At 29.2% G+C, this 128,634-nt stretch overlaps 4 protein-coding genes across 5 annotated transcripts; 1 reads left to right on the forward strand and 3 right to left on the reverse strand.

The window, feature by feature from the left end:
- The first annotated feature begins 191 nt into the window (after positions 1 to 191).
- LOC112694139 (zinc finger MYM-type protein 1-like) lies at positions 192 to 4,902 on the forward strand. The gene is made up of 4 exons (XM_025569528.1): positions 192 to 309; positions 2,865 to 3,758; positions 4,473 to 4,833; positions 4,899 to 4,902. The coding sequence occupies exons 1-4, from the start codon at positions 192 to 194 to the stop codon at positions 4,900 to 4,902; spliced, it is 1,377 nt and encodes a 458-aa protein (XP_025425313.1).
- Positions 4,903 to 9,383: 4,481 nt separating this feature from the next.
- Positions 9,384 to 112,546, reverse strand: LOC112680523. Of its 2 annotated transcripts, XM_025550741.1 has the most exons (76): positions 112,371 to 112,546; positions 112,196 to 112,279; positions 107,612 to 107,656; positions 107,372 to 107,529; positions 107,178 to 107,305; positions 105,714 to 105,855; positions 105,010 to 105,162; positions 103,666 to 103,870; positions 103,368 to 103,486; positions 103,185 to 103,309; positions 102,131 to 102,265; positions 101,433 to 101,640; positions 101,237 to 101,367; positions 99,675 to 99,841; positions 99,444 to 99,614; positions 99,256 to 99,365; positions 98,644 to 98,835; positions 98,388 to 98,516; positions 98,125 to 98,312; positions 97,406 to 97,588; positions 96,997 to 97,270; positions 96,783 to 96,924; positions 96,540 to 96,713; positions 95,857 to 96,152; positions 95,153 to 95,393; positions 94,902 to 95,050; positions 94,417 to 94,602; positions 94,183 to 94,349; positions 93,538 to 93,761; positions 93,252 to 93,414; positions 92,734 to 92,959; positions 90,995 to 91,208; positions 86,112 to 86,377; positions 85,525 to 85,725; positions 82,511 to 82,753; positions 82,274 to 82,426; positions 79,669 to 79,917; positions 79,238 to 79,387; positions 78,365 to 78,627; positions 77,633 to 77,759; positions 74,173 to 74,343; positions 73,314 to 73,459; positions 72,362 to 72,601; positions 71,519 to 71,717; positions 69,226 to 69,425; positions 65,347 to 65,496; positions 64,101 to 64,272; positions 62,907 to 63,125; positions 62,659 to 62,767; positions 59,676 to 59,815; positions 59,349 to 59,591; positions 56,725 to 56,906; positions 56,381 to 56,531; positions 56,133 to 56,301; positions 53,672 to 53,853; positions 53,313 to 53,467; positions 52,292 to 52,423; positions 51,799 to 51,901; positions 49,756 to 49,866; positions 48,234 to 48,408; positions 47,954 to 48,142; positions 39,015 to 39,124; positions 38,805 to 38,917; positions 37,611 to 37,722; positions 35,004 to 35,133; positions 32,534 to 32,742; positions 30,914 to 31,070; positions 29,939 to 30,186; positions 28,498 to 28,631; positions 27,978 to 28,178; positions 26,301 to 26,422; positions 26,112 to 26,233; positions 25,400 to 25,511; positions 20,655 to 20,783; positions 18,590 to 18,789; positions 9,384 to 9,573 (listed from the first exon to the last, which is right to left on the reverse strand). In XM_025550741.1, exons 2-76 carry the CDS (start codon positions 112,272 to 112,274, stop codon positions 9,493 to 9,495), a joined length of 12,594 nt encoding a protein of 4,197 aa, XP_025406526.1. In that variant the 5' UTR covers positions 112,275 to 112,279; positions 112,371 to 112,546; the 3' UTR covers positions 9,384 to 9,492. The 2 variants fall into 2 exon arrangements, with proteins under 2 accessions (XP_025406526.1, XP_025406452.1); XM_025550667.1 differs by having other exon boundaries at positions 112,196 to 112,546.
- Positions 112,547 to 119,547: 7,001 nt separating this feature from the next.
- Positions 119,548 to 120,435, reverse strand: LOC112694162. The gene is made up of 3 exons (XM_025569556.1): positions 120,343 to 120,435; positions 119,743 to 120,198; positions 119,548 to 119,661 (listed from the first exon to the last, which is right to left on the reverse strand). Exons 1-3 carry the CDS (start codon positions 120,433 to 120,435, stop codon positions 119,548 to 119,550), a joined length of 663 nt encoding a protein of 220 aa, XP_025425341.1.
- A 57-nt stretch (positions 120,436 to 120,492) lies between these two features.
- On the reverse strand, positions 120,493 to 121,566 carry LOC112694172. The gene is made up of 2 exons (XM_025569565.1): positions 121,071 to 121,566; positions 120,493 to 121,013 (listed from the first exon to the last, which is right to left on the reverse strand). The coding sequence occupies exons 1-2, from the start codon at positions 121,564 to 121,566 to the stop codon at positions 120,493 to 120,495; spliced, it is 1,017 nt and encodes a 338-aa protein (XP_025425350.1).
- Positions 121,567 to 128,634: the final 7,068 nt, after the last annotated feature.

The following is a 128,634-nucleotide window of genomic DNA, read 5'->3' on the forward strand; positions in this document are numbered from 1 at the left end:
GGTATCACTGCACGCGGTGGAAAAATTTGCGACGATACCGGATAGGTCATGTTCAACCACACTATGCATTTTCGCCGGATGCGGCAGAATAAAATAATTATTTATTTACTAATTATAGTTCCTATTTATGTCACTGGTCATTATGATATTGGTTATCGTCAAATACAGTTGCAGGTTGTTACAGCTTAACCATGTGTGATAATTTACTTCTGAATATAATATGTGCCGTGGAAGCCACAGATGAACTAGATGAACCAATTATTTCTACTCTTAAAGTAAGGGAATATTGGGTTCATCCAAAAATAGAATGTGAAAATTATTTTTTTATCTTTTATGAAAATATTTGAAAATTTCCCTTAAGTTAATATTAATAAACATTATTGTTATTGAAGTTAATGTTTTATATATAAGTTACAGTAAATATTTTTATTTGACATTTTACATTTTACTTATTTTATGATGAAACAGATTACACAAAATTATTTATTATGTATTATTTTATTTATATTTAATTTATATCTAGGAGATTACCTAAAATTTATTTATTTATATATTTAAGTATGTTTATTTAAGGTTTTTTTTAGTTTTTGATATTGTGCAGGTTATTATTACAATATTCAATTTATGAAATGTATTTAATTTTATTATATCTTAAAATACAAATAATTATTTTCACTATTTTATGATTATATAACGTAATTAATTACCGTATCTACTAATAACTTACCTCCTTCATCCTTTTCTGTAGCTGAAAGCTCATTCCAGTTATTATAAATCGTTTCACAGATCGAAGTCCAAGCCAAAGCTTTGTAATGTTTATTATGGTAATTGCTATCACCAATATTCCATAAACATGGTTTCGATTCAACTTCACCTATTAGTTTTTCGTAATCGAACATTTTTATTAAATATATGTATATATTTTTTTTTTACTTGCATAAAACAAAATAAATAAGTTCGCCGCATACGACACTGCCGGATCCTGTGGTCGAACCATACTAAAATAATGTATATTTGGAGTTTGTCCGGTGTTGCCGATTCGGTATCACTGCAATATGTTGCAGTAGAGACCTGCCGGAACCGGCGAAAACGTGTCGTGTAGACCAAAATAAAATCAATAACATAATATAATGTATTTTTAAAATAATTCCACCGGATCCGGTGGTACCGCATCGTGTGGCCCGACACTTAGTGTCCATACCAGGGCACTAAAACGTTTATAAACAATTATAATTTATAAATATGTTTTCTGAAAATACGTTGGATACTGTGGGCGCGGAACCCGTGTGGCCTGGTCTTTAAAAATAATTTCGGTGAACACCGGTGAAACATTAGTAGTAATACACTATACATAAGTTATAAATTAACAATAAATACATATTTTACGTGGTATGTGCATTTTGTTGTTCTTATATAACCAACATAATTACTTTATTTATAAGTTATGAGTTATGAGAATTACAAAAAGAAAATATCGTTCAAGGCAGTGGTGTATTTGTACGTATACGTGGGTATACGGCGTATACACATCAGCAGATTTTCGATTTTCGGCGTATACCTAATGTAAAATATCAGTGGCGTATCCATGGGGGGGTTTTGGGGGTCAGAACCCCCCCATGATCCTGAGATGGTAAATTAACTTTTACATGAAACTGATGAAACACGGTTATTTCTTTAACATTTTTATATTTTAGAATTTTGACTTGGAAATTATATTAATAGTTTGAATAAAGACTATAAACGTATTACACACACACACACACACACAAGTCATAATAATATTATATTATGATTATATTTACTACTTTGATCATTTTTGCTTGGAAACATATTATTTAGGTTTTCTACAACGGTTGATTCTAAATCGGTTCGCTGAATTGGTCGTCTGGTCCCGATGACAGCGATAAAAGCGATATCATTATCTGTGTTCAAATTTTAACTAATTTCTAACCTATTGCATTCGCGGCTCGCCGATCATTTAACACCAGCACATTATTGTGTAAAACTAATAGTTATTAGTTGGTCGTTGCCTGTTGGTGTCTCACTGTTTTACTTAATTTAATATCATTATTCGTTTATATTTGACACTTGTATTCTATTTTATTTGTTTTATTTTAATTTGACATAATTTTAAGACGACTAAACATTCCATTATGGTAAGTTATTTTTAGCATTTAATTTTTAATATACCTAAATGATTGGACAGACAATATTTTAATAACTTATATTTATGTTTCTAGTTTAGTTCCTAGTTTCCTAACTTTAATAGTTAGGTATAAGGGCCGTTTCACATGTATGAACTTAATTAATGTAAACTAAAAACGAGCGCGGACGATGCGTCGCGTATGATACACGCCCATGTGAAACGGCCAAACTCATAAACTATTCGTCTGAAATTTTATTTTTATTCCGAAAAATATTCTGCTTCGAAATATGAAATTAAATTATATATTATACGTAATATCTTATTGATTCCCTAAATTGTTATTATTATTATTAATTATTATTATTTATTATTATAGGCAAATTCTCTAACAAATAAGCAGACTAGAAAAATTAATTCTTTTTTTTTTTGCCTGATTCAAAAAAACTAATGTCAACCAGACTTAAAAATACCGAGATTAATACAAATAATAGTCAAAATGATAATGATAAGATTCCCGTTCAAATAATTCAAAAGGAAATAGTTTGTAGATCGACCGATATCGGAGAGATTATCAATAAAAAAAGCCATTGTATAAATACGGTTTCAGATATTTGGGTACCAGATGATTGTTATATCTTTCCTAGTAGTGGTAAGAGAAATTTAAAATTTCAACGGTGTTGGTTTAAACGATGAAATTGGTTGGCATATTCTGAAAAAGATGATGGAGCGTACTGTAAATATTGTGTTTTGTTTGCTGGAGAGGGTGGAGGTGTTGGAAAACAAACTTTTGGTAATTTGGTAAAGAAACCATTTAAAAACTGGAAAGATGCTATTGAAGTATTTAATAATCATACAAATTGTGAATATCATAAAACTTGCATTCTAAAAGGAACATGTGCCAAACAAATTTTAGAAAAAAAAGTTGAACCTATAGATATTCAAATAGATTCGGGAATAAAACGTAAAATAATTGAAAATAGAAAAAATCTTATTCCTATCATTGAAACAATCATTTTTTGTGGTAGACAAAATCTTTCTTTAAGAGGTCATAGAGATAGTGGACCCTTGAATTTAACAGAGCCTAATGAAAATGATGGAAATTTTCGTTCATTGTTGAGATTTCGTGCTAATAGTGGTGATGTAGCATTAAAAACGCACTTAGAAACCTGTTCTAAAAATGCTTCCTATACAAGTCCAATGATTGCTAATGAAATAATTTCAACGTGTGGGGACATTATTTTAAAAAAAATAGTTAATAAAATTAATGAAGCAAAATGTTTTTCGATATTAGCAGATGAAACATCTGATATTTCTGGTATCGAACATTTTTCTTTGTGTGCGAGGTATTTTTATAATGGTCAAATTAATGAAGATTTTCTACTGTTTGTTCCGGTAACAGATGTCACGGGTAAAGGCCTTGCTAGTACACTGTTAACTTCGCTTGATTTGATTGGGATAGATTACAATTACATGATTGGCCAAGGGTATGATGGTGCTGCCGCAATGAGTGGTGTATTTCATGGTGCCCACGTTTATGTCCAAGAAAAATGTCCACTAGCAATATACGTACATTGTGCATCTCATAGTCTGAATCTTGCTATTTCTGATGCATGTAATATTACTTCAATTAGAAACTGTTTAGGAAGTGTTGAGTCAATTTATAATTTTTTTAACTCGCCAAAAAGACAAAATATTTTAACTACATCTATTCAAAATATTGTACCTATTTCATCTCATACAAAATTAAAACAATTATGTTCAACACGTTGGGTTCAGCGCCATGACTCGGTAATAATTTACCTAGAGTTACAAGATGCTGTGATTGATGCTCTAGAAAAAATAAGCAATTGGCCCGATAAAAATACATCTTCATCAGCAAATCAATTGCATTTTGTGATTAATAACTTTGAGTTCCAGATTACTATACACATAATATCAACAGTATTTTCTGTTAGTTTACCATTAAATAAACTTTTACAAACACCTGGATTTGATTTATCTCATGTTATTAATATGGCTGATAATTTTTTAAATGTTTTAAAAGAAATGAGAAAAAATGTTGAAAAAGAATTTAAATTAATATTTCAAAGAGCAGAAATATTTTGTAAGAATTCCAATATCAATTTGTCTTTGCCTCGTCGTGTTGGCAAACAAGTACATCGAGATAATACACCTGCTACCACGCTTGAGGAATATTACAGGGTGACAATATTTATTCCATATTTAGATAATTTTATAACAATGATAAGTGATCGTTTATTAAAACATAAATCTTTGTTGAAGAGCTTTCATTGTTTGTTTCCAATTAAAGAGAAAAATATTTCAGATACTTTTGAAAATGACATAACAGATTTAGTAAAAAAATATTCTCAATTATTACCATCTTTTTCTCCTTTAGTAGTTATTGCAGAATTTAAATTATGGCCAACCTCTCTACAAAATATACCTAAAATTCCATCTAATTTATCAGAATTACTTAATAATTGTAATGAAAATGACTATCCAAATGTCTACAAACTGTTAAAAATCGTGGCAACTTTACCCATCACAACAGCTACTGCAGAAAGGTCATTTTCGACAATGCGACGATTGAAAACTTATCTCAGAAATACCATGGCAGAGAACCGTTTAAATGGATTAGCACAGCTGAATATTCACAGGACAATTGAAGTTAATCCAGAAGTAGTGTTGGATGAATTAGCAAAAAAAAAAAGAAAAATTGATTTAGTATTTTAATTACATTGTATTGTAGGTGATAACTATTTTAACCCTGACATTCGGACATTATATATATTGTTATATATTTTATTAACAATTTTTAATAAGTTGTATTTATTTAAAATTAATAAATTGATGTATTACATTTTGTCGATATATGTTATATTTTTACAATAAAAGTAAATATCCGATACCATGAAGTAAAGTATGGTAAGTTTAAATTTGCTGAACCCCCCCCCCCCCCATAAAATGTTCCTGGCTACGCCACTGTAAAATATTATTTTACGGGTATATGCTACTAAAATAACTCGAAAACAAAAAAAAACTAATAATAATTTAATAGTTCATTGGAAAAAATTGTTATGAACCATGAAATTGATTGAAATATTTAGTTGTTGATGATTACAGTGTACGCTATGTTTAATGTATTTTGTTAACTGTAGTGAATAACATTGAATAAAATAGTATGGAGTGTGAACATTCAGCCCATGGTTCTTAAATCTGCATCATGCAATTTATAACGCGCTACAAATGTATATCTTGTGATGTTATATTTTATAGTTTTAATAGAATTTATAAACATGTAGTTACAAAGGATTAATTAAATTTTTTCGAACCGTTTAAGAGAAAAAAAATTGTCGAGCAAAGCAAGAAAATTTATTTTAAGATTAATATCCATATTTTTTTAGTGCGTATACCTACAAATATATTTACCAATACACCACCGATTAAAGGTAATATATATATAATAATTAAATATTTAAATAAATATTTAAAATATGTAATTTTATTTTACATAGTATTGATTGCTAAATACTACATTAGAAAACGTTTCAAATTTTACACTAATTTAAATAACGGAAAACGCTAAACGGAAAAATTTTTAAACGTTTAAATTTGTATAACGTTTAAACGTTTAAATTTGTATAACGTTTAAACGCTTAAATTTAATAACGTTTAAATTATTTATAACGCTCAATTGCTTAAAACGTTTAAATGTCCCATATCGGTAATCAATATATATTATTTTGATTTAAGTACTGGTCCATACTTAGTGAAAAATCAAATAAAACACATGCAAAACTTTCAAAACACAGACAAGTGTTAAAAAAGAATTATACAAAATTTCATTCTAAGTGGATCCTGCATTACATAAAAAAAAAAAACACAAATATTAAGGATTCACCTGATTTAAATATTACCAAAAATTTTACTTGTAAATTTTGAGCCTCAATTAAAGAAAAATTTGAGTCCCCCCCCTCCCCATAGAAGTAAGTTTAAATACGCCCCTGCTTCACTCAGATATATAGTTTTGAAAATGTATGCCGTTCGAATTTAGAAAGCTACAAAAACCGTGCGAGATTAAATTGTGCACGGGAACAAAGTCATCGCCGCAGTTGTGTTCGCTGCATGATAGGTGAACCGCTAAAATTAGATAACGTTATCGAAATTGGATTGCTTGCCGCCCGTATCACGTGGAAAAAAAATAACTATGAAATATAAAATCTATGTAATTTTACGATCATATAATAATATTTAAATATCGTTGACATAAGCGATGTATTTTTATTTTTTCTTAGTTACGTTTCCGACACCCTATTGTTGTGATATTACCTACTGCCTGAAATATTCACTTATACATTACGAAAAAAAAACATACTCGGATTATTGAATCAATAGTAATAAATTACTATTTTACTATTAAACCAAATAGTAATTGGGACTCCAGTATTACTTGAAAATGTAGTCTTCAGAAAAATTTCGAAAAAAAGTTGAAAAAAAAATATTTTTCAGACTTTTTATATGTCACTTAATATACTTATAATACAGATTATGAATTGGAAAAAAGGTATGATTAGCAAAGAGGTAACACAAATGTCATTTTATTATTTTATACTTTGAAACTATAATAAGTTTAGGTATTGCATCTAACACTATGTATTTTTAAATTTTTGACATTTTTCTTCGGATATCATAAAAAAGCAAATAAAGAGAAGTGGATAATTTTTAAAATATCTTATATGTTCAAAATACAACTTAGGAATTCATAAAAACGATAGATGACATTATTAGCAAAGTGGTTGTTTAAGTATCACTAAAATAATTTGTTTTCAAACTTTTAGTCACCAGTTTTATCTAATAATATGTATTTTTGATATTTTTTCGTTATAAATCGTAAACATAAAAATTACAAGGCAGAATGAAAGATAGATGTTGAGTCGCCATTCAAAAACGAAAATATCTCGTATCAATTTATAATGGTTACTTTCGTTAGATAAAAAGATATTTTACAAACTTATTGCATAAAATGCTTCAAAAGGAATAAGTAAGGGTCCACCTAGTGGTGTATATAGAAAATATTTTCGGGAGGGGCTACTATGGACAGAAATAAATTACCACTGCTATCTAAGAATTACTAACAAGACACAGTGGTACTTATCTACATTTCATTTACAGAATGTCCCAAAACGATTTGACGTTGGACGTAAATTCTAAATAAACATAAAGCACCATTAAAATATAACATACGTTTAAAATCATTTATTAGTTTTTTAAAACATTTCGGAGGGGGGGATGTAGCCCACTAGGCACCCCCCTCTATAAATGCCACTTGATTCACCTGTTGTTGAATACGAAACTACGTTTTAAGATGATTGATGTTACTGTATCAGTGTAGTTTGTGGTGTGTTTTCAATTTTTCTTTTTTTGGATGGAAGAGTTAAAATTTTTCTAAAATATAAGTAATTTCATAATATTATAAAAAATAAATATAATACCTATAATACATATACAAGTAATTTATTTTTATACAATTATTACAATCACATGATAAAAATTAATGTTCTTTTTTTCTGTACTTTCATAGCAAGTTATTTATGACTTTCGAATTTTTTCTCTTTTCCTCTGGAAAAGGAGTGGAGACCTGGAAACCCCCTGCTCCCAAAAATACGCCACTGATTATAGGTTTCTAATCATTTCGCAGACAGTTATACAAATTTTTACGAAAAAATATTCTAATGTAAATATACATTTTTAAGATATCAATATCACATAAAATAATTTATTTGCTATTGTGGTCCATATTCTGTGATCATTAAAAATTTTTTGATGATTTTTAACCATTCCGCGTTTTCTATAGTTGTTTCTATCATAAGTCGAAGTATTGTAATCTAAGTACTTGTAAAAACGTACATTATGAATAATCTATAATGCTTAAAGGGGGGGGGATTAAGTCCCCAACCACTCACAGCGCTTATAAAGCGTCACCTTAAACATTTCTCCAAGAATTTTATTGAAATGTTCAACAGTTGGTTAAAAATAATTTACACAATAAAACGGAAGAAAAATTGGCTATGCATTTTAGTTGCATTTTAATTTTAGTCACTAGGTATTGCATATTATACTACAAACAAAACTAATATTAAATATAAATTATTAATTATACGAGTATAGTAATATTTACTTATATATACGTTTATTAATTTTTTTTCATTTTATTAAAAGAAATTTACAATTTGTTATTTAAAACAATAAGTAAGTAATTTATACGTATATACATTTTTACAGCACATGAAAGGTTTGTGCAGGAAATTATTCATTAGCAACATCTCCTAATATACATATCAATTTATAATTAATTACCTACCAAGGAATTGAATGGAATTATATGGAACGCTGAGAATGGTACATGAATTAGAGTTCCCACTGATATTTTTTGCCACTTTAAACCTTGTGTATAACTTGTACAAGCACCGTAACACATTATAGTATCATATCAACCCGTATAAGTGATACCATTCTATAAATGACTACGTGTAAATGCTGGTTCGTGAACTAGTGACTCAAACATTTTCAATTTCGAGTTGTTTCACAATATAGCATAGCATTGATTATAAATATTGCAATAAACATTTTAATTTTAATAATTAAATTAATTAAATCAAAGTGTGTTGATTATATTTATATGTTTTTTATTTTTATTTTATTTTTATTAATAATATGTTCAACCAAACTAATTACGATATTATTAGGTACTTCTTTAATTGTATAATAGTGACATAAACTGTACATCCTTAGACGTGAAAAGACTGTTATTGAGAGCAAACAGTTTTTCACGATTTTTACCAGTTGAGCCGTTTATCGATAGTAGGACAGACGCTTGTTAGGTTATTTTGATTAACATTGTGGCAGCCGACGGTAAAATTGAGGAAGGAGCGTCCTCGGTCATTGTGCGGTAATGAGACATTTTTATTTAGTTGTTTTCGCTCGTTTAATACTTTTTTTCGATAATTTAATATCAATATCTAATGCAATGTACCTATGTAACTGTATAATAAATATTCAAATTTCGAAGTTTCGGTTGATCTGGCCTTTGATCCTGCTGCAGAGGAGAAGATCCAAATTCCGTCTTATTTACCGACTATACGGGTTTTTTTTTTTTGCAGTGTATGAGCGTTCTTAATGTAAACGAATGAATCAATAATTTATTTACGAATTAAAATGTGAAAGGACAATAAAATAAAAATGTACATAATATATAATAATAATATAACGAAAATGTAATGATTAAAGAATTAGAGAGTATCCTCCGCGTCTAACTATTGTAGCAGCATACGTGTAATGGTTATTTAATTAATGTTGTCGTCGTAGAACCCGTTACGAGAATCGTACGAAAAGACAAGCGGTCCAGTGAAATCGTCGTCAAAAGGCTGAAAAAAAAACAAATACATTAAAATGATATAATTACGTATGTTTAAAGACATATTATGTGGAATTGATTTATGAACTTTAAGCTTATGCTAGCGCGGTTGAATTCTGTCAAAAATACCACTATTTAACGATGTTTAACAGCCGTTATGGCGTAAAAATTACAAACTTGATAGCTCGCAGCCAAAGTTAACCTAAATTTTCCTTGATAAAAAAAAACTCATCGTTTGTTTATTATAAATTCCTCGGTTGTTTATCACGTCCGTACGCCTCAATACGATAACATATTATACCAACATATCTTATAGTAATTTAAAAAGATTTTGGACAAGCCGTTGCTGAGCAGTGGCATGCGTCCAAAATTAAATACGACATCGTTTGGCTCCCGAAAAAATGGCCCTTCAAAATTTTTAAGGTATTGCCGTTATCGAATTCTGATATTTATTGTCATAACGAGAGTTTTTCTGATTCTACCGCACGGTCTACAAAGTTATACGATAAATACACCGTTTTATACGATTCCTAAACGACGCGAATCGCATATTCCATTGGTGTTTCTCTTTAGATCTTAAAATGTATTTAAATTAACTTATTTTCGTTTTGAAATCCGATTCTGCTGAAGACAGTGTAACGCGCGCGACCAGGGCTTAACAATAACTGTACACAATTATTGTGTGCACTGCGACGTGCTGTCACTGTGAAGTACAACGAGCGAGTAATACGGAATATGAAAGCGTGTATTAAAATCTTATTCGTTTGGTGTCACGAAAACATTTGTTTATGTCAACGAATACCGTTTATACCGAACGCGGGGAAAAGTCATACAAGTGATGTCTAAGGTGAATTTAAATCGATTTTCATCGGTAACTGTAAGTCAGTGTGTTCGAAAAATGTCACATCTTAAACCGTTCCCGATTCCTCGCGCGGTAGCGTTGACGTTTCCACGCACATCCACCACACTCGTAAATCTAATTGCGGTGATGATATTATTATAACGATCGTTGCGCAACCGGTCGTGCCTGTCGTTTCGAGTGGCGCGCGCACGTCGTAAAAACATACAAGAAAAAAGTACACGACTTCTCTGACGACTGTTGCACTACTACCAGGAAATCTTATGTTTCGCCTTGAACGGACTCGTCGTGTTCTCCTCCTACTCGGCTCGACCGCGAGCACCGCTAAGGCACAACTGCCACCGACGAGCTCGTGGCACGGGCGGCGGCCGGCACGTGTTGCTTCGTCCCGACTCCGGTACCCGGGACCGACCGGTTACCGGGTTATCGTTTCATTCCGTTCGTCGCCCTTTATTATCGCGTAATTTCTCCGGTGCGCGGTCCGTTTTCCTCGACCGCTACACTGTACCGTCTCTATACTAGTACAGGTTGATATTCGTCGGACGCAACTTTCGGTGAACTTTCCGGTGAATTCCAAGTCTTAAGGACACTTCCCTGATCCCTCCCCCTCCCATCTAAATACGATTTCCGTGCACACGTACAGCAGTTTGTTCCGGGCGGGAAAGGTTTAAACGCCCATTATAGAGAATGCGGCTGCACGAACAAAAATATTGCTTATTCCCAGCAGACTAAACACGCGAACAACTTCGGTATTTCCTTATATCGTAGTAGCATATCACAACGGTTTTAACATTTTATCTACCTTATTTTATTAGTGTTCCTAAACGGTTTGATAAAAACACATTTTTTACATTTTTTCGGTTCCACAGGTAATATTTTACGATGAATGCATGCATTTCTCTAATCCTAAATTGCTTATTTTTGAAAATAATTGAGTACTGCATTTGTTCAAAATGTGCTGAAACCCATAATAACTAATAAATAGATGTATCGCGTTGCAAAAGGTTTGGGAATACTTGTGCGCTTAGAATATGTGTTGGTGTGTTGCACAATATAAACTGGAAAAACGATCAGCTTGAAGTGAGAAATCCCAATATTTTGATTTTTGAAAATATTTACACTCGTATTTTAAAATCAAATAGGAGTTTATTAATAATTATTGATTGCTGAACATGATAAAACAAGCTTGATTGAAAAATCTATATAATAACTAATTTATTCAGTTCATTCTTTTAGCTACTAACAATCCAGTTTGTCGTGTATTAACTTAAATTTGTAATATCACGTATTACAGTATCTTGTTGATCGTCATAGACATAAACGTTGCGAGTAAAACTACAAATATTACTAAAGTATCGATGGTTAATTACAATATCTTAACCAATAATAAATTATGGCTACAACGAATCGTTCAAGTCGGTGAGCTAGATCAAAGTAGAGATTACATAATTGTACTCAATGATTGAATATCAGCTAATATTTCGTTTACATTGTGCATCGTTATGGACCATGATATCCTATTACAATCGGTTCATTGAACTAAATTTTTTTACGGTGAAAATTTTCCACAGACGTCTAATACATTATTTGTACACAATTTGTACGTCAAATTAATTAATTCGTAATAATCACAGTAGCCAATCGATTTAATAAGGCTGTTGGTATAAACAATATCAGTATTGGCTAATTTTTAGAATTTATTGGACAACAACCGTGGTATATTAAACTAATATATGTTTACGAATTTTTTCTTATGATTTTTAAATAAATAAATGTCAAAATGTTCAATATAGATTTTTAACAAATATTTAATATTATTACCTTTAGGTAACACTACCGATATTTGACATTTTTCAATTTCTCGTGAACTTTAATTAATTATTTTTTAATATGTAATATAACAACAGTGAGTTACTAATGTTGTATAACTTCAATTATGGAACAAGTTGAAACATTTCAAAGTACCTCAGAGGTATGAAAATCAAACAGAACGTTTATTATTATAATGCTTTTGTTAGAAGTTCTAAGAATGTAGGAAATTAATCTACGTTTTTAGTGGTTTTGTTTAATTTGTAATTAAAATCAAACGTTCCAATTAAGATAAAATAATTTATTTGTTTGTATTTTAGTAATTAGTTTAGGTTCATGTGTCTTAATAAAATGAGACATATTAGAATATGAGTAGCTGCAAAGTTAAATCCATTATTTAATATTTTGAACAGCTCAAGTACGATTAAACACATAGTTTAGAATACCAAAATCCGAAAAGTATTATTTCTGAAATGGCACGCGATACGTTTCTAAATTGTGTTCTAAATAAAATACCATCACAATATTATTATAACCTTCGAATTGTAAATTATTAAAATTGATCATAATAAATAATTTAGGTGGTTCGGGTGATTTTGTGAGCCTGGTTTATCGGTTTGTCATGTTCAATACCAGCTGTCATAATATCTCGTTTAAAACGTCTCACTATTATCTCGGTACGAGAGGGAAATTAGAATATCTGTCTACGCCATTAGATGTAGTGTGTTACTGATGTTAATAATTATTATATCAATGTACAATTTGTAAGCAAAAATTATTATCTAATAACCTATTCGAAAATATCAAGTCCGTTGAAATATGATATATGTATTTTCGATTTTTAGGATGCAAAGTTATAATATTTGTATGTTACCGAGAAATGTGATGAGCATAACGGTTGGGAAGCATTGGTGCTCTGTTGATCTACTATCGATGGAAATTTTCTTTGAACAAACATCACATGCGTAGTAGGACTTTGTGCGGTGCGAATTACTATATATACGGTGAGCTAAAGACATACTATTATGCATATTAGGCCAAAATGTTTTCACACACACACACACACACACACACACACACACACACACACGCATGTATGCGCGCAAAAACGATTTTCATCTAATGAAAATTTTCATGTGACCCGTTAAAAGGTTAGCAAACACATAACACGAGCATGGGTTTTCATCGTTATGAATATTCTCGTATGGCACGATAAAGTGTCGATTTTCCTGGTCGTTTTCTAGCACAACAGTTGAGTGAATGAGTTGCTCACACGAACAGGCTAAACAAGTAAATCAACTTTAAGCTGTGTCGCTGGTTTATTTCAGTGAATTATTTTTCAACACATCGAGTTGCATCAAAATGTACTCACTCATCTATTGAAATTTCTGGTTTTTGTTTTAATTCTTTAATTACGCGTATTTTTTTAAAGCTACAATGTGGTTAGTTGAAAACATTTCAATTTTTCAAATTTTAAAAGCATGATTAAACATATGATTTTAAAAGAAAGCCCACGATTTGAATTTATCGAATATAGGTTGAAATAATTAAAATTGAATTATTAGTAACGCAAATGTTAATGAAATAATATTAAATTTAAAATAAAAATAATGAAATCACATATAAAAAATAAAATGCTATGGCTTGAAAGTAAAATAATATAATCAAAACTATGTATACATAATATAGCTATATATACATAGTATATATAACCGAGTATATGCAATATATTACCCTTCACCTAGTTTTGATTTGATAAAATTTGAACAAATATGATAAACTTTCAGAATAATTTAGAATATGCAATTGTAATTGCACTGAACCATATGAAGTGGAGATTTTAATACAATTTTATTTTTAACAGTTATAAAGAATGTAACTTATTGGAGTCAATTTATATATAACATTTAACTACATGCTATGAGGGTAAATGTTGATAAAAATCCATATTTTTTATCGGTACCATTTAATTCAAGTAATTGTTTTGCAAGTATAAAGTTAAAGGTAATTTGAGTAAATAACATAAGGTGCTTTATGGTGTTCCGAATTTATTACCTAGTTGTTTTTTTAATACGTTAAGTCAGTGCTTCCCAAACTTTGGGAACCGCTGCGTTAAGTGATAAAGATTATGAAATTTATGTTTTTTCATTATATTAACATATCTAAAATGGAAATTGATACGAGTATGATTGCCCTTGAATGTTTTTTCTTATTGTTTTAAATCCATATAGTTTTATTTAATTAAATATTTTATGGAAATATGGTAGATACGGATGTAAGATTGTCCGAAACGAAAAACCAGCAAAGATCAATTTTATAAAAAAAAAATAATGACGATGTAAACATGTTTAAGTTAAAAGTAAATATATAATTCTATTGTATATGTAGTATACATTAAAAGAAAAAGATTAAATTTATAAATTACATAGTTTGTTCAATTCATCGGTAAGACAACCTTATCGGTTGATTTATGCCAATGAAACTGAATAAGTTATCCAATATTTTTTCTAAATGGTTGCATCCAAAAATCGCACACATTTGATTTTAATCCCAAAAATGTTGGTATACAAAAACCGCGCACTTAATGGATTACCAGGTAAGTATATCGTACAGTCAAATACCACACACTTATAGTGGGTAAAAACCTCACTATATAATGTACTAATAATAATGTATTTTGTATAAACGAATGTTGTATACCTATATAATTTTAAAGTTAATTGTTACATTCAAAAGCTTATCTTATTGCACGTTGATGTGCTCGAAAAATAACTAGTACATTTGTCGACCGAAACGCGTGGTATAACGTAAAGTTTATATATATATATATATATATATATAAATATTATATAAAAAAAAGTGTTTTTATAAATGAATTTTAAAACTATTGATAGTAATAAAATTTGTGAGACGGGATGGTCTAGAAGGCCCAATAAACCCTAAGAAAAAGAAGAAGAAGAAGATAGTAATAAGGGTGCAATTTTTATTTTTTTAAATTTTTCAATGTCTATATACATTGTACCTCAATAAATTGTTTTTGAATAAATATGTAGTAAAAATAATAAATAATAAATTATATATCATTATAAAATGTACAGTTTTTGGAGTCGTCGTAATAAACATTGTTACTAAATATACCTAGTCATCGTCATTGTTATGCGCATAATAAGGTATCCCGATATCGATATTATTTTCGGCATAAATTATCTACTTTTTATAGCTTGAATTATAAAAAAAATAAAATGAACGACACAATCTCTATAATGGTCCCTGAGGCTTGAATTGTTTAGGCATGAAGCCTTTTCGGTGTAAACCCATTTTAGAAGGAAAAAAATAATCAAAGTTTTATTCCAAATTGAAGAAATAAAACGTTTCGAGCGTGGGATAAATAAAGTATTTACATAAACAGAAGTAATAAAAATGATAAGTTTTATTCGCAGTAGTCACAAAGTATACAGTTCTAAATAAAAACTTCCACATACTGTCTCAAATTTAAATATAATATGCGAACTCATTTCATTTTTTTTTCTTTTCCCGCAAAAGAATGTGTTAATGCATTACGCGTATTAGTGTTGATAGTTCGTATTTGATCGATGCCGATTTTAGTACAATCGCGTTTATATTCAATTATAATATTTTCACAAGGTTTATTTTTAAATGATCGTTACCAGTAACAAATCATTTCAGCAGGGTTTCGTGCGCGCTTGAAGTGTACAAGCCATATCGGGGTTGTCAAACACGGCGATTGGTCTTGCGCAAATAATTTCCAATATTATCCACTGTCTGAATATAATACGTGAAACGGTGCAGACCCGGTGTGAGAACATCGGGGTACATAACATATTTAATTTCCGTTCGTTTTCGGTGATTAAACGATTTGTGTACACACAACTCGCATAGCTACAGGCGATGAATACCTAATAGATGTGCATATTAAAGCCTAAAGGTACAATCATGTGTAATATTCTGTGTTATTGTATTAATTAATTAATTAATTAATTTTTTCTCTTGCTTTTGACGCATCGACATTGCTGTAGCGTAATTGTTGCGTTAAATAAAACAACACCTATTCATTTACATTCAATTTTACCTCGTATTTACATTTTCTGTAGGATTTTTAGACTTTTTTTTTATAGTATTCTACGCGTTTAGTAGTTTTGCATCGTACAAAAATTGTGATAATAACCAGAGGATGATAATATACTGTCAAAACGCGCATCCTCTTCCTGTTTTGTTAGCCATTATTTCGAGGGAGTACGTTGTCTATTACACTTTTTAAAGATAAAACATATCAATCAAATGTATATAATTTCAAACGATTTTGAATTTGAAACGTGTAACAAAATTAAAACCCGTATTGGTGCTTTGGTTTTTAACAATGGCTAATACATAAGTTGAGATTTTAAAAATTTACTAAATATTCCAGATTCTGGCGATGCGATTTATGTTTTGACGTACGAAACACTTAAGTATTTACAAAGCTGAAACTATAAGTAATTTACAACATATTGTTAGTTGTCGTCTTACATCTATCCATTTTTTCTTTATTAACGTCCGAGCATATGTTTAATGAAAACTGAAGTTGGAATAAATAAATAACTATCATACCAACTATCTACAGTAGACTATTCGACAAATAAATTAAAGTTAATCCAAACTAGTGAATGTTATTATTTTTACTAAAAAATAAAGGTTAGGTAATACGACGTCTCATCACATAGCCATTTATTGAATGGAACATCCGTGATTTTGTCGTAGTTATTTTAACGCTCCGTCATCATTATGCGAAATTATAGACATCAAACATTTGAGCTCAGAAATAAAAAATTACCGTAAAATCTAGGTTATTTCTTAAATCTTTATTTGTCGTTGAAAAAAATTCTCTGAAAACATTGCGTTAGAGAAGGGATTCACCCAGTAATGGCCGTTTTCTTTCGACAAATAGTTTTTTTAAATTAAATACGCAAATACCGCCCATTTTTAGTTGTACACTTCTATTATTGAAAAATTAAAATTTTTTCAAGTAGAAATATATTAAATATTTAATAAAAGTTTATCAGTCATGTATTTCGAGTAATGCAACCGTGCTCCAAGCCTTCTGTATACAGACAGCATTGTACAAATACCGTATGTGTTTACGCCGCAAAATTTGTGCTTGTTGCAATGTATATTATACGTTTATACAGAACGACTATATTAATAATAATAGTAAACTGTGGACCCTATGTGCCGATGTTGCGGCAGTGTTCTCCAAAACGGTTATAATGACGACATATCCAACCGCTTCGAGATCGACGATGGTATCGTCGCAGGAAAACGCCGTTAGCCTGCGCATGCCTAAGAAAGTACGGCGACAGTAATTTATTCCATTTACACGCCAGTGGTTTTTAAACCGTTCAAATAGATAACCGATCGTTCTAATGCGAATTGACGACCTATATACAAATTTGGACTACACAGGGCGTGTTAAAGTTATTTTTAAACAGGGTAAAGTTAATTTTCGTATCGATTTAAGCGATAACGAGTTTAAATCAAAATAAATGTCCCAACAATATCGAATTCGAGTTGATTAGGTAAGCGTTAACTTTGTCTCAATTTCGATAGATTTAGTTCCTAAATACTCGATTTTATTTATTTTTTAATCAATTTTTATCCCGTAATAACATACAATTATGACTCTTTAGAACAAATTTTACATGATTTCACCACAGGAAAAAAAAATAAACAAACATGTTTCGTTAGAAATTTAGAACCAATTAAATCGGGATGGCTCTATGAATATTAGGAACTTCGTTTTAAATAGAGAGTTAACGCGAGAGTGAACAAGGGAAGTTAATATTAAGTTGATAAACACTGAAATTAGCGCTTAAAATTGATAAGTTCAAATTAACTTGGTTCATTGAGTTGTTAACTCATAGCCTTGCGTTTAACGCAAATTCGATTATCGGTTGGGTCGTCGAGAGGAGACAACACATTTTCGGACTTTGGGTTCGCTGAATAAGACGCACGCCCGAGAAACCTCTACTGTACAGTCATTTTTTTTTTCATTCGGTCTAAAGAAACAATCCTACGACGTCCGTATACGGTAGATCTGAACTCGTTTCAGAACGGGAATACGTTATTTCTTATAATACATATACATTTATAGATATTGAATTCATGAAATGTGTCGCAGCTGTCGTAAGTAGTATCAAGGATTTGTTTTGTTCGTTAACTCGCATAATAATATTACATAAAATATAATATAATAAGCATTCATACAGTATACGCATTATAAATTATACTATTATTATAAATCTAATATGTTATGGTAAATAATACTATCTAACATACTAACTATACTGTTGTTAATACTTACGTATTCAATGTTAATGGGCGTAGGGTACGAACAAGGATAGCAGTCCATGTAACTGATTCCGTCATCGTTCGAGTTGCACTCGCACGATTGACATTTCGGTGCCGACGCCGTCTTCGCTATCCTTTTAGCGAAAACTTGTAAGAATTTTTTTACCAAATTTAAATTGTCGGTTTCCATTTTCTTCGAGGTGAATAGAGAACCTGATACACAAAATTTTAATTTTTATCGTCATAAAAAACTCACACCTGATGTCGTAGGTAGGTGTGCAGCGCAAATTAATAATAAGTTATACTCAAATGCAGTATAGGTACTCTTAATATATTTTTCAAATTGTATATAAGAATTAACATGGATAAAAACAAAAATTATGGAAAAAGTAGAATAAATAATGTATAGATACGGGTTTTGATGTAAAAAGTAACCAGCTATCTTTTAAATACAATAAACATCGGATCGATCTGGCTTTAGTTATTTTCTTAATATGAATATTTCATAGGAATATACAGCCGTATAGAAAATATATAATTTGAAATATTTAGCATGAATAATATAACGGTAAATGATTTTATAGAGTAAAATATTATGTAATGTTATCGTCATCGGACTAGAAATCCTGATTTATTTTGACTTTTATTTTGAAAATATAGATAACATGATAAGAGTAAACTTAACGATTTAAAAAATAGACTACTTTGGTATTTTACCGTTATTTAGTGTAGTGATAAAATATGTATTTTAGAGTATTTATTTAAAATAATAAAGAATCAAAATTACAACACTTGTTTACTTAACAGAATTAATTTGATAAAAAAAACTTTTTAATTTAATAATATTACTGTTAAAGTATTTCAAAAGGAAGATTTTTAAAGTGAATATTGCTATGTTGTTGATTTTTGATTTATTTTGATGGTGCTGCAAATATAATAAGAGTATATTTAATTAACGTGAACGTAATATGGGATTAAGTTGGAAAGAAAAACTTTTAAACGAATATATAACTGTAGACAATATGTACCTAGTTAATAATAATTTCTTCTAGAAATAATCATTAAGGTCATTAGTGGAAAAGATTTTATGTATTTATTTTGGGTGCAACTATTTTTTTCATCGTCTATATGATAATAGGTACTATACTTACTATCTACAATACTTTTTCGATTATGTTTATAGGTCAACTATTTATCTATATTTTATTTTTACTTTGCTTTGACATGCTTGTATTTCAGTATTATTCAGGGTCGAATGATTATTCCTGACTTGAAAAGTGTTTAAAAAATCCGGTAAAGTACTACAAATGAATATATTAGAGTATAAAAATCAAAACAAATGGAAATAATTAGAAACTACATTTTTTTTTAAAAATTGTTATCGACAAATGTAGTTTAACACAAGAAAATGTATTACGAAAATAAATTTCGTAACATTAAAAGAATTTTATATTTTTTTATTTCAAAAACAAAATTAAATTAATATTCTCTCGACATTAAAACATATTTATGTACTCTAATGTGGCATAAATATTTATGTCAGAATTATAATTGAAATTGTATTCAAACACATTAATTATTACGTTAGAGCAATTACAATTGTTATTTAAATTATTCAAAGAGTTAACCTCTTGTTTTCATTTTTCATTTTAAGCATTAACAATCATAAAAACCGTAAATTATTACTTTTGAACTTAGAGAAAAACACGTTTTCAAAAAAATTACAGCGAAAACATATTTTTTAACTAATTTATTTTTATCGCAAAACTAAAAACTCGTAAATCGAATATTAATTTGGAGCATTCATATTTTTTAAGACAGGGACTAGGATCCATGAATTTTAACTTTAACGTGTATTAGAGCTTACAGAGTTTTAGAATGCTTAATTGTAGAAGGTTTTCAAATTATTAAAAACCAAATATTTGAGTTTTTATGTTCAATCATTTTGTCCCTATCGCAGCGACGAAATTACAATTTCTTTTCACTCCACGCAACCTATATGATATATATATATATACGATACGACGAGTGGTACGAGTTCGCGTATTCGATTTAATACCAATATTTAAACAACAAACCGTTCGACTCCAAAACGAGCGGCGTACAGAGTCCCAGCGTGTTTTTCAGTTTCACCTGTTTTCTGAGGCCCATGTCTCCCTTAAGTGCCTTGTAGTCGTTTCTCGTGTACGCGGTTTCGGCGTCGATACCTGAAGAAAAAAAAACAAAATACGAAGGTCAAACACGGTTGTAATATAATTATACGTTCTTACTAGCCGACAGTGTCATCATTTGGGGTGAGGGGGGTAACTCATTCATTAGTCACAATCTAGAGTTTAGCTATTCTAAATTCGGCGCATCATCAAAATTTAAATATGTATTTTATAAAACCATTAACATAGACTGCCATAGTCTAGAAAAAACTGAAAACTGACGGCACTTCAAATCGAAATATAGTCGCACACGCATGCACTACGCAATAATATTAAGTCAATAATATTGTTGAACAGCCACATCGTACACATAAATCATTTAGCGTGTCGATCATCGACAATCGACGACCCGACGATGTTATGTGTAATATAAATACATCGTAATATTATATTATTAGACTATCGGTCGGTGATATAATAATTATGTTCTTCTTTCCGACGCACGGTATTATCTGCACGTTTATAAAGGCACAAACTTGTACTGTATTAAAATATAATCACCGTCACACTGTTGAAATCGCCGCACGAGCGAAATAGAATATACTTTCTCTCAGTCTCTCTCTCTCTCTCTCTTTCTCTCTCTCTATATATATACATATATATATTTTCCTTTTGTATCCTTTTTTTTTATAGGACTCAACAATGTTTAAAAAACGCCGCAATTAAATTATTCGATGTGTTAATATACAGAGTAATTTTTTAAACTTGCTCATCTTTTTTTTTGATACTATGATTTTTTCTGACTTTTTTAATTTATTCAAAATATATGCGTATTACGAAATTATAATATTTTATAATACTTAGATTTTTTTTAATAACTCTTTAACTCTTTAGGTTAGTTTTTTTGTAGAAATATTAAATTTTATTTTCTCAAATGGGAATACCGATTTTTTTTTAAACAAATAATTTTTCTGTAATTATTGATAATAACTTTTGAAATTATTCAAATTTAAAGTTGCGTTTGAAAAGTGCAAAGTATTTTGTAAACTAACTTTTCTTTAAATAAAATACATGTGTTTCGAAATAGTAGCAAATAACGACTTGATAAAATGAAAAATTACATTATATCATTGAAAATAAATATTTATTCTGTTGTACCGTTCAAAGAAATTACAATAGGTCCTTTATAAATAGATTTGAATAATTCCGAAAGTGCTGGTACAAATATTGATCACCTTACAAAAACAACTTTAGAAAAGTTAACTGATCGTACAAATAATTTTGTAAATATATAATAAAATGAATAATATAGTGTATAGTAAATATATTTAAAGCATAAATGTTTTCATTTCAAACACAAAATTCAAAATCGCCACGGGATACACCCTAAGAGCTGTCATTATCCATGTATTTGTTGGAAAATATAGGCTTACATTGTACACGTACAATATTTCAACAAATCCGTATTCGACGAGATGCGTTTGTCAAACATAATTATTATGCCTGCTCAAAAATCACCCTATGTACAGTTATAACATAAAGACGATTAATATTTAACAAACCAACTTTGTACGCGCGTTTGTGTCGTATATTTTATGCGTATCTAAGTGATGTCATACCGTCAAGATGGACCACTGTTCTCTATACGCTTACTTGAGCACTGCGTATAACCACGGTTAGCGGCAGTTCCGTACGATTGAAATGTATACATATATCATACTATTACCATATTACGTACATTCACCGTCCTTCTGTGCATACAGCGTGTATTGCGCAGGCCCGCGCACGCTCGAGGTCTTTGCACTCTTTCACTGCGTTACTTAATGTACATCACGATAACCCTCTCACGAGCGAGCCTTAGTGATTTACTTGCACGCGGTAGCGTATTTTTGGGGGAGAAAGTATGGGGTTCTAGGTCTCGATCCCCCAATAGAAGAAAAAAAAGAAAAAAAAATCATAAGATACTTGCTGCAAATGTACAGAGAATGAAAACAGTAATTTATATCATGTGCTTGTGAATAATTTAATTTGTATTTATAATAATATAATAGTATAATTATATATTCAAAATATATGTATTTTTATAAATTTATAAATTCACTTATTTCTTAGGGATACTTAAGCCCCACACCCCCGGAGAATAGGCACGTATAATTCGTACGCATTTATTGTACTTACTTATCAGCTCTCCTACGCATCGGTCAGCAAGGGATTTATATACGCGTGACCCTATGCAAATTTCGTCCATTATTGGCCTGAATGTTAATCGATAATTTGGACTTTAGGCTTAAGAGTTCATTTTTTTCCATTGAAATTGTTTTTGCGACCACATTGTTTTTCAAAATTCACAAATATAATTGTATTTTTAAGAGATTAAAATGTTATAGTTTTCAACAGTGCAACGGATTTTGCTTGATTTACGATTAACTTGAGGAAAGTGAGGGAATCTGCCTCCTAGTTTTTGATGTTTACTCTAATAAGAAAACTGAAACAAATGCCTTCACATGACTTTAACTAATTCAACTTTTTCATTCTGCCCGAAAAAACCTTGATGGTACGTATCTATTTTGAAAATTTTAAAGTCGGTAACAATTTGAATATTTGTGTTTCAAGTTAAAAAATATAAGAGATAAATAAAAAAATGTAAAGTTATGAAATCGTACATTAATGTGGTACTACGATTCAAGCTCGATCGCCGATTCGTACGAAATTCAATTTTTTTGTAAAAATGTGATTTTTTCGAGTAGAAAATTATTCTTATTTTTCGGAATTTTAACTTCAAAATTCAGAATAAATATAAATTGAAAAAATGTACCATACGTTAAGTTGATATTTTGAATATAACTTAAAAACAAATTCATATTATCGAACACTTTCGGTTATATTAATTTACAAGAATTAAAAAAAAAATATAAAATTACTTAATTTATTAAGTGAAAGATCGGCATGAAATTTTAAATGATGAACTTTTTAGCTTTTACAGTCGTTAAATTATGTATTCCCTACGGCATATATCTGTATATACGATGATCGTTCGAAAAATTCCGTTTATCATACAAACGATTTATGGATATTCGATATTAATCTTAAAAAGAAATAGACAATTAAAAAAATATTTTATATTCGACTGATCGACTCACACGACTATTACGCGCACATATTAAAACCTCAGTATATTGCGATAACTGAAAATTGAAGCGCTCTAATTCTTGAGATTAATCAATACCCGTGACAAAAACTCGAAGTTTTATTCAAATTTGTGCCGCATTGGTAACAAGCGTAATGCCTCGCGATGTTTACATACATCGCGATACGAATTTTTGCATTATATCGCAATACCTCTGCTGCTACCACTACTGTTTACTGCAGTACGCTCTTATGTGAATATTATAATACGATTCGCCGATTTTAAAATATAATATTGTATTTGTAACTATTATTATTTATTTTTGTTATTTTTAAACTACGAAGGCGATAGTTTAACGTTATGCCCCGTTACGTGTCTGCATATTGTTGTAGCATAGCTATAAATATAATGTTATATTGTGCAGGCAGATCGTGGCACATCTTCAACCTTTAAGCTCCCACTAACGGAACACGGTCGATTGGAAATCGTTACGCTACGTCTTCGACATATTGCCGAGATAACATTTGTCATTAATCGGCCGACAGATCGGTCGCATGATAATGGTGTAATGACTACTATTTCGCAGGGTCTGCGAAACGAATAATAGTGTTATAAAAAGAAAAAAATCACATGGTATTTGGCGATAATAGATCATTTAAAAAAACTTTTTGGATTTATATAATCCAACGTCTTCGGTAAAGATACTTAAAAGTATAACATAAAGTATGTAACAAAATGTTTGTGTTAATTTTTTAAGCATTGAAGTATTTCATTATCAGTATCTGATGTGATTTGGGTGTAGAATATTTCATAAATATTTTTAAGCAAAAATCAATTTTCGTCAATAAATTAATCGTTTTATAATTACACACACTTAAATATGCATTATAATCTTAAATCTGTGTTGAACATGTGTAAGTTGATAAAAAGTTTTCTTAACTAGTTTTAGTATAAAAATAAGGATACAAAATTTAGGATAAAAATAATTGTTTTGTTTATTTTAAATTATTTGCAAATAATAAAAACGAAAATAATTGACACACCTATTAAGGTATATTAACATACTTTAAAACATAATTATTTTTCTAAAAAGTAAATTTTACATCTCTACTATTCGAAAATTAATAAAATTTCTGCCCCAAATTTTACCTGACACTATATAGGGTCGAACATTTTAATACACAAAAGTTGTCTTGGGAAAAACTTTCATTTTTAATTGTATTGAACGACGATCGACTTGCGATCACGCGACTTGTTCGCAATATTGCCATTAGGAGAGGTCAAGGGGATTTTAGTACGTGGAACGCCACGTTTGTACATTATCATCACCATATAACCATCTACTTACGAATACGTCTAAACCGAAGGCGTTGGTAAAGATTATTTATGAAGAAGGTTTGATACATTTAGATAATAATTATTTCGAATATTACTCATTGATTTACTATATGAGATTTCGTCAATGTAAAGTCCCAACTCCCCTTACCTTACCTATACCACTGGTCTAAATGTAAGACGTGAAATAAAATCGTATTAACACACTGACCGAATAACGAGCTGCCCGATCGTGACTTATCCATGACGAACGGCTTGTCCATTAAAACGTGTAACTTGATACTTTTCTCCGTGATTATGTGGTTGATAACAGAATAGTCCAACTAGAAAAACACGAATGTTATTATATAATAATAATAATAATATTGTTATTATAGTTATTTGCTGGTGTGCACAAACGCGCGATGGATGTTGATCTCACACGCGCAACGTTTTTCAAATGGATTATGAAAAAAAAAAAAATATTTGAAAAAGGTACGAGTACATCAAATTCGAGTGGAAAAGAAAATTATTTTTTGAACAATGGAAATGAAATACGCAGACCCTATGTTTATGTTCATTCAGATTGTGTTGCAAATCGATATATTAATTTAATTAAAAATACAAATGTTTAAAAGTGCACTAAACAGCATACATTTAATTTAATATTGTAATAACGTGCACGAGTCTTTTTTTCTTCTTTGAAGTCGGCTAACTGAAAGCTAATAAAGAATAACAGTGCTACCGGTGACCAATTGCTAACTGCTTCATTGATTTGAAAATAAAATTTAAATACGTTGAAAAATCAGAGTGTCGCGCTATAATTGTGTAATATATGACTCAGGGATGCACTGTACATTCAATAATTACATACACCCGTGTTAATATATTATCTATGCTTGCGGTTCAAAGGTGATAAATATAACGCTGGTAATCATGGTTACCATCATATTCAAGGGATCACAGCTACTGCATGGAATCAGTATAAATATTATGGAGTGTCCCATTCTGAATTGCAATTTTGACGCGAACTTAATCGCATTGAACACGTCGGAATTGCCGTCGCCTGAAAAAAAATATATTTAACTTTATAGGAAAAATTTACTAATGTTTTTTTTTTCACGTGAGCGCACCGATTTGTATGTTGTTCAAATACTGCAAGAACAATGTTTGACTAGTAAAAACTTGGTTGTTGACGACAATGCTGTGAGGTTCATCAAAGATGCCGTCTCCTCCGAAGAAAACTGCCGAAAATCTAAAAAAGCAAAGGTGTTTTGTTAACCGAATATTACTTATCATTAATAATATATATTCATGGTTATAGAGATCGCAAAAAACGATATCATGTTTTATTTAATCATTGTTGATAATAATAACTGAATAATAAAATAATAAAAAATAAATAATTAACAGGTAGAAGTCGTTTAATCAAGATTTGTTATAGTTATTTTTTGTCTCAACAACAACTGGAACATAAATTTTATTTTCCTATTCGATTCTACGCATTTACATTCTTATTTTATTTTTTAATTACTTAATCATAGTCGGCACTTCGTATCGACCTTATCTTACTACCCTATCATTGAAATCATAAACCATAAAATTATAGCAGAATGGGACACAACTGGGATCATTTACTGGCCATCACTGGATAAAATTTAATTTCATTGTAAATATTTAATAATGATGATAATTATGATAATGATGATGATTTTATGATAATAAAAATAATAAAAAACAAGCGTTCTATTGAGAATATTTTACTACCTTTTATAATTTGCGTTGTAAATGTATCAACTTTAAAGTCACTCGGGCACGGTTATAATAAACTATCAATCTGTCAAATTTCATTTTCAACCGATGTGTAGTTAAGTTGTTTATAATAACAAAAATAGGCGTTTCGTTCTAAGATAATATGATAATTAATACTTATTGTTTAAAAAAAAAATGTATTTTTAATTATTTTTAAAAGATTTCTTCACAATTTCCGTACGAAGTAACTAAAAATCATATACGCCCAAGAAAATATTAACTTAAATTTCTCTTAATTAGACTACGATAACTTATTTTATAATTTGGTGATTTACTAAAGGTTATAAACGTGTCCAGACATAAACATTAATTGGTAAATTTTCAAATAAATACGTCTATATTCATTTAGTTGGCTATTTATAATTTCTATTTTTCGTATCAATGGCGTGAAGTTGAATGATGAAAATTAAACAAAATTATCTATATTTATACAACAACCATGAATACTTGCCAATCGACTAAGACACTAACATGATGTTGGAACGAGTCTTTATATATATATATTTATTATATTTATTATATATAACAGTCAGCCACCATGCCAGTGTTACACAATACGTAATCGTATTTGTCACCAATGGCGTGTTATCCATACTTAATCGTACCTGATATTAAAGGCGATGAAATCAAAATTATTAGTTGGGCATCCATATTTAAACATCCGTAAAAAAAACGCATCACTTTAGGAAATCCTAAACGCATATACACCTGTATCCAATAATATTTACAAATTGAAGAATTATTCGTGAACGACGAGTTTTCTAAACATCAAAAGTATTTTATTCGGATATTTCGCCTAACTGTTTGCACGCTCATTATTACACTGACGAAAACAATTGTGCTTATTTTTTGTACAGCAAAGGGATATTGTTTATTTATACGAAAAGTGCAGGTAAACATTCTTCCATCTCCACCCCCTCCCCTCTCACGCTTATCGGTCGTCACCTCCGCCACCGATTGCGAGACCTATCCCCGTGCAGAACACGGTGTAGTGGTACCTGTTTCCCGTCATGCCCACGTCGTGCAACTCTTTGACCATTATCGTGAGCAGGGTGTGCACGTTCCGCTTTTCCGTCAGGTTTCTGTTGCACTCCTTGGCCTCGACGATGAACACAATGTCGGCGGACGACGGCACGTGGCTGCCGTTGAAATGCAAAAACTCGCCTTCGGTGATCTCCGTGCCGTTGGCCCCGTGACATCTGCGAAACACGGACGCGGTGTTATAGAAAAAAAAAAAAAAACATTACCATTACGGAGCCAATCGATCTATGCCCGCCTACGCCCGACACGGCAGTGATTTTCAAACATTTTTTTTTTTTTTTTCCGAACACGGCTGTGCTTCCCGCATAATGTTCACAGCGCACGTGCCGTAACGAACTTTTTAAATACTTCTTTTGCTTTCTCCGTCGGGTTTAACTTGCAGGGTGTTATAGAGAGATTATAAGTTATTTTTATCATCGCACAGACAATGCCGGTTTGAAAACCACCACCGTACACGGTATCGATGAGTCCACTAACTTGACGCAGCTCGTCGGTATCCGGACCGGCAGATTCTCTATGGAGCACATCTCGCTGTACGCCGTAGCCGACGTGCACGTTTCGTTCTTGTTGGCGGACCTCAGGCACAGCTCGTAGTACGGGCTGGGATTTATCTGCACGGATCAAACACGTAATCGTCAAAATAACGTTCATAATATCTGGAGCGCACGAAGATTATTTTTTGTCTGTTCGTCTAACGTTTAAAAAATATCCACAGGAATATAAAATATGTGAATAATTCCGTTATTCGGTTATATGGAAAAATAAATAAAAAATAATAATAGTCGAATTGAGCTCTAATATTCGGCAGTGCTAATTGGCAATGAACATTTTTATAATTTTACTCGATTTATTATTAATATTGCGTACACGCAATCTATAAGTCAAATATTATTTTGCAGTTAATAACAGTTCTATATATAATTATAATTTAACACTGAATATTTAATATGGATCCGATGTGTTCGAAAGTATTGATACAGTCGGTCGAATAAGGTGTTTCCGCACAGGATAGCTGGATACGTTTAAATATAAGACCGTCAAGATGCAAGAAAACAAAACGAAAAAACACAACAAATCCACGAGAGTCTACATTTTTAACGGTATACAATGAAAACAGCGTTTTTCCGTTCTGATACAGCTCTTCTCGGCTCCGTATGAAAAAGAAAGATCTTATAAATATTTTACTGCCCATTAGTGAAAAGGCGAATTCCTCGGAATTGCCATGATGAAAAATTAAATTAACTAATTAAAAAATTAAACATTTTTTTCGAATCTTTTTGAAATTATATTATAATTAAAACGTTAATACAACAATCACATAATTTAATGAAGATATTTAACAGATTTAACGGTAGATAATGAATAACTTTGAGAAAATCACAACAAAAAACGATCAACGGTTACAACACGCTTATACGAGTATAATGTAACGAAATCCATGACAAATATAGAAATACAGAAGAAAAAAAAAAACAAAAAAAACGTTTGGTCGATTCTCAAGGTAAAATTAATATATCAAAATTTTCAACGGTCCGTGAAAAAATAACTTTAGGTGATAAACAATCTCATAAACGTAGTTACGCGTTTGATACCGAAATCAACGATAAAATATTTGATGTCGTAACAGTGATGGTTATTTAATAATATTAGGAACTCAAGTGCTAATAATATGGTATATTTCGGGTAAGCTTAAATCGAACGTTATCTGTTCGTCTGTTCGTGTTTTACAATTCGGAAAATACGAAGACTGCCACCGGTAGCCAAATAATGTTATCGGTTATTATTGGAAACAGAATCAATGTAAAATAGAGTTAAAGAAGAATCGAACCCGGTAAAATTATTTTAAAAAAATTTACAGCAATACCATAAATAATCACGTCTACCGGTGATACGGAAAAACAAACAGCGTTATATTTACCACGGAGAAGCACGTGAACAACGGCGAAGTCTTGTGTTTGAAATAGCTGTCGCAGACTTCCACGGTTTGACTGGTAGGCGACAATTTCCTCAACGACGTGTACGAATTGCAACTGTTCTCGTTCAACGACCAGCTCTCCGTGAACTTGAAAATGTCCGATTCCACGTAGCCGTTCGACGACAGCATATCGTCACTGGGCTCGTTGTCCAGAGTGCCCAGCAGTCCTGCGGTTTTCCCGAAATACCATCCTGTTTTTGGCGGTTCGTCGGTTAGAATAACGAATACGTTTCATGAGCGCACTTGGAGTTCATTATGTACTCGGGCGAAAACACAAACTTGAATTTTACGAAACGATACGAAGAACATAGATTTAAATTTAAATTCCGTATAACTCGAAGTGCTCACATTAATTTTAATATTTTATTGTTCGCTCGCTATATCCAGTACTGGTATGCGTGTACGTATTACATTAGTGGCGTTTCCGTAAATTGCATTTTCGCATTGTTATTATTATTTATTGCGCCGTGATTAATTATTGTTGTTGTATAATTATTATTTTGGTTTTTACTAGAACAACTGAATATACTTCTCGGGTGCAAATGAATATTTCTACACGAAATTGATCTAGGTGTTTTATCAAATATTGTAACAATATCCTAATAAAATCACAATACAAGTACAGAATGGTAATTGAAAATATTTACATATCGAATTATTTAAAACCATTTGGAATAACAATAATATGTTAATGAATGATGTGTAATTTTTTTTTTCAAACAAATTTAAAGGAGGTCGGTGAGTTTTTTTTTTTAGTGCAGTTAATAGTTCCAAATGAATCTTATCTGTATTAAATCAATACATTTAGTTTTGTGTTTCGTAAGAGGTACGTATAGTTCTTACGACATATTACATTTGCATCGGGAACAGAAAAAAAAAGTGACCTGCAAGAAATATTAAATTTATTTGCAATATTACCTGATATGTGGAAAGTGCAGTACTGGAAACGCATGTTGCATATCAAAGATATGCCCCTCATGCTTTCCACAATGAGCATTTCGTTCTCATAGTAGATTATCGTGTCATTCAGTTGCAACGGCAGCTGTTTGACGCTGTCGGGCAAAACCTTCACGTCCTGAAACGAAAGCATGTGTGGTATTTAAACGACGACGGTACACCTCACGAGGAGGAAAAAATCGTAGCAGCAGCGCATCCTTATCCACCCCCTCACCTCACCCAAGCTAACGGTCCTGGTTTTTGACTCGTTCGTAAATATGTGATCCCGAAAAATATAAATGTTAACAAAGTTTCAGGCACGAAACTGAGATATTATTGGTGTTCTGCACCATATGCATTTCTTATACGTTAAAACGGTTCGTTGGCAATAAAATGTTCTAAAAATTTCATTATTTGAACTGAATTTTTATTTTATCCTTTCAACGTCGAAAACTTGATAGACTGTTGAAAAATTAAGTGTGAAAGCGCAAAGCATCGTTTTCTCTTATCAAGTCGATATCATTATTTTTTTTTTTTTTTTAATTTAGAAAAAATATTAATTTTTCATAATTATATCTATTCAATTAAATTTAATAAAATTTTGCTAAATGAAATTTTAGTTTTTAATATGTATAATTGAAATTTATTTTGATGAATATTCTGATCTGTAATTGAGTTATTTATGCCTACACTCAATTTATTTATTTTAATTTTTTTTTTTTTTTTACTTATTTGAAGTGAATTTCATCCGGTTGTAAAAGTTATGGAATACAATGAGTTATTTTGATTTTTAACTTATGAGAATATTCAAGGCTGATTAGATTTAATTTTAATACTTTCAAAAATATTTTATCATATTATTATGAAATAATTGCTATAGATTTTTTAAATAATTACATAATATTATTCGTCAAGTATAAAATAAGTACAAAATATCTTTGGTGCAGTTTAAGTGTTAAGTTATTAATTTTTTTTTTTTTTATTTTTATGTTAAGCTACATTTAAAATTTCTTAAAAGTCCTTAGTAACATTTTTTTATGAACACGTACTTAAAAGCATGAATAATACATATAGACTGTACTTAAAATGTATAGATCTTATGATATATAATTTTAGTTTACTATGTAAGAGCTCGGTTGAATATTTTAAATGCCACAACTTCATAGTCAATATCTATATACACAAAGACACAAAGCCCTTCAAATCAATTCAAATATCATACATTTTACTATCTTATGATCGGAAACAATTGACTAATTCAAAATTTTTTTTATTCGAAAACCCAAACTGCCCCATTGCAAACGTATAAGAAATAGTACGTAACTTGCATTTTTGTCATGACCTAATCATTGTCCGTTCAACAGTTACGTCACTTTTCACGTCAAGTAGCGCACTATGTATTAAAAAATTCGCATTTTTAAAATATATTATATCCGTATGGTATCCAGTACGCATATACGTGTACACCTTTGCTCGTCGAAGCCGTAGCTGTTAGCATGATTTAATCACATAGAGATTAGAGATTATCCAAACGTCTGTTCTGTACGATAAAACATTATACCGTTTGCCATTTTAATGTAATTTATCATGGCGAAAATGTACCTTGCGCTGAAGATTTATCGAAATCGTATCGTGTCCCAGCAATAGCAACAGAGTATATTGGCCTTTGATTTCCGATTCGTAACTGAGTACCAGTGAAAACTCTTGTCCGACGAAATCGTTGGCTAGAAGATACGAACAGCGGCCTTTGAAGTCGTAATGTCTCTGGTCGAAAGTTACAAAGTGCTGCGAGCCGACAACCATCGCGTGTGCTGCAACGCCAAGGGTAGAATAAGTATAGTATGAAAAAAATATTAAACATTTTATGACTATAAAACGTTGATATTTTTTTTTTTTTTTTTTTGAACTCTATATTCTATAAATCTAGATTTTCATGAGTAATTATTATGTTTTACGAATTACATTTGGCATTTTTACTAGTAAAATTTTTTTTGAATATTGAGATAATATCTCACTTTCCATTATTTTTCGTAACGACTGTTGTTTTTGAAATAATGAAAACTATTGTTTCAGTTTTAATTTTTCGATACGATTGTTTTACAGAAAAAGTGTTGCTCATTTGTGAGAAGAATAATATTTCTTACGGTTTTAAGTATCAGAACTAAAAGCTACTTTTAGGCTGTTTAGTAATAAAAAAATTTAGTCTTTTACAAATAATAAAACGGATTTTTAATAGCATCACATGTGTGTCTGAGAGCTTATAGGTGTGAGTATGAAATACGAAGTCTTCGATATTATATGCGCGTTTAACATTTATAGGTCGTATTATATGCATATATATGATTGTTGCAACGTATGACGAGTAACAATAATAATATGTAAAAACAAAAATAATATGCACGTAATTATTATATTATATTATAATCAACGCCAAACGGCTTTTACGAAATTAACAGACAGAAAGTACATAGATTATAGATAAAAACATATAACAACATCCTCGTATAGGATGCATACCTTATACTTTCTTTAATATGAGAGAGAGGAAAAAGAAAATAGTAAGTAAATAAATAAACAAACGTGGTGTAAATTATATGAAATAGGATGTGAGCCTTCGTACTAAATATGGTTTAATAGTCTATATGATTATTTGCAATATGCATCATCCTTTAAAGCGGGACATTCCTGGAGAAGTTAGATTTATTGGTGGGTATATAAAAAGTATATTGAAGCCTAGTATTACAAGGAATACAAAAACTAAGTTCTCCAAGAAGCCTTGGGGCATCAACTTGTCCTTCGATCAGGCGCTGAATAAAAGTGATACCAAAATTATCACGCCTAACAGAAAGGAGAACAAGTCTCAGAGCTTGACTAATTGTGCATATCATTACGCGATGCTCTGTTATATATGATTGTTTCATAAACACATAATAATAATATATTATCGTTCGAAATACGACCAGGCTATGTATACCAGGTCGTGATAGGCACTTTTTCTACTGTGATTTATTTTTATCGAATCTCCTTCCACACACCCGTCTGTGTCGTTCACGTCGAAGTCGTATTATGAGTAATTTCGAAATCGTTATACTACGCGTTACTGATGTCCCATATAGGTGGTTTACATTTACATTATATGTACGTCGTTGGGCTTTTATCGCAAACAATGGAACGAATATCGTACAGGAAATATCTGTTCAGCCGTCGAACTTATAAGGAAATAGTTCTATTGTCCAATAACAATAGTCGCTGTTTTATATTTCTTATATCAATCAAAACGATTAAAACGTAATTCATCGAAACTTAATCGTTCGAACGTGCTAAAAGCACTTCAACACATGTTTGAGAAAAAACCGAAACACTTCCTTGAATCAACAACGCTATCAATAGTTCCGAAATCGGTAATCGAGGTTAACCATCGAGTGTAAACAGCAAAATAGTTCTAATTTATTCTATTGTTTTTTTACTTTTTTTTTTTATCCTTTTACCATAATATAAATAAACGTGTCAATCGATATCAGCCAGGCGTACGAATGTTGGTATAAGTAATTTTTCTTAAGGTCGTTTGGAACAAAAAATTGAATGTTCACAATTATTTTAAATAAAAAAATGAAGACTTGAGATTGTTACGGTTTGAATGTTACGCTATATGGACCAAAGATTTACAGCCATCAAGCGGGACAATGTAACAAATCAGGTCCACGTCTCAGCGCGATATAATCCAGCCACTGTCCAATCTCAATGTATCGTATTTACTTGATGAGTAAAAAACTACGTCAAAAACATGACAGTGTACATTGACATGTTTTAGACCAACCGAAAACACTACTTCAGTGGATTAGCATGTAAATCGACCAGGTATAGAATGTAATGTCTACCCTGTCCGTATAAGAAAATATTTTAATTTTTTAGAACAACATATCATTTTTGAACCATTCGGTTACAATGATGTGGTATAAGTAACCATGTAGACAACATGTAATAACAATAACCGCAGTTAACCAAACATTATCAAACAAGTTTCACACCTAATTAATAAGGTAGCGAAAGCGTTTCTTTAGAATATTTTTACCTCGGTACGGTGGAAGCCAATTTGTGTAATCCATAAGTGGCATCAGATTGTAGTACAAAAACCAAAACGTAACGTTATGAGGTGCAAACATGTTCAACAGCTTAGTGACTCTTCTGTATTCAGGAATTTCCTAAACAAAATAATAATTATAAAAAAATGATAAAAATTAATCGATTACTTTTGTTTTTATTTTGTTATTATCTTGCGATATTACAGCTAACTAATTATAATATTAAGAACAATGGCTTATAGCTTTGTAATTATAATATCGTCAATCGGTACAATTGTAATGTTAATACATAATGATGTTTGGCTCGCATTCGACTTTAATAAATAATAAATTAATGAGCCTTAACGGCCGAGAGGATAGGATTATTAAGCTACCATCCCTAGTATAATAATAATAGTAATAATAACAGACAATTGTTTTTGGTTATAAATATATAAACGTTTATAAATAGAATAATAAGCGACCGCTTGGTCTAATATAATCATAATAATTAAATAAATATATCAATAAATAGGCGTCAATACACGTAATAATAATACAAATAATAAGACGGACGCAGGGGCGGATCCAGAGTCGGGGATCTGTGGGTCAAGCCATTTCAAGAGGCCATTTATTATGGATGAAACTGAATTAGAAATTAATACCTTGCAAAAAAAAAAAAACAATATGATCATAAAAGTGTATAAGTATATTAATATTTAATTTTAGAATTAGTGATACCACTTATTTACGATTAATAAATATAATCGTATTTTATCAGCGCAACAAACGTAAAGAATAAAATATGATTTACTTAACTTCCTACTAAAACGATATAATTTAAAATATAAATTATGAATTGAAAAATTTTAAATTTTGAATATAAATGGCATTCATTTTAAAGTAATTCCGATAGACCAATTGCCCAAGAGTCCAAATCAAGGTCTAAAAAGAGAAAAAAATTTCCAAGGGGCAAATTTTGTCAACAAATATTAACTGTGGGTCAGTTAACCCCTTGAACCCCTCCCCCCTTATATCCGCCCCTAGACGGATGCCAATAGGCGTAATAATTATAAAAAATACTAATATATGACCCGTCGGTCCAATATAATTATAAAGATGGTGCACCACATACCTTCTGAGGTTATGACGTCTTGAGGTGTCGGGATCTGTATAATAATCAAATTGATACGATAAAAAGTATAGGTTTGCTCCCGCACACACTCGAGAGTGTCGCTAACCTCAACACGATGTGATTAATTCACAATAATACAATGGCTGCGTACACACAACTCGAAAATCCACGAAACTCACAATCATTTGCTGGCAATCAATGACCTGGACTAGGGGAAAACTATTAAATGATCGACAATAAATACGCGAACGATATTTACCAGACAGAAGAATTCACGTAAAACGAACAACACCAGTAAAAACCTAGTTTGACAGTTGCAGCAGGAACAAAAAACGGATGAAGGTGTTTACACGACAAGAATAGAAAGATAAGTATGTAATAATATTGGCCGACGACCGTTACCACGAAGGCTCCAGCCGCCGGTCGCCACATTAACAATAAAATGTCTCAGTGTCACCACACTGAAATGGAAATCAAAGGAACCTGTGGCACCGCGAACATAACTTTCAATTTTTTTGAAACAAAACCGATAAATAATGAAAACACAGGATCACGGATACATTTACGCGCGATGATAACCATGCGATTACGTACCCGGCCGGTCGCACACGGAGGCTTATCACCGCCGCATACGATGGCTGCGGATACGCAACGTACCGCTATGCATCGCACGAAAATGGTAACGTTCATTAACAAAAACCACTGAAAGTGACGATCTTACGCGCGCACCATAGAATAATATAGAGATGCCATTCGAAAAAATAGTGAACCGGAGAAGTTATATGATTGCCGGTATTGCTTATCTAGTGGAACAAATTTATGTAACCACAAAATGCACGATAAAATGAGTTAATCATTTTTGGATCTGAAGTAAAATGAGCAGAACATTATGAGTTGAAACTTAATTAAATGAGAGAGTATTAAAAGACGTAGGAGAGAAAAGGGATATAATGAGGCTCATATTGAAGAGGAAAGCAAAATTAATAGGGCACTTATTCAGGTATAACTCCTTCATAAGGAACATCTTTGGGTAAAGAACTAGAGAATGCCCAAGACTTTATACTTCCAAGATTTTGGTGACTTAACCAACAGTCATAGATATATGATTATGGTAACAACACACGAGATAAAAAAAGTATCGAAGATAACAGTATTACAGGTGTATCGTTTTACCATACATTGTACAATCATTTTTTTCGTACTTTTTCAAATGGCAATCATACACCTTTTGATCTTCACTTTCTTGTGTTTTTTTATAGCTGAGATATGTAATGTTCTCTCCATATTACTCTATGCCGCGCACTGGGCGGTCAGCCCACGAAAGCTATTGCTACCGTCGACCACGCTGCAATACGCGCGATAAGAGTCGATAAGCAAACTTTGATAACACGCACACATTAAAAAAGGCCGTGTTGGCACGAACACATAATAACACGTATATGGAGTACAAACGTGTACGGTGATCGCGAAAATGATCGCTTACTTCGTATTTTGGCGTCTCATTAAAAGCATGCCAGGAGAATGGTAGCTTTTGTTCCAGTTCTAAAATTCCTTTTTCCGGGTTACATAAAAACTTCGTTTTTGCCTTATGATACCTGTAATGTACATAATCAATCGTTATTAATCATTACAGTTTGTAATGTTGAAAACTAACAAAACATGATTTTTAGATTACTAATTCTATTCGTAATATATATATGTATATAAATTAGTGATGGGTCGATTTTTTAAATTGAACCGAACTTTAAATTATTTTTTCGAACTTGAACTGAACCGAACCTATTATGATTTTAAGTCGAACTCGAACTTGTACTCAATACTTTTTATCATGTACATTGTACCTACCTACAAATTAAATCAACCATAATTATTAATTACTATTGTATTTTAAGTTTTCGTATTATCTATTCTACATTTTAAATTTTAAGTCTTTTAAGTAATTGTATTATTTACAATACATTTAAATTTTAGATAATTTCTTATTATTATTATTATTTTTCAAAACCAGTATTGTGCTCTCTTGTGTTGTCTTGTAGCTTATAAAATATTCATTAAGTATTGAGTATTGAGTATTGAGTGTCATATGACAATACAACCAGTGCATTTTAATAATATATATAAAAAAAATAGTAATAATAACTATAATTCATAAATATAGAATGATTAGTAGAATTTATAATGTAAGACGTAAGTTACAAAATAGATTTTAACCTATACAACAAATATGATAAAAACAAAAAATGGTAATTTATGAATGTAGATACACTGCCTCTATTGGCGATAAACAACTTATTAATGTTTTGGTCGATGGAAGGTAGATGTGTAATATGCGACTGGAAAAATAACATTATTATTATAAATAATGCATAACGTGCCCTTTACAGATTATCACTTTCTATCGCCAATAGTCTAATTATTTCTAAATAATCATTATCAATTTTTATTTTTCATAAAGAACTTTTGAAGAATTGTACAAATATTTGGTTTTCAAACTATCGTGGCCAGTATGTCTGGTTCGACAAATATTTTCAAGTTCGATTTTCGAACAGTAAAAGGTACTTGGTAGTTCGGTTTGATTTTTTTTCATGCCGAATTCGAATTTCAAACCGAACCGAAGATCAAGGGTTCGAGATTCGAACAGTTCGACCCATCACTAATATAAATTGTATAGTCTTACTTCATCTCGTTATCAACTGCTGTGTACGTTAGGTCATAGACTCGATCGATTAGTTTAGGAATAAAGTTTTGTATTTTTTTGGACAAGTCGATGTACTCGCAAAACCAAACGATCTAGTACGAGAGGAAAAAAAAATTAAGAAACAGTTAACACCTCTCATTGTTGTAGAAATCGAATAATAATTGGCACATGTTGAAATTGTATAATTACTTGGTTGATCATTGTTTTGATGTTGTCGATCACGTAAGAGATTAACGGCAACTTGAGTAACTGATATAAACCGTCTGTTATTTCCAGTCTTAGGGCGTTTATTTCAGTCGCTGAAATCATTTCAAACACACACACACACACACGTTCAAGTTGTATTCATATAATATATAACTATATAATTACAAATACACAATAATGTGTATATCTATATATTATAACACAAGTATGATTATAATATTATTTTTACATTATTATATACAATATTTATATTAATACATAAACGTACAGATATCATCATATCTAAAGTAAAATTTATGTTCGAAACATGACTAAAAAGTTACACTAACATTATTATTTCTGTTTCTCTTTTTATTTTCTCTCTTTCTTTTCTGTCCTTAAAAATACCGCATATATTTCGAGTGCATATTATATAAGTTGACAACTGTATACATCATTAAATGCATATTATATAAACGTATTCGTTTGACATTTGTCTTACGAAAGATTGACGTTCGGTATAGGTAAGTAAATACTACGACGAACAGTGAACACATTATTTATTCAAAAGCAATCTTCTATAATATAATAACGCGTGAACCAAAGATCTAATAATTCATAATATATTTGCATGTATGTGTGTGTTTATGTGCGTGGGTATATAAACCAACATAATTTATAGATGTCGTTAGTAAACTTTTTTTTTAAAGATGGTATTGAGTACCTTAGTTACATAAAACTCATGATATTTAATGTTTTTTTTTTAAGATTTTTACTATTTAGTTAAACATCTTCAACACAATATATAACATGTTTTATTTCCATTGTCAGAAGTTGATTTAATTTTTTTATGGCTATAGGCACTAAAAATTTGCCACCCTAATTATTAAATATTACAGTACCTCCATTCATTCATTTCAATTGTTGGACATTTTTTTCTCACTCTTAGTTATTAGTCTACTTTGAAAAAAAAATTGCAATGGATGTCCACCAAATTTTAATCAAAACATACTATAGATCATTTTTATGATAATTAAGTAAATATTTCATAATTTTTTCTAAATATAATATAATAATGAATTTTATATTTATTTTTATACGAATAATACATTTTATTAAAGCATTACAACATTTTCTGACCCCAAAATATTGCCACCCTAAGTAGCTGCCTACTCTGTTTATTGAAAAATTGCACTTCTGGCCATAATCGTTAAATACTCCGAGTTTATATGGAATTAACGTTCTAGTATTTAAATTAACTACAAGAGCATGGTTTAAATATAATGTTTAAATCAATTTAAAATTATAATCAATTAATTTTAGAACTTTTATTATAATTTTATCATGCCTGAAATGTCGAAAAAACTTCAAAAGGTAAAGATAATATGAAATACTTGCAAATAAAACTAGTTTATATAGTATTCATTAAACATTTTTAAAAGTCGGCCTTGAAAATTGTTTTGAATTTCGCGACAATCCTTTCCCACGAACAAAAAACATTTAGCACGTTAACATATTACTGACAAATATTTTCGAAACATTTGAGGATGTTTGAGGAGAATAGTATGATACAGGTAAACCGTGGCATATATTTGTGCTATCGAATTAGTCACTAATTAAAAACAATATTATCACGGTCACATTCTAATAGTTTACAGATCCTAGAATCTAGTTTGTGAAAACTCGATATTATTCGTAAACTATGGACAATTTTCGGATAAAAATGGCCGAAGAACTTGTTTCGTTTACATATTATTAATCGTTATATTATTTTTCTATGAGCAAATTAAGCCGAACGGCGTTTCGATCTTGCGACATAACTCATGAAATGAATATTTACGTTGCGTTTTATCATTTCAATACCATGTAATAAGTATAAATAAAATTTACAATTAAATTGTAAACATTCAAAACACCAAGTTAGTATACATTAGCACGAGTTCCATAATATATATGGCATATATTATGTATGTGCACATGTAAAAACTTGTTTGCTTAATGGTATAAAAATGGATTGATGCCAAAGTTGTTCAATGAAACGAACATTTGTACGTACAGGTCAGAAAAAATGCGTTTTTTATATTTTTGTAACACGTGCGCGACGACTATACCATCTATTTCAGCGGCGGATTGTACGTATATTTTACTACAACGAGGAGCCCATATCGTTTATATATTGTTATGAATTATTATTGTTAGTGTACGTTCGAGTTGCAAACGTCAATCATTTCGCAGATGAACAATTCACGATCGTTATCACGGTTCCTACGAGCATTTATTCGCGCGGTACATGGGTATGTGCATTAAAATACAAGTACCTAGGGGTGCCGTTCGATAAAAGGTAGCAAATAAATAAAATCTTTCTCTTACACCTTTTGGGTACGGTGATCCGAATACAATGCATTTCATTATCATCTGATAAATATCAACAGGTATCCAGAGAATTCAAAGTTTTCACGAAAAGGGAAAGAGCTATACGAGCCACACTGTACGTTTAAGTACTGCATTGCGCCTCACGAACATTTATTCTTGATGGTTACATCATACACAATACAAGTTCGCGGTGCGGAAAAAATGTTCGGCAAAAAAATGTAAACCCACACTTCGTAATTCTTCCGTAGAAACGAAAAACGAATGACAAATCTATGCATGCGATATCGTAGTCTTTCAACGTACTTATAATATTATTATGTAAGACTGACGTACGCTTTTGAGTAGAAAACTTAAGGAAGATTACGTTTTTCTTAAAATAACAGACACGTGACGTGAAACGGTTCGTACGTGTACACAAGGCGTTATACGTGCATAAAGCGTATTAATTCCTTGCATAACAAAACGTATTAAATAGGTTGTGCGCGGAGGCGGTCGGTTACGCGTTGAAATCTCTAGCGCCGAACACACAGTCAATCAAGTTTTTAAATCTAGTTTTACCAGGGGAAAACAGTGTACATAATACGATTTTTACAATAACCGTTTTAACGTCGTCGCGCATTCAAACCGTGCAACCGTCGTCGTACGTCATCATCTTGTATTATAAATTTTGCGCATTACATAAGTGTTTATGTCGTCGTCCCCTTCTCCCGGTCTTTGGTGACCGTCGTTTGTTCCGTTGACGCAAGCACTCGCGTTCGTTTCGTCGCGCGTAAAGTCAGTGTTAGGCGAAACGCGTTGTTAAACCGCGGTTAAAAGGTTATGGGACCAACGCTGCAGTAGTAGTATTATGTTAACAATATCAAATTATTCGTATTATTACACAACACGGCGAATATAGGACGTTGTCGGTATATGTAATAATTAATCCGCGAATGTTTCAGAATGGTTATACGGATACCTAGGTAGTTATAAATCGTGCACTTATTGCAAAAATCGTCACTATCTGCATGGTTGAACGTAAAAGAGTTGCAAATTTATAACCCGGTCTCGAAATGTTTAGTTAATTTCATGGATTTTGAATCGAACGCGTAACTTTTTGTTGTGTACCTACGTAATGCATGTTTCAAGTTGTTCGTTCTGTAACGTTAAATTACGTCAAACGTTGACCGAAATTCGAATCATCATAAACCGATTAGTGCGATCTCGGCAATCCGGTCAGTAGTCGGGTTAGATTTCAATACGTTATTGATAGGGGCAATGTGCCGTGTTTATGTGGCCTACGCGGTCAATAACAATATTATAATCTTAGTATATGTGATAGAATTTCATTGCCGGCAATAAAAATACGTGCACCAAAATGAATAATTTTGACGCCGTAATCGTTATGTTTTTGTTCAGCTGACCACCGTGTTTTATCACGTGTATTGTATTTTCGAAATAAATCAGTTTATCGTTTTTTTTTTTATTATGTAAACTCAATTTTTTACATTTTCCGTAAACCCTAAACTTTCGGTAATCCAATTATGGTTAGGTTCCTCGTCCCGGTACGGCGCCGGACTACCGAGTGGGTACGCAGTGCTCTCGTTTTACATAGTTATGCATGTTTTAGAAAAACGTCTAAACCGTAAATACTATTTTCGAATATTGACGAATATAGATGAATAATTCCCAAAAAGAATATTCAGGGAACATGATGTATCCGTCACCGGGGTATAACAAAATCGAAATATCTAAATCCTTGCTAACCAAAAAAATTGACGTCAATATTCAATTTTGAATTAATTTATCATATAAATATTTTTCTTCGAGCGAGTTAAGCACGAAAACAATTAACTCGACCAATTTTATTTCCAAGCACGAACTTGATTATTAAAAATAAAATTCGCTATCTCCTTGCGTATATAAGCTAGTAGCGCACACGCGTTTAATGTTACATTATTTTAGTATTTGTTCAGTGCACTACTATACTTATGTAACAATGTATGCTCAAACGATTTAATAATTACAGAAGTAAAAATAATTATAACAATACCAGATAGAACGTAATAAAGCATGGACACATTACTCTGACGTAAAACAATTTTTTTCTGCGTTTGTTTGCTTAACAATGTTCGACACAATATCTCGTAGATTGTGCATTACAATAAGTTTGATTTGCATTTAATATATTGACACAGTCTGACGCAAAAAGCCGGGCACATTATTTATTTAAATATTACGATACAACGCACGTCACCAAACTACATGCGTACCCATATTATAATATTGATTGATAACTACACGCGTAAGCGTTTTCCGAAAAAAAATTCTATCGGCAAAAATTACGCATCACAAAAATCCTTTGATCATTCAAAATTCAGAAAGTCGAGGTTAAATTTGATTTATGAAGAAGGTTTTTGATTTAACAAGAGTTTGAATTATCGAGGAAATATATTCGAATTGAAAATAGTTGAAATCCATATTTATTTAATTGATTGAATATTAATTATTTATCGCAGTTATATATTGAATAAATATATTAAATTGAAAAAATATTCAATAAATATAAATTTTAATATTTGAAATTCAGGAACAGAGAACTATGATAATTGATAATATGTAATCGCCTTTGTTATTTTTCGATGCTAACATTACATATATGTTCTTAATGGATACGAGTAGGTAGTGTAAATCACAGTTGTAATTAGATTTATTTGGGCTTATGTACAATTAATTTGAACTACCTGTACTCGTATAGCGATTTTCACTAAAAATATTTACATTCTAGAGTGCTTCCCAGTATCTAACACCATATTATTTTTGATCAATCGAGGGAACAGAAATATTTGTGTTTTATTCGAGTTATAAAGATTTTTTCAATGAACCAAACGTTAAATTCGATTTATAGAGTTTTTAGAATTGTTGAGGTTCAAACTATCGAGAGTTTACAGTACATCCCGATAAAATATTTGGTCAGGTTTCGAGTTTCGTTCTTCCAACACGGTGATATTTTTCAAATATTTCAAGACATATTTTTCAATCGAAATGTTTTGGTTTTCAGTGCTACCATTTCGTTGTTCATCATTCTAAACTCAGCGTTTTCGTTATTTAACGAGTGGCTCTTAAATCATTCGAAGCTATCTAATGCAACATATCATACACTATAATACCATACGAATTCGCTATCGAATTAATATTATAATTGGGTAACTCGCGCATTGGACAATAGTATTAAATATTCGAGGTCGGACATGTATCCACAGGTTAAATTTGTGTACTGCACGGCTTTCCTGAAACGTGTGAAAATAATTAAAATTCACCGTGGCAAAAAAATCATGAAGTGTACGTGACAAGGCCATTCCAGAATTTTCGGTTTAAATCGATCTCCTCTCACCAGCTAATTTCATTTGAACTCATTTCATTCTCATAAAAAACATTTTACAATAAAATGTCGACTTGAATATTTCACATACCGGTACATTATGTTAGCAGTGCACTTATAATGTTAATAACTATTAATTATTAATGTTAACCGAATAATTGCCGGAATAATACAAAATTAACCATACCACCTAGGTTTGAATTTGCCAAAAAATTTATTTTAAACCTGTTAAAAAGACATTGCTCAACCTCGGCTCTATGACCTTTTATAGAATTTGCTGACCATACAGAAGTTTAAAATCAGATTTTTTTAAATTTTTTCAATTATTTAAATGTTATTTTTACAAAGTTTTTTTATATAGTAAAACAATTTTTTTATGCTGATTTTAAAATGGCTATAAAATTATTTTTATTTGACTTAATTTAAAATTAAAATTTAACAATGTTTAAAGATAATCTAAAAATTAAAAATAATTTCTAGTGTTCATATGAATTTAAAGTTACTTCAATTTTCAAATAGATGGTTTTATCGGAGAAGAAATTATGACCATGGATTGTACATTATATAGGTTACAATAATGTGGTTCTTTTCGTATAATTTGATAATACTTTGATAAGATTGATCGATTGAATATTATTAGTTTTCTCAAGTCATTGATTTGATTGTTGTATTAGCTATAAAGCAAAGTAAACTCAATTTTAGTAAAGATTTATTTTAGGTCGCAATTGGTTTATACATTGTGTATTATGTATCATACCTATGGTGCTTTCCTAATATTAAACTTAACCGAAATGTAATTAAACCACATTTGGATCTGATAGAAAAGGTAAAACTTTAATAAATATAATGAAAATTAAAAATAATATTAAACAAAACTATTCAGTTATATAAAGTGTACAAATTGATGAATTTGTAATTATTGAATGATTATGTTTCAAGGTTTTTCCGCGAACACTGTTTCCGTACTAAACAACTACCTCACTCAAATCATTATAATTTGTGAGGTTTTTGTTTTGATCGGAATTATTAAACACAATGTGCTTTATTTAACTTTATTTTTCAATCATAACAAAAAATATAATAATATTTGTCGATCAAATTAATAAAACAAAAAAGTATTTTTATTTTATATTTTATTCAATTTTGAAGTATTTTCGGTAACGTACGGTATTATTTCATTAAACCACACATAATTCGATGGCTAAAAAATATATTTAACTATTACATTTTCGAGATAATTTTTATTTTATTTATAAATTTAAATGCGTGTTTAATAACAACACTCAAATCTGTCGCTGCATATTTATTCAACACCGAAAAGAAGTCTGATTTAAAATTATTATCACAATACTTAAGCACAACGATTTAGTCTCACGTATTATAGCATTGTTATTTATAAAAAATAAACGCAGTTTTCAATTTTTTCAAAAGTTTACTGTAATATTTAATACATAGTACACGTGAGTATACAATTAGTCAGAAACAATTTAATTGGAATAATAGTAAGAAAATAAAAATAGGTATAACAATGATATGGCTACATGACGCAAGTGCACGTGATGTTAGCGAATTCCCAATGCTATGTCGATTTCATACTGTTAAGTGAGATAATAATCTCATTCGTACACATCGTTCAATAATATTATTATAATTGTAAAATTTTCTTCTACTGTTACATATGACATTGTAAAATTTGCCAACTTTATCGCGTTTGTTTTATAGTATAATGGCTATTCGGTCCCATTAAACGGCTACCCTATATGATGTCAATATACGTCGTTACCTCGGAAATAACTTCGTAGACGAGTAAACAGAATGCTAATTTTACATTAGATTAAGCTCATAAGTCGTTTCCGCATTATTGGCTCGTAATCACAGTCCAACTATTAATGTATGTGTGCGTGGGGGTTGACAGAAGGGAGAATGAGTTGAAGGGAGCGGTTGCTTCATTGTCATCGGACGGGTTAACAAACAAGAATGGTAATAATTATTTCTTAAACAGGGCCCACACCAAACGCACAAAAAGTCTTGCAACGTTGCTGTTATGTTCGGCGCGTTCGATGCGGACCTGTTCTGCGCACGAATCTGCAAGTTTGTGCATATTGCGCGATTGTTTGGGGAGAAGGGGCTATTACCGGAAACACGTGGTGTTCGGTGCATTTCGCTCATCCGGTTCGAACGAAAACTGAACTTGTATAATAATCTCCAGTAGCCAAATATCTCCGAAGTGTTTAATCAGTTAGTAAGTGTGCGCCGATGAAAAATATTTTTGCTTCGTAACACAGGAGCGTCCCATACGCTTACGGTTTTTACTTTCGGTTTTTTTTTTTTTCGAGTAGGCTACGCATAACAATAAATACAGCACCAGTGATTTGACCGGAAATCATTCGAGTGATAGACGAATAATAATATAAAACGAGGAAAAAATTATAGCAGACAGCAGCATTTCGAATAACAACAAACGCACCGATGAACATTGGAAAACATTTGATCGTGTTACACGCCTGTACGGATGCCTGGGCTGACGACGGAATGTTGCGCCTACGTTGCGTTCAGTGAGGACCAGGCTTTGTGCACGTACAACATCGCTATATGTCTAGATCACGCGCGTCCGACAGGCGAGGGACATTAAAACAATAATATTAATACGATAACTAATTAACCCGTCTGCGGCCATCGGGTTCAAAGATTCTGTAAATTTGCGTTAACGTAGTACGTGATAGAATTCGAAACACGAGTCGATTACACCGAAATATCCATATATTTCAAGCGATTTTCTACGTAAAGCGAACATCGTTTATCTTTGCATGTGTTGCATACAAGTGAAGAACGCTATATGAACGGGAATAATAAAAATATCGAACTTTCGGTAGTGTTATTACTTTTCAACAATCATTGATGTGATCCGTGTTTTATAGTGAACGACAACATAATTAAGCATTTTAAACAGTAACAAGAAGAAACATAAAAGTTCTGAGGTCTGGCTTACGTTATTGGAAATAACTTACGCTAACATTATTTAACACACACACACACACACGCAGAGAGGGTCTTTATGTCGACAAGTCTATCAAGTTAACCATATCGACCTAGTGACGTCAACGTGACACACGAACATAATGGAACGGCGATCCGATAAATTTTATTACAAAAAAAAAAAAAAAAAATGATGGTGCTATTCGTTTACGATCAGTGCCGATATACTTACCAAACGGTATGAGTGGGTAATATCTCGTTTTGATGACGTCGTACAACATCGTGGTGTATTTCTTCAGGTTCGTCAGCACGTCGTTGTGCATGAGGTCTTTGTAGAATTTGTCCAAGTCTTGGGTCATGTTTTGAGTCTGCGTGTAATACGGTGAAAGCATAAGCTCTTGCTGTCTCGCGTACAAAAACTCTGAGCGGGATGTGGTGCAAATGGATGAAAATTATTCGAAAGGAAAAATAATAATAACGCGTTTCGACATTAAGCCGAGACAAAAACTTACGGATGACTTGTTTCGTAGCCGTCACGAAAACGGCTTCGATGTGATGGAAAATCTGCACCACCGTCGGCTCGATTGTTTTCAGCACGTTACTCCAGTACGCGGCCACCGTGTTCGACGATTCTTCCAACATGCTTTCCACGTATCTTATGAACGAGATATGAACGTCTCTTATCAACTGGTCGAAAGAAATAATAAACGATGTCGGTTAACGATCAACCATTGGGTGCAGATTTTCGAAACGGTTTGGAGGCAGAACAAATTCATAATACAAATCATATATTATGTCTCACAATGTACACTCGTATTTGAAACGTTTAGATTGAACAAATAAAACATGTATACCAGAGGCGTCACATTAGTTAATTAAATATTGAAATGCAATTTATTTTCGGATAGATAACTTCTTTAATGTTCATATTTATCGAGTGAAACTATTCGTGGGAAAGTATCATTATTTTTACAGCCAGCGAAAATTGTTTACAAATCGAATCGATAAATTAAGTTTTATAAATTTTTGAAAAGCAAAGTTACCCTCATCTTCAGACGACCGGTTTGTTTAATTTAAACTGAATTGACGATAGTATAAATAATAATCGGCTTTAATATTATGCAGCAAACTGTTTTTATCAAATCAATAAATTATGTTTATGTAATATACATAATATACATATATGGTCTTTATTGTTATTAATTATATGAATATGATAATATCAAGTCACATTTTATTTCGATGTTTATCTTAAAAAATGTAAAAAAATTAATTATATTTATATCTCGATCAGCACGAATTTGTAAAATCATTGAATACATAATTTAAAGGCTTGAAAAACTTGAAGCCTAAATGCTGCACCATGACCAAGGTTGTATCTATGGAAGGGTCCAAAGGGTCCAAACTCCCCCCTCCCCGAAATGTCTTCAGTATCTTACAAATATTTAAAATAACTATTTATTTTTAATACTAACATAAATATTTTCAGTTATAAATGGTTCAAACTCCAATTAAATGAATTGTTTCGTCAAATATTCACCATATTCGTAATTGTATAGGAACAATAAAGTCTGTGGAAATTTTATTAAAATATCGCCTAAATGAACTGAACTATTAAAAAAGAATTAATAAAAGAAAATAAAGTTAATCTCGAAGAAGTATTAACCCAGTTTGCTCTTCAAAAAGATAGAAGCATTTTATTAGTTTAAAATATATTGAATTTGTGTATGTCATTTTAATGTTATTTTGTTTATTTAATTATATATTCTATTAAAAGAAAATTAAAACTTTTTTGGTATTATTTTTAACCAAATTTTAAGACCTTAATTCTGTAAAATTACAATAAACATACTTTGCACCCTCCCCCTCCCCGAAAGTTATTTCTGGATACGGCATTAACCATGACAATGGCATTATCACTCTCATCTTTGTTTCTTCACAATAATGATGTATTTTGACGTTTTATAAAGACGTTCGATAGTTTCTGCCTAGGATGATTCATATAGAAAATTCGCGTGCAGAGTGTACACTTACTTTGTCATATTTCACCATGGAACTACTAATAAAGTCCGATACGTAAACAATAGCTTCGCCTTCCATCAGTTGTTTCAACAGCTTTCCAAATTCGTTATAAGCCATTTTTATCTACAACAACCAAACATACAATATTATATTACACGGCATGATTTAAAATATGGTAAATATTTGCGAAGCACTATCGTTGTGTACATAATAACATAATATTCCACTATAAATATGTAATGCGTAGTTTTTCCCAAAAAAGTGTTCAAATGTTTCGAATCAATATCGTTAGGTCAAGTGAATTCGGATATCCAAGTACAACCAAATTTAATAATAAAATAATAATAAATAACATTTATTACATCAATGAAGTAGTGCATTTAAAGAATTACTAAATTATTAAAATAAGATATATAATACATAATATATTAGAAATTAGTATGTTTAAGTATAAGATATATGTTGAAATTATTTGAAATTATTATTACTACAAGCATTATGCGCGGTAAAATACGATTGAGAACGCTGGAGTTTTTTTTTCCAACGTTGCCAAATATAAACGATCGATAATATGAGCACAATAATCTGTTTATATTTATCGGACTTTTATCGAATTAGCTGGATTTGAATAGTAACTTAGATACCAGATACGAGGCTTTGCAGTCATCGTACAAACTTTTCGTCTGTTCGTATTAGATATTTTTATAAGTCCTACATATTTTTAATTTTTTATTTATATTATATATTACATATTATTATGCGCTTATTTGTATTCGATTATAATTATTAATTTATGACTTTTTTCAAGAATATTTATTGTATGTATACTGAATTTTTCAAAAGCCAAATAAATTATATGGCAAACTATGGCAACGTTGCATATAAATTTGTTCTCAATCGTATCGTTTTTGGGGGTTTTTTTTTGGGGGGTCAGCGGTAAGTTCTTTGTTAATTTTAAGTGTTTTCAATCGTTCGATAACTATTATGCGCATTATTAAATTTGTAATCAAGATTAAGCCGTGTACTCATCATGATAGTATTGAAAAAAAAATTTCTTCTTAGGTAGATTACAATAATGCTGTAGATTAAGAATATTTGAAATGTTTATTAATTGCTTCGTCTTCCATAGAGGTCTGTTATCAAACTTAAAAGATAATTATAATACTCAAATATAGATCAGGATCGTGAGTAATAATATAGAACCATTAGTGTTTTAATATTTTTGAATCACTCTTGAATATTAATTCTAATAAGAAATCCATGGGTCCGCAAAGTTACTATGAATAGGTACTCTGTTTGAATATGATCGGTAAACAAAAGATAACTTACCAGATAACATAATAATTATCTCGCTTATTATAATCGAAAACAAATGTATACTTATTACAGCAAGATGAAATTAAATTTTCAAGTTAATATTTTATTAATATTTTACTATCAACGTTCGTTTTTAACGGTCTTTCAAGTCATTGCAATTACACTTTTCTAAAAATCCATCAAGATATTTTTGCAATTTAAAGCTTTCGTTTGTGAATCAAATAACAAAATACGGTGATCAAAAAACGCAGAAAACTTTACATATTTAAAGACTAAATCTAAATAGTTAACAAATAGAAAAAATACAGAAAAAATAATTTAAACCCACCTTACGGAGCTCCGTACGAAATTATTGTTACACTAAAAATTCAATATAAAAAATTAATTTATTGAATTTAATTTTAAGTTTTCAAATATTATGTTGTATTCATAAAAGTTGTCAAATTTTAGAAAACTATATTAGTTGAAAGTATTATATAGTTGTTAAGTTTTATTAACCAATATCATGATCTATGCCATTTCAATTTACTTGCGTGTACTCGACGTGAAAAGTATAAATCGTAATCAACTACCGAATCGAAATAGTTTTCCATATTCAATTTCGATAGTAACTACAAACAATATATTGTTATTTTGTGATTACAAAGGGATTTTAGGATTTCGAAATTCAGTCAAGATAATCTATTTAAATAACATTATTATATACACCGATGTATTTATACGCGCATAACAACTCACACTGTCGATGAACCAAACTATAGATTTTCTGATCGTCTGTCCTGTGTCACCTAGTGCAGTCCATATTTCGTTTACAATCTGCGGCAGCGAACCCATTTTTTCTCTAAAACATGAAAAGTTTATAATTTTTTTATTTGAGGAATAGCCATTTGGATTAATTAATTTGTCATACATATACAGGGTGTCAAACGAAAAAAATATTTATAATGATATTTCCTGAAATACTGAAGATTATCTTACCGACTCGTATGTATGAAAGGGACTGTACATTTTAGTTTAAAAAATATATCTACTGGCATATCAGAGAACTGTACGTAATATCTTAAAATTTTTTAAAACAATATTTTTCTTTTTTAATTGCTTTACCAAAACACAAACATTTAATTAAAATACAAATATATGTAGTACTCAATCATGAGAATCGCATCAGAAAAACGAAATTTAATTATCACCGTATGACACCGAGTATATAGTTATTACAATAAACACCTACACAAATGTCATATCTTCCATCAGTGCGATGTATAGCCCGTGGATGTCTTTCAAGTAGAACTCGTTAGCATTGTAAGAGTTGTTAAACACCTTTCTGAAGTACGCAATGTCTTCTTCTAGTACGTGGAAATTGCTGTTGAAATGTAAAATAGAAAAAACGTGTTTATCGGTTAAAAAATCGGTTAAGAAATAAATGTTTAATTTCAAATACATGCAATGACAATGAAAATCGTTAGAGACATTTACTGATTACGTATTTCAAGCACTTATAATAACATTCTTAAAATATTATGTGAGAAGTGATAATATTTTGTATTTTAATTGGGAAATTAATAATACAGCATTGTAATAGTACATATTTAAGTTTCATAAGAAACACATTCTGACTTTAAAATTTGTAGTTATTTAATAAAGAATTTGATGGAACCCAAAATTAGTTAAAAATTAAGCTCAGTAGGTAATATTAGAATTATTTTATTATTAAAATTAGCAACAAGAAAATATTTTATAGAGTTTTAATCATGAGAAAAATACCTACTTTAATAATACATAAAAAATACTATATTGCATAAAAAAAAAGTACACGAGAAATACTCAATAAACACTTATAGCGGATTGTTGTCGATACCATTTTTTTTTCTTATATATTTAATTTTGAACGAGATGATTATAATATTATTATTCGAATAATTTACGCTACAGTAGCTCGTTAGAGTTGCATTCCATTCCTTTAGAAAATTATTATGAAATTTACCCAATATTCCTGTGCAGTATAAATTTTACCACGTGCTTAAAGTGTAAAGTTCACTCTAAGGTTTTGAGTAAGACCGTAGCAGTAGTATTATTATCGTTTCTACAAATCAATAAACCAACGGCGTCCGCTATTAAATAATAAAGTGTATTCCTGTTGGGTAAGTGTACGTTATGAGTAGAGAAAATAAAATTATAACGCGGCGAGGGATTTTTTCGTCATTTCGTCGGTCCGCTATGAAAGTTTAAATATCGAATAAAAATCACAACACCTTATGTCGTTGATGAATTCCTGTATTTCCGGTTTCGTGTCCGCCCAAATGCCGTTTGCCGTTTCCATCGTTTGTGATTTTATGTACTGCGTCCAAAACTCCGTCGTTTCTTGAATGTAGCTCCAAGTATGGTTAATAGACGTTCGTAAAGCGTTCTACATATGAATGAGAATACACACAAATACGTAAAACGCATAATACAATTATAATTATTAATGTAATTATTATTCTTATTCTTATTATTATTATTATATCCATTACAAAAAAAAAAAAAAACGTTCGGATTATAACTAACAATACTGGAGGATCAGTCTTAAATTATAATAATAATACATAATACATATAATAATATTGTTTACCACTATGTTGTCTTTTAGATCAGTTCTCCATTCCAAAGAAGAAGACAAAAGTCTAGAATGGTTAAGACTCAAAGAGAACCCAACTTCCGGAATGATAACATTGTTTTCGGTTCTCCATATATTAAATTTAGCTTTTTTACTTTCCAGCACATTTCCGGACATAAACATTTGTTTTGTAGCATCTAAAAATATAACGGTGTTACATTCGGATAAAATAATTAAACATGTTATTATTAATACATTTGATAATGCTTTCGTACTGAATATATTGACAGTAGTTTGTATAATTACCACATGGCTATTTTGCAAAGTTTATTTTTTGAAAAAAAAAAAATATTTATTTAAATACCTTAGATAGACGAATATTATATATTTTTTAAAATTATTCATTAAGAATAGGTTTTTGAAGGCACAACAATTTAATGAAAAACAAAAAACCCTTCGTTCTTAGAACTATCCACCAGCCGAATTGTACAATCAATTACTGCTTCAAACTAACTAAATTAAATATATCGTTGAACTTAAAAAAAATGTTGAAGAAAAAAACAATCAAATACCAGATTACATTTACTTCGACCTCTCCTATAAAATCCAAATTCAAACTCAAAATTCCAATCTACAACGCATTACTTTATTTTTTATGGTATACAGTATCAAAAATTGAAGTAATGCTTCGCACAATAATATACAAACAATTTAATATCCATATGGTTCCACATAATAAAAAAATATTGCAGGTATATTAGCAACAAAACCTTACAATTTGACCTAAAAATAAAATATGTAAGTTAGATTACAAACATTTCTTACCAAAAACCACTTAACAAATGTAGCTCCCACATAAGTCTTAAAATAAGTCAGATTGCTTCGTACAATCCCAGACAACTCGACTTGAAGATTAAAACAAAAATTGTGTTGATACTTCCGCTTAGTAAAACTTCTCTTTAAAATCATTAGTAAATAGCTCCATTAGGAAGAGTCATTCTACATCGTGTTCAGAGGCGGATCCAGGATTTTTTTATGGGGGAGGGGGGGTTTTGAAAATTGTTTTCTTTGGCACTTGGGATATTATTTATAATATTGCGGTCAGTGACTGATCAAGGGTTTTTACTTTTTAATGCAGTAGTGCACATTCGTCTTTTGGCAATGTTTTCAAAATTGTACGTATAATGGCAATCTTGCCCGTTTCAATAGCTACGCCTGAACGAAGTTTCTCATGTTTAAAAAGAATCAAAACCTATCTGCGAAATACAACAGGTCAAGAAAGGCTCAATGGTCTAGCTTCTATGAATATTCATAATGATATTAATGTATCAGTTGATGAGGTTTTTGAAGAATTTTTCAAAAAAACAAGAAAAATTTAATTCAGAACTTTTAATTTTATTGTAAAATTTTATTTAAGTGTATGAAATAATTTAATTAAGTTAATAGTCAGCAGTATAATACATTTATTTAAATCTAAGACAACTTACTTCTTGTACGAATAAAAAAAAAATTTATATACTTTTCCTTATACTTTAAAAAAAAAAATCTTTTTCTTCATTCATAAAATTATTGATTTTTAATATATATTTTTCGTGATGTTGGGGGGGGGGTTTAACCCCCAAAACTCCTCTCGTGGATCCGCCACTGATCGTGTTATTTTTTTTCATGTTATTGTATTTACTTGGAAGTTATGACTTGTTTTAAAAAAATGCAAAGTTTTATTTTCAAAATAAACTTTTCAGAAAAAAAAAAAGGAAAATAAACCAAGTGTATATTAAATGAAATAATAAATTTATATTCTAGATAGACAGGCTATGTAAACACTTCTAATTTACGATATTTTGATGGTATATCGCGGCGTTCGCTATAAATCAGTCTGTAAATTAATGTATTTTAAGCGCAACAATTATCAAGCGACCAATAATAAACGAACATTAAATTCCTACTGTAGCTTGTTGCCGTCTATTGTTGATAAATGTTTTAGTTACGTTATTTATGTGTTTACGTAACTTTCAATCAAAACCCTTAATTGCGTTTTACACCTACAATATTGAGTTGGTTTAATTAGTAACGGGTTCAAAACGATAAACTTTCATTATGAACGACAGAATTAATTAATGAATATTAATACCCATGATATTTTTAGTTTTTTTTTTTTTTTTATTATTAAATATGATTATAACTTTAACAATATTTATTAGTGTTAGCGTGTTCATAATGCATTTAACGATCTAAAAAAGTAATAGTACAATTAATTATCAGTTGTTTGTGTGACAGGTTGAGTACTATACAGTCTTGGGTTATCGCAAGACGCTACCGGGTGTGAGCAGTATCGAAACGACGAACACAACGATGCGAAGACATAATACTGAACCCGTCGGACACACCCTGCACGACGGAATAGAAAATTATGTATCAAACGGTTTTCAACCGATTTAGTGTATCCGAAACACAAACGTTCGGGTGACTTACTTACCTGGAGTGAAATTAATAACCATGTTCGTATCTTTTCGCGGGATATTTATGTAGAATTTTCCGACAATATTCTGATCGTCACCGTTTCGTACCAGACCATTGACGTAATGCGTGCCATCGAGATTACTGTAGTTACCGTGGATAATAGTAGTATCGTGAATGGAATGTTTCTACACAAGCAAATTTAACGAAAATTAACACCTTTTTTTTTTTACCTTTTCGATAAAAGTATTCGTCGGAAATATTCACCTCTATCTGTACGGTCTTGTTGAAAAAGTCCAACAAACCTTTTCCGTCCCAATACTGATCGTCAAGATAGGCGCGCTTATAAGTCACATTGTTATGAAAGAAATGCAAGTATTCTTGTGACTTAAAAGTTCCAGAAGCGTCCAATTTAAATCTAAAAAAATTGTTTCGAAATTATTTTCTTTCACAATTTTAACGGTACTATTAATTTTCACCATTTTTTTTTTTCTAGTAGTATTAAGATGTTCTTATTTATTAATACTCAAATCAGAAAATTTCTAATATAAATGTTACAACATTTTCATTTATCCCAAACGCAATCATCCGAGTAATTAATGATATATTACCTTGTTTTCAAGTGTCTTCCTTTGAGAGACAAAAAGTAATTTCGTTTTGATTTTGCCGAATTGTTTTCAATCAAGCAACCAATTGTAAACTTCCTTCTTGAATCCGTCGCATAATCGTATTCGGCATTCAAGTCAAATAGTATCGTGTTACCACGCGAATAATTTCCTCTAATCGTAACATTCTAAACAAATCAAACCAATCACATTTCATGATTGAAATTTTTGATATTAAAATTTAGAATATTAGATGTGACAGAAAATTACGTATTCCTATTTGTAGCTAAATATTTAATATAAATAATTCTTAATCGAAAATATTAAAATGATCACATAATATATACAAAATAGTCATTTTAATGATATTGCGTTAATAAAAATAAAATAAATGGTATATTTCAGCGGAACACAACAAACGAATGAAAACAACAATGCTCACGAACAGCTATGAACTGTAACACAAATCAAAAGTTTTAACGAAAACACTTATTTCATGTAGAAGTTAAGTCAAGTATAGATTTAACGATAAATGTAGTTTTATGATATAATTTAATTTTATGAAACTGTTAGTAATTTGCCATATTCATATAGGTGTAGCTACTATAATAACGTATTAAAAAAAATTAAAAACATATCGTGTATTAAATATATTTAAGAGTACAAATAAATAAAAATATTAAACCCCTTTTGAAATTACATTCATATGGAAAAAAACTCTTTGGAACTATATTACCTTATAATACAAATAAAAGTTAAAATATTGTGTATATTATGTTTTTATTACACTTTTAATTTTTTTTTTTTTTAATTTTATAAGATTAAATATATTGTACAGTACTGAAAATAACAAATAATTATATAATTCTACTAACGTTATCAATTTAAATTAAAAGTAGGAACCCATATCAATCAATACATTTTATTTTCTATAGAAAAAACGGAAAAGTCGATTGTTTTTATTTTATCTTAAATGGGCAACCACCTATCAATAGTTTTAAAATATTTTCAAAATGTTAATTAATGTAAAGCATTACAGCTGTAAAAATTAATTTCATTTCAGTAAATAAATTTTGTTCCGGACTCTTATATTATCAATCAGAACAGAACATAAGTTGTACTAATATACCTTGCTTTCTAATATTTTTTATAATATGGTTAATTTTCAACGTATAACTGTGCATGATCAAAAAAAAAAAAACATAGTTTTACTTTTGTTAAATATTAACGTTTTATTCGATTTTATCCAACTAACCCGAGTTTCTCGATTTTCAGTGTTAAACAATACAGCTGGTATGGTTTTATAATAAAAACAGTTCACTGGCCGGTTGGTCATACATATAATAATAATTATTAATACTTTCCTTCAAAAAACCCTAGATCCGAAACCGATTGGACGATAAAATTATTTACTACTAGGTCAAAACTATATAAGTATTTTCACCATGAATTTAACACATACTGGAGCGGCAAAACGAACAATAAAAAAAATAAATAAATAAAAAATTGTTCGACACATCAAGTTACTATCTAGAACCGGCAGGTCGGATTCAGTGGATAAGTCTTGACGGTAAAATGGATTGCGGGAAACGCGTTTATTAAAAAAACGAGATATTATCGACATTGATTCTCCCGTTTAACAAATGTAATGCCGAACGTAAAAATAATATTTCCGATAGCACGTGCGAAATTACTTTCTTGTCATACACTATACGCAGTCTAATAGATTCTAATCATAAAACCGGGAAGAAGTCTCCAACGACAAGCCAACGATTTGTGTAGAACTGCAGCGGTATACCGACGGAGAATGCCGAATACTCGTCTTAACTGCGAACGGATTATCGTTTTAATTTCTGCGACGGTAAATTAAAAACTGTAAATTAAAGAAAACTATTGTATTCTTCTTTAAAATAAAGTATATCACTTTTTATGTTAGTAACGTAACGTTATGTAACGTTATGTTACGTTATGTTATGTTACTAAAATAAGCTTATCTATTCAAACTTACCAAAATTCAATATTAAATTGAACTTTTAATGTTAAGCTTAATGGCTTTGAACTAATCGCACTATTTGCACTAAGAATTTCAGTTATTTTACATAGATATATTAATATTTAATTAATATTAATTTGATGTATTAATTATTTTACATGTATTTTTATCAATAAAATAACTCCGATCTTGTTTTAAACGATATTTTGTTTTTTTACATCCTCTTTAACGATATTTGTAACACTGTCAATTCTATGTCAAACGTCGAAAGGTTATACTAAAAAAGTGTCCAAAGCGTTAAGATTAGATTAGATATAATTTTATATGGTGTTTAAGTATTCTTAAATTTTTTAATTTTCCGTGCAATTTTCTTAATTTTTTCTTTCATAAGAACCTTTTCCTGATAATAACAAACACAACAAAAGTATAATTATTCATCCGTTCACGCGTAATGGCGTAACCAAGGGTAATAGGGATTCATTTTTATATAACTATATTTATAAATAGATAAATTATTACAGGTTTATTATTCTTATTATTAAATTCCTTAGTTTGTTAAGTTATAATCCTCCAATGTAACGCGTGATCATTTTCCTCTAAGGATCGGGCATAGTGCAGTACCTAAAGACCAACTTACTTTTTGAAATGAGGGATGGAATAATAGCATTGCGATGCGATGTCTGTTCACCGTGGACTCGAGTTTTCTCCAATCAAATCGATATCCGAAGACGTAGTCATCGGCCGGCGTGGCCCTGTGCTGTATTAACGTCATCTGGGACATTAAGTATTTGGTGTCCGTTTCCACGTCACTGACTACGGAGAAATTCCTTCTGGGATACGCAACGTTCAAGTCGATGATTTTTCCGTACTCGCTGGGAGTCTTGAGAAATCCGAAATACGATTGTAAGCAAGTGATCCGAACCGCACAAGGGGCTCTACTATGTTAATATTATGTTATATATACCGAGTTATGGTAAGTCACTTTGATTGCCGAGTCCAACCAGGCTAGGGGATTTAGAATAATTTTGACGTTCCTTGAATACGAATCGTCGTTTTCACCGGCGTAATGTGAATTGATCATGATACTTCTGTTGAAATTTATCACTGAAAGTTTGATTAAAATGTACATTTTAATATTAATAATTATTACAAGTAAAACATTTTATAATATCATGGTAGGGGGGAAGGAAGAAAATAAAATTTTTATCTAAGATTAATCGGAAACAACTAATTTATTAATATTTTAACTTGATAGTTCAACACTCGTATGTTTACAGTCAGCTGACAATATAATATTATACGTAGCTATTTAAATGCTCAGCTATAATAAGTTCTTATGGAATTAAATTTAATAAGTAGTTATTGATCTTTTAGGCATTTTAATTATTCTATTGTTTTATTTATTTTTTCGCAAAAATTTAGTTGGATCACCATTGTCTTAACTACTTGAAGACTTTTTTTTTTTTTTTAACACCTGAGGTTAGAAAAGAAAAACAACTTTTCTGAATTACTTTCACATTACAAAATAATAATATTACACGAAATATTCCTAGTTTGTTATACTTGAATTAATTATTTTGTAGAAAATTAAACGTGGTAGCTACATTTAGTAATTTTCACACGAGTATATTTAATGAAAAAAAGCTAAAGTTCAAATAAATATTACCTATATGTATAATTTGTTGAATAAATACGTCAAAGTTGCATGAATGGTAATAATATTCATACTAAGTTTACAATTCATAAAAAAATACATTTTTGAACAATTGTTTTAAATTTTACATGTACCTTCTTAATAGAATTTAATGATGGGTTTTGAATATTATTCATACGTCAAAAATGAATTGTTATTAAATAGAACATTAAGATATTTTGAACATTACTCATATAGCTATGATTTTAATTTTGATTTTGATTGGGGTATTTCTATTTGTATGCTTATTTGAATCAAAATCAAACAAGTATTAAATATTTTTCCATTATTTTTTGAAGAAAACTTATCGATTTTTTTTTTTTTTTAATTATGAATATTCAATCATAATTTGAAATTATTTTTATTTTCAACTGTTATTATACTTATTAAGTCTTATTTCAGACTTTATTAATTATTTTTTGAAACATACCACTAAGAATTATTATTTTTATGCGCGAAAAATGATACTAATTTCAATAAAAACCAATTCAAACAATATTTATGTTTACTGTATGGTTTACTAACAGTTATAACTTGAATATTGCCATAATTTCATGCATTCTTACAACACTTCGTCACATAGTTTCACATCTTATTTTACAGCTATCATTGGCACGCCTAACAAATGCCACAAAGCTATATTATTCTATGTTAATTGAATAAATTCGTATTTGTATCGCATAAATAAAACTATAGTTAAAAACATGATCGTGTGACATTGATATATTTTCATGAAATTATGCACATTCAATGATTACAAAAGTCCATTGATCTGTCAGTCTAATTTTACATCAACAACAGTCGCTTTCGGTTACGTAATTTGTTTTCGACCTCAAAGACATACCGCGAGTAGAACGTAATGATGCCACGTATTTCTATTTATAAGTATTTAATTTACGATGAATTTATTTATGATACATGGAGCGCTGTGTGAAAGACGCGGGGCAAGAATGTCGCCAATCAAATTACCAAAATACAATAATCCGAGCACACGGCATATTTTTTTCTTACACTTGTGCTAAGGTATTAGTAAGAACGCATCGAATATGAAATAAATAAAAAAATTAAACTAGTGTTGTGTAAAATTGCACAAGAATATATGGTTATTATAAAGGAAAAATTATTTAAAGTTTGTCTCGGAAAAAGCTCGATTGAGTGTACAACTTCCGAGAGAAAACAAACACAACTCGTAAAAATATGACATAAAATATTATGTATACAAGAACGATTTCCACCGAAATTATTGTAATTTCGCAGTATAATATTTTATCAAAAACATACGGTCGAAGTACACTTCCAGACATCTTAAATTTTATATTATAATATGTGAATTAATCTCGTATTAAATAGAAACGTATTACATGGAAATAATATTGAGAAATAAGATGAAACTGTCGGGAGAATTTACCGGCCAAGTATGCTTTAGATACTTCACATGTTGTTATGAAGTTTGGTCGTGTTTCAATATTGAATATGAGCAAACTAAACATATGGAGAAAAGGAATCACATACCTACTCCACTACAATGGACGTATTGGAAATAAAGAGAAAAAAAACCATTTGACGCATACACATAGTGATTTTTCTGTGGGTAACCGTTGTCGAATAACGAATAAAATCCGAGATATCAGTGCCGATTAAATTAGAGAAAATATAAGGTCAAAACAAACGGAGGCGATAAAAACACGATTAGCCAATATGGATTAGTAAGACTACTTAATAATATATATCACCGTTGTTTCGGTTATATAGCAGAACGGATGTTTATAAATCCGACGAAAAAAAAAACAAAGTGGTACCGAAAATAAATTCAGCCGAAATAAATCCATTCTGTATACTTTAAAAGTTACACGTTTACTGTTTACTTAAAGGTACTTGAAGTAGGACACTCGAACGGTTTTCAGTAACATGTCTATTTGATCAACGCGTAGGTAGGTTGTTCGTTGAGGATTCCAAACTCATTGAAATTAAATTTTTTTTTTTTCCAATTAAACAGAACGCTGTTTCGAGACCGTCGGAAATATATATCTTTGAAAAGAAACGCGGCGCATTTATTTAATAAAAGCTTTAAAAGTGCTAACAGTCCAAAAGAAAAGTAATAGGTACTTGCTGCATACTTAATAGCATTTTTTTCTTTTATACGCGTACACTTTATTCTAACCGAAACCCCCATTGTGTTATGCAATATTATCGTAATAATTGTGACAATAACAATAATAGTAATAATTAATGAAAATATAATAATGCTCCGAACCTTTGAAAATGTTTTGGTAGGCCACTTCGTATTTGTACTGCAGCATTTCAAACGTCACGTTGAATTCGGACACGTTGTTCATTTTAAACAATTCGATACGCTTGAAATCCTAAAACACAACATAAAATCATAATTAGTGCTTACTAGCGTCTGCGTATTGTCTGAACGGTGATGTGCTGAAAGTTTCATTGAAGAAATGGCAATGACAAAGCAAAAAAAAAAAAAAAACATTCGTTGTCGTTGCGTACTAATTTGGGCGAGTTTTCGGTAGCTACGTGGCTTTCGTTGTTCGTCCTGCACAGGTACCTCACGCCCAACGGTAACATTTTATTCTGCACCGTCAAATCGATGTTATCGTCCATGAAATTGTCCTCGTGTCTCGAGAATCTTCTAGTAAAGTTTCCTTCAATAATTTTTTTGTCGTCGTAAATCACTCTTGAATCACCAACAATTTTATTCGTCAAGTCCTGTAACGTAGAAAAAAAATCGTCAAATTCGAGTACAATTCAAATCTGAGTGAGAAATATAGTATAGAAACTAAATACAAAATAATTAATACGATACACTATACATTATATCATCATAAATCGACACGAAAATAAATATTTGTTTTAAAATTATTTGGGAATTTTCGATTTTTATTATTATTCCATTAACCGTTTGTGTGTACACACCAATCTTTTTTTTTATATCGGTACCATTCGCTCGGATTCGCTCTGCACATGTACTTTATTTAGCGTTCGAATTATAATAAATGCTTGATGACATTCCATTCTCTGAGAGGAAACAGTGATTTTCATTTAAAATCCTCAAAGAGAACATTTTTCAAAAACTCCATCGTAACGTAATTGAATATTGTACCATGAGTTTGTCTACGGTTTTGGTTGCAAAACAATAGCAGATGAGTAATCCGAAGATCAATGTCTGTTATTAGCAAACATTACGGCACTTTTCATTTTCCTCGTGTCTACACTCTAAGTGCTCTTATGTAACAATAACCGCGGTAGTCCGATATTCGATACTTCGGAGTCGCAATGTGTACTATGTATTTACGCTCATCGTGTTTACCACGTTAGTTGTACAATGTCGAATTAGGCCATTTGGCGAAGTGCAGCTTTTATAGTGGTCCGAAAAAAAAAATGTTGTACGTGTATTTATTGTTCGATAATTACGTAAGAAACGTTGAAGTCCGTAAGGAAAATCAATTAAACACGCGACGGTTATATATTATATACATATACACTTACGAGTTACGCGCTTTTGAAGGGTACTGTTTTCCGAAGGTAAAATTCCAAAAGTAAAACTCCCGGTCTGTATTGTACTGCGAGAGTTACGGCATTGAATGCGATGTGAACTTATACAATATTTTCAATGCGCGAAGGGACGTATGAAATGAAATTTGTTTATGTAGCGTACACGAGCGGTTCGCCGAATAGACTTACTTCGTATTTGAATTCGAACTTGCCGACGTGGTACTTTTTGTCGATAGGAAAGTGTAATAATATTTCGCCCACGTTTAAGACACTTATTTCCTTAAATGTTTTCACTTTGGTCGCGTTCAACAAAGCGCTGGTGTGTGGCCAAAACACTTCGATGTGACGATGGTAGTTCAACCTGCCAAAAAAATGAATCCGCCATACGTTTTTCGAAAGAAAAATTAAAATTAAAATTAAAATACACACAACGGGCACTTTAAAGCAACGCAATCCGTTGAAAGTCGCTTTCCCTCTTATAAGCAGATACTAACCGTAGATGGATTTTATGTAATACTAATTTCGCTTATGATCGTATGCGTGTGTGTGTGTGTGTGTGTGTTTTTTTTTATGTTCTTGTCATAATTTAACGTTTTATATGTCATAAAATAGTCCTTATGGTAATGGTAATAATTACAATTATAGAAAAACAAAAGACGTGAATTGTGAGGAAAGTTACATTCAAAAGACGATACCGAGAGAAATTTACGAAAATAATACCGTAGTTAATTTTCACAAAGAACAAAGATGATAAGAATGAAGTCTTAGCATTCCAACTGTCTTGTTTAACGTTATCAAATTATTGAAAAAATAAAAATGACTGATATTTTAAAAATTACTAAAATGTTAATCAAACATAAAAATAATTAAGCCAATTATGAATAGGAATAAAAACACTTTCCTGACAAATTTTACATTATTTTTAAGTATTTTCGATTTAATTTTTCCAAAAATTACTGAAAAAATTGAATAATAATTTTTTTAGTGTTATTTACTTTAGTCACACTGATGTGTTGCATATGCGATCTAAAACATTGTTGCGTAAAACTTGTGCAGATTTACTATTCAAAAAAGTTTTTACGATAAAATAAGATTAATATACAAGTATATATATATTATCGTAAAACTAATACATTCCTTACTTCCTTATTTCCTTAGTATTCTCAAAACGTAAAATGTTAAATTTTGTAAAATAATGTTTATTGGAAACATTGAATGACGTAATACAGTTTAATAATAAACACCTAGTAATAAATAATAGTAATAACGGTAAAACTGTATGTTAACGAATATTTCTAATGAACCGTCTACACTACTTTTGATTCCTAATAATAAACCCAAAAATAAGGCGACTGTATTTTTCAGACAGCATTCTCATTTATATAAAAACAAATAATATTTACAAGTGTATGTGTGTATGTGTATATGTACTTACGGTGTCGTTTCGGCCAGAACACGTAACGCGAAGTAAGAAATCGTAACGAACGGTGTAGTCGTGTTGATGAACGATATGAATTTGTCGAACGATTCAAAATCAACAATTGCCGAGGTGATTTTGGTTTCCGGCGGATAAAATATGTTCAGCCTGGAAAATATTCACGTTGACGTTTTAATGTTCTCATCCACAATGCAACGAAATGGTGTATTAAAAATCATTAATGGAATTAAAATATTCGAATTATTATAGCTACCTACGTAATATTTTATTTCGGTAATGTTTTGGTTGAGTAACGTATTTACAGACTTCATATATATATATACACCATACATATCATGTATACACAGTGGCGTGTCATACGTGTGTGTGATGTGTGCAAATGCCACGGGCCCTTAGCTAAGGAGGCATTATTGCTCAAAATTGTAGAAAAAAAATTAAATAAATATAATTATGAAAAAGTAACAAGATTGTTTACATGGTTCTCAATTTGATATCAATGTATAATTGTTATATATATTGTATCAAATTTGATTATCTTTACTTCTGCAAAATAAATAACAATTTAGGGAGACCAACATTTTTTTATAAAAATCTATTTTCAATGGTTTTTCGTTATCGCTTTGTCGCTTATCGGCCATTTTTCACACCGGATGGCTATATTATTACCTATAAAGTATACATATGATATAAACCTGTACGAATTTACACGACTAAAATATCGCTACGTATTTACTTAGTAAGATGTATTATTTTATGACCCTTGTAGTCTCAAATGTCATTGTTCAGGGTCAATACAAAATAATACATGACAAACTAAATTAAATATTTTATTTTATAAATTATTATTATAATGGCTTTACAATTTACAAATAGTGCTGCAAAACCCAAAATAAAAAAAAAAACAAAGAGAAGGATCTATTAAACGGATAACGAAAATTAGTACATTTTTCAAACAATACCATGAAAAAATAAAAAAAAAGTAAGCTATTGATGAAACAGGTATTTTGTCAAATAAAATTAATGCTGTTAGTAATTCCATAATCCGATATTATTATATGCAATACATTTAATGTATTAAAAGTTCTTCGGTTTACAGAGATTTTCTTACTTCAGCAGAAGAACAATTTAAAATCAATATATTTTATTTAATATTGGATAATCCAATAATACCATTAAAAAACGTTTTACCAGTTACTGAATTACTGTTTATAAAGAACCCCACATTAACAATAATATTTTCTGATATACGTACAGCGCGCTGCGACGTATGCATTGGTGTAGTGAGGGTGGGGCAGGGGGCAATTCCCCCCCGGCCAAGAAACAGATATTTTTTTTCCCCTAAAATAAGGCAAGCCTTGCACATTTCGTTAGCTCAGTCATGTACAACCAGTACTATTGAGAGGTCATTCAGTACCTTAAGAAAGGTAAAGACTTGGTTGCGTTCAACGATGACGGAAAATCGTCTGAATGGTAAATTAAAACAGTTTTTTTTTATCAATACAAATTATATTAATTGTATACAATGTAAATTATTTTAGGTCTCTGCATACTAAGCGCGGATAGAAAACTGCTTGATGAAAAAAAAGAAGAGTTGCTACAGAAAATTTTAAGCAGATTTTGCGAAAATCCAAGACTATTGACATTGTTATAGTGTAAAATTACAATAAACATAAATACTTGTAAAAATAAAAATGTGTTTTATTTTGCCCCCTTCCCTGATTCAAATCCTAGCTACGCCCATGAGCGCATGATATTTTTAACACTCCGCGTAACAGTTGCTACAGCGGAACGTTCATTTTTAAAATTAAAATTAATAAAAAACTATTTACAGAGCACAATGTATAAAGAAAATTAAGTGGACTTGGAATTCTATCTTTTGAAAACGATCGAGCGCATTAATTAAATTTAAAAAAAATAATTAATAATTTTGAAAAGAATGCAAACGAAATTTCGATCGAACTATTATTATTAATATTATATGTAATTTCATTTTATTTTTTACATAATTTAAATTTCAATAAAAAAGGGTAGTACCTAGATTTTTATAAGATTTTATAATTTTAGAATAAAAATACTTACTTTAAACTTGAACTTATATAACTATAATTATAATATTTTTAATTACAATTTTTTACTATTTTTACTATTTACCTTTTTTTACTATTGTACATGGGCCCATATTTGGAATGAACCACCACTGTGTAAACACAGTTATATATATATGTAGATTGTTCATAATTAAGGTTTTATTATGTGTATCTACGTAATATTATATATTTCACGTGGTATTATGCACACGAGTATAAATAGAACCTTTATTAATCTTATTTAAGTCGTACTACTGATATAACTTTTCATTTGCCTTTTTTACTCTTTATAATACATTTTATATTTAACATTAAAGATTTTATACATTTTAGTTTTGCTTCGGCAATATTTGTGTATTATCTAAGTATAATATTAAAATACTTAATTATTTTCTTTTCATTTTTATAAATATATTTTTTTGCATTTTTTTTTCGTTATAATTTAATAAATATTTATAAAAAAAATAAAATTATTTGAGCTCAATGATACCTTACATTATTTTTCAACAAATTACCTGCTCGTTTAATAAATATATGATACAAATTTAACCACCTTTTATAATTAATTTGGCATTCATGAAGCAGCACAAGTGTGTGTAATAATGATTTTCAATTATTTTTAAATGTTGGAAACTTATAATTTTAATAAAATAATTTATCTACAAGCAAGGATAGGTAAGTTAATGTAAATATATATTTATTTTTTTATATATATATTTTATATTATTATTATTAATAATAATTAATTTGAATTAGTTATGTTAGTTTAACGTTAGAAAGTTAATTTATAAATTAATAGTGAGTGATAATAATATAAAAGGAAGTTTATTTTTATTTTATAATGGCTAAAAAAAATATTCAGTTAAATAAAACCTTTATGCACTTGGTAAATAATAAAATATTTAAAAACGTTCAAAATAAAATTTATGTGAAAAAAATGTGAATAGAAGAATATATGAATGTGAAACAAAAAATAAATAAAAATGTATAGGACATTTCATATGTTTACAATGATAGAATATCATTATATTATATCGTTATGAATATTTAATTACTCCGAATTTTTCTGTGTACGTTTTTTGGTTAATAGTATACTGAGTGTAATCGACTTATATTTAAAAATAAATGTTGAAAATGTTTAAGGAATAACTGCAGTTTAACTCCAAGCTATTTTTAGCAACCTTTTTTCAACCTTTTGTGTGTTTTTGAATATATATCAAGATATTATTTAAAAAAAAAATCGATCAAACCTTCTTTAGAAGTTATGGTCAAAAATGAAGCATTTTCTTTTTAAACATGAATTTTTTATGCTTGACATTTAGGTAAAATCGAAAATTCCCCATCGTATTTGCTTTTTATGTTATGAACTTATCTTACTACACCCAAGATTGTTTTTCAAAGCAAATCGAGAATTTTTATAGATTTAGTTGGACTCATGCAGTGAGACTTCCCCAAAACGAGTAAAGGGTGTTTGCTTAGTGAATGGATGTACAATTAACGAATATCAAACTAAAATATCTCCCCGTTACACAGCAAGTAGATTTTTATATTAGTTTTAATTATATATAAAATTTATAAATATAAACTTACATTTGAACACGCGTAATGTGTTATACCCATAAACATATATTTATGTTACCGACTTTTTTTTAAAGTACATTCTGATTTAACATGTAAAAATACACAATTTGAAAAAAAATGGTCAAAATAGTTTGGAAGCTAAACTGTATTCGTTACATTTAAAATGATCAAATCTCTTGTGTTTATATAAATCATAACATTTTCCTACTTGATTTTGTGCTGCTTATCAGGTTTCTCGTATACCAAATGGGATTCGTGTCTGTGCTTGAGGAAACTCGCATCGAACACATTTTTTATGTCATAAAAATGTTCCATGGTCACTCCTGTAAATGCGTCCACGAGAAACACACGATTTTCGGTTCTGTACGCCCACGACACGACACCATCAATTTTGTTATCCCAATAAACCTATGTAAAAAAATTTCGGTCAAATGAAACGTTTATAAGCCGTAAAAGTGTTTACATTTTTAGAGTTGGCTAAGTTACTTTATTTCATTATCTAATTAAGTAACAATAACGTACTTCAATAACTTGGACGAGTGACGAAAACAATTATACAAAATGAGTAAATATTAGTCAATCGTAGAAATAATTAACTTTTTGTCAAAACTTAAATCAACATTTACATTAAAATATTTTTAATTCGTTTTATTGCAGATTGTACCTAATATATTTCTTTTTATCTACTTATATCAAGATGAAAAAACCCTGGATCATTAGTTCTTAAACTATACTTCACGAAAACCTAGAGTTTTTTTGTAAAAATTATTCTAGGTTTCCATGGGTAATTAATAATTTACAAGTCTATTGATTATGCTGGTATAACTATTTATGAAAACTACATATTTAATTTTATAATTTTTGGTTTCGTATATATTATTATCAGTATATAATATTATTGCATAAATTATTAATATTATTATTAACTCACCAATAGAAATTTTATCGAGTATAGCTAAACGAACTATTTAAAAGTCAAAAATGAATATAGAACCACTGTTATAGAAACTCGTAAAAACATTACATATAAATAAATTGCTTAAAAATATTCTTCTTTTATGCTCTATCACTATCTCTTTGATCTTATTTTACATACATATATGTTACTACGTTTACATGATGGCGTTAAAACAGTTTGAAACTAAGCCGTTTTAAAATTAAACGCATTAATGTTATGTAAACACTTTAAAATGGTTTAACTTTTTTAAACCATTTTAAAAGTTAAAGCTCTTGAGTTATGTAATTTATAAATTTAAAACCGTTTTATATGCTTAAAAAGATTTATCAAATATGCAAATAAACATATGTTTAAACTCGTGCTTCAGTTATATCAGTTAATCGCAGTGATGTTTTACTAAAATAAATCATGGGTATACGCTTTATTTCATGTAGTAACTATCATATAGTAGGAATCAAAAAAATTCATTCGTGAACTACACATCCTTAATTTTGACTGTTTAATAGCAAAAACTTGATATTAATTGATAACAAATTTGAATTTTTCATTAAAAAAAGAAAAATAACAATAATATATCCGATACCGAATCACATCATACATATAACTACAAGTTTTATTATTTATATTTATCAAATTTAAAGCTATACTATAGATACGACCGTATATTCGCGTATTATCAATTTCTCATAAGCTATACGCCATGGATAAAAATAGCGTATTGAGTATACGCCGTATACCCTCCAATACATTACTGGTTAATTGGGCATAGTAGTACCAGATAATAATACAATTTTTTGTTTTAATAATTTTCATCTGCAAATTATAATTTTTAATACTTTTTTCTTTGCATTTCAACTGTCGATTTACTGTGTTTTACTTCCGCAAGAATAAAAATAATTAATTTTAATTTTGACATTATTGTAATTTGTAAATGCACAACAAATGAAATATAAATAATTCATACTATTATATATGACAATTTGTTTTTGAGTCATATAGGTTCATTATCAGATTTTTTCTTAGAAAAAAATTGCTTAAGTCATGGAGTTAAAATATTAATTTTAAAATGGTTTATAATATACTGACTAAACTTATTTAATATCTGTACGTATATAATCATTTGAAATTAGTTTAAGTTAAACCGTCTTAAATAATATTAAAAACGATTTGATTTCAAGCCACCATGTAAACGTAGTATATAACTACACACACGACGACCAGGCGTATACGCAAGGGGGAGTTTAGGGGTTCAACCTCTTCCCCTAATTTAGGAAAATTATTAAATAATTTTTTATAAAATAAAAACAGTTTATAGATTATATAAATATGAAAATTTACAACCTAAAACAGCCCCACTTCTCAAATATTTTTTTGTGTACATACCTGAGAACAACAGTAATTATTTGTAATAGTTTATCAAATTTTAACTCATTGAGTAAACAATGAATTAAAATATTATATCAGCTTGAAGTTTAATTAAGTTCAATCACTTAATTATTAAAGCTATTGAATTGATTTACAGTATCAAACCGTCGTTACTGACCTCACTGAACGTAGCAAACTCGTAGTTCAAATCCGGAGACCGATAGTGGAACAAATGCGTAATATATTCGAATCGGTCCTCGATTTTAAAATTACCGACAATCGCGTAATTGTTGGTAATGTTTTGCGGCAATATCAAATGCGTCGAAAACGATATGTTCCGTAGAGATGGTATCATCGCCGTTGAATTAGCCTCAAATCTGTAAATACATTACACTAAATAATCATCAAGTTTTTATTTTCATCTAAACTTTAGTGTTACAATTCGATTTCGGACGTTTATGTTTAAATACAGAAAGGGTAATTGTATTGAATTTGATCCTTAAAGGATGAAAGGTTGAATTTGTATTACAGAAGTGCTAAAAGGATGTACCTAAGATCATGTATTAGGTCATAAGTATGCTGACGTATTGAGCTAATTGATTTAAAAGTGTTTTACCCTCGGAATATTCTATGTAGGTATATGATAATGCAAGTTATTACAATCGCGCGCACACAAGTTTTATAATTGTCATTATAAGAATATATTTTTCAGAGATTCCATTGGTCCCATAAGCCCTGACAAGAAGCGCTTATAGTACAGTCCATTACAATACTCGTATCTTAGCCTATTTGCTTTTTACTCGAATTATGTCTTTATGTGGTAGAAAACAATAACATCAGACGGATTTTGTTGTTGTGCTGATTTTCCAAATACAAGTGTTTAAAATACGAACATAGGCTGTATAACACCTTAGATATATTCCTCGTAGATATTAAGAGATAATTAAGATATTATAGAGTTTAATGGAAGCGATTCGAAAAAATATCTGATATACTGTGCTAAGAGCAATTCACGACTTACGTCCACTTGTTGTTGGCGTTGACGCGCGCCCCGACGCTCATCTGACTGATCCCGTTCTCGGGGGCGATGAAGTACACCTTGGTAAAAAGCTTTTGGTACGGCATTTTGTTTAGCGCGTACTGGATGTCGACAGTGCCCCAGATCTGCCGTGGAGGCGCCAGCACCCAGTCGATGTTTATGTGACCGTTCAGATACCTGGATTCCAACGAGCTTCTGATTACACCTTTGTCGCCAATGAACCTGTGGACGCACACATCCCTTGATCAGTTACGCCGCGGAATCACGGTTATATCTAGGCTGTCATTACCGAGGGCAAAAGCATTATTGTTACAGTATTATGGTAAAAAAAAAACCAAGACATCTGACAACGGAGTGAAGATTGTTTCCAATCAAAATGGCCGTTATTCGTTAGTCACGAGGTGAATACTTGCGTCTTACCATGCTATCGATAAGGAACAGTTCAGGAAACGTTTAAATATTAATATTCAATATGTGTGGTGAATTGGGCAAGCGATTTTTCAGTTTTATCAGTAGTTTTTCCGGTACGAAGGAGTAATCGAAATAAAAAATAAAAAAAGCTTGGAAATAATGGAAAATAGAATACGAAAATCGTACAAAAAACTTAATTAGCTTTTTTTTGAAATCTGAAAGATGATGTAATTTTTTATCAGTGATTTATTGTTAAAGTATTAAAACTTAATGAAAAGCATAACTGTAATTATTATGTAGGTACTATTATACACTCGTATATTTTAAACACGATCATATGCCGTATAATAATTTATCTACTTATTGGTTCTTGTATTAATTTCGATAGCATTAGATTCTTAGAATATAAGTAATATCAGCCATTTTGAATTTTATTCGTAAATTTTAAAATTGAGGAACCAAGCGAATCTACTATTTAGTAATTATTGTATAATTTCTAAACCCGTGGACGTTATGTGCTTACCACAGTTTGACGTCTCCCAACAACAGCGTGGATACACCGTCAATTATAGATTCACCTTGGACGTTAACTAAGTATATTCCCGGTCGTCTAAATACCAATGAGCTCTTTACGAAAACCGCTTCAGAGTTTCCCTGCATGGAGGATATCTGAAAATCAAAACCATACGCTACGTATCAACTAATTTGGTAATAATTTTATTATGTTGTTGTAAACGCCGCCAACGATTGACCACTGTATAATGTCGTAAACACACAAGTCGAATCTCAAAAGTCTTTGTTACTCAAAAAACGTTTGAAGTCCATTCGAGTACATAACTTAATCACTCGCTCGATAATTCAAATTTCAGATCACTTAAATTTATCTTATCACTATTTCGTATTCTAGTAATCACTACTAGACTGACGAAATACTGTTAGACGTGTATGATATACTATTTCGTACACTTGACATTTTGTAACGCAAGATTACTTTCTTATTCCAAGGAAAATAAATATACTATATGTAAAAACGTTACCGTAATAAACAAGGTTTCTCTTTAAAATTTAAAAATTACGAAAAAGTTATCCAAGCAAAATTAATTTTATATTGTATTTATATAAGATCGTAGTACTGTATGAATGTGAATAAATATAGTTAGACAAGACGAACCGCTTTTTTTTTTTTTTTGGTTAAGTACTAAATATAATTGTCGATGTAATGACTGTGAGAACCGAGCTTAACAAACAATTAACAAAACGCGTAGACCGACTGTTATTATGCGAGTCATATTTCTCAACCCCAATAGCATCAGCAACACCGCAGTCTACGAAGACTTTATGTCCGTTTAAAATGAAATGGTTCATTTTGAAATCAAACTTACCTCCACTGAAGTCATTCTTCCTCCGTCGGTAGTCACGATTAGTGTATTCAGTCTGATAATTTTCTTCAAAGATTGTAACATAGCCAAAATCATGTAGCCGTGAGAATCGTGTTTCACTTGCATCACTATACTGCCGACGGGAGCACCTTCTTTGGTCAAATAAGCATCCAGCTAAAACATGAATGATATTATAATAACATCGTTCGTAATAAACACACACTGCAGACGTGCGTACCTATTGTTTTTTTTTTTTTTTTTTTATACATTATATATTAATATTATACTAATATATTATATTTTACCATCAAAGTTCTCTATTCAATCTGCGTAGTTATGTATTTTTTTTTTTTTTTACTATCATTCAGTCGTAAAAAATTAATTTAATTCAGACTGTTATAATATTAAATTTACCTCGTCACAATTTTCGATAGTACACTTTCTCTAGGCAAATAGTAAGCAATAAGAACAATTCGGTATACTTATTTTTTGTTATAGTCATAGTAAATATATTGTTACGATAACGAAGAAAATATTGAGGACGGTTGAACAACTTTAATAAAAAAAAAACTCTCCTATTATTATTATTATTATAAGGAGGATGATGCATAGTTATGCATTTCGTAATACTAATATATCTAATACATGTTACGGGGAAAAATAAAGTCCATGAAAACCACTATCACGCAATCGTATAAAGATTGAGCTAATCGCGAAATTTGTTAAAATTTTGTTTTCATTTTTAATTTATGTCACTGTAATAAAAATAGTGCATAACAAAGGAACTCCTTCACGTTCATGTTAATTTTTTTAAAAATTAACACGTTCACATTCAAGATCTATTAAGAAACAAACGCTTTCATTTGGCCGTTCATAAAATTTATTTTATTTCATATTAATGAATCACCTACCTTTATTCTGTGTATATGGAACATTTACAAAATATATTTGGTATATTTTACTTTAACCCAGGGGTCGACAATAGGCGGCTCGCGGGTCATGTCCGACCCGTGGAAGGAAAATAACTGAACTGCCAAAAATATTTTGCTAATATTAAATTGTAAGAAAATATTTTATTGCAAATGAACAATAGTTTGTCTACTGAAGATTTTTGGACAAAGTATGTCTAAGATAAATACATGAACTGTAAAACCCTGGCCATTAAATTAGCTATTATGTTTGGCTCTACATAAATATGTGAAACTTCGTTCTCTAAAATTACGTTTTTAAAAAATAAATACCATTCAAGATAACTAATCTAACTTTACACGTCATTTTTTCTCCGAAAGTACCAGATTTTAAGAAATTAGCTCGAGAAAAGAAATGTCATTTCTTTCATTAAACTTATGAATACAATTTTGTTATTATTAGTATGAATTTATAATTGCTTTATAAACAATTAATATTAAATAATTTGTCTTTTAATGTGTTTTTATTACAAAAATAAATACATTATTGATATAATTACGTTTAAGTTTTTTCTGGCCCTCCAAATATTTTTTTAAAATTAACTGGACCGCTATAGAAATAAATTGCCGACCCCTGCTTTAACCTATACTTAAACATATTATAATAAATATTTATTATCTATACATATATTTTTAAAATGGTAAATTAATTTGAACGCCACTAAAATCGTTCAAATTCATTAAAAATGTAAACGTCGTTCGCGTTTTAATTGAATTATTTACTATAGTTTTATTAATAGATATATTAGTAATAGTTTTAATTGAATAAAAATGAGTAACGTTCTTATTTCGTTCAAAAAATATGAACGTGAATGCGCGAACGTGCATTCGCAAACGATGTTCTATCCAAACACTATTCATTTGTTAAGTGATAGTAGGTCATAATCTAATAATTATAATTTACGAGAAGAAAATTGTTCCGTAGTCTCAGACTTTCGTGATTATAAGAAATATAATTATTTCGATTTCCGAGGTTGAATACACACGAAGGTGAGGTGATAAGTTAACTACCATTATTTGTTTAACGAACTTACTTAACTGTTTTTATTTATTTAAACATTATTGTTGCTTTGTGGGAATTTTCTTTTTAATTTATTATATTTAAAATATTTTAGCAAATTATGTGCTATTACAATTGAATAGCGTTATGCAGAAAGCAACCATCCCACAATCTAATGCAAAACGAGGTTTTAGTAAAACCAGATAGAGAATTTCAATTTACGTATTCTGCAAAATACAACCAAACCAACATTGAAGTGTAGCGCTATCTATCAATGTTTCAAAAACTAACTGAATGATTATATCGATAAAAATTAATGCATAATACATCCATGACACATGGTTTTGTAATGGAGGTATGACTGATAATAATAATAAGATAATATCAATCCAAGTGGCTTGGTCGTTTTCTGTAAAAAATGATAATCATTATTTTATTATCAATGGATTGTTTTAAATGTGTCAAATAACTATGGCCTAATGGGAAAGAGATCAACCAAGCAAAGCTTGATGATATTAAGTCAATAATGCATCTCATACCTGCTGATGCTCAAGAATTTTATACACATTTTACAGGAAATGGTATCATTGTAGAAGATGTTAATGGTTTCAATGAGAATTTAGATTTTGACATAGAAACTAATAATATTGATTAATAATACACTTTTTTTAAAATTTTGAATTACACTGTTTAACTATTTAATTGTTATAACTCAAAGACTGAGATATATTAAATGCTGTTAAGTTTATAATTATTATTATTATTATTCTAAAAAAGGTTGTTGTATTTGTTTTTGTTTTAAGACTTTTTATTAATTTTGTTGTTACACATATTGTTTTTTAATAAAATAACTCAAAGACTGAGATAAACGTTACTATTTAAGTTTAAGAAATTATGTTTGATGAATAAAATTGTTAACTACCAAAGTTAGTCACATTAGTGTATTTTATTAAAGATTAAAAAATATGTTATAGCATGCATTGAAAACAACCAACCATACCACATTTTTACATTAATCATAAAACAACCAACCGACATAAAGCAACCATACCACATTTTTAAATTTATCACAAGACAACCAACCACAAATATTAAAATAATAGTGAGTATTGATTGTATTAGGAATATATTAGTAAGTCTTTAAAATAATAAATACATTAAATTAATAAGATATTTTGGTTTTAAATCATATGAGCTGTAAACAAATTTAAAAAAGATGTTTTTCTAAAACATCAATTATATCCATATAGAACATTAGTGGGATGGTTGCTTTCTGTATAACGCCATTCAATTATAACTCGTACAATATATTTATTTATTTTGACATTTATATAATAATAATAATAATAATAATACATTTATTGTTCATGATGAGAATTCCTCAGTAGCTGTTAGGAGAATTTTGTTGAAATTAAAGCTAACAAATGATATTTCACTCCGAAAATGTATGTTTAATATTTATACCCAAAACGATTAATTAAACTTGAATACATACTGCTAATGGAAACGAAACGTTCGCCGATGCCCAGCCACTGATCCTGTACGACTGGTCACCGATCATCATTGCGTCGATTCCTTTACGGCCGTTCTTCACAATCAACGAACCCAAAAAGTGTACGTTCCTATATTATACGAAGCATTAGATGATTGACATCTGCGACTAGATTCAAAGGGTGCTTTGAGAGGGAGGATAGCTATAATCAACCCTAGCTTATTTAAAGAGTGGCAGCATTTTTCCATATTGTAGTTTTAATTATAACATAGTACGAATAAATGAAACAAAATGTAGGCACGGTCATATTAATTCATTGTGAGGATAAGAATTGTATGCAATAATAAATATCTTATACAACTATATTATGACGTATTTTGTACTGTCACAAGTGACATTTTTGATTTTTGTACAAAATTAGTATTTTTTAAGAGTATACTGAAACGGGAAAATTTGATGCTGGGGAAAGTGTTTTTTCTTTTCGTGTATAGTTGATAATCACTGTTTTGAATTCTCACGGGTATACATGAGCTAAATTATTGGGGAACGGGGTGGCGAAATGTGGTTACCCATGAATGGAAAAATCTCAAATATGGTACTGCAAATTGATGTATTAATTTTAATGTAAATATTATACTAGTGGGTTGTATAAGAAACATATACAGTGATAATTATCGTTAAAATATTGTCCTCAAATGGATATTATACGACTGTCATTGTAGTTGTTGCACCGACCTTAATCCCTCCAGCGAAGATTCCAAATTCAGAGTGATCGACTTTTCTTCCAGATGAGCTCTGGCTTTCATTTCGGCCTTTCCGGAATAGTTGAGGTACGACTCCAAGAAATACGACTTGGTGTTGATCTGATGAAAATATCGTAGGCTTCCTTGGACGTGGTTGAGCACCACGAATGGCGTAACAATTTCGCCGCTTAACTTTATAAAGTTATATCCGTCTATTTGCCAATTGCTCTTGATATCCAACACTACTTCGTTGATCTGTTGGTCAGTAAATACTGTGTAAGACACCAAACGATTACAAGTATACATGTTTTTTTCATCTAGGAGTCTTATGTAAGCAAGTTCAACAAATTATTATTGGGAAAACAAAAGTCCAATTCATATTATGGAAGTAATGCGATTTTAGTAATTATAGCGGTTCTGTATTTATAGGACGCCTATTGGTTAAATTACATGATAGTAAATTACTTTTTAGAAAATTGCTGTGTCCGAATCAACCCTATTCTAATAAACTCTTGATAATTTATAATTTGTGTCGTAAACAGAAGACACCTTTATTTCTGATAAAATATAGAAAAAAAACTGTAACGGGAATAGATTACACGTTTTCTTGATTATTTTATGCTAGAAAATATAATCAAAAAATAAAATGTACAGACGTTTACAAACGAATTAATTGAAATTATAATAATCAATCCAACTCTATATTTTAGAATTAAGCACACAACGTTTGCTCATCATATGAAAACGTCGGTGTTAGTTTTTGTGTGCTGGGTTCTAAGACTTAGACGATGCACGTGCATATAGTGTTGTACCGTGATTTACGAACAATAACAATGCAAAATCAACGATGTAACGAAGCACTTACTCTCGATGCTACCGGTCTACTGATCACAAACCGTACGTTCTTCTCGATTTCTGTGTAATCTTTCTTCACCTGCACCCGGAACACGGGCAGTTCGAACAATTTGGACGTCACGTCCACGTCCACAACCGTATCGAAGTACCCGTCATAGACCTGCGAGAAAAAAAAACCCCTATGAAACACTATACTTTCGACAGATTAATTATTACAGTATATTGTGCAACATTAGGCTCAAACGCTTATCTATAGTTTAATTATGAAAAAAAAAAAGCCGGTGGTTATATTAGTTGTAGTAAGGCAAGAAAAATTCGACAAAATTTCATTTTTTACTCCAACTATCATACGACATTAGCCAATAGCTTGGCTGAATCTGAAATCTGCTGATGTATTATGTGATAAAAAGTATTTTATAAACTATCGTTTGTCGTAGATACCTCCATATTTCCCACGACGTTTAGATTGGTGTAATTCGTTCTCACTGTGATATTCGTTTCGTACAATTGTTTAAGAATTTTCAAAGTCACGCTTGAGTTACAGAACTCGAGCAACTTGAAAGGCGATTTCAAGTAGAATTTTATTTCGTACATGCCGCTCGGCACTTTGTTAGACAGATCCGCATCATCCAAGTCTTCGGAGCCGGGATCTGCCAGGGTCGTCGTCAGAAAGTCAACGTCGATTGCAGTCTATCGAGATGAAAAAAAAATAAGTTTTACGTTATTGTCGAAGGAGATTTGGTTTGCAATAGTAAACACCACAGACTTCTGTGAGCACTACTAAGTCTATAAGAGCGACCTAAGATGCCTCACCACTCATTTTAGACATAATACGTAAGATTAAATTAAAACGATAAGTTAATGTACTTTTAAAATATTTAATTTTTTAATTACTCACTAGTGTTCTGCACGGTCCGTAATTTTAAAACCAGACCGGACTGAAAATGTTAACAGAGGAAATCGGACCGAACTGATAGCTACATTTTTTTTAGACTGGGCCGGAATAAAAATTTAAAATAGTTTGTCAGGGTGGACCGAGACCGGAGAACAAACGAATTTTAGACTGTGATAGTTTATGGGCCGCATCAAACTTATTCCATTTTTTATATAATATAATCTGATGGAACGAAAAAATAACTAAAAATAAAAAAATTTCAAATTATGAAAGTTTTGAATGATACCTTTATTGGTAATTGGTATAAATTTAAACTGCTCGTAGAATATTAACAATTTTTACAAAACTGATAATATGTAGTACATAGAAAGTACTACATTGTATACATATATATACAATTATATCGGACAATGCGGCGTAGCAGCTGTATACAAATCCTTTCATGTCACTCGCACCACAACAAAAATAATTGTAATCGTTTTTCTTGAAAATATTTTTGATAATAATTATTAATAGGTACCATGAGATATATTAGGAAATTTACAAAAAATAATTACGCAGGAGTAAAATATTGATCCCATGATAATATACGAATTATTAATTCTATAAATAATGTCTTTAATATTTAAAATCATTGTTCAATAGATTTTAAACGAGCCGGGACAGACTGGTTCGAACTGAAATGATTATATGTAGTTTAAACCAGAATCGGACCGAACCAATCGTTCACTAATTTGTATACGATAAGACGGAAGTCATAGTACTAGTACTCACTATTCAACGAAAATAACGAATTATTTGTAGAGCATAATACATTGTCTTATGTAAAATGTATAGATATTAATATATGTACATTATTACAAATAAATTATTATTATGTATATTGGTACATTATTTATGCTCACTAAATACAGAAAAGTTATAAAAGTCATACAAGTACAAGTGACAATAATATTTTTAAAATTATTTTATGCCAATTTTCATGCCCCTGGGCCTCAAAGTTCCATACGATACGTTTGATAGACGTATAATATATTCATTACGAAGATATAAATTGAAATGTTTATGTATATTGGCTTCTATACGTTTAATATTATTAATACATCGAAAATAATAATATTTTAGTAAGTATAGTTTGTTGATTTTTTTAATTTCATTCGTCATATTTTTTATATACAATACTATAGTTGTAAATTAATTTCATAATATTTTATAATAAATATATTGGTTTCTAAAGAGGTTTAAAAGTTTTAATTAAAAACATGTTGGGACTAAAATACTTTCAATAATGTTACATTAATGCATCTGGTTTTAATTATATAAAATGTACTACTCAACTATTAATTAGTTTTAAAATTATAAATTAATTATTTATTACTATCGATAAAATCAAACACAGTAAACAAAAGCATTTGCCGTTTCATGCTGATAATGTTTCTGTTTTTAAAATCACATTACACATTTAATATACGATATATTGTTATGAATTGTCTGTAATTATAGTTTGTATAATACCTGTACGACAAAATCTATTCTAACCATACACTTTAAATATTAAACAAAAAAAACTATATTATTCTTCAATCATTAACGATAGTTCGATGTTTTACGGAGGACATTGAAAAGTTATTGGTATACTAAAAACAACATGTGTGTATAATTAAATTAATAAAAACTACAAATATTATATTTTTAATAAATAAAATATATAACTAACATTTTAAATTTTAATTACAGAAAGAATATTTTATTTTAAATTCATTTATAGTTATTGAAAAATATTGTTCGTATTAGAATACCTAAAGTTAATATTTTAAAAAAGCATTTATAGATTATTTATTTGATTTTCATAAATCTACTGAAAATAATTTTATTTTGTACCTCTTAATAAGTTGAAACGTATTTCAATAAATTTTAGTATTAATAATCACAAGAATATACTTACCGATTGGTTTGTGTGAAAATGGTTTGCTGAAAATCAAAATTAGTGTTTTTCCAAACTCAATATTTTTACTTGTTTATATTATTCAAACTTGCACTAAATTAATTGCTTTTATAGTTTAGAAAAACTTGGTTTTCTTTAGATATTAAAATAAGCACTAAAAGTATTCGTTTATGATTATATGATTTTGTTCTACTAATAAAAATTACCTTCAGTGTGTTATTGAAATTGATTATGGACACGATTAAATTTGACACAATGTGATTTTCGTTTTCAGCGAACACTGCAAACTCGGAAACTACTTTTGAAAAACGATCGTATGATGTTGACACGTTTAATGTATTTTTTATGTCCAGGAAATTCTGTCGTTTACAAAATTATAATATGATGAGTGATTTTAATTTATTTGAACTAGCAATATATATAATTATGATGTTCTATCGTACTTTCAAAAACAATTCGTCCGTCAGCGCAACTCTTACTATGATCGCCGACAGGCCGACTTGTGTTGTGTACTTGACGTCCTTTTGTAAAACTTTGAAGTTGGCCACTACCGAAGGGTAAAAGGCCATGTCGATTTCAAAATGACCGTTGTATAATATCATCGATAATTCGGCATCTTCGTCATAATAATATTCGTTTACTTCTTCTGGTTTCGGTATAGTCGCGTATAACAGCTTCACTCCTAGCTAAAATGTTAAACGAGATAATTAAGTGGTTTTTTCTGTAATTTTAATATTGTAATCATACTCGTAATTACAATAAGCATTATGTGATAAAACGAACGCTAAGTGTCAATACGTTAAATACTTTTAACAAAATTTTTAATTATTTTCATAATAATATTAGCTTATATACTTTGCTTGGTAATTGCTTGTATTAACATAAATACACAAATCTCGATTACATTTTACTAATATTTGGTTTCAGCAAAAATGTAAATAAAAAAAAATTCTAAAATAATTCTAGTCGGTATAATGATTTTCATAATTTTATTTATATTAACCTCGATTAACAACCGATTTTCGATTTTAAAATAACAACCCTTATAATTAAAATTATTAAGTGATATTTATTTGATTAATTTTATCATTCGTAATTTTACTCTACGGATTTTCAAAATCTGTATAGGTACATTTTCACCTTAAAATCAAATTATATAACATGATAATTAAATGTGATCGCTAATATAATATAATATAGTGCTTATAATAATATATAACATAATATATTCGGGGTGGAAGTATGAAATTATGGTGCTGTCAAATTTCGAATGGTACAAAATTGTACAAGTATAAATAGCATACCATACCAGTGGCATATTTTCAGGAGAGGTTTCCCGAGTCTTGCCCCCCTCCAAAAAAAAAGTTCAAGTCTTAAATGATTTGTTACGAAATTACAAAGAAAGATAAAATTAATTTATACAATTAAATTGTAAATAACAGTACAGTTGTTATTATAACAATATTATAATACCTTATATGTATTCTTTATAATATTATTGAATCACTTACTTTTCAGAAAATTGTTAAGTCCCCCCCCCCCAACAAAAATATTGAAAATACGCTATTGTATCATACGAATAGTGTTGCAGCATAACAGAACAAGAAAAGTTAGTGTTTAATATACCCACATGCGATAATGCAAAATCAAAATGATAAAACAAAATAAAACTACGATATATTTTCTACTTTAGAGCGCCGAGTGGGAAAATTGAAGGCGAGTACTTGAGAAGAACTTCAATAGTAATCTCGTAAAACTAACTCGTTCATCGAACTATATATCTAATTCGATACGTTGTAAGAAATAAAAAAATACAATATATGAAACTTCGTTATTTAATGGATAATGGATAGTTAGCGTTCAAGAAATACAACAATTATACTATTTTTATCGCTCAACAGCTGGTTAGCGGATGTCATCTTGCTCCGATCGACCACCGCTATTCATACACACACACACACACACACACACACTGCAATATGGTTAACAGGTAATAAAAAACTACATAGTTTGTGGTTCCGTCTTCAGTTGTGATAATCCTAACGTGCGCAAATTATATACAAGATGAACTTTTTTCAATTGAACCATGACATGTTTAGATAAATTTTAATAGTTCATGTTTTTTTTTATCCAAAGTTCTTTTGGATATCGTTTTTGAGATTTTCTTGATTAAAATTATTATATTATACTGTGCCACTCAAAGCGTTATAAACTTTAGATTTTCAAACGTTATAACTTATGATATAGTTGTTATTTACATTTAAAATTCCGTAAGTAATCAACCGAGACACTTTTTAGCTAAAATGAGCCTTTTCTTTTTCGACCATTCTCGAATATCCGTTTTCGGCCAGTACAATATTTTGGTTACCAATTTAAAATATTCTTCATGTTTATTTTCTGTTAAATTACCAAAGTTTATATAATAATAATATTTAATTATTAATTTATCATACAATTTTTACAATTTATTTTAAAATCACATAGTAAGTTAAGAAAAAATATTAAAATATAAAGTAACATTATTTACCAAATTAAACAAAATAAAAATACATTTTAGGAACATTAAATTTTTTAAAGTAGTAACACGTGTGTTTAATTTCATACTAGTAATCTCCTCTAAGTTTTAAGAGTGAATACTAATTATATGGGGAATCCAACGTTTATACGATGACGATCGATAAAAGTAATGATTACTAATTAGATGTATTGAATATTTTTCATCGTTATTTCCGCTGTATAATATTGAACTTTATATTAGTGATTTTCTTTTCTCGATTGATCATACGAATAAGTGTTTTGTTTGTATACTGCGGTTTGAGGCGTGTTCGTATAACCATATTAATGCCGTGTGTACTAAAGTTTGTTTAATTTTACTATACATCATGGCAGAATTTATTGGAAGTCATCGCGGTAAATGTGTACTTTTTTTCGAAAATAAAAAATTTTTATTTCCAAATGCAAAACATGATGGAACAACACTATGAAAATGTGTGGTTCAATCATACAGGGTTAAATTATACAATAATCAAAATTATGATATTATAAAAAACGAGCGTAATAGTAATTATGATCATATATGTCAATATGATGAATCATGATCATAATTTTAATCCATAAAATATAAGTTAAATTAAAACAGAATCGTATGTAAAAATACAAAATACTTGTATTCCCGAATTCCTAAAAGATAGAAAAGTGATATGATTATTGTGGTTGAATAAAAGGGATCGTTTTACAGTTTTTTTCTGTACGGCAGTCAACATTTTATACATTCACAGAAGGAGATATTTTTAATTGTAACGCGCAGAACGGTGTTTGGCGGAAATATTAATAAAATACAAAAAATAAACATTTGCACAAACTATCAACCCTAACGACGTTCCTAAGGACAGGCGTATGACCCGGTTTGCTATAATACAAGAAACCAACTTGTACACAAATAAGCGCATTTAATTACCATGGAAGAATCCGGTAGAACCGCTCGAATCTCGCAGTCAATGTCATCCACGATATAGATTTTCACGGTAGCACTGCTGTACGTCAACTTCTCTATAGGAGTGTATATCTGTAACGAGTATTCGAGGTCGGACCAGCTGATGTAGTGCGAGACACCGGTGAAACCGAGTACGAAATGATTCCATCCGAGCCGAAAGTCCACCTGTAAAGTTATTAAAACTATTATGGTCATCAAGGCGTGCGATTATACCATCACAAGGGGGTACATTCTGCCCGATATTGGTCATTAAAAATCAACATTGTGTTATGGAAATTACAACCTGGGTCTTATGAAATTACCCATCGACTACCGATGGTATTAAAATATAGTCGACGGAAAATTCGGAGCAAAAAAATCCTTAACAATATTTGCCTAAAGTCGTGGTTAGACCTGGTGTATCAATATGAATAATTTATACCGAAGTATCATTAAAGATACACTTGAGTAATTTATAATCGAATAGTTCAAATAATTTAATATTTAATAATACTTCGTTATTCGAAGACGCAATACAGTTTCATACGCTTCACATTATTGATTATACATACCAATTCACTGTTAAGTTTACCGGCGATGATCAGCTGTTTCAACGGATTGACAGGTATGTTTATGCGTAATTTGAGATCATAATTCGATAGGTTTTTGTACAGATAAAGCATTTCAGCGCCTAGTTTGAAATTGTCCCCGAAAATATCGAGAAATACGTGTCTTTTCCTCGCCATATAACCGACTTTCCCGTATAGAGTCTTGTAATTTTCGTAAGGAGTCGTGATTTTCAATAGTATTTTACTATTGTCCAGTGGACTATAAATGCCTGAAACAAGAACCCTAAAATTAATAATCTTTTAAACATATAATAATATTACTCATTTGCTCATTGAATATTGTGTTTTACATGTTTCATTAGTTAAAAAAACGCGAATCCTAAAGAGTTGGTGCAGTTTCATATCAAAACCGGATACAAACATAAACCATATTTCTGGTGTCAAGTCGTAAGTGGAACCAAAATAACTAATTCAGTTAAATTAATATAATATATATATTACATTAAATGAATTTATACATAAGAATAACGATATCTTCTAGTAAATAATAATAGTTACCAAACAAACCACTAATTATTGTAATTTATGATTTTTAGGGTTTGATTATTTTTAATTTCTACACACGTTGGAATATGTTGTTATCATAATGGTGTTGAGTAGTATTTCTTACAACCGTGTTCGGTGAGTATTTTATTGGGGCAATATAGTCTGCTATTGCTATTTAAAATAATATTTCAAATCAATTGGCATTCTAGTAAATTAAATTTAGAAGATACGAAGAAGATATTTAAAAAGTAATTCAACAGTCTGAGAACAATTATGATAATAAAATCCGTGAAGATAGTTTGATGACTTCGCGTGGACCAGTTGAGGAGAAATCTCTTGGATTGTTAATTTCATACTGTACTCTTATTGATGTCGATTCTGAACTATCTAATCTATTTATAGAAATTTGCATTTTCATTTATGATTTGAGTTATTTAGCTATAATTCGAATAATATTGTTCGTATTTCGCCCATTTCAGAAGTGATTTAAATATTACATTTTATTTTAGTTAATGAACGTCAAGAAAGTATTACGAATGAAAGAAATAATTCAATAAAATATTTGCAAAAGCAAGTCGAATAGATGATGATACAATCAAATAAAATAAATCAAGAATTGGAAGTTGGAACAACTGTTCGTGTTTCTATACCCGACGTTGACAGAACCTGCGGATTCTCACGCAATTTATTAGCAGTTATTATTGTTAATATTGACAATGGATTTTATAAATTATGTAAGTAAAATAAAATATTATTTTTATGATTTATATTATTTATAATATAAAAAAATCGAATAACTTATCATTAATTAATTATTCATACATTTTAAAATGAATGAAATAGAACATTAAAGTGATCCACTTTGAAATTTTATTGCACTGTTCCAGCTTATCAAAACTTTAAAACTAAAATACCAATTTAATTTTCATATTTGTAACTCATGCTACTCATGAAGCCATTTAATATTTGATTCTACAACCTTCACAAAAATATTTAAAAAATATGAGAAAAAAATCTTATCATTAAAAAATATCATGACTTCAAAAAAATCAAATTATATAAATATGCTATTTTTAAAAATAAACACATTTACTAAGATAATTAGTTTTTAACGCTGAACAGTCAACCTGCCGAGAAAAATCCATTACTTTTATAGTGGATAGGAAATCGAATTTACTGCAATCTAATTTAGCCGAGAACGAAATCAATTTATACTTAATTTAGCTTGTAGTTTTCGTGCGTAAAGGTATAGGCGAAATTTGTCACAAAAGGAAACATATCAAACTTTATTTTATATACAATATTTTATATATAGTCTTTTATCGGAAAGCAGATCGAAAATTATTAATATCGTTAAATTAATTTTTTAACTGCTTTTTATAATCAAAATGTAATAATTGTATTAATATTTGTTACAAAGAATATTACAATGAACATATCGTGTAACAAACATAACATAATAAAACAAAGAGCCACCGTGACACTAATATTTAAATGGTAATCGAAAATAAAAATTAATCTTACTTCAATGGTATTTGATACATCAATACCATTATGCATTTTATTTTTTACTCTCGATTATGATGATGTTTTTAACTGTACGAATACACGTAATAGGCACCATATTAATGAACTATACCAGGAGCGCGGCCAAACGGTCGATCGCAAACGATTTAGTTTTGTTTTTTCGAAGTCGATCATGTTAGAATTTATTTTTAGGCCACGTGCACGAAAATTAATCATGGTGGATATGAAAAAATTGTCAATAAATTTTATCTGTATAGTTTTTTTCTTTTATTCTGGTTTATAAAAAAAATTTCCAAGAAAGTCGATCTTCAAAGGTGAAGTATATTTTTAGTAGATCGTGGCCGAAAAAAGTTCGACCGTCCCTGAACTATACCATTGGTTCCACGGAAATATAGTGACTGGTAATTTTATTCAATAAAATATTACAATTTAAATCACTATTTAATCTATTATGTTAAATGAGTTATGTTTTATACTGATCGTAGAGTTGTATTGTAACTATATGTATTTTCCATAAAAAATTTAATAAATTTGTAACTATTCAATTGAACAAAATATATGTCTTACTTTTACGACGTACCGGTGAAATTATAAAACTTAGTAATATTTACCCTATTCAATAAGAACGTTAACAAAATGTATAAGTATTGGAAATTATATTTTATAATAAAATGAATATTAAATAGAATATTAAAATCTTAAATAAATATTTTTAAAAATCTTGATTGAATACATTTTTATCGAACTCAATCGAAGATATTTGAATAGGTAGTTAACTATTTAAATTAAACGTAATACTTGTTAGATAACCCTTATAAGTTACCAAACACAGAATTTATTTGATGCAAATATATTATGTATATTTATGAATAGAATAATCATGAATATAAACTCGTAATTTTTTTTAGGGCATTATTAAAACTAGTTTCAAGGATATTATAATTTGTACTTATATATTAACTACTTAGAAACTGTCAAATTAGTTATGATAATATATCGAATGCAGTCATTAATGCAACGAATGAATATATATATATATATATATATATATACAATATTATAAATTGAGGTGCAATATAAACAGTTTTAATATTATTTAAAACAAAATAGTAATTTTTGATTAAAAATTAATTCTAATTTAAATATAATTAAATTAAATTTAGTTAAATTAAATCTAACTTTTCATTCGCTAATATTTTAATATTTTTATGTTTAAAAAATATTATACTGAAATAAATAAGGGTAACTAGGTATTAATATGTATATAGCAATCTTTTTAAATTTAAATTTTTTTCTATTGATTCTATTGGTTAATAAATGTTTGAAAAAATGTATTTTTTGATAACTCATATATATATACAGACGGTCGGTTGAACAAGTTACGCAACAGTAATCATTTAAGTAAAAATGATATTTTTCCGCAATTCATTAAAATAATTTTATTTCAATAACAGTTTTCTAAGAGTTTACATTGCAATTTTATTAAACAAAGAAATAAAGGTTATTAAAATACAAAATTTGAATTATCAATATCAACATATTTTCTTACCATAAAATTTAAAACACCTTCAAATTATTGAGAAAAAATAGTCAAAATATTGAAATTTAAAGATAAACTCGTGTAGCAAAATTATTAAAACTACTGGTTTTTACAAATAAAAATATTGATATCATTGAAGTACATTGAGTTATGTAATATAATATTATATGCACGTTGTATAACAATAACCAAGAAAGTTTCTGCTTTTATCGTTTATACAAATATGTACTTATGCATATTATAATATGAAAATATAATAAAAAAGTTAATAAACCTTACAACAAAAAATAAATAAAATAAGAAGGTTCAATTTTTGTTTTTCATATTTATTCCACTCACGTAATTATTATTATTTAAAATGTTAATGAACAACGCTCAATATTTTATTATTTTATGGAAAATCTCCAGACAATGAGATAATTACACACGTAATTAAATTTTTAAATGACAAACAATACTTAATATTTTTATAATCTAATAATCTATTTATGGATTTAATGATATGTTTATTGAAACAGTTTTTGTTTATTTATTTTTTATTAATATAAATAATATCTTTAAATAAATATAGATATAATTTTATTAACAAAAATATTAAATTATCTAAATAAAAATAATAATAAAATTAATTTTTAACTATCTTAAAATTACATTTGAAGCTATAAAGTAAAGTCTTAATGATTCAATAATTTCCTAGTTGACAATGTTAATACAAGGAAACCAATAGATATTGCTGTTAACTGACAATAATACTTTTAAAAAATAGCATTATTTTGTGGAAAAAAAATCATCGAACATTCAAATAATAAAAAAGCCCACGTAACTCCAATGTAACATGTAACACAATAGTAAGTTAGGTCATTTATGCTCTCATAACCACATTTGTATTTAGATAAATCCAAATAAATATATTTGTTATTTTTAAATGAAACTAATAAAATTATGTATCATATTAATATTGTATCGTACATTTACAACTCAAAATAGTGTTTTCAAAAAGTAAGTCACTCAGTCAACAAATAAATTATATTTTATATTCAGAAAAATAATCTGCTTTAGAGTTACAAACTAATAATATGTATTGCTTTTTAAAAAAAATTTAATGTTCATATGTTCATATAATATGAAAAAAGTGGAAAACCTAATCAGTTAAAGTATTTTGTTTTAATGAATACATGCAAAAAATTAATTCAAAATCTATTTAACTGATAAAGAAAAATAGTGTTAACCATCAAAAAAATCCATGGTATTAAATAAATAATTACAATCTTACCATGGAACTCGACTTTAAAATTACTGGAATCTATTTGTAGTCCAATGAATCCGTTGAGTTTTTTTTCTTGAAAACCCACTTCTATCTCAAAATTAAACGCTTTGTAATAGAAAAATGGCGTAAGAGTAGTTATGGAACCGCTGTAAATTGTTTCCGTTTTTGTGCTGTTAATTTTACCAGTTACCGCTAAAGATATGACATATTTTGGATTTATCTAAACAAATATATAAAAAAAATGACTAATTATTGCTAATTATTAATTTAATACTTAAATATTTTAATAATTATAAAATTATAAGAAATCATACATATTATGTAATACGAAAGTAAAGGTAAAAGGCCGATCGGAAATAATTTGTCTAAAATATCTGAAACGATAAAGAAGAGGCTTGAAGATTTTACAATAATAGTCGAATCGTACTTCTTAGCTAAATTTAAATAGTCAAATGATTTTTATTATTTTTTTATGGAATTAATGATATTGTATTTATAATGTCTAAACTTTAGAATCAGAATGTTTTAGAAAATAAAATTAGTATTTTTCAAGAAAATTATAGTTATAATAAAACCATCAAATTAAGGTGTTTATTATTGTTATATTCGTTTTTTCTATATACTAATATTTTGTAAAAATTATTACTGCCATTCAACCAATGCTTTTTTTTAACCAAAGTCCAATTCGATTTTGCCCCATTTAACTTATAAATAATTATTTATGAACAATTACATTTTCAGATGTTTTTATATGTAACACATTCTACATACTAATCGAATACAGTGACGCACGCGTGGGGGGGGGTTAAGGGGTTGTAACCCCCTGAAATTTTCTCTGATGTCTAAGTTAAAATTTACAAATTTTACAAGTTTGAAATATGAAAAGCTAGTATTGAATACCTAGTATCATTGATTATAAAATAGTCTATTCTATTATCAACGCTATTACTTAAGTCAAAATATATTAAGGATTTGCATAATTTTGTTAATTGTAAAATGTGTTATATTTTTACCTTGACCCCCCCCCCCCGAAATAAATCCTGTGTGCGCCACTGATCGAATATATTATTTTGAATGGGAAATTCAATTGTACTATTTGTTAAATTTAAAAAATAATCTAATTACATTTAGATATTATGAATTAAAGTTGATGTACTTTTGGTCTTTTAATCGACTCACAGTAAAACGAGAATGTAAAAATACCCATACATTTTATTTAACATCCATTGATAGTTCAATACAAATTTTCAACTTAAGAAATGATTAAACAAAAATTATATCATTCACATTCATGTAAAATAAATTAACCCCAATTATATTTGCACTAAAATATACAAGTTACAACTGTTAAACTGTTTCTTTGACCACCCAAAAAAAGGTTTTTGTGGTATGAATTCACACAATATAGTATTTTTTCGATCATACCTAGCTCGGATAAGGTTTTTCTCTGGTGTGAATTCAAGTATGATTTGTCAAACCCCGTGAATTAACCAAATTACAGACGGTAAATTTCGGAACCAAGAAAATAGCTATTGATTTCTGTGTTTATCAGTCACTTCACTTGACGAATCTAAAATCTGCTAATCAGGTCTATTAATTCTATCACTTATTATTGCCACAACAAGCAATGATTATTAAAAATGTTAATGTGTTATTATAAAAATAATGCTAAATGAAATTCATATTTTTAAATAAGAATTTTTTTTTTTTTTTTTGGTACCACATTCAATAGAATATTTGATTACCTGGAGCAAAACACTTGTGTTGAAGTTAGAAATACCATAGTTATGGTTGAGGTATATGCGAATGGCGTTTAGATCTTGCAGTGAACTGCGCACTGCTGTGTTAAATGAAAATCCAAAGTCTTCATCTAGAGTATGGTAACCAGACTGCACGTCAAAATTCAAATATTGACTTATTTGCCACATTATGTTTCCATTTGTCTGCAGGTTCTGCGGTCCTATTAGAACGCTGTAAAACAATATCATATTCAATTTCTTTGGTTATCTCATAATTCTATTGCAAAATAAGTAATTAACTATCAAATATTAATAGAAGTTTGTTTTTAATAAACATTAACCGTGTACTATTTTTAATCATAGATTTTGTTCGTTATATGTAAGATTGGATAGTTCGAATATAATTTGTCTTTGAATATTCAGTGAATTATTTTAACATTTATTCAATTTTTATTTTCATCAAAACTTAACAAACAATGGAATAAACATTATTATCTCGTCAATACAACCATAATACCTATTACCTTTGTTCATATAACGTTTTTATCCAATTTTCAAACGGCGTAAGCAGCTTGCAACCAATAAATCCACTTCCTTTGGACAGTAAATCATTTTTCAAGACAAATGAAAAGACAATTCTTGATGTTGGATTCCATTCAACTGAACTCGAGATGAAATAATGTTGTCCTGCATAGTGAAAATTTTGCATCCGTTAGCAAATGAAAATTAAACGTCGAAACAACGTAATCGTGTATTAACAAAATAGTAACATAAAGCGAGCCGTTAAACAAATGCATTCTACAACAATACCTATGTACTTCAATTCTAAATCAACGTTGACTATACGATCAGGGTACTCAATAATAAGTTGGCCCAGAAATTGTTCTCCGTCATAAATGTCACTTGTATTCGTTTTAAAAGTCACCAAAAACTTTTGATCTGGGTCTCGATTGGCGTCCCATTTTATTTCGAACACCATGTGCGAGTTCCACTCCTTGGCGTATCCTTTACCGTAAATAAACACATCTCTATACCTAAATTTTAGGAATTAAATCAAATGTAATTAAAATTATATTTAGTATTCATATACATCTTAATAGTTATTAGAGTTGGTTCAACATTATAATCGGGGACCGGGATGTTGATAATTGTTTTTATTTTTATAAAACTACAGTGCTTTTCTAAATGTAATATATTTCCATTGTTTACGAATCCAAGCGATACACATTTTTCTCGATCCTTCCAAATAAAATTCGATCAAGTTTTTTTTAAGTTCACATATAATACATTTCAATGTAAATTATAGTTTGCAACAAAAATAATTATATAACTTTTAAAATTATAAGTTTATTTTTTCAAATTGTATACGTATTTTTTTGTTATAAACCAATATTTATGTATATATATATTTTATTATACACCTATATCCGTTAAATAATCAGTAGAATATCTTACTGATCCATGTGCACATCCAGCGTGATTTCGTGACGTTTCAGATCGATTAGATTAGAAACCGAGTATGTGCTTGTGTTTAATTTCAGTTCACCGTACGACTCGTACGTCATGTCAAGATTAGCAATATGTCTCAAAAGTATAGCATGCTTAGTATTATTGTGGTCTACCTGCATATGCAATAATGATTGAACATTTTTTTATTTTTTTATCAAGTCAGGTGCAAGTGATTTATACCCAAGATTCCAATCGGTATTCCTCGTCCGATACGTAAATTTTACCCACAAATAAAATGTCGTTAAACATTGGAGACTGTATGAAAAGCTTAAGCGCGTGGTCCGTCAGATAGTACTTGGAACGGTCCTGATACAGTCCTCTAGCCGTTAAACTTTGTCCTCCAAACCAAGACCCCGAAAAATCAATCTGGAAAAAAATCATTTGCATCGTGTAGTGCACGTAGAACAACGAAAAATTGCAATCATATTATAATAGTGACAGATGATAATATTATTAATATTATACAATCGACTCATAATAAATAATATCAGAGCTAAACATATATTGAAGTTTTTAAAACAAAATCGTTGACCAATAATAAATATTATTAATATTAGTTTTATTTTTTGTTGCATTGCGAATCAAACCTAAATTATAGTTGAAATATCTTAACTAAGTTGAAATAAAATACGTATTTACGAATTTTAATACGTATTGATATTTACGTCGTATTCGTCCATGATGTTTTCTTTGATCACCAAACGTATATCAAGCGGATTCGTGCTAGACGGCATGGTCAGTTGGAATCTCGTATCTACGTTCAATAAATCGCCATGCGGTATGAAAATGTCGAGCTTGGCGGTGATGTTTTTATCTACAGAAAATACATTTGTAATCAGATATGATACGGTTTTTGTAACCAAACCGTTTTCGATAAATTGAAAAAATAAAATCATATTACAACATCCAACTGTACCTAACGCGTATTGTACAAGAACAGCAGTATTGAACGTGGTTTCTGTGCCCTGGTGATTCGTAATAAACTTAAACATTATATTGTCCGCCGCTTTAGTGACATACAAGTTTAAGTTTATATTGCTGCCCGTATAGTATTTGATTTGAGTGAACCCAAATTCGACGTGTAACTTTTTACTGTTGTCCTTCAGATTAGGATAGTTCACAAAATCAACGCGGATTTCTGTGTGACCTTGCGCTTTCTAAAAACAAAATAACTACAATTTTAGAAGCCGTGATAGATTGTGGGAAATAGTAAATAATAATTTGCATAATATATAGTTAAAATAATATTTCTTCGAGCAAATTCAATTCATAACATTTACCTGTAATAGCGATTAGTTTTAAAAATAAAAACGGTCAGTAAATTAAATAACTTATTACATATAATTGAATAATTTAACTATGTATTTTTTTCGATCATAATCGTCGCATAAGGCGTAGCCACCACTTTCGTTTGGCATAAAATATATAAATGAAATACTTAAAATGACTAAAAAATTTAATGGAACGACGTGACTTGGCATAGCGATAAACCACGATCTCCAGTCAAGCATTTTCAGACTGGCTTACTTAAGTCTGCCTTTAAGGGCACTTTATTAAAATATTATAACTACTGCAAAGTTTGTCTTAATATAACGTGTAAATATTTATAAAATATAATACCTGATATACGGCCGAAATCACGTGGTTAATATGTGGATAAGCTGATGATTCCAGTTGCAAGACTCCTTGCAAAGAAGACAAAGCTTTTGTTGATCGATCGCTAACTTTCACTTGGATCTTGATCACATCCAAGGTAATAGCTTTATCAAACGTATATTCAAATATTAAATTCAAAGCGGTCGAAGCATCGTTGATTTTAATATAGCCAACAATTGTCGAATCAAACTTAGTAGTCTTGAACGTCAAATTAATGTCACATTGAGAAATTCCTTTTTTTTCTACCCATTTATATTGTCCTAGTATTGTAAATTAATAATTAATAACAATAACAGAACGAAAATCATAGATTAAAATTCTACGCAATTATCCTAAATCACATAGAACTTTAGGGTTATAATAAGTTAAAAAATTTCTACTCGTGTCGATTACTTGTCAAACACATACAAGGTATATTATGTTATGATGTATTAATTTATTCAGTATGTATTATATAATTAAAATTACTTTCTTGTACACTATAGTACACGACAACGCGGTATATTGTAATTTTATAATAATTGTCATAAATTATGATTTATGATAAAATGATTAAGACTCATAATCATTTTACCTATAGTAAAGATATTGCTCAAACTCTGATATTTATCTTAAACATGCAGACGTTTTCGATGTAATAAAATTACCTTCGAGCTCAGCGATTCTCTTAGCGTTTATTTCGAGGTACGCGTTCGGCAAATACAAACGGCCATACTTTTCGTTTTGGATCTTAAGCTCCATCAATAGATCGATGTGTTTTACGCTATTAATGTCTAGCGTGAACGTCATTAGCTTGTGCAACGGCGAATTTCTGTACAGGCCTAGGGAGATAAGATACTTTCGAATAAGCCATTTAAATAGTGTTGTGTACATCAAGCCAAAAATCATACCTAAAGCAGTGAGTTGAATGGTTTTCCCTTGGACCAGTAAAGTGAAATTCTGCGTCTGAGCGTCCATTTCCAGAAGTGCTTTCATATAATGTTTGACTAGAGATCCAGGCGTTTCGTAGGTAAAGCTAACGGAAGAGTTTTTCTAAAAAAAAAAAAAAAAAAAACCGTTTAACTTTAATATAAATTAAGTGTAAATGACCGTGCATTCACTTACTTTGCTGTTGATCCATTTATATTCGATTACATATTTATTAACTTTCTCGTCCAACTTGAGAAGGAAAACGTTCAACCTTAACGGACCATTAAATATTACCATGGGCGATTTGATTATTTCTGTGGCATTCGGTAGCCGATGATTAGTGTATAATTTGAGACCCATCATCTCTTCAAGAAATGGCAAACTATAAGATAGCGTGGGAGGGACAATGGAATTTGGTGTTTGAACTGTATCAACTTCTAATTTATGGTCTTCCAAAAACAGTTCCGACCTATTGATTAAATACTTCAGTCAATAAAACGCTATACGTTATATGCGAACGAAATCGAAATAATGTACGAATGTCAGAAATAATATAAATTTAATTAATATTCTTCGCACTCAGATATTTTTAAGTTATACATACTCAATACTAATAATGTCTGATTTTGTTTTGGGCAAATCGAATACCAATGTCACAAATTTGTATCCTTTGACCTCGGTAGTTCCTTCGAAAGCAGTTGAAGTATACAATTTCGATTTTACTTTAGCTTGAGTCATCTCGTAATGAAAATCCATAGTCATGGTTCCCTCCAAATTTAAAGCCAAACTATACGATAGAAAAAAGGACGGATTTTAATTGAATGCAAAATATTTTTATTTTTTTTTATTTTTTAATAATATCAAATTCAAATCACTATTAATGATATGAAATCCAATCAGTTTAAATAATAACTACTTTGGATGGAAAATTATTAATAATAAGCTATAATAATTATTAAATATAAATATTTAATAAGCTAAACAAATTTCAGTTATTAATAGATTAATTAATAGATCAATTATTGATCTACGTGTATCTAATTTTCATCGATTATTACTATTATTATGCCCATAATAATTGAAGTAAACAACTATCGAAATTATATAAAATTATCATATAAATTAATTTTTGATTCCAATTCTAAATAAATGGTCATTTACCTCTCGTGACTTAACAAAAATATTATTAAAAATTTGACATTCTCACAAGTAATGTGCGAAACAACAATTATGAGATTTTTTCATTCGAGAGAATGCAATTTTTAAGAGTAAAAGAACTCAACTCAAAGAATGTATGTGGGTAAATTAAAATATTTCATTTACCTTGGGTATAGTTTTGTTAATAACTTAAACTCTCCAAAGTTTTTAAATGCTTCTGCGTTTATATAACTTGACAGGTTAAAGTTTATTGCTGAAGTACCGATGGCGTCTAATATCAAAGGCATGCCAATACCAGTAGGTACAACATATTTCAAATCCATAAACATTGTAGACCTGTCATATTTAAACTCCTGTATAACGTAAATTTTACTTTAACAACCCGCGAGTATAATAATAGTAAAACGAATTAATAATGAAATCCTTACTCGTCCATTCATAAAACTTTTCATTATGTTGTACACGTCAAAAGAACGAATAACTTCATTGATCTCGTCAACTCCGTTTAACCGTAAAAATTTTATTTCGTTACCGAATACTTTGATCGCTAAAGATAGCTGAAAGAAAAAAAATATCGGAATACACACCGTTTAAATGCTATTTAAAATAAAAAAATTCCCTCACATAAAAATATCCAAATGCAAATAGATTTTACATAAATTTAATGAGGTTTGTTATCGTTACCTTTGGTGGAGGCACATTTTCATAAAGAACATTAGGCAATTCGTTTATCCTGTCTTTAAGGCCCTCCGGCATTATGTTGCGGACGAAACGGAGAACTTCCAATCCTTGTCTAACACGATCAGGACTAAATACACCACCGGGTTTGAATAATGCTTCTAAATAATTTTCGAACCCCTCACCATAAACTTCCACCTATACATTTTGACGATCATAGAAATAGTATAGTATAAATGAATAATCATTGCCATTGAAATAATAAATTAAAAAATATCGATTGGTACGTAAAATATACGTGAACTGTTTTTAAAACAAAATTAAATATGTAGATTAATGGAAGAAATTCTATATTTCGTAAATTTATTTTTTTAAAGCATTTTTTTTTTAATCTACCACGAATTTCGTATAACACTGACTTTACGTTACACTGTATATTTTAAAGTAAATATAAAGTTTTTTATAAAAGCAAACTTAACGGTGCATCTATGGTTTTATTTATTATAATAATTTTGATTAATTTTTCAGATACAAATTCATAAATTTAAAGGTGTCGTGTGCATGTTAAAGACGCTTGTTGTTCTGATATAAATATCAAACAATTTAGGAAACACTTACTTCGAGTATATTTATGTACTCTCCAAACAGTGTTAACGTAATATTCGACGTGAAGGATCGCGGTATGTACGATTTCGGCGAAAATATCACATTACTGTCAATAGAACCACCTTGTTAAAAACAATAAGGCCATTACGTTTAATCAATACAATACAATCTCGTAAAATTGATTTATAAAATTTTCTTACCGACACCGTATTCGTTTAAAAAGAATGAGGTTTCGTAATTTCTTGAAAACTTTCGTATGTCAGTGTTGAACTTTTTGTTTATATCACCAGACAACATGGTCTGCAGCTCCAAGAAATATGGCACGGAAGTCTTTTTTAGATTTTGCAAATGTGTCCAAACAAACGATCCGACTGAAAAAATCCGAATCAAAATGTGTATACAATAGCAACACGTGACTGATTATTATTTACCTTGATTGACCTCTTCTTTATCCAGTACTGACACTATGTGTCTCACCACGCTGTACACTGGACATCTCATTATTTGTAAGTACGCTGCAATGCGGACTTCCGAGTCCAAAGACTGATTGACAAAGAACTCTAACATAACTGGTCTGGTGATATTACACGGGAATCGTCTGAAATGCGATACGATCTTATATTTACTATACAACACGTCATAACATTTCATTACATCAGAAAATTTCAACACGTGGTTCTGTGCCAACGTCGGACTCGGGACGAACCGTATGAGAATTGAAATTACGATTTTAAATATTACTAAAAAACTGCGACGAACTTTAGACATTTTGATATACGTATATACCTGATTATTACTTATTAAAATTTAGTTCCGAATTCGATATTCCGATTGCCTTCAAAAACTTCGATATTCGTTATCGATATAATGAACAGACTTTTCATTGAGTCTTTAGCATTATTTTTTCTACAACGCTTTTTTTTCTAAAACTTTCCAGTGACTCATAGGATTTAATCCCTTAAACTACTAGAGAAACTTTGTTTTTTGTATTCAAACCACGTATTCGGATAATTTATGAAATGTAATTAAATCGATATAATTTGAATAATTTGCAATTATCTAGTATGATTTTACATTATATTTGAGAAAGGAAAAATAAAAAACTATTCGACCAAACAAAATGTAAGGTTCTAATGTAAATATAAAACTTTTTCATAACTTTTATAAAACTAAAAAAAAAAAAAAAATACAAAATAGTTTACTATTCAATCCCTTAAATATTTTACAATTTAAAATAAAAGATCAATTATTTGAATTAATTTAATTCGATTTAATTAATACATTTAATAATTAGGTTTTAACATTAAAAGAGTCTTTATTAAAAGTGCCATAGATAGTACATCATTCAGTATTGTATTTTTAATATTATAACTTATATATGATTATTAGATTTCTTATAATAATACAAAGTATAAAACAATAATGCATTGAATAATAATAGCTAATAGCTGAATGTAAACACTAATTTATTCAAAATGCGTTACCCTGAAATACTATTGGATGACAAATATTATGTCATACAGAATAGTATTCGAATAATAGACGGAAAAAAAAAATTATAATTTTATTTTGTCCGCAAGCCGTTAATTCGTGTAGAAATACCAAGTGTAACATATTATATACAAATTTATTCAGACGCTTTTAAAGGTAATCGATATAATAATCGGGAGGAAAAATTCGACATTATACCGTTCGAGCGGTAAACTATAAGTAATACTTTATACCGCGGTAATAAATACTGAAAGCGGTCGATGATTTGAAAATGGTCGAGCGGAACAATGTGCGCGCACAGTACTATTTCATTAATTATAATAATAACGCTGTATAGGTTAGAAAATCTAATTCAGCAAATTTTGTATAACACGCAACCGTGCCGTACATCACGCTCACTACAATAATTATAATATGTGTTTTAGTTATGATTAACGTTCGGTTTAGCATCGTACGATTTTCGTCGATTTAATGTTTCCGCCCTATACCGTGTATTACGTACCGGTAAGCCTGGACGGCGGACACTCGAATGTCAGCGGTTACGCCGTCGTTCGCAATAAGTGCGTTCAGTGTGTCAAGTAGAGTGGACGAACTCAGCCCCGTGTTGCCCAACGATTTTAGCCACATCAATGTCTGAAAGCAAACGAAGAAATTATAATTTTGCACCAGACATTTCAGAACGGTCGGTCCCCGCTTGCCTCGTCGCGATTCTCTTTGACCAGCATATTCATTTTGATTTTCTTTTCGATGTGCATTACGCCCTTGGTAAGTTTTTCGTTCTCTTTGCAATTCGGGTTCAGTTTGCAATACGTGTTAATCAGAGAGCTGATACTCAACACGATATCCGATGACACGTTTTCCTTGTACAGCAAATCAGTGATTTCAGAAATCACTTGATCGTCCGGTCTGAAAAGTAATAATAAAACCATATTAATATGTGTTCACTCGTGTTCGCGTCAACACATGAGTGTATAATATTTTAAATACTATACACTGATTGGTGCTACGGTTTATAGTAAAATAAAATTAATAAAACACAAAAATTGCCGCAGTTAACGAGTCGTGTCCCGACGAAAAAAGAGGGGTAAAATTTTTTATCAAATGTTTACAATGCACGTTATTAAAAATAAACAATGTATACCATATAACTATTGTTATTATTATAAAAATATAATAATATAACAGAACAATTTTTATTTTTGTGAAAAATATTTTCTACGTTATATATGTCTAATATTTTAATTGGAAAATGTATCACTTTGTGTATACAACTTATGTAGGTGTTGCTGTATATTTTATTTTTTGGGTCATAATTTGTATAACCCAAACAAATCCACCGAACACAACTCTGTATTTGGGACATAACTCGTTTGCGACCAAAATGGCTCGTAAGTACCTGTCGAACATTGATATTGCTAATAACCACTCGGTAGAAGTAGATTCACTGATGGTTCCATTCCATAAGATATCTTTCATCAGTATTATTGCTGATGTGGTTCGGACGTACGGTAAAGCACTTTGTAGGTGTTTGCTAAAAAAATTTATTCAATACCGTTAAAACAATCAAAAATATATAAATACATTGAGTACATGTGATTGATAATAGACGAATTTGGATCAAAACTACGATGAAACTTATTTAACGCTTGATTAGGAAATACGTACCAACATTTTATAATCTAAATATGTTTTTGTTACTTAAAAAATCATTCCAGTACTTGACATATTGTTTTTAAGTTTGGGATCCGCATTGTACTGATCTTTGTCGTCAACTTGAGGGTGTCCAAAGGAAATTCCTCAATCACGCAAGCTACAAGCTAATTGAAAATTCCTTGCCCCCCGCATGATTATTCCCCTGTCCTATCTAAGCTCAACCTATCCACATTAGCTAGCCGTCGATATTCTCAAAATATTTCCTTCCTCACTAAACTTATTTCTTCGGATATCGACGCTCCAACTTCTCTCATTAATTAATTTTAGAGTACCTGCGTGTTTTACTCGCAACTCGATTCCATTTCACGTTCCTTTCTGTTCAACTAATTACATGTATAATGAACCCATAAATCGCATGGTAAGAATAGCAAATGAGGATCCCCACTTCATTAGTATATAAGTTATTTTAGTTTATAATTATTATTTAAAACTGTTTCTAATAATTTGTCGTATTGAGAATATTATTATATTATCATGTTATATGTACCATTTTACTTGGGCGCAAGCCCGTTTATATGTAAAATAAAATAAAATAAAATAAAATAAGTGTTAATAAATTAAAAATTTGAATTTATATTTCAAAACTTTTGAATATTTTTCTTCATTGACTTTATAGTAGAAAAAATTGAACAAAGTTTTTAAGATACTTCTTGTTAATTTTTTTTTAAGTTTTTAAATTTAAAATATATTTGCGTATATAAAAGACTAGATATAATTACATTAAAATTAAAACTTACGTTGCAGAAGAACACACATCGTTTTGTGAAAGCTTATAAAGATTTCTTAAGGTATCATACGTTAATTTTCTAGCAGCTTGAATGACATTATAAAATTCACTAGGAAAATCCGGGTTAAATTGTCCCTAAGAGAGAAAATTAAAGATTAAAATATATTTTAATACCAGAATAGTTTTTACGTACTTCACTCATTATGCATAACTTTTTAATTAGTTCAACAGTTTCCGTTTCATCCAATGAATCTGGATTATTAATTAGCTTATGATTATACAATAAAGACTGTCTGGATGTAATTTCATAATCTGTTAGAATATAAACCTACATTAAAACCAATTCTATCCAGCAATTTTTTAACAGTTTACTAATTTAAATGTATTGATTAGTTTTATCTTTATGAAAACAATGTTTACATTACATTTTTTAATAAACTCGTACAATACAAATAATATATATTTATTGTTAATAATAATTAATATCATACTATTGGGATGATGAGAATATGACGCAGAATCTTCTCCGACCAATTCAATCGTTTGAAATATTTTTGTTCTCGCGCTATTTGTTTCATTGCTAGCAAACGGATGAAATGAGTGTTTTTCTTGACAATCGATTTTTACAATCACATGATGATCAATATAGTAAAAACAAACAAACAGCGATTTCACTGGAGACCATTTATGATATTTCTAATTGAAAAATATAATAGTAATTAACGATAAATATTTTTACCATAAAAATTATTACAAATGACATATTCTTGGGTGTGAAAATAATTAATTTATATAATTGATTACCTAGTCAAATATTTTTTTTATAATTATTTAATATACTTAATAACTATCATAAAGGACTATATATATATATTATGTCAAGAATGTCCGACATTGTAAATGGTTTATTTGATTTATTAAATAGGAAGTATTACAAAATTATTTAAAATTATTTAAAACATTTTAGGTTTAAAATAATAAATAACACAGTGATTTCTATGTAATAGACCAGCAAATAATAGAAATACTTAAATTCAAACAAAACCTTTATTGACTTTTGTTTGACCTGTAAATATAAACTCCAAGTAGTACATTACTCGCACAGATTATGTATTCATTACGTTTGGTAAACATACTATATAGTATTCGACACAGCTTTATGTACTTATAATGCATAATTAGTAACAATTTGAATACGTAATTCCTTATAATACACTGGATATTAACTTCATTTTCTGTTTGGTATACAGCAATTAGTTTTTTTTTTTTTAGTACCACATTAATTATAATATAAAAATAAACATTTTTTAATCGTTTTTGATTTTTTGATTTTTTGTTACTATTTTTTTTCTGTTATACTGCAGGTACATTTGTATGTTATAGAATATTGTATAGCACAGATTTCCAGAATTTCATTAATTTTAGATATAAATTCCCAAATGGTATACTCGCAAATACAGTACATTGTTTAGGAATAGTATGTTTTATTTAACTCGAAAGTACGATTATATTATAGACGCCGATGTTATGACATTCATTACCACGACACTTAATGCTTTTAACCTTTTATAAAATACAACAAAACAGACATTAATTATATTTTTCATTATATTATAACAATCGTAAAGATAATAATTTGAATTTTTTAGTTACGAAATATAGTTTACTAAAAAAAAATTGTCAAACGTCACGTTTTGAATTACTCTGTAATTTAGCCAACCTACCTATCGAAAAAATGAAACGGGAAATAAATTAGTTTTCCTCGTCGATACGTTTGTTAATAATTTTGCGATTATAATTTTTAATTTATTGAAATAAGTTATTCGTTGACTTACGCTTTGAAAAACATACGATGAAGTTGGAATTATAGAATGCATATGATACCTCTCTGTACATTCTGAAATATCCTTTACTTTATCTACTATCATTTGTGTACCGTTTGATTTTAAAAATGTATATGCTGTGGGACAAAATCCATTAATATCTCTCTGAAAAAAAAAAAAAAAAAAATTAGAACTAAAAGCTGAGCTTAGGCCGACTCTTAATGGCAGTGTTCTTAATTTTCACGTCAAATATGACATATTTTCTTTGTCAACCCTATTTGTACGAATTGAGACTGACTTAGAAAACACTAACACTAAAAATCTTCTATTTTTATTTTATATTAAATTTTAAACTATTTCCGTTATTAAAGAAATAAAATATTTATAAAATGATAAAATCTCTATACAAATTTAAATATGAGTAAAAATTATTTTTGCAATCCTCAAAATATTGCTACGATTTCCCGACTAAGCATTGTTGAATAAAATTTAAAAGTTACCGATTACAAACGGCATAAAATGTATATATACATACTATAGTATAATATATAAACTAGTATACATCACTTTCATGAGAGGACGATTGTCTACCCATGTTCTACCTATGTTATTTTACAAAAAAGAAACAAAATTTGAAGCATTTCTAGCGAAGTAATCAAGATTCATTCAGATCATAAATTACAGCTAAATATAAACATTATGATACCGAAACCCACCTCTGCGACCGTGTGATGAATATCAAATCGTTCCATACGATTCTGGAACGTGGAGAGTACAGCTTTTTTCATGTTCAAAGCCCACACGGGTTCATTTTCCTCGGGACAAACTGTGCTTATATGACCATCATGGAATGAAAATCTGAAAATAAAATCCTTTTTTTACTTTTTCGTTATAATATAATGAATCAATATTTAATAAATATTTAATATTATTTAATATTTTTGACTATAAATATTATGTCGTTACGATCAAATTATTTTTGACAAAATTATTCGTTATAAGCTATAATAAATTATTAAGTTTATTTTTGTCGGGTATAGTAATATTTTTTCCCATTATAATATCGTCTTGTATTATTTACATAATTTCTACAATGATTTATTTTTAGTCTACAACAAAATTAATTACTAGTTGGTAGTAAAATACTAATAACATTAACATCTACATAACATTTTGAATATTGCAAAACAATTCTAAATATAGATATAAATGTAAATATAAGTGGCACGTTAAACATCTAACATTAGAGTACAGAGTAATTATTATTAGTAAATTGACTAAATTTTGATTATTAATAAATATTATACATTTATATGCATTTATTATACATATATCATTTATAGCTATCAAAAATAATACATCTTCTTTCTACTTAGTAATTTTTTTTATATAAATCAAAAATTATAATCAAATAAAATACATAAAATTAAAAATAAAGTTGTAAAATTATTAGTTTATTACAATCATTATAAATGATAAAAATACCCCAATATAAATAATAAAAAATGTAATTTTTTTTCTTTATATTTTAAAAACTTGTCACTTGCAGGTTCAAAAATTACAAATTAATTATTAAAATTTCAGTATACTAATATTTTGTAATTATAAATCGAGACTAGAATTAATATCAGTAGGTATTAAAGTTATTAGACCTAAAGTCATTATGACACGTCTTATAATTATATTATAATCAGTGGTGTTTCCATAGGGTATAACACATATACGCCGTATATTTTCAACATTATTTTGAAAAGTCATGGGTATATTACATATACTCTCAGATCTCAAGCACTTCGCCAAGAAGTATTAAATGTTATTAGTTTTTTCGATTTTTAATTTTGGCCTTATCTTATAATAGATATTCAGTTTTTCCTCAGACGATTGATGTATAACTATGAAGTAATTAATGACAGTATACAATGTATTTACAATGGAATCAACTTATTTAAATAATTTTAATTTCTATTTCTGTGAAAAATAAAAATTTCAAGTTTTTGTTAATATTTACAACTCTATTTCACAGACACTATCACCATCTAAATTATAAAAATGTTCATATTCAAAAATTCTTCGGCGTAGTATACTCTCAACAAAATTGATGGGAACATCACTGATTATAATATTTTATAATATATTATAGGTAATGACACATTAATATTTTTATAAAGATATATACCAACCTCAACATATTTTTTTCCAACTCATCGTATACTACTTTGTCATTTGAGTTCATATAGTTTGTCTCATCAACAGTGGCAGTGTTTAAGTTCCTTGTCTTTACTCCTTTATGAATGCGCGTATCGGTTATCTACACGTATGATTAGGTAATTGTTTTAACCAATTTACTTTGGAAATTACATGAAATTATACTTACAAACATAAAACCATCGCAGTCTTTAATGCGTATATGCACTTTAAAATTGAATTCAGCAATTGAAGCTGTATTCTTGGACTTATCGAACGTGGTTTGTGAACGTATCGAGTGCTTATACACGTAAACAATATCGGGTTGGAATTTAAATTTTCCATTATCTATGGTAAAAAAAACGAAAATATAATGAAAAGTCGACAAGACATAAACTGTAGGAATTTATATGACTTGTGGTGTGCTTACCGAAACAAGCTGATCTCGAACAAGTGTTGAGTTTATTAGTTCCACCTGAAAAAAAAAAAATCTTGGTTACAGATGAAAATTAATAAATTGAAACATCATATACATTAAATACATACGATTTTCAAGCTCAAAATATCGGTTAATACAAGGTATATATTTTTAGGCAATAATCAAATTGGAAAAGTAGAACTAAGGTGTCGGTATTAATTTTAAAGGTTGAGTGAAACTTCACAATCGGGTGAGATACAAGGATGAGTGAACGATGTTTCTATTAGGTTATTTTTAAACTCGAAACCGATATACCATTGCTCTCAGAAAAAACAATTCTGAGTGAAAATAATCAGATATATCAGATTATATTTTTAAATATGGTTAATATAATAGTATTAAAACCAAATTCTTTAATACGGTAGCTTGATATTTTTATGTTCTAACTTTCGCAACAAAAAAAAGTTTCGAAAATTTAAAGTTCCTGTAAACAACACAAACTTTGTTTATTAAAATAATTAAAAAATATTAAACGTTTTTAAATGCTAATAAAAATACTCAGTAAACTTTTCGATTCGATACGATTAATATTCATAGAATGACAACTAAATAACGAATATCGCTTAATTACATTTTCGATTTCGTCAAAATTTAATTTTGTAATGCTTATAAAACTTTTTTGTAACTTTCTAGTAAACTTTTTATTTGACTATAAAAAATAATCATACAAAAATATTGTATCCAATTTAAATTAAGCCTTTAAAATTAAAATAGAAAGTTTTATGCATTTTTAACTATAAAATATCAACAATTTTTCTTGATTTTAATTTTTTATTTATTGAATTCAAAATTTAATTTATATTACAAGTGGAACAACAACAAATATATATATATAGATAAACTTGATAATATCTATACATATACACGTTATTATGTTCTTTTTCAATCTCGAATTATCATGAGTCAACCTGGTAAGGTAATTAATAACAAGAAACCAAATGACCCAAATTGTAAATAAAATCAATTTTTTTCATTTTCCATTTATATACAATACAACTGAGAATAAAATATAAATTGTAACTGAAGTAGATATGTATAGAACGAAATGGATATGATTATGATGAAAATATATACATCATAAAATCCACTCAATGTTAACTAGTAGAACAAAATTTATAGTATAATGGTATTGTAAATTCATTGATTTATAAAAATACAACAACTATAATGCAGTTCATGAAAAAATTTTTGTATTCAAATTGCAAAGACATCGAATAAAAATATTGGGGATAGGTTTTCTAAAATAATGTTGAAGGAATCCAATTAAAAACAGAATTATGCTGATGACCACTAAATTAGTTTAATAATACAAATACATTAAACCATAAAAATAAATATCAAATGAATATAATTTTACAACCAACAGTTTATTAGTACCTAAATATTAGATTAACTCTCATGAGACAAAAATTAAACAGTTTTCGTTTAAAAATCACAACTTGATGAGTGACATCACAAACAATAGTTGTAAATTTTTATTCTTAGGATATTTTCGTCAGGAACTTGGATAATGTATACATCTTGCTATTGTCGATGTATTAGTAATTTAAATAATTTTTAAAATTTTTATATCAAGTGATAGTTTTTATATTGAAAACAAATTTATAAATTTAATTGTTGTATACATTTATTTGCAAAGCTTATTTTTTAATTCCTTTATTTAAAATATATTTGATACTTATAATGCATATGTATATTATGAAATTGTTAATTTTAAAAATACTTATATCATATTTTCCTTAAATTCATAATAAGATGGATAAAATTTCTTTAAAAAAAAAATAAAAAATGCTGTAAATATGCCTTCACGATTTTCTTTCCTATTCAGTATCGACAAATGGATTCAGTAAAGTCAAACACTCCATAAATGTTAATATCAGATTTGGCTTCAAAGCAAATTAAAAACAATTTTTACAATACAAAAGTCATCTTATATGTAGTGTTATAGAAAATAATATAATTTTAATCTGATATTTGTAAATTATTAATTATTTTTTACTTAAACTATATAATTTAATTATATTTCTATGAGATATAATTTTTATATTTTTATATACATTTTTCGTAAAAAGATATGGTTTAATACTTATGCAATTATTGAAGGTGGTGAAATACTTGTTGTTCTCGGACTGTATGACTGACCTAGAATTTTTACTATATAAAAATATATAAAAAACAATATCATAGCCGTTGAGCTTAAACAATTAAGAACATTATACTTGAACAAAGTTTTGTAGTATAGATATATAAATATATAACCAGCTCAAATTAAACGATTAAGTCACAATCCTAACGTTTATATTTCGTATAAATGAGTCATAAACCCAATAAATCTTGTATGCTAATAAACAATTAGTACATTGATAAATTATACATAATCATCCCGTTAAATAAATTAAAACTTCAATGTCATATTCGACAAAATCATAACTCATAATCGAATACTATGAAATCACAATTTGTTTATAATTTGAATCGTTGTAAAACATACAACTAATATGTAAACGTACCATATTATATATGTGATTATAATTATTACAATACATAATATGTTTCGCTAAAATAAAATTATTATTAATAAAATCCGATATTTTTCAGCAACTTTTGGTTCTGGCTGATCCAAGTCTAATGTATTTTTAGTATTATGAAAAATCATAATTATATGAACAAACACAAATACGTACAATTCGAATACGTTATGGTTGATATATACTCGACATTTCCAACAACTTTAAATTTGATTTCATTAACAAATGAATTTCATTTGATTACACGAAAGTTGGTGTAAAAATTATGTTTCAAATTTAATTAAAATCTCAAGCCGTGAGTCGATATGAATTTTAAGTTGTTGGATTTATTCATGCTGTTCAGACATTGATGACACAATAATTTTGTATTGATTCAAATTCCAGGACAGAAAATATTGACGGAAAAGTAAATATTTGTGCGATATCGTGTCCATAATACTCATAATCGGGTCGAAGTTATTGTTGTGCCGTTCATAACGTGCCAAAATCATGCACGGTACAATATGTTTTTATGGAAAACATGTTCAACGTGGATAAACTTTGTTTGATACCATAGGCGTGCGCATGGGGAGTGATGAGTGTGTCTGGACACCCCTCCCCCCCGAAATGTTGTGAATGGGGCCCTACAATTTAAGTAAATGGTCCATATTTTAACTGATGTTACTCAAATTAAATGTAATTTATTTTAAAATATTTGGCAAAAAGTAAATGATGCTTTGTAGTAGAAAAAATTATACCAAATGTACTACGTATTCGTGTAAAAACTTCCGGAGCAACCGAGTTGGATCCCGAGTACTAGGGGCAGATAGTGGGTAGTTAGTGTACTAGTTGGGTTCCGGATTCTTATAGGTACTACATTAGTTGGGTCCCAGATTTTTATAAATACCACATTAGTTCTTGAATATTTTTTGGTAAGTACTACATTATACTAACCTTTTCCTTCCTATTTTAACAGACCTAGGACTGTCAATGATTTATTTAGACCACAGGTATGGATAAAAATGTTTTTTATAGTTTTTTTTTTTTTGTTTTTTAGTTTTTTTTTCCATTAAAATGTAAATTATTAGAATTGTATTGGTAAAAATATTAAAAATATTAAAATCATTATCTAATATAAATAAAAATGAAAGGAAAAAATACTATAAAAACATTTTTAACCATACCTGTGGTCTAAATATATTATTGACAGTCCTAAGTCTGTTAAAATAGGAAGGAAAATGTTAGTATTGTTAGTATAATATAGTATTTACCGAAAAATATTCAGGAACTAGTGTAGTATTTATAAACTTCCGGACCTAATTAGTGTAGTACCTAAAATAATTCGGGGCCAACTAGTGTAGTAATTTTAAATTTGGGACTCAATTTGGATGCAGCCAAAACTTCTTATGATATAATGGCTACGGCTTTATAAAAATGCAAATTATAAATAATTTAAAGCGCCTGAGAAAAATATACGAGTTCAAGGAAAACATATTTATTGGGATTAATATACCACAATATTTAATAAAAATTTAAAGTTGTGTTTATTTAATTATTCATACGAGTACATTATAATTTTTTAAATATACCTACACGTTTTGTTAAGATAGGACTCAAAAGTATTGTGGGCAATCCTTGAAATACAGGTCTACGCATACCTATGTTCGATACATAAGTACGCGCATAGAAGTTATACCGCAACCTCTGAGTTATTGTAAACGTTGTATCTATGACATGAAGACGTGTAAGAATAAATATTATACGATGATCAGATGCATTGCAGTGATGAATATATATATATTCAAATTTAGTCGTTCATTTCGTGGACAAAATGACCTACAGTCAAAAGCTAATTTTTTGGGGCAGGAGCAATGGGGCATTTATCCCTTAAGCTTTTTTTTATCAGATATATTTAATTTTTTGTTGATATAAGTATAAAGTCATATGAATATAGGTACATAATATATATTTATAAATATTTAATATATCTATCCTTGTCTACAGTAAAATAAACATCATATGAACTCACGCGTTGAAGCCGTATCCAAAACGAGAAGTAAAGTCAGAAGTACGAGTCCGCAGACATGTTCAGGCTTTATTTTCTTCATCTTTGCTAAAGAATGTTACACGCGCGCACGAGCGCGCGTTTTTTTTTATATAAATGTATTGAAATTATAAAAACGACCAAAAACGGTAATAATTACATGCTAAAAACGAGCCAGTAAACCGTACGTATCACGAGTCCTTTCGAAATGATATTCGTATCCAATTAATGGAAACCACACTTGTGCAGCATTGAGAAAAATATTATGAGAATTACGACAACGAAACGTGACGTTTAGTTTTGTTCGACTGAATCACTGGCAACAAATGAAATTATTGTGTCCGTAAACAGGAGAGTTACGTGTGCGTGAATTGATACACATTTTAAAAGAAAAGAGATAGGCAATTATCATCAACGGTTCAAAGGGTATGTTTGTAGGAAATGATAAACGAATGTTCTACATTCAATTATCAATATGTTCTAATGATATCGAATCTGTACGTTAACAGCACAAAGTATAAGTGCGCGTACACGATGCGTACAATTGAGACAAAAATTACATTATTATTATGAGCTATTAAATCGTGCTAGCAATTAGTTGGCCGGCAAGAATTTCGATAAAGGAATGTATATTGTACAGGTGCAAGCGCATTAATTTGTATAATTGTTTTCGATGGTACGTATCATAATCAGAATAATCAGAATTCGTATTTTTATATGTTAAGTGTTTATATGTACTTTATAAACTATAATACAATGTTTAATAATAATCTTGTCCAACATATTAATTTTTTTTATTTTATTCATTTCGCAGCCCGAGTGAGTGTGATATAATTTTATCACGAAGTACATTTTTCACCCGTAACCTGTATTTTTTAAGTTTTTCACATATTTTCGAGAGCTGAAAATTTATTAAATACGTCTTAAAACGAGTCACAGGAGTAATTTTTCAACAGTCTTAAAAACTACCCAATAAATGTTATGAAAAGAAAATAATATCTGTAGCAAATCAATTCTCACTAATTATTTAAAGAAACAAAAAAAAAAAATGTGAAATTATCAGCAAAATCGATGAAAATATATAATTGCTGTATAAGTTTCAATACAATATTATTTTATCGCATGATTTAAAGATTTTTCGATGTTATATTTTAAAAATAAGCAATCATTATTATTTAAATAAACAAATTTAGTTATTAATATACAAAATTTGAATAAACCGATGAGACAGTATATTTTAACTTGTTTCTATCGCTTCGACACAGTTAATGAGTAGTACTTCGAACATTGTGTAAGTTTATAGAACTTATGTATTTTAGTTGTATCATTTGCACATGTGTGAAAACAATAAAGATTCACCGCATTCCAAAACAATTATGAGCAAAGGTTAAGGTTAAATAAATATCTAATAACAATCTTAATAACTGCAAATTTTATTCAACCTATAGATGTTAAAACACTAAACTTTATATTTATTTTATCAACGAAAAAATAAATGTACAAATAAATAAACACGCGTTTTCTTGTAAAACGTGAACCATGATTTTAAAATTTAAGGTAAAATTATAATATAGTACGCAAAAGAGCAGTTGTTGGTATTGAAATTATAAAGTTTAAATGATTTTTTTTTTTTTATATGTAAATTATGCAGCCGATTATATAATTCGATCGATTTGTAAATTATTTATTAATAACCTACTTTTTCGTAACATGATGAAACATCAACGCAAATAATTCTTACCAAAAATGTTTAGCGCATTTAATTTAATTAATATTGCTTCATATTATTATTGAAATTTAAACAGCAAAAGCACTATAAATAAATGCATTAAAACATGTAATTGTGTTTATTACAAACAGTTTAATTAAATCATGTTTTTAGATTTCGCAGTATGTAAACCGTCGACAAATCTCCACTTCGGGATAATGTGTTCAGGCATACCTCGCGCAAATAAGTTTTTCTCCAGTACAAACTCGCTAATCGCAGAACACGTATTTGTGTATCGCACAAATGCAGTTAACTTCCAGTGTTGACTACGTGTTATGTGATGTAAAGGCATCTTAGCGTGAAAATATCCACAAACACACATAACTGTAGTCGAATTTGCTTTCATCCGGTCCGAGTGCCAATGCGGTTTACCAATAAGGATTTCTTTCGAATTATGGTTTTAAACATTTGGCACACGAACTCATTGCACGATATGAGCTTTCAGTTAGGATTTTTAAATATGTTTAAAACAAAAAAAATCGTAATTTAATGGGATATAATTCCAATACGTATGTATTTGTATCTTTTTGTTGATGTATAATTTTACTTATATAATTATTGAAAACCCAATCATGTTCGTAATTGAATTTAGCGAAATTATAAAAATCGAGTTGGTTATCGATTTCAACTGTATGTTATGAAAATAATAAGTAGATAATATGATACACGTTATATATTCTTTAAAGAATAAAAATTATTTCTATCAGTGAAATGACAAAAGACGAAAATACGGTGTGATATTTGTGTCTAGCTGATTGATTTTTATGATATTTTTTTTGTTTTACTAAAGTCGATTTTATTATTGAATACTTCATTTTAATACTACATTCTTCATTAATATTATTTAAAAATACTGTTTATAATATTATTCAAGTTCTATTGTAAATTACTGAAAAATTTCATACAATCGACCATTTATAGCCACTTGATACATAAAGTATGTAAAAAAAAGAATTAAGTATAAATTGCATATCACCTTAGACAACATTAACAACAAACAATATAATTATAATATACATATATTATTATTTTATTATTTTTTCAACTTAAAATCGTAAGGTATTACCTACAAAAGTTTGTTTTTATAATTTTTTCCATAATCCACTTTACTTTGAATAAACAGATTAATGAAACAACCACTGCAGGTTCATGGATGAACTTCTAGAGAAAAATATAGTTATTTTTTTTCCGGTGTCTGTTTTCGACCACTAGATGGTATGTTTATTTAAGAAATTAAGAATTAAAAACTAGGTTGTTTTCTTTTATCACATTACAGTGATAATTCAAATGAAAGGATAAGCCTTTTGAAAATACTATATCCGTTTTCTTTTTTTCAGTACTCCGCGGTTTTACACTTGCGAGGTTAAGATCAATAAGGTCAATGGGTCTTCACTGAGTGAACAAGATATATTGATTCTTTTGCGATCAGTGAATGTTTATATGACATCAGAACCGGTATTTACTTTTTATTAATGTATTGGTACGATTCAATAAAATCCATTTTTAAATCTATTTCGTCACTCTTGTCAATTCCGCTTCATACAAAACGTGAAACTGATCGTACAAATATTTATTTAAATCGATAAAAATGTATCAATTATGAACTATCTACATACCTTTTATTAGTTTCAATATAAATTAATTTTGTACGGGACATATTTAATCAATTGATAACGATTAAAACATAAAAACACTACAAATAGATCTTGTACGATTTTTGTGAGTTTGTGATTGTATGTTGTGATCATTTTTTGTATCTATGAGTGATTAAATTGTTCAGAATTTTTTATTCAGAAATGTATTCAGAAACGATTTAGTAAAACATAGATTTTATTGGTGTCATGTATAAAAACCATCGATAATTCTCCATCATATGCCTTCGTACAACGCGTGCTGCACTTACAAATAGTTATACCAGCTTTACAAAACCAGTAATTATTACACAAATATGAGAAGCTTGCACAAACAAAACTATTCCAGGGTGATTTATTCATACACTCGTATAAAAACTTTTCAAACTCGTGTTGTACAAATATAAATGTTCTCCAAAATATGTATGTGCCAAACCTATAATAGTACGCATACGCATGCTTCTATAGTGAATGAGTTCTGAGTATATTTTCCACTACGGAATCAAATATGTGCTCAAAATATGAAACAAAAATATTCTTTAGTTTCATACAAAATATAATTTGACACATGTTACACGGATGAATTCTTCTTCTGTACATTGATATATAATTACATTTTCGTCATTACACTTTAATAAACTTTTTGTAGTACTATTTTAAAGCAAATTTTTGATTTTCTAATACATTTTTCGATGGTTATTAGTTTTATATATTTTCCATAAATACTCAAACGACCAATTTATTACTTTTTTAACTATACTTAGAAAAATCTAAGATACAATGAAATATCAAAATAGCTTAACTTGTAAACGCTACAACAAACCTATACAAATTCTGCAAGCTATCTCAAAATATACCTTATGATAATGATTTTTTAAATAAAAAAAAAAAAAAAAAAAAAAACATTTATTTTAAATGCCTACATTACTTTAAAATAAACAAAATAAAATTAATATTATAGTTAAAAATTCAATTACTTTACTAAAAGTATTTTAATCTTACTAGTTTATTTTCCTATCAGTTAATATGGTATACGTTGAACATTTTTTTAATATTTTTTTTATAGTATATTGAACAAAATTAACCATTTTATTTTATTGTAAATTGAATGTATTACAATGATTTCATTAGGAATATGAAAATTATTACATATAATTTACATAATACAAATTCAATTTATGTCTCAATACAATTATTTATGACTCATGTGTCAATTAAGAAATGTTATATAAAATAAAAGCTTATTTCAAATTCCATTTCTACAATGTCAGTCAATGTTTTACAGTATTAAGATTTAAAAGTAAAAATATAATATAATAAACATTTTTCTCTTTTAGTAGATAAATATAAATATATTTATGTTATTACCAACAATGATTTTTGGAAATTCAATAAAACTTTATTATTCTATGTGTAATCACTGAGGGATAAAGAATATGATAAAGTAGCTTATATGTCAAAAAGAGATTTTTTTACACTTCAAAGAATAAATCTTTTTACAAATATATTTATGTTATAATGTGTTCAAACCAATTATAATTAGAATATTTTGTTGAACATTCAAATCAGTGTCTAAATCAATTTCTTACATTTCTTGATAAATTATTTACTTGTTCAACTCGGATTAACTAGGTACAATTTTGAGAGTATGCATGAGCGTACTTTATAAAGTTATAACTACATACTTTATTTGTATTTATTCAGCATTCACTAATGTGACAATAAAGTATAAATAAATGAATATCTGAATTCTTACAATGGAAAATTCAATCAATTAAAATCTTCGTTCATTAAAATATTGCAAAAAACCTTATCGAAAGCACGTAAAGCACGAATTTACTTTGTTAAACTAAAAATAATAATTTTAAACTTTAAACAAATATTTTTCGAGTAGTGTTTAAAATTAAATTGAAGTGTGAGTTTCAGAATCGTAGAAATGTCTATCTGTAAGTTTACAAACACAAAGTTGTCAAAATTATTTAATTTTTTTTAAATAATTTTCGGAGTATTTTGAAAATACTCAGATCAAGAGAAAACGTTCAGATTGAAGGCAAGAAAAGATCCGTGATAAACTACAATTGTATACTAAATTTTAGTAACTAAAAGTATAACATAAACTTTAAAAATTAAACTTCTATGTTTTGAATCATATTAGTATAGTATTATATTTCATTCTCATTGTATTTTTAACAAAAATCGGAGATATATAATAAAAATATTGAACATTACTATTTCGAAAACTTAAAATAACATTTTAAAAATATATTAATACATAAATGTGAACATCGGTTAAGTGGTCACGATATAAATTTTATAATTTATGGTATGCATTTTTAATTAATCATAAATAATTTCCATTAATGCCATGTAATACGATATGATTTCATAATATCATTATGTTCTTACATAACACGAAATGTAAAACTTTCGAATACTGCCGATCTTAGAGTAAACTATTATGCTTTTTATTAATCCGTGTTGTCGTACCTCATCACTATACGTAGTAATTTCATGAAAATGTACTTTTATTTTATGATATATTTTGTATCCGTGCTTTATAATTTTTATTTCTATAAAAATGATTATATTTATAATATAAAATCACCTGTACGGGGACTCGATCTGAAATGAACGGTATTCGCGAGCAATACTTTAAAGATAAAAATCTATATCTGATGACAACTGGGTGGTAAAAAATAAAGTAAAAAAAAATATTGACGGGCAGTAGAAAAGCTAAATTAATATTTGAGAAATATATTGCAAACCAAACGAAATATTGACAGAACATTTTTAATAAGTTGGTATTACGTTGAAAGGTATGAAAAAGATATTGTGAAACGTACCTCACGTACAAATGCGAATAAAATAAAATCGCTTTATTCTATTACTGACGATCGAACGTCTTTGACACGTTAAATGTCTTAACAATAATATTGTATTACACACACATACACACGTTTACAAAAACCCGCAATTTTGACTACGCTTGCTTGACTGTTGATTACCACAAAACCCCAAGATCAGGAGCGTAAATTATAATATGTATGCGAGTATTAATAGAACGACAAGCAATAGGGTCATCTCTAGGCCATAATAAAACATCGTTGAGAAAAAAACTGATAAAAATTATATATACGTTTACATGTATAAATATATTATTTATAATGCCTAAATAATTATTAAAATATATAATATATACGAGTACATATTTTTAGTTAGTATTAGGTCAGACCATGGCTGGACTGACCTGACCTGTAGTTTCGCCTATGAGTACAATGGCGTACATATAAATTTTGTATGGGGGGGGATCAGTTACAAACAAATTATTATGGAAGAAAAATTCCTAAACCTAAGTACTTGCACATTTAAATAATAAATAATAATAATATATATATATATATATTGAATGTGTCATAATAATAATTTACAATAAATCCTTGAATTGAAATAATTTTTTGTTTCCTTATAATTTCCTTACATTAAGAACACTATTTTATACAATTTTTAAAAGACCTATGGGGGGGATCTGACCCCCACATCCCCCCTTGTATACGCCCCTGCAATAGTTGTATAATCACAAACTAAATGATCACCAAGCAATGGTACGGCTAAAGGTTAGTTACAGTGTTAAACGTAAGGCAGTGGAGCAGTGAGCGAGCATCCCTCCAAAATTTTTTATTCTGAGATGTTAAGTACAGTACTCAGTGTACTGGGATCAAATGGCGTTACATAGATTAGAAAAAATGTACACACTGCAACAGTGGCGTATTTTCAAATTTTTTGTGGGGGGGGGGGTCTAAATATTAAGTACCTATAAATTTATAATATAAAAAAAACACATACGAGTTATGATGTAAATATGTAATAACTATATTATTTATATTAAATTATGTATATTTCACTACTATTATTATTTATTAATACAAATTAATAGTTTTTTATAATAAAAAAGGTAAACGTCTTTTTTTCCTCGCCAGTTCTTCAATAACTTCTTCCGGTTTTATTGAATAGTTTTTATTTATTGATAACATCGCTAAACCGTTCAATCTTCCCTATAAACAAAAAAATAAACAAAGTGTTTAATTGTAATTTGTAAATAACAAGAATATTTTTTTAAGTTTATAATAATTTACCTCTGACATGGAATTTCTTAGATACGTTTTTATTCTTTTTAAATTTGAAAATGTTCTTTCATTTGTTGCAGAGGAAACAGGTAGCGTGACTAAGATTTGAAGAAGTTTAAATATGTTTGGATAAATTGACTGGTTACACATAGCCATAGCCTCTTGTAATTCTTTTTGTGTATCATTTGCTAATTGTACAGCCGATTTAAGATCGATATTTGATTTTTGTAGGAACTTTGAAAGTGGTAAACCTATACTAAAACCTTTGTTTAGTACGAATAATGATATTACAAACTCTATACCTAAAATAGAACTTCTAAGACGTCTTGCTTTATTCGAAGTATCGTTATCGTCCCATTCCGAAATTGTATCCAATGCTTCAATGACGTACTCATAAAGTTCTAGAAAATCGTTTATTGCGTGAAATCGTTCTATCCATCTAGTTTTGCAACTTCTTTTCAATAACTTTTTTATTGATGTTTCTGATGAATTTTCAATATGAAATTGAAGAATTGATTTTCTTTTCGGAAAAATAAAGAAATCGCGGACTTTCCCTAAAATTGCTAAACAGTCTCTTATTTGGGTCGCGCTACATGATTTAGATACTACCAGGTTTAACACATGTGCTGAACAGTGTACATAAATTGCTAAAGGGTGTGTGTCTTTAATATGTGCTTGAACGCCATTAAATTTTCCCGACATAGAGGCTGCCCCATCATACCCCTGACCACGTAAGTATGTTGTATCTATGCCAAAATTTTATAGATTATCAATTATTAATTTCGCCAATCCTTTCCCTGTCATGTCAACAGCAGGAACAAATTGCAAAAAATCTTCATGAAGTTCAAGGGTGCTTAATTCAATATATCTGACACACAAAGATATCTGTTCTATACCCGACACATTAGCCGTTTCGTCAGCAAGAACAGTAAAACATTTTGCTTCGTTTACTCTTGAAACTATTTTGTTCAATAACAGTTTATTACAGGAATCGATTATTTCATTTTGACTAGTAGAACTTGTGTACTTAATGGTACCAGAACTTTCAAGATATGATCTCATATCACTATCGCCTTGGGCCCTATAGCGAAGAATCGCCCTAAAATTACCATCATTATTTTGTTTGTCATCTGAGCATGCTTTGAAAATGTTCCCAAAGTCACGATGCCCTCGTAGTGCCATATTTTGCCGACCACACAAAATAATTGCCTCAATAACAGGAATGATATTTTTACGATTTTGTATTATTTCTTTTTTCCTTCCAATATCAATTTGTTTGTCTACTGATAAAGTGGGATTTTTAATAATATTTAAAAAGTTTTCTGAATCTAATAAACATTTTTTATGGTATTCTAGTTGCGAGTGATTTTTGAAATATTCTAATGCATGTCTCCAGTTGTCATATTTTTTTGTAACTAATAATTCTAATTTTTGATCATTAATCCCAGCATAATTTGTTGAAAAAGCTACACAAAATTTACAATACGCTCCATTGTCTATTTCAGAATACACTAACCAAGGAAATCTAGCAAACCATTTATATTGGAACTTCAAGTACCTAGCAGTTTTATCTTTTCCAACAAAAAATACTTTCACAGGAAAATTATAATTTACATCGGGAATCCAAATTGCATTTAGTATATCATGTATTTCATTTTGAGTCAATACTCTTTTAACGTAATTGAAAATATCGTGTCTATTTATATGGGATGTGGACGACGTAGGGATATCAGTGTCTGATGCTGAAACTACTGAATCTGTGTTATTTTGTATATTATCAACTTTTTGAGGTTTGAAAAAAGACTGAATATTGAGTTTCTTTTTAGAAGTCATAATTGTGATCTATTTAGAATAATATATAAAATACATTAATATTATGTATAGGTACCTAGTGTATACATAATAATATCATTTTAATATTTTCATTTTACACGTTACATCAAACAATAAATAATAATATTTATAAATTAAATTTGAAATTATAAATTAGCAATTACCTTACGTCCTTACTGTTATGTTAAGTGTTTCGGTATTCATGTAGCGAATTAAGCAAATTTTATGTCAATGCCGTATAGCAAACTGCAAATTATTACGACCGAACGAACGCATTACACAGAATGCCAGATGCCTACTATAATATGTCGATAACAGTCGGCGTACCTACTAATATAATCATATAATAATTATTATTATGTTACGTCGGACTCGTTTTCGTCGTAATTGTCGTCGTCGGACGGCGACAACGCGACAAAAATAACCAAAAGTTAAACCAAAGTAAAAACCCATAATATAAAATTAATATTCTCTTTCTCGGTACCTACGTACCAAGTTTTTTTAACTTTTTAAATTTTTTTCTAGGGGGGGTCGAGACCCGGGACCCCCCCCCCCTCGTAAATACGCCACTGCACTGCAAGAATGAATGTTCACCCGAAGTTGCCCCGTGACTTTTCACAATTACATTTGACGCTTCCTAACGTAATTAATAAAATACAAACCAAAAATAATGAAAATAGTATTTTTATAAACGATGTTCAGAACAATATAATATGTCTTACGAATCAGATAAACCTTAATTTTTTAAAACAATGTGATTCAATTTTTATGGACGGTACTTTTTCAAGTTGCCATTTTCTTTTTAAAAAATTTTTTGTGATACATGGATATAAAAACAAAAGCAGCTCATAAGTACCTTTGTTTTTTTCGTTATTGTCTAGTAAATTGCCTTGTAATCAGGGGCGGATACAGAGTCGAGGAACTGTGGGTCAAACCATTTCAAGAGGCCATTTATTAGGGATGAAATTGAATTAAAAATGAATACCTTGTAAAAAAAAAATTACAATATGCTCATAAAAGTTTATAAGTATATTTATATTACATTTTAGAATTAGTGATACCACCGATAATGACATATTTACGATTAATAAATATAATCTAATTTTATCAGCGCAACAAACGTACGGAATAAAATATGATTTACCTAATTTTTTACTAAAACGATAGAATTTAAAATATAAATTATAAATGAATTGAAAAATTTTAAATTTAGAATATATATGGCATTCACTTTTCAAGTAACTTCGATGGGCCAACTGTTCAAGAGTCCAAATTAAGGTCTAAAAAGAGAAAAAAAATTCCAAGGGGCCAATTTTATCAACAAATATTAATTGTTGGTTAGCTGACCCCCCTGAACCCCCCCCCCTAGATCCGCCCCTGCTTGTAATACGTAAAAAACTGTATTAGACCACCTCAAAGGTTGTTTATCTGACTATATCCCAAATAGAGTCTTCAGTGATTTTGAACCTACACAATAAAAATAGTGTAGACAGTCTTAAGTCTGTTTATAAAACGGAAAGGAAAATGTTGAAAATTTTTTGTAAATAAAATTGCATGGTATATACCATATATATTAGATATATATTTTGAGTGATCGCAACTAGTACATAATTTTTGATTTTAACCGCAACTAGTATACACCGGGTTTTAAGAGACTACTAAAAATCGATCAAGCGCTAAGACAATAGAAAATCACATCAAGCTAATTAAGAATATTAAAAACAGTGATTGTCTACCAAAAGTTCAAGTTTAAAAAGTATTATATAATATAAATATAATCAAAATTTTAACTGATTAATATCTTAATAGGTTTTTTGAACAATAACATGTATACGACTATGTAACATAAAGCCAACCATACCATAATAATGGTATTACTTTTAGAATGATCACTGATTGAATATACAATGTTATAAATAAATGTATCTTTATATTTTCAAATTGTCTAGGATTTTATTTTTTTTAGAAGTCTAAATTAAATTGTATTCGACTGAAAGACAAAATTTATGAGAAAAGAAATACAACTTAAAGTTATAATAGCCTACGCAATCTCATACTGTTTTGTTGAGAATGTAATATATACATTTGAGAAAATTGTTTTAGGTATCTTCATCAACAACAATTTCTGAACATAAACTTCTTATCCAAAACCCGATTTAGGACGAGCAATTATGCAAAGATCAAAGCAAAAAGGTTATTATTTGTACTCTATGAGGTCCTACACTACATTATTACAGCTAACTACTAGGATACCAGATGAATTACGGCAAACCCTTTTATTGGCAAGCCCTTTTATGTTTTTACACTGTATCAATAAAATTCGGCGATATTGAAAATAAACAAAAATTACCTACCAATCCTTAGATCAAAACCAATGTGGCTTTAAAAATAAGCTAAGATAGGAATAGGCCCAGAATCATGCAGTTTTCATAGGTGTCCTAATTTATTCCACAGAAGCGATGCATTTTTTTAATTTTTATCCACAATTATGAACCAAAAGTGATCCCTAGATAAAGAAACATATCAGTAGATATTGAACAGTTTTATGAATAAGATGTAGAAGTTAAATGTTTTATATTTTATTCGAATTATATTTGCACTATTGTTATATTTTAATAATTTATTATTATTTATAACAACATTTATTTATAAAAGTTTATTTATTTATGTTTACAGGAATCATACTTTTGTATGATTGACTTTTGTTAGTTCAAGTCGGGAACGGAATTGTCAATACATTACTTTTACAGTTTCTTCTAAGTTTTTTAATATATTTATAGTAAAAAATTGGTAAATATTATTTAGAGGAAGAAGGTTGGTGAGACATTCGTGAGTAATACTACCGTATTAGTATATACTTCAATAATAAATAAGATAGAAAGTAATAATAAAATAAGTATCTCTGTTTCTAAGAAAAATAATCAATTTTCAATAATTTATCAATTTTCCCAACAAGAAAATCAATATTTGGAATTCACAAATATTAAAAATTAAAAAAAAGTGTAAACGAAATAATTAAATTAACAGTTATAACTGATATAACTGAATATATATATATATATCCATTTAGATTGTTTTCTCATACTAATATTTAATAACAAAAGGAAACGAAATATTAAACTCTTTAACCGTGCAAATCACCGATAATTATCAAATTGACGTGGACAATGAAATGCAAATTAATATTTATTTTAATATTAGTTTTTTTTATTTTTTTTATTTTGCTCAATGGATTCTTTATGCGTCCACATTTAGATTATTTCATTGAGAAAATGTCCTTGGATGAACATCACATGGTTACATGTTTCCCCCCGATGTAAATATACTCCTATACTCATATTTTATATAATTTTAACTCACTTTTTTGAGAAGATATGTTCAAACACACCTTACAAGAAAAAGTTTTTTCTCAATACAAGTATCATAACCTACCTGCACATGTAATTTCCACTGACTAGTTTTAATAATGACAAAATATATAAGCACACACTCACATCATGGATATGGTTTTTTCCCTAGAGTAGTTACGCATATATGTTCTCAAATCACTACTGCTAGAAAATGATAAAAGATATATCTCGCATAATTACGAGTTTTCTTTGACATGAATATTTCTATATGCTCTTTTAATTATCTTCTCATAGACCGCATTTTCAAATATATATGTCACGGGTATGCAATTATTTTCATGCGTAGATCCTTAAATTATTTACAGTTAAAAAATCATTGAGTGAAAAAATTTTTATTTTCACTTTACGCTCCTGTAAGATCCCAACAACATTTCTGTATTAAAAAAATTATTTCCATTAGAAAATTCTAAACATTTGGTTGGTTTATAAAATTTGTTCTTATCAAATGGTTTTTTGAACGCAGAATGTTTTATTCATAATCAATCTCACACAGTCTAACAACTAAATACTATAAAATATATATTATGAATTTTGATGTCTTAACTTATAAGATCGTTAAGTTTTCCTATTACGATAATTTATCAATGCATCAAATTATTATAAAAATCAAATTACAAAGAAATCGATAATAGTACTAACTGTGCTGGTTATGTTTTTGAAATAAATGTAATTTATTTTGATAAAATATATGTACTTAAATTTTAATTATAAAATATGAGACCAAATTTATAAACGATATAAATGCATTGATGTTTTCCTACGAAAATAAATTACTTTTTGTATATTAAATAAATTACAAATCAGATGTTATGCTTAATTTTGTTGCATATAGTTTAGTTTCGTTTCATTAAAACCTCAAATTTAAAGTAAAAACAAAAGTTTTTACAATATTTAATATTATATATAAATTTTTACAATATGCTATAAACAACAATGGACACAGTTGTTCTTAGTTCTTTATAAACTTAAGGTGTTTCACTCACACTTTGTGCTTGCATTTACTTCTAGGTTGTAGGATTTAATATAAAAACCAACTTTCCAGAAATCACGTAACATTTAGTACGAATCGTCGCAGTGGAGCTTATATTAAAGAAAACAATACATTCGAATTTCCACTGGCATTAATTAATGTGTATACGCTACAAAGTTAAAACAGGATTTTTTTTTATTATTCTTGAAATTTCTCATACGTACAGAAAAACAGCACATATTTTATAATATGACAATCATCACATCTATATATACATCTATATCATTACATCTGTCATCTATACTCTATATCTATGAACGATCCGTATTAGTCGTGATGAATTGGTTGCCTGTTATGAAATATTTGCTGAATAAATTCTTTCTGCCCCATAATATTATACGATTAATTATAGTGAACATTTTTATTGTATTGCGTAGTATACATTCATGTCAACAGACAATCGTCGCTAATGTAAAACTGTGATTTATTATTAACAAATGACCTACCTAACTCATGTATACATTTATCTACGCGTACCACATATGCAATAATTAGTATAACGATATTAATTGGCGTATTCAGGATTTTTTCCGTAGAGTGAGGGAGGTGCTTGAAAATAAGTAATTAATCAATTGTTACTAGATTAAATTTAAAAAATAAAGTTGCTTCCCTATTTCTCACTTATCATTAAGCATAAAACATAAAAAAAAAAGTATGTAAGTATACGAAAAAAAAACTGACATAAAAATATAATTATTAAAATAATGGCAATAAAATACTTTTTTATTTTGTCTAGTCCAGTGTAACTATAGTTACTTAGATGAGGTTTTTGAATTGTTGTAGAACTTCAAATTCGGTTAGCTATTTTTTGTTGGTATTTTTCATAGCTAATCCATTAAGACGTTCCTCCGTCATGGTTGATCTTAAGTACGAATTTGAACTTTCAATGTTAAAAATGTTCTTTCTGGTGTAAGTAAAAAATAACCTAACGATGCTTTGATTGTTGATAACATCAGTTCAATTATAATCATAGATATTTGTGGTTGTAAATTTTAATAAATTAGGTAAATACATGATTAACATTTTAAGCACAGCTATCTACACAGATATTATCGTGGTTTTAAGTTACTGTTTTAAGTAGTGAGTAAATATAAAAAATAAATAACAATAAAAATGAGCAATAGAGAGGAGTGTCAGCTCATTTGCCCTCCTCTGCGTATGCCATTGAATGAAAGCATTGTGTGTATTATGATGTGCATTTAATATCATTTGTCTAACAGTGTTTCATATTCGTTTTGGACTTTCACAGATGAACCGTGATAACGCATAACTATAGGTTGATACAGCAAATTCAATTTTATACGCACATTTCGTATTCAATAGGCTATAACATATAGTTCCGTTGTCATTCGTTCAACACCCCAAGCATATGCACATATCATAGGGCGCACAAGGCAGCGTTTCTTAAGGTATGGGACGATTTAATATTAAAAAAGGGGCCGTAAAATATTAATACAAATAATTATTTGATTTTAGTACCTACAGAGTTAAAAACGGCAATTCCTGTCATTTTGACGAGGAAAAATTTTCTATACCTTAGAAAGTGGTCACCAATTAATATTTTTGGAGGGTCACATTTTGAATTTTGTAAATTTTGGCTACAAAAATTTGGCGGGGGGGGGGGTGTATTAAAATTTAATAGATAATAATAATAATTTATAATAATTATTTTATATGGTAAGTGGGAGGCTCTGCCCCCCTCCTATATTACATAAATAAATACCATGCATTTATATAAATTATTGTACTAATGAAAATTATTATATTAAGACAGTGTATGTAAAATCAACAAGTTGTATACAACGTTTATTCAAATTATACGGTAAGTTTGTAATTTAATGAAATACCATAGAATATGGTCGATGGAGGGTGTTCTAACACCACATCACTCCCCCTAAATACGCCCCTGTCTGGCGGTAAATTAAACAAACTGACAGAGCCCCTGAGGAGTCCAGTAAATAAAACAATATGTCTTCTCGAGCAAAAACTATATGTTTTCAAATCCAACTGTTCTTTTTTTTACTTGTCCATAATCATATAAAATCAAAAAAAAAAAAAAAAAACATTAATATAAATTAAAACGAAGTAAGTAACAACGTAATACAACAGGAATTAAGTCAGCATGGGTTGGTAATAATTGACAAACGGTCGTTGACGTATAATCGGCACGTTTCGTTGACGGTCACATATTCCAACTTTAAGATATGAGCGATAAGATATACTTGGCAAAAAGTATAATATCTGCTTTCACCGGTAAAAAACCAATGTATTTTATTATTGATTTTTACTTTTTCTCCTTGTCTGCGGGTCTGATAAAATTTGTCCGCGAGCCGTCATTTGATGACCACTGCCTTAGACCTTAAGGGGTCATAACAACTTTACACATTAAATCAAGGGTACTAAATTGCATAAAAAATAAAAAAAATAAAAAAAAGAAGCGTTTGAGAAGCACTGGCACAGAGAACAGACAACAATATTGCAATAATGCACCGTAATCGTGAATCACCTATGTACATGTACAGTTACAGCGTAGGGACCACTAATTAATTATTATTACAACTATACGTGTATGACGTGTACGTATACGTTTAACCGTGCACGACAGAAATGCGTGTGCGCCATGAGAGT

The sequence above is a fragment of the Sipha flava genome, unplaced genomic scaffold (genome assembly GCF_003268045.1).
Source record: "Sipha flava isolate LNK unplaced genomic scaffold, YSA_version1 0_pilon_pilon, whole genome shotgun sequence".
In the NCBI taxonomy this organism is placed as follows: Eukaryota; Metazoa; Arthropoda; class Insecta; order Hemiptera; family Aphididae; genus Sipha; species Sipha flava.

What these genes read in the sequence shown, in the direction of transcription:
- LOC112694139 (XM_025569528.1), top strand. Translation starts at nt 192, where the DNA reads ATGTGTGATAATTTACTTCTGAATATAATATGTGCCGTGGAAGCCACA. An exon ending in GGTTCATCCAAAAATAGAAT is followed by an intron (nt 310 to 2,864) that starts GTGAAAATTATT and finishes ATTCTGAAAAAG; the next exon opens with ATGATGGAGCGTACTGTAAA. An exon ending in TCTTGCTATTTCTGATGCAT is followed by an intron (nt 3,759 to 4,472) that starts GTAATATTACTT and finishes AAAATATTTCAG; the next exon opens with ATACTTTTGAAAATGACATA.
- LOC112694172 (XM_025569565.1), bottom strand. Translation starts at nt 121,566, where the DNA reads ATGACTTCTAAAAAGAAACTCAATATTCAGTCTTTTTTCAAACCTCAA. An exon ending in ACTAGAATACCATAAAAAAT is followed by an intron (nt 121,014 to 121,070) that starts GTTTATTAGATT and finishes CTTTATCAGTAG; the next exon opens with ACAAACAAATTGATATTGGA.
- LOC112680523 (XM_025550741.1), bottom strand. Translation starts at nt 112,274, where the DNA reads ATGAAGAAAATAAAGCCTGAACATGTCTGCGGACTCGTACTTCTGACT. An exon ending in TGATTTCGGCCGTATATCAG is followed by an intron (nt 95,394 to 95,856) that starts GTATTATATTTT and finishes TTTTGTTTTTAG; the next exon opens with AAAGCGCAAGGTCACACAGA. An exon ending in ATACCGACGAGCTGCGTCAA is followed by an intron (nt 28,179 to 28,497) that starts GTTAGTGGACTC and finishes CGTGTTTCGCAG; the next exon opens with ATGTCACGGGGCCAACGGCA.
- LOC112694162 (XM_025569556.1), bottom strand. Translation starts at nt 120,435, where the DNA reads ATGTCGGGAAAATTTAATGGCGTTCAAGCACATATTAAAGACACACAC. An exon ending in CAGCACATGTGTTAAACCTG is followed by an intron (nt 120,199 to 120,342) that starts GTAGTATCTAAA and finishes TCAATAAAAAAG; the next exon opens with TTATTGAAAAGAAGTTGCAA. An exon ending in TAAGAAATTCCATGTCAGAG is followed by an intron (nt 119,662 to 119,742) that starts GTAAATTATTAT and finishes TTTTGTTTATAG; the next exon opens with GGAAGATTGAACGGTTTAGC.